General features: G+C 35.8%; 7 protein-coding genes, 1 long non-coding RNA gene, 1 other non-coding gene and 1 pseudogene across 10 annotated transcripts; 2 read left to right on the top strand and 8 right to left on the bottom strand.

The window, feature by feature from the left end:
- Nucleotides 1-14,220: 14,220 nt before the first annotated feature.
- Nucleotides 14,221-15,159, top strand: LOC122467875 (olfactory receptor 4F6-like). Its single transcript, XM_043554455.1, has one exon. The coding sequence runs from the start codon at nt 14,221-14,223 to the stop codon at nt 15,157-15,159; it is 939 nt and encodes a 312-aa protein (XP_043410390.1).
- Nucleotides 15,160-20,573: 5,414 nt separating this feature from the next.
- Nucleotides 20,574-22,901, bottom strand: LOC122468043 (annotated as a pseudogene).
- Nucleotides 22,902-29,359: 6,458 nt separating this feature from the next.
- Nucleotides 29,360-68,639, bottom strand: LOC122467878. 2 transcript variants are annotated; one of them, XR_006293099.1, is made up of 4 exons: nt 68,494-68,639; nt 61,570-61,618; nt 41,954-42,017; nt 29,360-29,490 (listed from the first exon to the last, which is right to left on the bottom strand). It is a non-coding gene; the product is annotated as an uncharacterized LOC122467878 (long non-coding RNA). The 2 variants fall into 2 exon arrangements; XR_006293098.1 differs by lacking the exons at nt 29,360-29,490; nt 41,954-42,017; nt 61,570-61,618 and adding exons at nt 61,313-61,541; nt 66,065-66,148.
- LOC122469883 lies at nt 29,918-30,052 on the bottom strand. The gene has a single exon (XR_006293762.1). It is a non-coding gene; the product is annotated as a small nucleolar RNA SNORA17 (small nucleolar RNA).
- On the top strand, nt 53,446-54,384 carry LOC122467877 (olfactory receptor 4F6-like). Its single transcript, XM_043554456.1, has one exon. It carries the CDS (start codon nt 53,446-53,448, stop codon nt 54,382-54,384), a length of 939 nt encoding a protein of 312 aa, XP_043410391.1.
- Nucleotides 68,640-77,971: 9,332 nt separating the features above from the next.
- Nucleotides 77,972-78,916, bottom strand: LOC122467879 (olfactory receptor 4L1-like). The gene has a single exon (XM_043554457.1). It carries the CDS (start codon nt 78,911-78,913, stop codon nt 77,972-77,974), a length of 942 nt encoding a protein of 313 aa, XP_043410392.1. The 5' UTR covers nt 78,914-78,916.
- An 8,457-nt stretch (nt 78,917-87,373) lies between these two features.
- On the bottom strand, nt 87,374-88,315 carry LOC122468044 (olfactory receptor 4K13-like). The gene has a single exon (XM_043554528.1). It carries the CDS (start codon nt 88,313-88,315, stop codon nt 87,374-87,376), a length of 942 nt encoding a protein of 313 aa, XP_043410463.1.
- Nucleotides 88,316-104,134: 15,819 nt separating this feature from the next.
- LOC122467880 (olfactory receptor 4N5) lies at nt 104,135-105,061 on the bottom strand. The gene has a single exon (XM_043554458.1). It carries the CDS (start codon nt 105,059-105,061, stop codon nt 104,135-104,137), a length of 927 nt encoding a protein of 308 aa, XP_043410393.1.
- Nucleotides 105,062-124,776: 19,715 nt separating this feature from the next.
- LOC122467881 (olfactory receptor 4L1-like) lies at nt 124,777-125,708 on the bottom strand. The gene is given in 2 exon segments (XM_043554459.1): nt 124,777-125,507; nt 125,510-125,708. Coding segments are annotated over 2 exon segments (927 nt in total). The 5' UTR covers nt 125,706-125,708.
- A 14,359-nt stretch (nt 125,709-140,067) lies between these two features.
- Nucleotides 140,068-141,025, bottom strand: LOC122467882 (olfactory receptor 4K13-like). The gene has a single exon (XM_043554460.1). The coding sequence runs from the start codon at nt 141,022-141,024 to the stop codon at nt 140,068-140,070; it is 957 nt and encodes a 318-aa protein (XP_043410395.1). The 5' UTR covers nt 141,025.
- Nucleotides 141,026-144,179: the final 3,154 nt, after the last annotated feature.

Below are 144,179 nucleotides of genomic sequence, written 5' to 3' on the forward strand. Positions count from 1 at the left end.
AAGGCGGCTCGAACTCATGAACCACGAGATCATGACCTGAGATGAAATCAGATGCTTAACTTACTGAGCCACCCATCTGCCCCTGAAAGTTTATTTTTATTAAATCTCTGTTTTCTTTCTTTCAACTTATCCCTTATGGGCCCTGCCCCTTTCCTTCCTCTTTACTATTTCATTTTCCCTTTCTTGGAGTTTCCTTTATTCCTTTCATTTCTAGATCTCAGAACATTTATTTGCTCCATGAACCATTTTGTGCCCTGAGGTCTAGAATCCATACATAGAGATTCAATGCTTATTTACTTGCTTGAATGCTGTAACACACTTCCCAGGCACTATCTTGTATAATCATGATAACATATAGATCCTTTTATAGAGAGGAAAATAGGCAAAAAAGAGGCTAAGTGACTTTTCTAAGCCTTACAGCTGTTAAATGAAAGACCAATGAGAGGTATCCTCTGGGGAAGGATGCTGGTTTAGAGAAGAGTTTGAGGAACTATATGCTTACCATGAAACTTGAAAAAATAAAAGCCTTTGTAATACAATAAAGTACTCCTGGAGAGCTCTTGTTGTTCTATATCTTTTCCTGGCTGTTTGCTTGACTGTTTTCATTTTTGGAAACTCATATATAGCTGTGTACTTATGATTTCCTTAGCTTCCTGCTTTTCCAACTCTGCCCTGTCCATTATTTCTAATACTCTTTGGCTTACATATGATGGGCACATTCAAGGATGAATAGCAATCAGAAGTGAGCCAATTTGAGACTTATTAAGAACTACAAGCTCAGAAAGCAAAAGGAAGTAGTTATCTTGTAATCAGTCATCAGACATGTTTTAAAAGTACAACAGAAACAAAGCATAGAAGACTTCTGGTTTCTCTCTGACAGGTAAAGAGCTTGCAAGTTGCCACTTGAATTTTTACAACAAGGGAAAGCTGGATGATGAAAATCATTAACTTTTTTTGTACCCATAAGATAACTGAGGTCATAAGGCAAACTGCCACTTTGGAATCTGGAAAGAGAAGCATATTCAGAAAGACTCAAATGAATTCTACCTAACTGGAGAAGAATTCGCTGGAACTATGAAGTTGTAGGGACACTTGATTGATAAATTTGGTGATTTGTTGTAGGCTTGAGTGTGGACTAGTGTGAGAACTTTTTGGGTGGCACATTTTTGGGGCCTTTACATCCAAGAACCCTTCCAGGTTATCACTGTAAACATTTGAGAAGGATCTTTTCCTCATGGTTATGGCTGGGGAAGAGCAAAGTAAACATTGTGAACTAAGAGCCTTTCCTACAACAAGGGACAGGTGAAACGACCTTGTCAGAATACAATTTTAAAATCCTTCCCAGCTGGGTAAGGAAATTTTTCCCAGGCTGACTTTGTTTTTTTTCTTTTAAGTCTTCCTGGATCCACCAACATAGTCAAAGGGGTAAGGGCTTCAAGAAAATACATTAAAAATGCTGCATTGAGGAAAGGAAGTAAGAGGCAGAAGAATTAAACAAGCTACATCACTGGAGATACAACCCTAAAACACAGACCCACTAAAGAATGGAAATCTAATCTCAGAAGATTATAGAAGTTCTCCTTCCTCCACAGTGTACCACAATATGATCAGGGCTGCAGTATGATAACAAGAGATTACAAGAGACAGAATTGCATGTCACAGACTCTTTTCAATGAGGAATACTTAGGGAAGCCCAAAGTCAAGAGATGAGGATAAAACAAATGCACTAGAGAGTTTTGGCCTCCATAGAGCCAAGGAAGGATATGATAAGGTTGATGATGCCCAAATTAAAATGCAAAAAGAAAGAGAAAGAGAAAGAAAGGAGAAGAGAATAGCCAAAAATTGTGAGACAATAAAAAGAGGCTTATTGTATGTTTTGGTGGGTTACCAGGGAGAGAAGGAGAAAAAGAAAAAAAACAGAGCAGAAAAAATATTTGAAGTAACAATGAGTGAGAATAGTCAAAAAATGAGAGAACTGTAGATCGAGGGAGCCAAGAGAAGATAAAAAATGATAAATACAAAGCAAAACAAAATCCTCACATGTAAGCATATCCAATACAAACAGCAGAAATGAAGAGACAAACAGAAAAATCTAGAAGAAACCAAAGGTGGAAAGGACATCTTACCTGTAGAGGAACAGGGTAAGACGTTACAGTGAGCTCCTTATTAGAGCCATGCCTGCAAAAACAGTGGAGTGAAATATGTAATGAATTAAGAGAAAAAAACCAAACAAACATCAACATAGGCTTCTATGTCTAGTGAAATTTTCCTTCAAAAGTGAAGGAGAAATAACAAGTTTCGCTGACAAAAATTGGAGGATTCCATTATCAGAAAACCTATCGTGCAATAAATGTTTAAAAAAATTCTTCAGGCAGCAAGAAAATGACATAGGCCAGAAACTTGGATTTACATAAAGAAATGAAGGGCACTGGAGAAGGAATAAATGTTAGAATAAATGTTTTTCCTTAACACAAAGGAACAAAGGAAGGTATTGTGTTATAAGGTAACTGCAAGTACATGTGAAGCAGTATAGTGTTATTTGAAAGTGCATTTAGGTTAGGCAAAAATGTACTTTAAGTCTAGGGCAACTACTAAAGATTTTTTAGAGTATAATTTATATGGTAAGAGGAGATGAAATTCAATCAATAACAAAACCAATATATATTTTTACAACTTTTAATCAAGTAAAATGCAACTAAAATGTTTAAGTAATCTGTAGAGTAATAATAATAATAATGATAACAGTAGTCATTATAACCTTTAGATTGTGGGTAAAATCATGCTCAGAGAAAATTTTATAGCTCTTCAACTTTTAACACAATCAAATAAGAATGAATAAAATATTGTAATTGTTTTTCAACTTTTGAATGTAAGTGATGGCTAATATAGTAAACCCAACTAACATGGCAGGGAATAATATATTGAAAAGTAAATTTTAATGGATGTTCACAATAGGATCAATGAACAAAGCCAAAATAATTTATTTGAAGAAAATATTGTAATTGAAATATTAGATAATGGTTTTAAATAATGAAAATAATTTCATAGTATTTTAATTGAGGATAAAAAAATCACAGGCACAGAAAAAATATAAAAAGAATTTTATATTTATTTTTATTTTAAAAAAAAATTTTTTTTCAACGTTTATTTATTTTTGGGACAGAGAGAGACAGAGCATGAACGGGGGATGGGCAGAGAGAGAGGGAGACACAGAATCGGAAAGAGGCTCCAGGCTCCGAGCCATCAGCCCAGAGCCCGACGCGGGGCTCGAACTCACGGAGCGCGAGATCGTGACCTGGCTGAAGTCCGATGCTTAACCGACTGCGCCACCCAGGCGCCCCAATATTTATTTTTAAAAAATGAACTTGAAATACAAAAATTAAATCAATCAATTTCAAGGTAATGTTTATTCTCAAAATGAACTCTAGAAATTGTTTACAAAGAAGATTAAGCAGATCAGTTATACTAGGAAAAAACATAAGCAAACCAATTCTAAAATAAGCACAACTTCTCTCCAAAGTCAAGACATTTCTATAGTATATTTTTATTTTATTTAATTAATTCATTTATTATTATTTTTAAAAGTTTATTTATTTATTTTGAAAGAGAAAGAGATTGAGCAGGTGAGGAGAAGATAGAATCCCAAGCATGCTCCACACTGTTAGCACAGAGCCTGATGTTGGGCTTGAACTCACAGACTGTGACATCATGACCTGAGCCGAAATCAAGAGTCAGATGCTTAACCTACTGAACTACCCAGGTGCCCCCAAAGTCAAGACATTTCTATTTTTTATTTTTTAAATATGTATGTATGTATGTATGTACGTATGTATGTATTTATTGTCAAGTTAGCTAACATACAGTGTAGTCTTGAAGTCTTGGAAGACTACTAATCCAAGGAAAACAGTGTGCTTCTTTGATACCGGGGACTAGAGTGAAAGTCTTATGAAAAGATAGATACAGTATAGCTGTATTTCTGTCTTTGATAATTCATACTGCTGCCTTTCCAAGTTTATAGCTGGATTATTAGCAATATTTTTCTCATGCCTTCTACCTCTATTACTACATGGCTACTTAGAATGCTGTTTACTTGGGTTTTAATCTTTCCTCTGCAGCCTTTACATGAAAAATTATTTATGTCCATACCACAGTTCCCACTTGATTTGGAGGTCCAACAAACATGCAGTATTTCATGTCATGTTTTGTAGGAATTTTAGAGATTAATGTATTACTTCCCTGGTTTTCCAATATAAAAGGCTTAGCTCTTAGAAAAATTCTTAAAATAATGCCACAAAATATATAGTGTGATTCCTCTTGTATGTAAAAATGGGATATAATGTATATGAATAGAAAACTTTTCAACAGATGCATAAGAACATATTTAACAGTGATTACTTCTGGGAACTGGGGAAGGTGAGGGGAATTTAACACTCTCATACTTTTTGAAAAAAATTTTTTACCATATTTGCATTAATATTGAATAAACTGGACATATATATATAAAATATTTTAAAGTAACATATTTGCCTTTTAATATGGATTCTGGACATAATGTAAGGAAGCCATTTTTACAATAGACATTTCAGGCATCTTTTCAGTTCAATAGGCAATAGAATTTTGAGTAAGCACAATTGTGAAGACCTTGAATCATGAAAGCACAGGTTTGGCCTCCATGGAGAGTATTCTACACTCAGTATGAGATGTACACATGCAAAAACATTTTGTTCTTATGAACAAGCAGAAGATAGTCAATAAACATCAGTGACTAAAAGGCTGCACCCATGTTGCCCCACTCCCACATTGGTCATGTTTAGTTGTAATCATTCCTTTGATATTTCTCACTCTAAAAAGCATAGGCGAGCATGGAGCATGGTGTAGGGCTGTTTTCACAATCCAACACCAACTACTTCATTTAGTCAAAACATCTGTTTAATATCATGGACATCAAATAATTGGTTTATTGACTAGGTTTTCTACTTTTCCTTTGTTGTCGTATCGAATGAATGGATTATGACTGCCATTTAGTTAATCTGATAAAGTAATATTTAAATCAGTGATTATTGAAATGTATTTTCCCAGCTCAGCAATAATGAATAATGAGTAAACTATTTTACCTTCCAACCACTGTTTTACTATCAAATGTATATTCCTAATTAGACTTTAAAAGGAGAAGTTATATTAAGGACTCATAAATCCTTCTGTATGAGAAGGCTTTAGAAATTATCTGGTATAATTTTACCCTATGGCAATTCTGTCAGATGATTATTCATTGATGCTGGAATTCTTCCGGTGGCAGAAATCTCACTTCCTAACCATAATAATAATAATCTCATGGAAGCGGATATATGTACACTCAGTTCTTTCATTCATCACAAAGTAATTAATTAATTATTTAATTAAAAATTGTAAATGGATTTCAGTAATTCTTCAGGGACTAGCTTCTATTAATTACTCATCTAGTCATTTACTTTGGATAAGTGTGATTGCAAAAATCATATTCGACTTTATGTCCTGTCTGTGCCTGTGAGATGTTTAAACAATTAATGCACAAAATTTTTCATCTATTTTTAAGCTCCCCCAGGTTAGGCTTTATGAAGAACTTGGTGTAATATTTAATAAACAGAAAAGGATTAATAGCAATTTCATTGACAACAATTAAATTTACGTATGTATTTTAGCTGAAATCGTGTGTTTAAAATTAATTCTTCTACTAACTTTAAATTCCCATGATTAAGATGTGTGAGACTGAATTTTATATTTGTTTAGATTTCTTTTCTGAACAACATTCCAGGCATTTAGTGTGGCTGATGTTAGGGCAGAATCCCAGAGTTATGTGAGTTCTCTGCTACCAGCCTTAAGTGAATGATGTGCTCTAAATTCTTATTTTTAATTTATTAAGTCAAAAGAATATGTGATGAGATATTTGTCATATTGATTACAAAATTCAAAAGCTACCTAAACCTATGAACCCCTGTTGATATGCTATAACAATGACATAAAAGGAAAACGGTACAGTGTAGTGGTTAATTCCTCGATCTCTGATTTGAGTATCAGTTACACAAAATCAGCAGGGTAACCTTGGTCAACTTACTTTGCCTGAAACTTAACTTCATTAAAATGGGAATGCATGTGCAGACTTTATCACTTAAACCTTTTTGTTATGAATATGCTTCACAATAAATTTTGAAGTGTGCTTATTGAATGTGTTAATAGCTATTTCCTGTTCACTGAGATAAGTTTCACAGGTGTCTTGTAACATTCTACTGCCTGGAAATGTTGATTCTCCTTTAAAGGGTTCCCCAGGTGTGTTTGGTTGCACAAATGTTTGTTTTCCTTTAACTTAATTTTACTCTGTACCAAACTTCTATATTCCACCTTTCTTCAGACCATGGGGATTCTAAGGCAGAATTCCCGAGATGAATGGACTGAGGACTATTAGGTCACCAAAGTATAGTTTTGTCATTGAGAGCTCATGTTCCTGCTAGAGCAGCTCTAACTTAGTCTAGTGACATCGCAATAATAACCACAGGACATCACAGTGGAAAGATTTTTAAAATGACACAGGCGTATCTGAAGATATTGCTTTCTACTATCCTTTTCTTATCTTCATTTTTTTTGGGGGGGGTCAGGTAAGTGAGTAAAATAAAATTAAAGTTGGTAGTCTGCTGAAATTCCTGAATCATAAGGATTTTCTCTCTCTTTTTCAATTCAACAAACATTTATTGAATACATCCTGGGTGCTAACTTTTAGCAGGGGGAAATGAAAACTTTTGTTTCAGGCTGCATACGTTGTTCTATATGTCTGGATTATACCCTGATTTATAGGAAGATATTTTTGTGCCTCGATCATAGCCTATTCCAGGGGGGCCTAGAATGACTTGGACAGTGATTATTAGGTACAGTGCTTTGGACTGTGCCTTGAAGGTTTTTGAAAACTCACTAAGAATAGACCATACTTTTGGGACAGGTAAATTCTGCTGATTGTTTCTATTTATTCAAACTTACTTTACACAGAACTGAATTTTCTACTTCAGGCTTGATGTTATCCTTGAAGCTATAGGGAAATCTAAGTGTCACCAGAGAGGTATTCCAGGTTTCATGCTTGTGATGAGCATGCGTCAGTAGGAGTGGGGAAAGAATGAAGATGGGTAATGTTTTATTGGCCATGTCATGTTTAGCAAACATACCTCTGGAAATGAAAATGTGTTATGTGTGTGAGTCTCACTTGAGAAGACTATACTTTTTAGATGAATTAGTTATAATTCAGTACCTTAGAAAATTCAAGTGTAGAGAAAGCCATTTGAAGTTTACAAATCATTGGATTCAAAATAATTAGGAGCATATCTACACTTGCACAGAAGGATTGGTTTGTAGAAGGCATCATAACTTGTCTGGTAGGTCACAGAATCTTAGAAGACACAAGTCCGGGCCAGTGAGAAGAGTCAGTTATGAGGATGCAGAGAAAACAGAAATGAGAGAGGCTTTCGGTGATTCTGCCTTCCCACGGCCAGAATCACACTGAGTTCCTTTGTAATATTATACTTTATTCCTTCCCACAAAATTAATGGGGGAATTCACAGAAGCTTTGTTTCCTCCTGTCAAAAATATAAATGCAATATACAAATTTACTATGTGATTTTCAAGGTTTGATATGTTTTGCACTGGACAGACATTACAAAAATATTTATCTCATACTTGTAACTTCTTCAAGGGCATGAATGAGATATTTGGAGATTATTGCATAGCTCATAGACTTCTCAGTGATAGGGAATATATTCAAAGGAAATCTCTTTACAAAGACTTCTATAAACATACAAATACTGTCACCAGATAAAATTCCCTAAGAATATATTCTATAATGACTTCAAAGTTTCCAGAAGTGAGGGGGGGATATAGAATAATATAGTAAACCAACATTGAAAAAATAATTTTCCAAGAGACAATTTCTTTTTTTTAAGTTTTTATTTATATTCCAGTTAGTTAACATACAGTATGATATTAGTTTCAGGTGTACAATATAGTGATTCAACACTTTATACAACACCCAGTGCTCATCATAAGTGCACTGCTCAATCCCCATCACCTATTTCACCCATCCTCCCACACTCCTTCCCATTTGGTCAGATTTCATGAGTATCAATTAGTATAAGCAAGTCAAAGTTAGTTTTAGAAATTTGGAATTCCTTAGGAATCTAAAGAAATTAGGGTGAAGAATTGAAAAATGTCATAAGTGTTTAATTTATTTCTAACCTGTATTAAAAAGATGGAGACGTAACAAAGGGAAGACTCACTTGAGGAATTAGAAGACAAAAGTTTGCATATACTCTCATAAACATTTGGTCATTGAACTAATCAAGATGAGTAGTAAAAAAAAGGGAGGAATAGTATAACAGCTAGATAGTGGTAATTTTCTATTTACTTTTTGACTATTTTTTTTATTGGGGAGAGGAAATTTTCACATGGCGAAATAGCCAGTGATCTAAAGAATTGACAGAAGTGTGCACTGAGATAACTGTAGATGTCAATAGAAGGACATGCAAGATAAATCCACATTTCAGGCTAGAGATACTTTAAAAAAGGAAGGAAAGTATTTATGTTGATGATGACTGAGGAACATCACCAGGTCATTGCTTGTACATTGCCAACAACACTCATAGCTTCATCTGCCACTGCCGTTTCTAGCTCTTGCTTCATTTAATAGCAATCAAAAGATTCATTAGAAGCAAGAAACTAGCTCTGAGCTACAGTGAGGCGTGCTTTAAGATGTCAGGTTGGGGAATGCCCTGAACTGACAGGATTCAGAGATGAATGGAAAGACAGGAATTAAAGCTGTTAATGGAGAAATCTGAAACTTAATGTTTCATGGAAGGAATGTCAATCAACAACAGTGTTCAGGACCCAGTCTTGCTGCCTGTGCATCCTAAACTCTCAAAGACATGGAGTTAGACAGTGGACCCTGAGGGCAGCCTCTGTAGGATGGCAGGTTTCAACAGGATGGCACCCTTGTTAGGTCTCTTTAGCTTTTCTAAATTATGACTCATGTTATTCTGTGGGAAATGGTGTTAGCTGGACTCTCTCCTGTCAATTCTTTTTGTTAAAATTAAAATAAGATATACATGTGTGCTTCAAAAGTCAATTCTGGATTCACATTAGCCTTTGAATGACCCTCCCCTAACTTGTTGGATTCATTTTCTTGGCTTGTGATACAGTGGCAGGCAGGTTATGGGGTTTGTCGATGTGATTAGCCATATTATGGACAGGATCAAAATATAGAAGTAATATATAATAAGAAACTATTATCAGGTCATCCATCCATTCATCTATGCACACAAATATTTACTGAACACTTGTTAATGGACCAGAATTTGTTACTAACATACTGTGTCTCTTTAGGGAACTCATAGATGTGGTAGGAGTGACATACAGTATAGCCAAAGTAGTATCATAAACATTATGCTTGCACAGCATGGCCTGAGAACATAAAGGAATAAGGTCAGTTGCAGCTGGAAGAGGAAACTGTCCTCTGGAGGCGTTGTATGAATTGTACTCACGTATGAGAAGCAGTCAGCAGAAGTACAGGGTGCACATAGCAGTTCAGCCATAACAGGCAAGCAAGCAAGCAAGCAAACATTAACAAAAACAGGATTATTCAAGTAGCTCAAGAAAATTGGAGAGTATTTTGTGGGAATAGGGGAGAATCAAGATGTGAGTCTGGGAATAGACAAAGGATACATGGCCTCATATGAAGGAGTCCAAGTGAAGTAATAGGAGTCACTAAAGGAGTTTAAGCAGGACTATAACCAGAGGACTCTCCCAGAAGCCATCTTCTTTCTTTTCTCTTACTCTCTCAATTGCTTGCTTCTATTTCTCTTTTCTCCTCTTCTTCTATCTTTGTAAGTTCGCTCCCTTTTCCTCTCTTTTTAAAATCATCTCCGTACTTAATCAAGAAATGTATCCATTCTCTCTCTCTCTTTCTCATATACATATCTCCAGCAAAAGATAGTATTAAAAATATAAGTATATAAAGGTTGCACCTCAAGATGGACCCCTTGCTGAGAATTTTTGCTATATTGATAGTTTTGATTGTTGATGAGAAAAGAGTTGATCACTTACTAGTCAAGTTTCATGCCATTTTTTTCACGGTTTGTGTTCTATGTTTCCTTTTAACATGCTGTGCATCTTGAATTTTCAGCTTTGTACTTTTTTATTCTAAAATTTTAAAATTTTAACCTACTGTTATACTAGTTTCAGGTGTACAATATAGTGACTCCACAATTCTGTGTATTGCTCACTGCTCATCAAGTTAAGTGTCTCCTGAATCCCCATCGCCTCTTTTACCTTCCCCCCACCCCACCCCACCCCACTTTCCTCTGGCAACCAGTCTATTCTCTGTATTTGAGTCTATTTTTCCATTTCTTTCTCTGTTGTTTGTTTTGTGTCTTAAATTCCACATAGGAGTGAAATCATATGGTATTTATTTTTCTCTGACTGACTTGTTTCACATAGCACAATACCCTCTAGGTCCATCCATGTTGTTGCAAATGGCAAGGCCTCATTCTTTTTTTATGATTAATATCCCATTGTAAATATATATACACCACATCTTTATTATCTACCTATGATGGACACTTGGGTTGCTTTCCACATCTTGGCTATTATAAATAATGCTGCAATAAATATAGGGGTGCATGCATGTTTACAAATTAATGTTTTCATTTTCTTTGGGTAAATACCCGGAAATGGAATTATTTCTATGTATTAAAAAAGTCAGCTACATCACCTCGTCTCGAAAGTAGTTGCTTTATGAAGAAGAGATATTGGGGTGCCTTATAAAATAATGCCCCCTATTCACCAGACTCACCAGACCCTGTGCTTCATGGGTGTCTCCTATGTGTGTTATGTGTGCCCTAGTGTTTTGAGATGAGTAGATAAATCTCCTTCAGTATATTCCAGGGGCACTTTTCAAACTGCTGCTTCTCTGCAGATTTTTGTTATATGCTGGCTCTTTCAGGGCAGGCACTCAGTTTCCTACAGCCCTCATGCTCTCCCAGAGGTAAACCATCTGATTTTTAATATACCTGGAGTTAAGCCCCATTGATTGTAAAAACTGGAGAAGGTGAGCTCCACTGGTTTTCACAGCCAACTGTTATGGGGAGTCATCATCTCAGGGCAGGTCCCGCATGCCTAGTGTCTCTGGCAAGGAGTCTGATCCTTCTACATCTCTCTGTGTGTGGTGTCTTCTGTTTGTGGTGAGTCTCCCAGGAGTTTGATTCCAGACCATGTTTCTGCCCCTCATACCATTTTCCATATGACCTCCTTTCTATGATTAACTGTGGTAAGTCCGTTCTGCCAATCTTTGGATTATTTTCCGTTAGTTGTATTAATGTGGCTGTTATCTTGGTGTGTACATGGGACAAGGAGAGCTCAGGATCTACTCCATCTTCCCAGAACTCCCCTGATCTAACCTTCACTTTTGTATTTTCAAAAATCAATGTTTTTTATTAACAAATACCAATTCTTTGTAAAAGGCATCTAAATGGCAGAAATAAGGATTTTAGAAAGTTAAAGTCATGTCTAGTCAATCACATTTTACTATATTAATAATTCTAAAAAGTTAGGCATTTGTTTATGTGCATATACACACAAAGATACTATTGATTCTATTATGCAAAATTTTTCACCTCTGGTAGATCTATACCAGAGTTTTTTTTTTAAGTTTATTTTATTTATTTTAAGAGAGAGAGAAAGCACATGTGGGGAAGGGCAGAGAGAGGGAGAGAGAGAATCCCAAGCAGGCTCCATGCTGCCTCTGCACAGAGCCTGACACAGGACTTGATCCCATGAACCATGAGATTTTGACCTGAGCCAAAATCAAGAGTTGGATGCTTAACTGAGTGAGCCACCTAGGTGCCCCTACATGGTCAAAATATAAAAATGCCTGGCAGTCCTTGTATTTCACATCCATTGCCATTTACTTCTGTGATTGTTCCACATCTCTGTTTATTTCTGCTCTGTTTTTCTTAGTTATTGGCCATGTTCTCCATTAAGGGCCCTTGTGGGAGGGCCCTAGCATCACCTCAATAGTATTTCCTCTTGGCTAAAATACCCATCCCATGCCATGACCCTCAGGATGCCCATTTCTGCCTGACCTGGCAGCCCTCAAGACTATTCTTAGCTCTATAGTGTCCATGGTGATCCCATCTGCATACACAGTGCAGGGCTGTGCCCAGGCTATACCCTGAGCATAATGTGAAGTGGCATAGGAAGAAGTCATGACAAGAGAAAGAATGGTTGTCAGTGATGTGGGGCCTGGAAGAAAGCTTGGTGGTAGCAGTGCAGGTGGGTGGGGAACCTGTGGAAATCAATTCACATGTGGAATAAGCATCAATATGTTTGGTTGTGAAAAGGGAAAGTAGTTTAGAAAATCTTATAAGGGAAAAAAATTTAATATATTAGTTGGACTCCTGTGAAAGTGATATTTCAGTATTTTTTGATCTATCAAAATACCAATTTTATATGGTTCAAACATATATATATATATATATATATATACACACACAGATACACACACACACATGGAGCTCAACAATCTGTTGTTTTTTTATTCCTATTTTTCTAGGCTTAATTAAAAATGTTTTCTATACATTTCCTTTTGTAAACTATTCTTTTAAAATAAAGGTTTATTATTAAAATTTTCATATTTTTGTACATTTAAGGTTGAATGCCTTTCCCATTTGGGTATACTATTCATAATTTAAATTGTATGACATTTGCCCAATAGGTAAATTTTTTGGCTCATCTGTTCTTATTACCTTAAACAAAATTTCCTGTATAGGGAATCTTAGTCATTAGGCAATTCAAAGATATTTGATTGATACGTAGTTTGAAATTGTATTCTGGAGATGTTATATGAATTTGTACTGGGAATAATATAGATTGTTTCATCATAGCTTCACTGATGATATATTATTCAGTTATTCATACATAATAGCAACTCCATATTGTTTTATTTACATTTCTTTGATTGCTAGTATGACTATTCTTCATGTGATGACTATTTATATTTATTATTCTGTCCAAGTTTTTATGTGTTTGTTCACTTAAAATTTGGTTTATCATTATATTTAACAAGTATTTCCCACATTTGTTTTTTTTTCCTAAAACGTTTATAAAGAAGATTAAAATTTTTGAAACTGTAGGTGTCCTTTTTTTTCTGCATGAGTTGCACATGAGGGGATATGTTTAGAAAGACTTTTCTCACACAAAGGATTGCCTAAAAGTAAGCCTATATTTCTTCTATTTCCTGTTTCTTTTGTCATTTAAATATCCATTAAAATGCATTTTATTTACTGTTGTAAGGTAAGGAATTTAATTTTCTTTTGCCAAGTTTGGTAAGTTGTGTCAACACCATTTATTGATAAATTTACCCTTTCTATACCGATTTGAAATGGTCCTTTGATAGACTCTTAATAGATCTCTCTCTTGCTTTGGGATTACTGTGTTACATTCTTTACTTTGCAGCTACTGTAAACTCTTCAAAGTACTAATATTATTATTTCACTGCTCTACCTAGTGGCTTTCTGTCACTTTTAAGATACTGACCAAATTCTTTACACAGAGTAGAGGACTCTACCTTGATCAGACTCTTATTTATTTATTTGTTTGTTTATTCCAAATTGTTCTGTTTCTTCATCCTAAATGAGTATTTCCCATATCTTTCCTCTGGGTAGATCACTCTTCCTATCTTCCTCACTTATTTAACTCCTATTCATCATTTCGATTTTAGCACAAATGCCTTCTTCCAGGTCATAGCAGATGGCACTGCTATGAGCTCTTATAATTCTCATAGCCCTTTGTTCTTTTCTTCAAATAACTTATCACCATTATAATCATCAATTTATATGATTAGTTATTTAATGCCTAGCTTCACAACTAGACTACAAACTACATTAAGACAGGGTATATATTATATCCCAGAATGTGGCACAGTGCCAGGTACATAGGTCTTCATGGTACCTATGTGGTACCATGGCTCAATGAACATTTGTTAAATCAATAAATTATTGTATGACTTTTTTTTCAAAGGACTTTTGTGACCAAGAGTGAAATTTTTTCTGTAATGTCAGAATTTGAAACCCAATGACATCTGTTTCTTTCAATAGCTTTGGTGCATCCTTTTGTAATTATTTTTATTTGTTCCTTTCAGGTAACACAAGGTCAATGAATAAGTCAAATTACTCTCCAGTGTCTGAATTTGTGTTGCTGGGACTTTCTACCTATAGACCAGTGCAGCATCTTCTCCTTGCTTTCTCTGCAGTGTTTTATGTAACAATTGTTCTGGGAAATGTTTTGGTTGTGTTTGCAGTGACCTTTGACCCATTCTTACATTCCCCCATGTACTTCCTTTTAGCCAATCTCTCATTTATTGATTTGTGCCTTTCTACCATAACAGTTCCTAAGATGATTCATAACCTATGTTCTGGGCACAAAACCATATCCTTTCAGGGCTGTGTCATCCAAATATTTGCCCTTCATGTCCTGGGTGGATCTGAGATGGTCCTGCTCATCGCCATGGCCTTGGACAGATATGTGGCCATATGCAAGCCCCTCCACTACCTGACTATTATGAGCCCACAGATGTGCATTTTGCTTCTGTCCGGTGCTTGGGTTATTGGCCTCATTCATGCAGTGGTCCAGGTAGCTTTTGTTGTCCATTTGCCTTTTTGTGGTCCTAATGAGATAGATAGCTTTTACTGTGACCTTCCTTGGTTTATCAAACTTGCCTGCACAGACACCTACAGAATGGAATTCATGGTTACTGCCAACAGTGGGTTCATTTCCATGGGCACCTTCTTCTTATTGCTCATCTCCTATATCTTCATCCTGGTCACTGTATGGAAACGTTCCTCAGGTGGTTTGTCTAAAGCCTTTTCTACTCTGTCAGCTCACATCACTGTGGTGGTTTTGTTCTTTGGACCGTGCATCTTTGTTTATGTGTGGCCATTTCCCACAGTGCCAGTGGATAAGTTTCTTGCCATTTTGGACTTTATGATCACACCCATTCTGAATCCCATTATCTACACATTGAGGAACAAGGACATGAAGATGGCAATGAAAAGACTGAATAGTCAATTCCTGAGTTTGAGAATGATCTCCTAAATAATTCACAAGAGGACAAGTTACTCTATGCATTTCCAGACAACTTCAAGTAATACAAATGCTTAAATAATAATACAAAATTTACAGGGTGCCTGGTGGCTCAGTTGGTTAGGTATCCGACTTTGGCTCAGGTTGTCGTGATCTTGCGGTTTGTGAGTTCGAGCCCTGTGTGAGGCTCTGTGCTGACAGCTTGGAGCCTGGAGCCTGCTTCAGATTCTGTATCTCCCTGTCTCTCTGCCTCTCCCCTGCTCACACTCTGTCTCTCTCTGTATCTCAATAATAAATGTTAAAAAATACAAAATTTGGGGTTTTTTTTTCTAAAGTTACCATTTTATAATATTCAGAATAGATCACTGATTGTGAGGGTACATTGAACTATCAGAGTAACTCTCTAGTTAACAAGTTGTTTGAAAACTGAATTAAAGCCCTAGGAAAAGTATGGGAAGTTGATGAAAAGCTTAGATTATAGATTTAGAATCTGCTGAAAGCATGGCCTCAGACATTAGACTGTCTGGATTCAAATTAATCTACTTGGAGCTAACATACTCAAACTTTTGAGGGAATTATGAATTATATAACTTTCCTTAATTTAAACCTGGGATATGAATGATTCAATTTTATTGTTTTCTGAAAAACAAAAAATATATGAGAGAGTATTTAAATAGATACCCATGTGTTCCTGGAGGAAAAAGGAACAGAAAGGGAGTGTGAGGTTAATAGAATATGGATAAGGTAGTGTAATAAGGAAAGACTGAAATATGTGGGTGGGAAAACAAGAGGGAGAGCCTCAGAAACTGCGTGTTTCATATATTTGGCCTGTAGCTGCTACTCTTACCCTTGCTTGCCCAATTCCAATGGACTCATGCCATCTCCAGTTGGCTTAGGGCAGGGAAAATTGTATCTTTATTCTTTATAAATATAGAATATATATTATATTTATATATCTTATTTCAAAATTTTTGAAATTCTGACTTAATGTCTGTGACCAGCCAATATTCTTTAAATGTCAAATAGATATTAATGTGATCATTTAATGGCTGATATTATTATTACCCAATAATTATTCTGTCCAAACCGTTTGTTGACAATTTTTCTCTAGTAACTTGTCTTGGGTAACTCTTCTTATTCAAGATATTGGTTTCAAGTATACATGTGCTTGTGCATCTGTGTGTATAATCTGTAGAAATTGCAAAACTAATTTAATTTATATTTTGCTTTGATAACAAGAAGAGCAAGACAAATTCACTGCTAGAGTATAAATGGACTCTGTGTCCTGAGTGTTTGTGATTCTTTCTGGTTATACAATCAGTAATATTTTATATTTTTTCCTGTTCTTTATTACTTTGTTGTTTAATATTTATATTTGTAATGGATTCTTATTGGGTACAATACATTGAAAAGGACAAACATAAAGTCAGATTTCTGAGTGAAGAATTTGCCATACTTTTAAGGCGAGCAGAGAAGAGAGAAGACTAAGTTTCTAAGCTCAAAAATTCTGAAGGACGGGGCACCTGGCTAGCTCAGTCATAGAGCCAGAATGTGCTGATTCTTGATTTTGGGGTTGTGAGTTTGAGCCCCACATTGGGTATAGAGATTATGTACAAATTAAAAATCTTAAAAAAAATTCTGAAGGGCAAAACTGAATCACCTAAAATCTTTAAGACTGAAGAACAAGAGAACCATTAAAATCATAATTAAAACTTAGAAGGGAGGGGCACCTGGGTGGCTTCCTAGGTTAAGTGTATCACTTAGGCTCAGGTCATGATCTCAGGGTTCAGATCCTCATTGGGCTCTGTGCTGTCAGTTAGGAGCCTGGATCCTGCTTCAGAGTCTGTGTCTCTCCCTCTCTCTGCTCCTCCCCCACTTGTGTGCGTGAGCTCTCAAAAAACAAAACAGAGCAACAACAACAAAAAAACCCATTAAAAAAAATAAGACTTGGAAGGGATATATCCAAGGAGCAGGCACAAATCAGAAGTATACTGAGACTTGTAAAAATTACAATCCGATTCAAATAAGCTCAGTACTTGATTGGATTGAAGTGATTATAACTTAACATTTTATGCCTCATGGAAGAAACAGTAAATAGTTTCTGGAGGAATATTTTGTCAGATCTATATGATTGTTTTTATAAAAATGTGCCTAAAGTACATAAAATAGGAATATGCAAAGAAGCAGAGATGTATGCCTCATAATTAAGAGGAAAATAGTTAAGAACAAGGGTGGCTCAACTGTTGAAATTAGTAAAGAGGAAAAAAAATCATATATTTCAAGAGAGAGATTACAAAGCCAAAAAAATGGAGAAAACAATAAAAATTTTAAGAGAAATGGAATATTGAAGAAAGAACCAAATATTTTAGAACTATAAAAGCAACATGAAATTATGAATTTAAGTGGACTTAAAAACAGAGTGAACACAGCAGAAAGAATCAGTGGATTCAAAGACAAGTCAATAGATACCCATATTGATGTGCAGAGATGTAAAAGACAAAAAAAATCAGAAGGTATATAGGTATATGTGTACACATACACAGAAATAAAAATTATTTTATATAAGGGTTTGTGCCTGAGACCCTATCTTTTGGAATATTACAAAAATACACAGGATCATGTTACCTTTACAAAACAATTTGAAATTTGGAGCCTGGTCCCCTCCCTGGGAGCCCAGTGGCACAGCCATCTTCCTGGGCCAGCATGAATGCCCCTCAGAGCAGAGGGGGTGGGGGGCGGAGCAGCTCTGGCAGGAGGTGGACATGGGAAGGATCAAGGTCTCAGCAGGTGGCCGCAGAGTTCAATAGTACTGCATGTAGAATGCCTGTAAAGATGCCCTGCTGGTAGGTGTTCCAACTGGAAGCAACCCCTAGAGCCCAGATTCTAGGCTTTCTTCTAAAGACTGTAGGGAAGAAGTTTGCTGAGGAAGGCTCTTAAGCACAAAGTGATGAATGACTGCCTCCCTGTCTCAAGAAAACACTTTTCTCCAGCCAAATGACTTTTAGATATTTCAGATCTTTCCTGTGGCCTGGACCTAGAGCCTAAATTCTATAGAAATTGATGAGTGTCTACTCAGATAAAGGAAACTGGGTGAAGGAGTAGACTTTAAATAATAATGGCCTGATTTGTTTTGTAAAGTGCTTTTATACTTAAAAATGTTACCACCAAATACACGTCTTTCATAAGTGAATTACTAGTGTTTCTATACCTGGAATATTATGTTTGTTTTATGGATGTTTACATTTTGGGAAGGAAAACATTTTTGTTAAAAATTTGAATATTTGTAATTTGTTTTTCCCAAGATTTTTCTTTAATGATTATTTATTTTTGAGAGAGAGAGAGACAGAGTGTGAGCGGGGGAGGTGCAGAGAAAGAGGGAGACACAGATTCAGAAGCAGGCTCTAGGCTCTGAGCTGTCAGCACAGAACCCAAAGTGGGGCTCCAACTCATGAAGTGTGAGATCATGACTTGAGCTGAAGACAGACACTTAACTGACTGAGCCACCCAGGTGCCCCCCAAGATTTTTATACCATAACAAAACTTGTTCTTTTCTCATGAATTTACAGTTTGTAAATGAATACAAGCAAGTAGAAAATTGGGGGAAGAATAGGCTTTATTAATCAAATGATGTCTTGATTTTTCTAAATCTCTCTCTCTCTAATCATGAAAGCTGTGTTTTAGCAAACTTGTTTGGAAAGATTCATGTATATTAGATTACTCCATCCTGTGTATGCAGCAGATTTGGTCATTGTCTTCTTAATTTCCTCTATTTTGTAGTTTTGGTTGTACCTTAAAAAAACACTACATTATTTCTTGTCTTCAAAATGTTTAAATGTGATCTTCAGAACATTGCAAATGATTAAAAACAAAATAATGTGAAAGTACTACAGCCTAAATGAATTCTTAATGTCACAAGTGTTTTACTTTGATGATGTACCTTTGATTTAATTGGGAACATTTTTAAAAGGATATTTGATTTGTGTTTGTAATCATCTTTGATGAGCTTGGAAATAAAATTTCTGCTCAATTCATCATTAAAAAAACAATATGAAATTTGAAGTATATCTGGATCCATGGGTTTCAGATAAGGAGATGAAAATTTGCATACCTTTTTGAAACACAGAGTAGGAAGAATTCTTAAGAAAGTTATTGATGTGGAGCTAGGAGCCAATGGCCAAGAAAGAATTCTTGCGATGTTTTCAGTGCAAAAAGTGCTTTTATTATAGGCCTGGGACAGGACCCGAGGACAGAAAGGGCTGCACTTTTGCTGTATGAAGCTGGTGGTTGTATGCTTAGTGTGTAAGGGGGAGGGGCCTTGCAAGGACTATTAGATCATAAATGTATTCTTCAAATTTCTACCCGTAAAATTACTTTTGCAAGATTTCTCTGGTGCTTATTATTCAGCTTGATATTAATTATTGGCAAGATGTACAGGCAGTCACGAGACCCTTTAAGAATGTAGGAACTAGCAGGTATTTGATCCGTATTGGAACTATGCAGGCTACAGATCAGTCTTCTGGGCTAAAGGTGAACATTTCCCTGCTTCTGTCCCTCATCAGTTATATTATATGTAGTAATGAACAATTCACAAACTTTGTGTATAATCCAGTTGCTTGCAGGCCATCTGAACCCTGAATAATTGAATGGATACTTTGTTCTAAAATCAGACTTTTTGACCTCACTCTCATAACACTTTTCCCTGCTTTAATCTGATATAGATAATGAACTTTCTAACCCATTTACAAATAAAAAGAGGTGAAGCAAAATCCCCAAAGGTTGTTAGTATATCCATCTTTGTATTTAAATTAGCTCATCTTCTGAAGAGAATCATATTGTTTCACAGATGGCTAAAATATGAGGTTGCGGGGACAACACTCTCTTCAGATTATGATTATGATTCTTTTTTTTCTGAGGATGATGAATAATAGTTACTACCTTTCCAACGATCTCTTCAGATAAGGTAGCTAGAGCTTTAACTAATTGAGAGACTAATTTACCCATTATAAAAATAAAGAGCAGTATTCCATACACTGACCTGTTGATCAAAATTTAGAGATCTATGTCAAGTGCTTTGCTCAAAGAAATGCTTAGCTTAACAGGAGATTTTAAGATAAGGTGCTGAAGTAGCAACACGACTAGTAGTAAATAACATTAACATTGTTATTAATTTTAACTTATTCTGGAGCACAACCAACATCATAGTCATAGACACTGGCCAAATTTTCCAGACAGGAAATCATTTTGTATTCAGTGATTAGCAAGTGATTATGGAATAAATTAAAATTGACATAAAACTGTTATCTGTTTCCATATGTGACTTGGGGAATGCTTCCCAGTACCAAATAATAAGACAGGTATGGCTAATTTAGAGATCTTATAGTACATATTCTGTTAACATGAGGCCCTGAAATACAGAAATCCATATGCTAACATAATCTCTTAATGGCATTTTTGATTTCTTTGTTCCTTAGAGCATAAATGGCCGGATTTAGGAGAGGTGTGATGACTGCATAAAACACAGCCAGAAATTTGTCCACCCAGGTGATGCTGAGTGGCCACAGGTAGTAAAAATGCAAGGCCCAAAGAAGAGCACTACCACTGTGATATGGGCAGTGCAGGTGGAGAGAGCCTTGAATGTCCCATCCTTAGAGCAAAGACAGATGGTAAACAGAATATGAGTAAGAGATTAGCAATAGAATGAAGCAAATGGTTGCCAGTACCCCACTGTCAGCATTTATCCACATTTCTAGGATATAGGTGTCTATGCAGGCTAGCTTGGTCACCAATGGAATATCACAGAAAAAGCTAGCCAGTTCCCTGGGCCCACAGAAGGGCAGCTTTATAGTCATAGTGAGTTGGCTTATTGAAGGCACAAAGCCAATGATCCATGATGTCACCACGAACCCAGTGTACATTTGTCTGTTCATGATGCTGGAATAATGGAGTGGCTTGCAGATGGCCACATAACGGTCATAGGCCATTGACACAACCAGAAATATCTCACCCTCTCCAAAGAATGTCCAAAGAAAATCTGACACATGCAGCCTTCAAAGGAGACAGTCTTGTTTTCCTTGAGAAAGTCTGTGGTCATTTTAGGGGTAGTAACTGAGGATAGGCAGAAGTCAATGAATGAAAGACTGGCTAACAGAAAGTACATGGGAGAGTGGAGATGAGGTCAGCAATAATTAGGAACACGATGAAGATGTTGCCCAAAATGGTGATAAGATAAAGTGAAGAAAATATCACCAGGAGAAAGGCCTGGAGCTCCCATGAATTACAAAGCCCCAAAATAATAAATTCAGGCACCACAGACTGGTTTACTTCTTCAATTTTGTCTAGTTTGTTCTAAATTCACCTGAAGGAAAGACAGGAAATTCATTTTTCTGAATAACAGTATGTGAATCAAGAAGATTTCTTCTACATTGCTGATGAAAGTCTATACTAATATAATCTGTGGAAAAAAGTTTATCTTGTAAAGCTCAATATTGATGAATTCTGTGGTTCAGCAATTTCACTCCCATTTCTATACCCAAGATAAACTCTTGTATGTGTATGTAGAGAAATTTATAATAATCCCCATAAGCAAGACAATGGAATATTATTCAGAACTATAACAAATTACAACTATAAAATGATATATATGTATCTTAGACATAATACTGAAAGAAAAAAAAGTCCAAAATGGATCCACTCAGTACTATTTATATAAAGTAAAGAGCAATGGAAAAATAATGTATATTTTGCAGAAAAAATGTAAATGATAAAACTATGTACAGAAAGAGAAGATGTAAGACCTAAGTAACCTTAAGTGAAGGGAGGTGAAAGGTAGGCATAAGGATGAGCATATAACCAGTTGTATGTTATCAATTATCTAGATCTTGTATTAGGTCATGTTTCCATCAGTGTAATTTTATCATTAAATAAACAAGCAAACACAAAATGGGCATGGAAAAATAGTGAGAGTATGTTATGAATCAAGAATTATGATCAATTTGGGATTCCTGGCCGGCTCAGTTGATAGAGCAGGTGACTCTTGATCTCGGGGTTGTAAGTTCAAGCCCCATGTTGGGTGTAGAGATTACTTAACAATAAAAAATCTTTAGCAAAAAAAGAATTATGATCATTCAATAAATACTGTAGACCTGAGGTAAAGTGACATTTTTTAAAATGACATTGTTTAGAGGGTGTATGTTAGAAAAATAGTTTCTATTTATTAATTTGAAAAACTGACACAATATTTAATATATTATTGAAGGTTAATTTTTTAAAGTTATTTATTTTTGAGAGAGAGAGAGCGGAGGAGGAACAGAGGGAGGAGACAGAATCTCAAGCAGACCCTGCATTATCAGCGTGGAGCTGGACATGGGCCTCAAACTCACAAGCCATGAGATCATGACCTGAGCTGAAATCAAGAGTCATACCCTTAACTGACTGAGCCACCCAGACACCCCTGACTTAATTTTTTTAATGAATAAATAGATGAATCAATCATTTTTTGAATCAATCATTTTTAAAAAGAGATCATACTATTTTGACAAAATGACAAAACTTTTTAACTAATGAACATAGTTAAGTACAAGAGCAGATAAACTAATCAAATACAAGGTAGTTAAAAATCAGTTAAAGAATAAATGTTCTAGGCATAAAGAAAGGATAAATCATGAGCACCAGGAAGAAATATTCTCTGTTCATGAAATTCAAAGCTTATATAACCTGTAAGAAATTATTTATAGCCTGAAGTGTACCTCGGCCATCGTGAAAGGTTTAGTTTTGAATATCACACTTTAAAATGTGTATTAAAGCCATTTTGCCAGACGTGGTATGGGACCATTGAATATAAAATCTGGTGTTAGGTTTCTGATTCAAAACAAGATGGCTTCTGAGAAACTAAAATCTGGAAATCTCTGGGTGGACTAAAATAATCCAAAGTTTATAATTAACTCTGGGAGAGAGATATGCATCAAGTTACTTGAGGAAAAGAGTTTTTTTTGTGCGTGTGTTACAAATGGGAGTTTCAGAGTTTGGTAAATTATTTCATTTCCAACATATCCACAGGAAGCTATTTTCATTCAGTCTCTTTTGCTTTAGCCTGAGAAACCATGATTTTTGAAATCTGTTCTTTCTAACAATCTTTGGCAGATAGTTCTTTCCAAGCTATCTCTTGTAATACCAGAGTAAATGGAAAATAAAAATTAATTATATTTCTTATCAACAAGTTAGAGAAACTTTAAGTTTTCCTTTAAACTAGTCATTTTGCTGCGTAAATTATTTTAAAGATCTAATAAACCTATAAAACTGGACAAGAGATTCATATTCTTTCTCTCTCTTTCCCTTTTTCCTTTTCTCTCTTTCCAGTTTCCTATCTCCTTATTTTTTTCCCATATCCTTCTGATTGTTCCCTGACCTTCTCTCTTTCAAAAATTTCTTGATCTGAAGGGCTTTGCTACATTGGATCAATTATCTCCAGCAGCCACTACTAGTTTTTGATGACTGGTGTTCACAGTCCTCTATCAAAGCTGGAAACCAGCTATACAGTATTTTTTTTCATTTTTTCTTTTTCTATATAATTCAGAGCTGTAATAAACACTTTTAACCATTGTTTCATAATCATGATAATAATCATACTTATTTTACTGCTGAAAAGATGAGTTAAAAGGTAAATGCCCAAAAGGAACACAGTTAATAGTCTATTTGGAGTTAGCTTCTGGAAAGAATGTTGGTTTGGAGAAAAGCTCAGTTTGGCTGAGAACTATGATTTCTATGAATCAAAAATAATAAAACTCTTCATAAGATTGCATGTCCAATGAAGAGGTAATTGACATAAGAAGAAATATAAATGGTCAGTAGATCTATGAAAAGTATTCTCTGTATCTATAATAATTCTATTATTTTTCTTGGCACTAACTGCTTCTGGTTTCCTCTAATTTAGTCTGTTATCCTCACTGTTGTCTATTATAAAATTGTTGATGTTGTTTAAATCCACAAGAGTTACCAGATACCAGCAATAAAAATAAGGACAGAGTTATAAAGTACTAGATATAGGAGGGCCTTTTAATTTTCTAGTGTGGTCAACAAGAATTTATTGAATTTATTTTTACTATGTACTCTGATCACTTTTGGACACTGTAGATGAAATAAAAATAGGTTCTCTAGGTTATACTAAAGAAGCAAAAACCTATGCCTGCTTGCTCACCTGATACTTGTTTTAAAAGTTGTTAACATTATTTTAGTTGAATTACAAAAGACAAAATATTACTCCTAAATTAACTATATTAATAGTCACATTAATAACACTGTTATAATTTATTTTCAATCATGTCCTAGGTGGGAGAATTAAATCTTGATTCCAAGGGTATAATAGTAAAATCAAATGACTTAAAGCAGAACTCCCCAAAGAGAATCAAAACTTAGGATGGGGGTGCGGGGGGAAGGAAAAAGGAAGAAAGTAAGGAAGGAAAGAAAGAAAAGGAAGAAGAAAGAAAGAAAGAAAAGAAAGGAAGGAAAGAGGGAAGGAAGGAAGGAAATTAGACAATACCTATTTTTTTTTGTTTTGAACTATGAATTTTAGGGCCATGTAAAAACTAAGTCTCCCTGTTTCTTTCTGTGTCTGCCTGCTCTCTCTCTCTCTCTCTCTCTCTCTGAATACCCACTGTATTTTCACCTACATTGTCTAACTTAATCTCTACAATAACCCCATGAAATAGGTCCTGAGGTTGGTCCCCATTTGTAACCTGTTAGAAGTCTCAGAACAGAGAAATAGTGTGGCTGGGGTGGGGAGTGGGATGCACACCCCATGTTTGTGACTCTAGTCCTTTCTCCTTCTTTGGTATCATTCTGCATTTCCTACTCTTCATTTCCAAAAGCATAATTCCATTCTCATGGTAACTATTGACTGTTACAACTTTTGAGAGATTTCATTCCATATTTTCTATCAGGATTTTTCCTGAGCTAAATTATTAACAGTCCATTTTTCCATGTTTGGAAATTTCTGTTATTTATGCCTACATACCTGTGCCTGGAACATAATCCAGAAAAACTGTAGCCCCTGATGACTGTGGTGCTGTGAGAACCCAAATACTTCCTCAACCAGGGCATTTAGGGAGCTGTCAGACTGAATAGCAGGTGTTTTTTATGATGCTGTATGGAGAACAGAAGTCTCAAATGTAGCTAGGAGAAGAAACCCTTGATATTTCTGGAAACTGCAAAAATTCCAACCCATCCCAATTAGTATTAATGGAAATATAGTGTTAAAACATTGTAAAATTGTCTTAAATGTGATAGAGGAAGGGAATTAAGGGAGTAGTTAAGAAATTTAGAGAGTATAGACTGTACCTTCGTATCAGAGAGACCCCATATTTGACCATATTTTTTCCTATGGATAAAGTATTGTCTATATTCTAACTAGAATCTGAAATAAACTCATATTGCCGCAAAACAAATAATCCATTTTCTGTTGTGACCAGTATCCATGTGAGAGTGTGAGGTATATATTCATTGTAGAGACTAACTTCTGGGGTAGGAAAATTTCACTTACCCAAGCTCTCTATGCTCCTTTGGGACCTCTTAATTTCTGAGTTCCTCTGAATTGAGAAAATCACTTGAAAGTGTACCTTTTGCTAAAATCAAAGATAGACCTGGTCAGTGCAATTAATTATAAAAGTTCCACTGATAGAAGTTAAGCACAGTTTTAAAACATTTCTTTGACTAACTTTTTAATTTAATACTTATATTATTTATTTTATTTTTTTTTTCAACGTTTATTTATTTATTTTTGGGACAGAGAGAGACAGAGCATGAACGGGGGAGGGGCAGAGAGAGAGGGAGACACAGAATCAGAAACAGGCTCCAGGCTCTGAGCCATCAGCCCAGAGCCTGACGGGGGGCTCGAACTCCCGAACCGCGAGATCGTGACCTGGCTGAAGTCGGACACTTAACCGACAGCGCCACCCAGGCGCCCCAATAATTATATTATTTTAAAACAAAATTGCTATTTCTAGTCCCTTCAGGAGCCAGATGACTTAGGTGAGTGGTCAGAGAAGACCAGTCAAGACAAATGAGCTGGTTGCCGATATACTCCACCTGTGTACACGACAGAACAGCCAGCCTTGAATTGCTGGTTTTGTGGGGTTTCAATGGAGGGTAGAAAAACATTTTGAAGTCTCGAGAATTTCTGTGGTTACATGAGCAAAGTTCTGGGTTTATATTGGGTGAAAGTCAGCATTATTAATATTCTTTTAGGTAACAAAACAATAATGGAAGCCTACCTTTTTATTTTCACTTACAAAGTATTACGTAAATCAAGTATTCTTGATCAGAATGCAACGCTTTAGAGGTCTGAGAAGGAAATATGATGATATGTCTCTATCTACCTTTTCTTGTTACTTTTGTTTAACCACACACACACAAGTCTGTTCACATTTTTGGTGGTTGTTTCAGTTTCCTTTTAATTCAATTACACAATTATGTGTACACATATCCACATATTTTTGGGAGGAGTCTTGTTTGTTTTTGAATAGATGAGATATAGAAATGTACTTTAATTTATTTAAAATTTATTTAAAATTAATTTATCCTTAAGTATCTTTCTTTCAATGGTGATTACTACTCTTAGAAAAACAAAGAGAAAACTTATTTAAAACATATTTCATTTTTTGTTCAAAAGTAAAGATATACTTATATTTTTTAATTTTTAAAAAATGTTTATTTATTTAGAGAGAGAGAGATAGAGAGTAAGCAGGGGAGGGGCAGAGACAGAGGGAGACAGAGAATCCCAAGCAGAATCTGCACTGTCAGCATGGAGGCTGATGCAAGTCTCGAACTCATGAACTGAACTGTGAGATCATGATCTGAGCTGCAGTCAAGAGTCTAACACTTAACTGAATGATCCACCCACATGCTCAGGTAAAGGTATATTTTTAAAATGTTCTTTTCACAGTTTAAGGATGGATGCTTGGGGTTTGGAAAGCTAATGTAGAAAAACAATGAGGTATAAGGATGGGATTGCTGGACTTGACATTAACTATGTGGATAGTGTCAGTGATGTGAATCCACTAATCAGCTTGGCTAAAGATCAGGCAAAGGAAGGTGGTATCTCAAGACATAGCCTAGAAACATCACTACGTTAAAGTATAGATGGTTATGTTTAAGGAATGGAAACCACACGTAAACTAGTAAATAAACCAGTTATTGCGTTGTGTGAACATTCTAGACAGTCTGGAGAATACAAACATTTTAAATTATGGCAACTACACTAAAATAACATTGAATATGTAGTGAAGCAGAGTTACATACCTTCACCTCAACCCCACATTAGCTCATCAGGAAGAAGTGGCTGTGATGCAGTGTATTGCAAACATTCTGTTGTTTATTTCCTTCTCTTCTCATGGTTAGAGAACATTTGCTAAATAGGCATTTCACTAGTCCTGACTGGTGGGGGACTCTACACAAGTTCCAAGCATTTACCAAGTATAGACCTCATAGTCACTATCCCTGTATCTGGTACATTCTATGTAGGTATTCTAGGGAGTAAATGAGTCCTAAATTTCAGCTCCACCAAGGAAGAAGAAACCATGGTAGAGAAGTGGGTCAATGTGTTCAACTGAGAGAGGTTTTAAGATTGTTATTCTTTGAGGGAGAATGGAGTAGTTACCTAATTAGATCTTGCTCACTTATCCCTAGGTAAAACTAAAAGAGTGAAAAGTCTCAGAGATTTCACCTAAGATGGGCATTTATGTAGCAAAGGGCACTTAGATATATCATCTTCCTAAAGTGGGTCCAATCAGGCAGAGGGAAGTAATTTTAAAGGACTGGGAAAAATGTAATTGTGATAGAGGATGAGAACAATACCTCTTGCTTATATTAATATATTCACTTACCAAGGATTTTTATTTTATTTTATTATTATATTATATTTTATTTTATATTATATTTTATTTTATTTTGAGAGAGAGAGAGTGAGAATATGAGTGGGAGAGAGAGAGAGAGAGAGAGAGAGAGAGAGAGAGAGAGAGAGAGAGAGAGAATCTTAATCTCCAAGCTCAGTGTGGAGCTCGACAAGGGGCTTGATGTGGGGCTTGACATAGGGCTCAATCCCATGACCCAGGGATAATGACCTGAGCCAAAATTAAGAGTTGGATGCTCAACTGACTGAGCCACACAGGTGCCCTGATTTACCAGGGATTTTAATCACTTATCAATCAATCATCCTGGACATTAGCAAGTCACTTTGGGGACCATATTATATTATACATCATAATCCTAAAGCACGTGTCAACATCCACAGCTGACTAAGGTTTTTACTAGAATGTTTGCTGGCCAGTAGATCAGCCACGCTCTATGAGAGTGATTATGAAACCTTGAATAAGTGCCTGGTAGAAGTAAGCAGAGAACCCACAACAGCATAAGCTCAGGTATGAGAGTTAAAACACATGCACACAACTCAAAAAGACTCAAAACTTGGAGGCATCTGGGTAGCTCAGTCGGTTAAGCATTTGACTTTGGCTTGGGTAATGATCTCATGGTTTGTGGGTTTGAGCCCCATGTAGGGTTCTGTGCTGACAGCTCAGAGCCTGAAGTCTACTTCAGACTCTGTCTCCCCCTCGCTCTCTGCCCCTCCCCCACTGTTTCTCTCCCTCCCTCTCTCTCTCTCTCAAAAAAAAAAAAAAAAAGAAAAGAAAAGAAAAGAAAAGAAAAGAAAAGAAAAGAAAAGAAAAGAAAAGAAAAGAAAAAAGACTGAGGGCACCTGGGTGCTCAGTCAAGCCTTTCACTTCGGCTCAGGTCATGATCTCATGGTCCATGGATTTAAGCCCCACATTGGGCTCTGTGCCGGTAATGTGGAGCCTGCATGGGATTCTCCCTCTTTTTCCTTCTCTCTCTGCCCCTCCCCTGCTCATGCTGTCTCTCTGAAAATAAATAAACTTAAAAAAAAGACTCAGAACAATTCCTATTGGATTTACACTATTCACTAATGTTTAAGGTGGAGGAAGGAGGTAAAGTTTAAATAACGATGTCTGCAAATGAGTTGTTGCCAACTTAAAAAGGGATACATGTGTATATATCACAGGGGATTATAGGAAAAAGACATAGACATTCATTTCTTAAATTAGAATTCTGGATTATGTTAGGAAGGGCCATTCTAAGACCACTGACTCAAAAATAATTGTAATTTGGAGTTAAGTAATTATTACACAAAAAGGAATTTACTTACTTAGTAGTAGGTAGACTTGTTGAATGTTGGCCTGGATCTTCTCCCAGACTGAGCAATAGATTAGTGTCACTGAGGTCTCTGATCAGCAGACTGCTCATAATTTTGTTTGTGTTGACCACCTGAATTCAAATGGGCTTCTATGAAATAATAGGGGGGCAATTAAATTCTGTTCTTTTATTTGACTTTATTATTTTTTACATCAACTGCTTGTTTGAAGAAAAAGTAGTAAATATTAAGGCAACTTAAACTGAGTTGTTTTTCTAAGTTGTTTTCTCACCAATATTTGAAAAATACCTTTTTTTTTTGTCTTGAGTAGTTTGGATAGACAACTAGATTAAAAATTTCAATGGCTTTTAACTTGTACTTCTGTATTTCTCCAGCTGCTAGGCAATGGGGCTCCTAATCCATTACAATGAAAAAAATACTGAAAGACCCAGCCTAATTAATATAATTATAAATAAGACCAAGACATCTATGAGCTAAGAATTGTGCGCAGGTAATGAGGAGGGAAGAATTAAGCGGTGTAATTATGGATGTGTTCCACTTCCTACATTTTTTTTTTCAAGTGTCAACCTATTAATCATTCAGATGTTCACCAGCCAGAACACTGGGCCTGGATAAGCCACTTTTCCTTTCTGTCACCTAATGACACAAATGTGACACAAAAGCAGCCACACCTGCAATGCCTCTTGATGCAAAGTATTTGGAAGATTGAACAATTCAAGTTTTATTTCCCTGTGGATGAAGGATCAACAGGCTATTAGGATATTGCACAGAAAGGCCTGAATCTGCAAAACATTTATACTTCAGGGTGAACTTATTCTAACACCAATGTGTCAACTTATCTGAGACCCCAGGATGCTCATCCAGGCACTGAGTTTCCAGCAGGCAAACTCTCAGCAGGAAGGCCACCTTATTCCTCCTCCCTCTGCCTTTCTAGCATAGGAGGTGCACCTGCAGCATCTTGAGTCAGGCCGGGTCGTGTCCAGCGTGGGGCCAAAAGTGGGGCTTGAAATCACAACCCGAGGTCAAGACCTGAACTGAGATCTTGGATCTCGGATCTCGGAGATCTTGGATGCTCAGCCAACTGAGCCACCCAGGCGCCCCCACTTCCTACATTTTTAACAGTACCATTTTGATGATATCCTCATAAACCCCTAAGAGATAACATTTTTTGTGTTGTTAAGGATTATTTTACTTCTATCTTCAACTTCTTTCCATCCAGATATAGAAGCCTGGGACATATAAGGTTATGATTTCTCTAACCTACTGTTTTCAAAACAAAGTTTTGTTTGGTGGAATCCCACCTGCTTGGTGCCTATTAGTTTCTAGCCCATCATTTTCTAGCAGTCTACTCAAGGAAGAGACTGAGTTAAGACTGTATCTTATAAGAAGTACTAGATGTAAATATATGTAGTGTAGATCCCTTACCTTAAAGAAGGTGCTATTAGATTGGTAAGTCAACAGTGGTAAGACACTGAACAGCAGACACTGAACAGTAGAATCATTCTACTTTGATTGAATGATAGACTCTCCAAAGATACCGAGAGTAAGGAATGTGATTTCAAATAGTGGAGATCCCTATTAGCATAATACGTGAAAGAGGACAGCATTCGGTATAAACCGGGGAGCCCAGGCTTTAAAGACAGGCAAAAGTAGCCTGAAACTTGGCACTGTCACTTGTGAACTATCCGAACTTAGTCAAGTTACAAACTCTGAGCCTCATATTCTTTTATCTAAAATGGGATTCTTGTATTACCTTAAATTTTTTTTTGTATATTTCTGGACAGTATCCAACCATTCTAGCTCAGGTAAACAAATAAATGCGTAATATGTAAAATGGTGATAGTAGTGGACCCAATTTAGTTTATACAACACACCAGTATTCACTCTTGCCTTCCTTGCTTTATTTCTAGCCCCAGTATCCATAAGAATGATTGTCTTTGCCTCTGCTAACAACCAGGGGCCCAATATGGTTGCTTCTATAGATCCCTGATACCTCTCAGGCATGATAAGACATTGTTCTGTCTCCTTCTCAGACAAGAACTTAGAGTTTTGAGGGAAAATCAGATAGCAAACAAATACTTATGTAAATAAATAATAAATAAATAAATAAATAAATAACTGAAAGCTGTACATAACTTCTGTGGAAGAAAAGGTATATAGTGCTGTGAGAGAGTGAAAGAGGAAATAATTTTTTATTAGTTAATTTTTTTATTTGACTATAGTTGACACATAATATTACATTAGTTTCATATGTATAACATAGTGATTCACTTTCTCTTTATATCATGCTATGATATAAAGCACACAAGTGTAGTTACCATCTGTCACCATACAACATTGTAGTTTATACCACTGACTATATTCCCTAAGCTGTGCCTTTATTCCCATTACATTCTTTCAATAAGTGGAAGCCTATATCTCCTATTCCCCTTCCCCCATTTTGCCTGCCTTCTCCCAGCAACTATCAGTTTGTTCTCTGTATTTATAGGTTTGTTCTGCTTTCTGTTTATTTACTTGTTTTGTTTTTTTGATTTCATGTTATAAGTGAAGTCATATGGTGTTTATCTTTCTCAGACTTATTTCACTTAGCAAAATACCTTCTAGGTCAAACAAAATCAAAGTCATCACAAATGGCAAGATCTCATTCTTTCTTTGGCTGAGTAATATTCCATTATTAGATAGATAGATAGATAGATAGATAGATACAGATATATAGATATATACCACATCATCTTTATCCATTTGTCTATTGATGGACATTTAGGTTGCTCCATATCTGGGCTATTGTAAATAATGCTGTGATAAACATGGGAGTGCAGGGGCGCCTGGGTGGCTCAGTTGGTTAAGCGTCTGACTTCAGCTCAGGTCACGATCTCGCCGTCTGTGAGTTCAAGCCCTGCGTCGAGCTCTGGGCTGATGGCTCAGAGCCTGGAGCCTGCTTCTGATTCTGTGTCTCCCTCTCTCTCTGCCCCTCCCTGCTCATGCTCTGTCTCTCAAGTAAATAAACATAAAAAACAAACAAACAAACAAACATGGGAGTGCATATATCTTTTTGAAAAGGTGTTTTCATTTCTTTGGGTAAATACCCAGTAGTGGAAAAATGGAATCATATGGTGTTTCTATTTTTAATTTTTTGAGGAACCTCCTTAGTGGTTGTACCAATTTACAGTCCTACCAATAGTGTTTGGGGGTTCCTTTTTCTCTTCATCATTGCCAACACGTGTTATTTCTTGTCTTTTTATTGTAGCTATTCTGACAGCTATGAGGTAATATCTCATTGAGGTTTTGATTTGCATTTCCCTGATGATTAATGATGTTGAGTATCTTTTCATGTGTCTGTTGTCCATATTATGTCTCCTGTGGAGTAATGTCTATTCAGGTCCTCTGACCATATTTTAAATGGGGTATTTGTTTGTTTGTTTGTTTGTTTGTTTTTTGGTGTTAAGTTGTATGAGTTCTTTATATATTTTTATATTAATCCTTTACTGGATATATTATTTGCAAATATATTCTCCTATTCAGTAAGTTGTCTTTTGTTTTGTTGATGGTTTCCTACACTGTGCAAAAGCTTTATATTTTGGTATAGTCCCAATAGTGTATTTTTGCTTTTGTTTCTTTGCCTGTGGAGACATATCTAGAAAAACGTGGGCTATGGCTAGTGTCAGGAATTATTGTCTGTGTTCCCTTCCAGGATTTTTATGGCTTCAGATCTCACATTTAGGTCTTTAATCCGTGCTGAATTTATTTTTGTGCAGGGTATAAGAAAGTGATCCCCAGTTTTATTTTTTGTATGTAGGTGTCTAGTTTTCCCAGCACCATTTGTTGAAGAAACTCTCCATTTTTCTTTAATCCATATTAAAAGTAGCTCTTGTGATTGGTGTATTGCAGGAGGTGAGGCTTAACGCATAATTTGTGTTGCTCCAGAGATACCACACGTTTGGTTCTTCCTCCCCCCACAGAAGCCCCTAGGTATCTCCTCCCTTCAGGGCATCCTGATACATAGCCCCATTTCATATGCTATCAATCCCTTTTTCTTCCCCTGGGTGCCACTCCCGAGCACACATGACCCACAGTGTATAAGTGCACATGGTTTGGAACATAAGCATCTTCAAAATTCATTTTTTGAGAGGGAATGTTAGGGTCACGAGCCAGCTGGGTCCCCTGCAGTGCGCATCCTTATCCACATGTGAACCTCTGTCGGGACTGTGACCTGGGAGGAGTCTGCTCCTCTGTGTCACCAAGCACTTGGAGCATGTACGTGCCAGTGTAGATGAGCAACTGTCCGGTCACCTGGGTGGTGTGGCACAGGACCTGCAGCTGGCTCCTCAGCAGGGCCTTGACTCCTATACACCAGATGTTGTAGGACACCAAATATATCTCATACATGGTGGTCTTGATGTTTCATATTTTTGCCTCCTTTGTCATAGACTGATTGGCCATAAAAGTGTGGGTTTGTTCTAGGCTTTCTGTTCGGTTCCAGTGATCTATGTATCTGTTTTTGTATTGTGGCTTTTTAAGGTTTATTTATTTATTTTTAGAGAGAGAGACAGACAGAGAGAAAGAGAGAGAGAGAGTGTGTGCACAAGTTGGGGAGGGGCAGAGAGAGAGGAAGAGAAAGAATCCTAAGCAGGCTCCACACTGTCAGCACAGAGCCCAACACAGGGCTCGATCCCACCAACAGATCCCTCAGATCATGACCTGAGACCTTGGTGATTAAATCAAGAGTTGGCCTCTTAACTGAACCACCCAGGTGCTCCAGTACCATACTGTTTTGATTATTACAGCTTTGCAATGTATCTTGAAATCTGGGATTATGATACCTCCAGGTATCTTGTCTTCTTCAGGATTGCTTTGGCTATTATTTATTTGTTTATTGTATTACTTATTCTAGTTTTGTGAATAATGCTGCTGATATTTTGATAGAGATTGCCTTGAATCTGTAGATTGCTTTGGGTGATATGAACATTTTAACAATATTAATTTTTCCAATACCTGAGCATGGAATAACTTTCCATTTTTCCATTTGTTTGTGTCATCTTCAGTGTCTTTCATCAATGTTTTATGGTTTTGGGGATAAAGGTCTTTCACCTCACTTAAGTTTATTCCTAGGTATTTTATTTTTCTGGTGCAACTGTAAATGGTGTTATTTAAAAAATTTCTGTTTTTCTCTTTCTGCTACATCATTATTAGTATACAGAAACACTACCATATTTTGGCTGTTAATTTTGTACCCTGCCACTTTAGTGAATTCATTTATTACTTCTTGTAGTTTTTTTTTTTTTTTTTGGTGGAGTCCTTAGGATTTTCTATGTATAGTGTGATTTCTTCTGCATATAGTGACAGTTTAACTTCTTCTTTACCCATATGGATGCTTCTGATTTCTTTTTCTTGTTTGATTATTGTGGCATAGCCTATTCAGTGCTATGTCAGATGAAAGTGGTGAGAGTGGACATCCTTGTCTTGTTCCTGATCTTAGAGGAAAAGCTCTCTGTTTTTCACCATTGAGTATGATGTTAGCTATGGTTTTTCATATATAGCCTTTATTATGTGGAAGTATGTTTTCCCTAACCCCATCTGGTTGAGAGTTTTTATCATGAATGGACATTGAATTTTATCAAATGCTCCCCCCCCCCAATCTAATGATAAGGCAATTTGATTTTTATCTTTTTTGTTTGTTGATGTCATTTATGACATTGATTGATGTGTGAATATTGAACCACCCTTGCAGCCCAGAATAAATCCCACTGGATCATGGTGAATTATCTTTTTAATACATTGCTATGTACCATTTGCATTTTGTTGGGGATTTTTGCATCTGTGTTTATCAGGGCTATTGGCCTATAGTTTTCTTTTTTGTGTGGTATCTTTTTCTGGTTTTGGTCTCAGGGTAATTCTGGCCTCAATTGTGTCATAGACTCTGGGTCTAGAGTTCTTTCTTGTCCAGCAAGAAAGTGAGATGCAGGATTAAAATGCGAGAGATGTCCAGGAAAAGACAAGAGTCCTGAATAAGGGTCCTTGCTCCGTACTTATTAGGATCAGAAGGCTTACAAGCGTGATGGATGTGCACAAAGAGACAGTGAATCTTTGAACATTAACTCATGGGTGTGAGGGAAAGGGGGTTTTGAAGATATACAGTGTTAGGGGTTTAGGTCAATATAAAAATCCTGGCTCAGGGCAGATGGATGTTAACTGCAGACAAGAGGCTCTGTGTCTGTTTATCTTAGCCAGCCTAGGGGATAAGACAAATAAACCATGCTGCCTCAGGGTTAACAAGGCACCTTTCTTTTGCTAATTAGCTCCTCTCTGGGCAGCTTCACCCCCCACCATGGTCTATACCCCTATTTACCTGTTTACCTAATTTGGTCCTTCCTTCCTGTGAAAGCAACTTTCTGCTGTTGTACTAAATTGGGAGGTGTTTTCACCCTGAATACCTAACCTTGTATACTTCATATACATTTGTTTTGGGGCTTTTGCCCCTTGTCTCTATCTTGGGGGCCTTTGCCCCGCCCTCTCTATCCTTATTTGACTAATTTTGTTTACCAAAATTTGGGTGTGAGCATCCTATGGCTTTGTAATTCTTCATGCCTTGTTAACCCATTGGTGCAAGCCCATGGAATTCCTAAACTTATTCCCAACTTCTCATTTTATGTATGTGTGTGTGTGTGTGTGTGCATATGCACACACATGTATGTATGTATATATATGCCACAAGAAATAAAAGTGTTTTAAAATCAGGTTTATTTCAAAGCACAATAAAAAGCAAGAGAAACTACAATCTTGGGAGAAAGCAATTATCAGAAGCTGAGTCAGATATGACATATTTTGGAATTATTGTATAAGGAATTTAAAATAACTATAATTAATACATAAAGCGTTCTAATTGGAAAAGTAGACTATATGCAAAAACAGATTGGTGAGGTAAACAGAGAGATAGAAACAATATGAATCAAAAGGAAATGCTGGAAATCAAAAACATGGTAAGACACATGAAGGATGCCTTTCATAGGCTCATCACTAGATTGGACATAACAAGGATGGAATCTTTGAGCTTGAAGATACATCAGTAGAAACTTCCCAAATTCAAATACTTGGAAGGAAAAAAATGACAAAAATAATCATATATATTATTCAAGAATGGGGTACAATAATAAAAGGATATATGTATAATTGGAATAACAGAGGAAAAGAAAGAGGAAAGGGAGAAGAAATATTTTCAATAATAATGGCTTGAGAATTTTCCAAAAATAATGACAAACATGAAAAAAAAAGAAACAAGAAAAAAGTCTATACATAGGCATATTATATTCAAACTGTAGAAAACAAAAGAGAAAATCTTGAAGGAATCCAAGGAGGGTAAACATTATTTATAGAGGAACAAGGATAAGAATTCCATCAGACTTCTTGTCATAACCATGTTATGGTTGAAAGAGTGAAGTGAAATATTTACCATGTTAAAAAAATTAATCTAGATTTCTATGTTCAGCAAAATTATCCTCCAAAAGTGTAGGAGAAAAAAAAGTTCTCAGAGAGAAATCACTCATTCTTCAAGAAGACATAACATTCCTTAGTATGTATGCACCTAAAAACAGACCATGAAAATACATGAGGCAAAACTTGATATAAGTCCAATGAGAAATAGACAAATCCACTATTATAGTTGGAAACTTCAAGTCTCTGTTTTCAGTAATTGATACATCCAGAAGGCAGAACTTCAGTAAGCTCATAGTTGCTCTCAAAGGAACCATCAATCAGCTTGATCTAATTATACTTATAGATCACTTCATCCAACAATAACAGAATATATGTTCTTTTCCAGTTCACATGGAATGTTCAGCAAGATAGATCACTTTCTGGGTCATAAAACACTACCTCAAAAAGAGTAGAAATCAGACAAAGTATGTTGTTCTCAAACCACATTGGAATGAAACTAAAAATCAATAACAAAGATAGCTGGAACATTCTAATACATTTCGAGATTAAGCCATACAATTCTAAATAGCACATGGATCAAAGAAGAAGTCTTAAAAGATATTAAAAAAAATTTTTTTTAATTTTTAAAAATCTATCTTTATTTTTGAGAGAGAGACAACAGAATGTAAGCAGGGAAGGAACAGAGAGAGAGGGAGACACAGAATCCAAAGCAGGCTCCAGGCTCTGAGCTGTCAGCACAGAGCCCGAGGCAGGGCTCAAACTCACGAACAGTGAGATCATGACCTGAGCCGAAGTTGGATACTTAACTGAGTGAGCCACCCAGGAGCCCCTAAAAATGTTTTTAACCACATGGAAATTAAACTACAATTTATCGGGGCGCCTGGGTGTCTCAGTTGGTTAAGCGCCCAACTTCGACTCAGGTCATGATCTCGTGGTCTGTGAGTTCGAGCCCCATGTTAGGCTCTGTGCTGACAGCTCAGAGCCTGGAGCGTGCTTCAGATTCTGTGTCTCCCTCTCTCTCTGACCCTCCCCCGTTCATGCTGTGTTGCTCTGTGTCTCAAAAATAAATAAATGTTAAAAAAAAATTTTTTTAACTACAATTTATCAAAATGTGTGGAACACAATGAAAAAAGTACTTAGAGGGAAATTTATACCATTGAATTCATATATTAGAAAAGATAAAAGATCTAAACTCAGTACTTTAAGCTTACATGTTAGGAAACTGAAAAAAAAGAGAAAGAACAAGTTAAGCCTAAAGCGAGTGAAAAAAAGACATAAATATTTGAGCAGAAATCAATAAAATTTAAAACAAAATAGAAAAAACCAACAACATTAAAAAGGTAGTTTTTTGAGCAAATCAATGAAAGTAATAAACTTCCAGCCTGGCAAACAAAAGAAAGAGAGAGAAGACACAAATACCAATATTAGAAATAAAAGAAGGGTCATTACTAATGATTCCATGAATACTAAAAGAATAATAAGGAGATATTTTTTAACAACCTTAAGCCCACAAATTTGATACCTTAGATGAAATGCATCAATTAATTCCTTGAAAGACACAAACTACCAAAACTTACCTAATAGAGAAATAGATAATATGATAGGCTTATCTGTAATAAAAAAATGAATCAATAATTAATAACCTTCAAAAAATGCAACTTGCCCAATTCATTTCACTGGTGAATTTGCCAAACATTTATGGAATAAATGATACTAATTCTCTACAATTTCTTCCAAAAATAAAAAGCAAAGGGAATGCTTTCTAGCATTATTCTTTGTTTTAAGAAAAAAGTTTATTTATTTATTTTGAGAGAGTGAGAGAGAGAGGATGAGTGGGAGAGGGACAGAGAGAGAGGGAGAGAGAATTCGAAGCAGGCTTGGCACTGACAGTGCATAGCCCAATGCGGGGCTCGAACTCACGAACGGTGAGATCATGACCTGAGATGAGATGAAGAGTCTGAAACTTAACTGACTGAGCCATCCAAGTGCCCCTTCTAGTATTATTCTTATACCCAAATCAGATGTTGACATTATGAGAAAGAAAAACTGGAGACCAATATCTTTCATGAACATACATGCAAAATCCCTAACAAAATATTAGCAAATCTAAATCAACAATATTTAAAAAGATTATACCCAAGACCGATGGGGAGTTATTCTAGTTACACAAGTCTTGAACATTTGAAAAGCAATTAAATTATAACAGGCTAAAGAACAAAAATCGCATGATCATATGAGGTGATACATTAAAATATTTGGTGCATTTTGTGTTTGATAAAATCCAACACCCATTCATGGTGAAAACTTTCAGCAAACTAACAATAGAGGAGAATTTTCTCAATTTGGTGAAAAAACAATTATGAAAACCAACAACTAAAACAGCTAACATCTCACTTGAGAGGGAGAATCTGGTTGTTTATCCCCTAATACTGCAACAATATTTCATTTCTCCTATTCAACATTATACTGGAAGCCCTCACTAGTGCAATAAGACTAGAAAAATATTGGGTATGTAGACTCAGAACAAAGAAATAAAACTGCGTTTGTTCACAGATAACATAATTTTCTACGTAGAAAATACCAAACAAATGAGAAGAAATCCTCCTGGAAGTAATAAGCAATTATAGCAAGGTCATAAAAACAAAATTCATATTCCAAAGTAAATTGTTTTCCTATATACGGCCCTACACAATTGGAATCTAAAATTAAACAATACCATTTATATTACCATGAAAAATGAAACATTTAGGTAAAATCCTATGAAATATATATGTGATATATATGCAGAAAGTTATAAAACTCTGCTAAGATACCAAAAACCCAGGGTGTCTGGGTGGCTCAGTCAGTTAAGCGTCCAACTTCATCTCAGGTCATGATCTCATGGTCTGTGAGTTCAAGTCCCATGTGGGGCTCTATGCTGGCAGCTCGGAGCCTGGAGCCTGCATTGGATTCTATGTCTCAAGCTCTCTCTGCCCCTCCCCAACTCATGCTCTGTCTCTGTCTCTCAAAAATGAATAAATGTTAAAAAAAAAAAGTAAAAAAAAAGATATCAAAGAATATCTGAATAGTGGAGAATATTGTTAAGATGTGGATTATTCCTAACTTGATCTAGAGAGTTAATGCGATCCCAACCCAAACCTCAGCAAGCTGTTTTGTGAACTTTGACAAATTGATTCTAAACTTTATATGGAAAGAAAAAAATCTGGATACCCAACACAATACGGAAAAAGAGCAAAGTAGGAGATAGCTACTACTTGAATTCAAGGACTGCTATAAAGTTACAGTAACCAAGATAATGTGGCATTAGTGTAAAAATTGACATGTATGGCAATGGAGGAGAGGAGACAGTCTATAAATAGACCCATGAAAATGGTCAACTGGTCTTGACAAAGGAGCAAAGGCAATTCAGTGGAGAGATGATAGTCTTTTCAATGGTTTTGGGATAATATGACATTCATATGCAGAAAAGGAATGAAAACATAGGCCTTTTGTCTTTCACTAAAATAACTAAAAATGGATCATACAATTAAATATAAATTGCAAAACTCCAAAACATCCAGAAGTTAAAGAGGACAAAATCTAAGTGATCTTGGATTTGGAGAGGAGTTTTTTGACACAATTCCAAAAAAACATGATACATGGAAGAAAAAATTGGTAAGTGGAACTTTCTAATATTTAAAAACTTCTGTTCTGTGAAAGACCATGGTAAGAGAATTGAAAGACAAACCAAGGATTGGGAGAAAATAGTTGGAAAACACATATTTGATAAAGAAATATATCCAAAATATACAAGGAATTCTTAAAGCTCAACCCTCAGAAAATAAACAGGTCGATTCCAAAATGGGCAAAAATTCTAAACAGACCAAACCCCACCATAAAAGATGTACAGATGGCAAAACAAACCGAGAAACAAACACACCCACATACACACATACACATGAAAAGACACAACATCATTTGTCATTGAGGAATTTCAACTTTTGACAACAAATGAGATACAACTGTACACCTATTAAATTGGCTTAAAAAACTGACAACATTAAATGGTAGCAAGGATGCAGAGCAAGACGTTAAATAACACATCCATCACTTTACATATTTATTTAATTTTTTTGTGAGAACACTTAAGTTCTACTCCTTGAGCAACTTTCAATTATACAATACACTGTTATCAACTATAGTAACCTTGCTTTACATTAGATCTTCATACCTTATTCATCTTATAGCTGAAAGTTTGTACTTTTACCAACATCTCCCTATTTCCTCCTCCCCTCCCCTACCCAGCCCCTTGCAACCACTTTGTACTCTCTGTTTCTATGCTTTTTTCTTTTATTTCACATATTGGTGATACCATGTAGTATTTGTCTTTCTTTTATACCTCAATAAAACTGAAAAATTTTTTTTAAACCCCCATTCACTGCTGGTGGAAATAGGAAATGGGACATACATTTTGGTAGTTTCTTACAAAGCTGATGATAATATTACCATAAGATAAAGCGATAGTATTCCTAGGTATTTACCAGATTGGTTAAAAACTTATGTTCCCATAAAAACTGCATGTATATAGGAACTTTATTCATAATTACCAAAAACTATAGAAAACCAAGATGTCCTTCAATAGGTGAATGGATTAAAAAAACTGTGGTATATCATACAATGGATTATTTAGCAATAAATAAAATAAGGTATCATGTCATGAATGTATATTCAGGAAACTGAAGTGTATATTGCTAAGTGAAAGCAGCAAATCTGAGAAGGCTGCATACTTATTCCATTTATATGACATTATGGAAAATGCAAAATTATGGAGACAGTGAAAAGATGTGTGGTTATCAAGGGTTCAGGGGTTCAGTGGGGTGGATGAATAGGTGAGGTACAGGAGATTTCAGTGCAGTGATACTATTCTATATGATAGTATAATTTTCGATATGTGGTTTTATGCATACTGTGTCATCAATGAGAACCTAAAAGGAATGATGCCCTGGCAACAACGAGCATGCGTAGTGCCCAGATGTTTGTTTCTAATATCATCTCCAGTAAAAGGAACCAGACATCCTTGGAGAAGTGGCTGATTATAGAAATAGGGCAGAAATACACAAGATAAGCCTGGAACATTCTGTAATGCCAGAAAATAAGGAAATGTTCAAATATATACATACTCACCCATTTTGATGGTGGATATCAGGGTATATCAGGAACCAAATGAAAGAGCTCCCACTGGGCTAAACTGAAAAAATTTGTACAACAAAATAAAATAATATTTAATCCAAATAAGTATCTTAATCCAAATTATAAAATAAATATCCATGAACCCATATTGATATAAATGATTGAATAAATTAATAAGTAGGGTAGAAATTTTCCATACAGAAGAATTACAAGTAAATTATGTAGACACTCTAACTTAAACCTAAACCTGGAGGAACATAACCCCTCATTTCTTAAATACGGGTTCAGCAAGATGACTTCTTTCCAAAGTGTACAGTATGGAAAGCAGGGAAAAGTAACTTTGCAATGAAGAAAACTGACAAACACTATTTCAGCCTGATAATCAAGGCCACGAGAAATGAATATAACCTTGATAGGAGGTGATTAAAATGGCACTTTATTTGTTGTGTTCCTCCCCCAAACCCATGACTCTGGTCTAATCATGAAAAAAAAATCAAATACATTCCAATAGAAGGGTATCCTACAACATTTATGGCCAGTGCTCCTTAAAACTGTCAAGGTCATTAAATACATAGAAAGTCTAGGTAAGTATTACAGCCAAGAACAGCCTAAGGAGGTATGACATCAAGAAAAAATAAATAAATAATTGTGTATCAAAGTACAATATCAAGAAAGTGAAAAGATAGTATGTTAGAATTGGAGAAAATTTTTGCAAGTCATATATCTGATAAGGGTCTTCTATTCACAATATTTAAGGAACTCTTATAACCCAACAGTACAAATAAAAACCAACTCAATAAAAATGGGCAAAAGACCCGAATAATTTCTCCAATGAAGATATACAAATGGCCAACAAACACATGAAAAGATACTCCACATTGTTAGTCATTAGGGAATTATAAGTCAAAACCACAATGAAATACCGCCTTTGACCATTAAGTTGTCTATTAGCAAGAAAAAAAAACAAAAAAACAAAATGAGTGTTGGCTAGGATGTGGAGAAATTAGAACTTTTGTGCATCATTAGTATGAATATAAAAAGGGACACCCACTGTGGAAAACAGTATTGCATTTCCTTAAAAAGTTAAACAGGGAATTACCATATAATCCATTAATTCTACACCATATAACCCATTAATTCTACTCCTAGGTATTTATACAAAATATTTGAAAACAGGTAAAAAAAAATCTTGTGCATGTATATTTTTAGTAGAACTTTTCACAATAGCCAAAGGTGGAAACAATGCAAATGTTTATCATCTGATGAATGGAGAAACAAATGTGGTTTATCCACACAAAGGGATATTACTCAATCATAAAAAGAAATGTACTGATATACACTTCAATATATGTAAACTTGAAAATTCTAAATGAAAGAAGCCAGACATTAAAGGTCACATATTGTTTTGATTTTATTTATATGAAATATTCAGAATAGGTAAGTGCATGGAGACAGAAAGCAGATTAGTGTTTGTCAGGAGCTGGAAGAGAGGAATGGCCAGTGACTGCTCGATGGATATGGAGTTTTCCTTGGGGTGATGGAAATATTTTGGAACTAGATAGAAGTTGTGGTTGCACAGAATTGTGCCATTGGATTCTACCCTTCAAATGATCTTGTGTTGTGTGAATTTTCCCTCAATAAAATTAAATACCTGAGAAAGATAAATGAGGACATATTATTTTCTATTATGAATTAAGATTTTAGTTGTCTACTTTGTTTTGGCATATTGTTTTTCAGTCATAGTTGGCTTAGGTTTACCTTTCCCTCTGCTAGATATTTAGGTGAAAATTCAGTTTTGATCTTAAAAAGTATGTTAAAATTCACACACTAAGTTTTTGCTCATTTTAAACTCTCCAGGTCAGATATTATGTAGAATTTAGTTAAAAAATTTTTATATAATGAGAATAATTATTAACAATTTAATAACAATATAGTTTATTAGAACAATATGTTGAAATGGAGCTCCTATAATAGTGTTACAAGATATGAGAATGTGTGATATTTTTTCTTCTTTGTGTCTTAAAAACAGACATTGCTTTTCTAAGCAGTTAGAGACATTCAGTATGTCTGCATTCAGTTAATGAATAAAAAGATCACTGCACTGAATCCCAAGGAACATGAATTCTAACTATTTTCTGCTATTAACTGGATATAACTGACAACCTGTTTCTTCATTTGATAGGGAAGAATATTGCATTTCCATCTCACCATTTTGTTTGAAAAAATAAGTGAGATAATATGTGTAAAAACACTCAGAAAATTTAAAAGACATATCTGTAAGTTCTTATTTTTATATTATAGCAATCATATAAAAGGATGCAGTAGAGTGTAGGATTAAGTCCATGTACTTTGAAATAAAAAAATAACAGTTTTTGAATATAGATCTGACTCTAGCATAGTGACCTTTGCCAACATGTTCAGTCTTTTTCTGGTATATAATATTAGTATCTCTAAAATGGGGATGTTAATAGTATAAATGAGGTAAAAAGCAAGTACAGTGTTTCCAAGGATAGTCCATGGATATGCTTTCAAAAATATCCTAAATAATTCTTAATGAATTTGTTAATAACTATTCCTTTTTCACTGGTATTTGATCTAAATGATAATTAGTTTATAAATAGACATTAAAATTTTAGAAGATGCTAACTTTCCTTAAAGATATTTTGCTGTCATAGTTTATTATACGTAGTTTCCTTTGCTTTCCATTTACTTATTTAACCAAACTTCTAATACTCTTTCCTTCTCTTAATGCCATGCCATGAGAATTAAGTAAAACTCCCATGATGAATGGCTTGGGGACTCAGGTCATGGAACCATTAAGTGGTCCCCAAAAGGTGTTGTTAGATTATTGTTAGAGAAGGAGCAGCTGTGAGAAGCACTACCCATATAGCATCAAAGAGGGAAACATTTTTTTAAAAGATCCAGTAACAGTGAAAATATTACTTTCTGGGTTAAAAAAAAATTTTTTTGGCCAGGTAAGTGGAGATATTATGTCAATAGCCTGCTAAAATTATTGGCTATTCTTTTTATCCTAACAGTGTATACATTTATGGCACAACATTAGACAATCTCTCCCTCTTTCCTTTTTTTTCAAATCTCCATTTCTGGGGCCACCTGGGTGGCTCAGTCGGTTAAGCGACCAACTTCGGCTCAGGTCATGATCTCATGGTTTGTAGATTCGAGCCCCGCGTTGGGTTCTGTGCTGACAGCTCAGAGCCTGGAGCCTGCTTCAGATTCTGTGTCTCCCTCTCTGCCCCTCCCTTGCTTGTGCTCTCTCTCTCTCAGAAATAAATAAATAAAATTTAAAAAAATAATAAAAATAATAAATCTCCATTTCTGTTTTCCAATTTGACAAGCACTTTTTGGACACCCAGTGGTGCTGGTCTCTCCAAGGGAAGTGAGAATTTTCATTTCAGGCTGTATGTATTGCTCCATATGCCTAGATTATGTCTTGATTTACAGGGAAATTTCTGAGTCTTGATTGTATTACATTTGGATAGAGACTAGAAAAGATCTTAGCAACTGGTTTTAATGTGAGTAACCTTATACCTGCCATATATTTGTGGCAATTTCTAGAGTGGAAATTGTTTTCTATTCTACTGGAATCAGTTTTCAATAGGAATAAAGTATAAAATCAAAGTCTTTATCACAAAACCATTACCATCAACTATCCATGCATTTATATACATATGCATGCCCACATCCATCCAACCACTCATCTTTTTCCCCAAACTCACAACACTTACATGGGCCAGCATTTATGACTAAGCACAGTCCCTTCTCTCAAGAAGCTCATGGACCTAGCAGGGGAGATGGAGAGACTATTTAAGTGTAAATTATATTATCATGAAAAATTATGAAAGGTTTGCAAGTATGATGTGAAAGCATAGAAGGGGAATATCTAATCCAGACTGGAGGAGAGTGAGACATCATTGACTAGTTGTGGAATAGATGGAATGAATTTTTATAATAAGAAATAATCAGCTAAATGAAAAAAGTCAGGGTGCCTTAAGTGCAGAACAAAAGTATGGGTAAAGCTGAGCATTCATGAAGGAGCAAGGTAGTTCATGACATTTGTGAGGTGCAAGAAAGATGGGTTATAGACAGCTCCCAAGAGTTTTATATGCCAAAATGCTGTGATGTTGAGAGAGCAGGAAAAATTACTGTGTAATTTTAAGCAGTAAGTAGGCGACAGAAGAAACAGGAAATATTCTTCTGGTATGTATGTTAACTGCCTCTCTTAAAACCTTTATGGTAATCCTTGCTTCTATTCCTCTTTCTTTTCTTTCATTGCTCCTGTCCTTTCTTGCTCCTCCCTTCTCCTGCCTTTTCCTACCCTCTCCTTTCTTACTAGTATCCATCAACTAAACAATAGCAATAGACTGCTCACAAGTCACTTTATCATGGCAATGAATCTCTGAGAACATTTTAAAAGTGACGGTTGTGATACTTTTATGATTATACAGTTGTTCACACATTTGTAAAATTTTATTTCAATTTTTAAATGCTTATTTGAATATTGATATCACTATAATCTGAATTCGAAAGGTGTACATCTTGAATCCCTTATTTTGTATTTAAAAATCATACTTTTTAAGTCAAAAACAATATAAGTTGTTTCAGATCATTTAAACAGAACAGAAATACAGACTTGAGGAAGTGAAAGCCACATGTAATCTTACTTTTCAGGACTTACTATTTATATTATTTTGTATTCATTCTTGGAGAATTTTTTTATTCAAACACAAAGTTTCATATTAATTTTATGCACTTTCTTTTCACGTAAAATTTAAATCTTTCCAGATCTGTATGTGTAGAATTATTTAGTTGATTTTAAGAACTTCAGGGTATTCCATTATATAAATATACTAAAATGTGATTAATACCTTTTCTATTGATTGACATGGGGCAACAACATTCTATTATTTGTATACATGTGTGTATGTGTTTGTAAATACATATATATTATATGAACATATGTGCTGCATGTACATAATATTTGCTCTTATGCTAGTACTTCTAGGAATAGATTTGTACATTTTAAATTCTAACAAATATCAATTCATAATCCCTTCATCAATGTGTAAGAGAAACTTTTTTTTGAAACCTTGATAATACTGAGAATTCTCTTTCTCTGTTGATCAGTAAAACACAAAACAATGAAGATTGATGATGATCACTGATGATGATGAGACTAAATATCAATAAATATGTTTATTGGCCAGTTGTATGTGTTGTTGCTGTTCCTGGTGTTAGTTACCTGTGCATGCCTTCCCACTTTTTAAAGTTAGACCTTCTCCTTGTAGAGTTAATATATTGATTTTTCTATCAAATATACCACTCTGATTGACGAGAATATTTTTCCTATCTATTGAAATGTGTCAAATTAAGACCACTTGTTCAATAAAGGATTTTTTAACATTTGGAAAATAAAGAAAATAGAAAAACAGGGAAAAACACCTAATTTTCCTGTGACTAAGAAAAAAAATAATCTTTTATTTTTCCTGACTTTTCTGCCGGTCGTTAAAGTATTTTTATTTATTTTATACAGTTGGCAACATACTAAATGTGTCTTTTTGTATTCCAGAATATCCATATTTTAAAATATCCACACATTGTGTGTTCAAAATCTTTAGATAGAGTTGATTATAGGTCCTTTGAGATGTCATATCCACTGCTGTTCAGTTCTGTAATTACCCCATTATTCTTTGCTTAATCTTTATGTATTTTATCTCAGTTATTGGCTATAAAATTCTACATCCATTGCCCTTGTGGTGGGTCCTCTTAGTAGGACCTTTGTAGTGTTTCCTTTTGGCTACAGTAACCCTCAGGATTCCTATTACTGCCTGGCCTGACTCCTCTCAAGTCTATTCTTGGCTATAGTGGGAGCATGGTGCTCCCACTTTCTTATGCTGCTTTCCTGCTGAGGAAGCACAGACTTGTGACATGCAGGAGCCTGGGTGATGTGGGGTAGTAAAAGGGAAGAATGATGACATAAGAAAGAATGGTTGTTAGTAGTGTGGGGCTGGGGGGAAAATTGGTGGTGGCATTGCATTGGGGGAACCACGTTATTTAATTCAGACATGAAATAAGCATCCATAATTTAGTTTGGTTGCTTAATGGTAGTTTAGAAAATTATGTAAGAAACAAATTAGTTAATATATTAGATTGAAATTTATAAGATTAAAATTTAATCATCTTTGGACCTACAGAAAGAACAATTCCATATGCTTCAAACTAATAAATACACAGAAGTCCAGAGAGTAACAATTTATTGATAAGCATAGAAGATAAGAATTTCTATTTTTTTTCCTGGACATATAAGTTTAAAAAATCGATTTCCTATTCATTTGTTTCTCTCAGATCTAGGGTTAGGGTTAGGGTATGTGCCTAATATCCTGCTGTTCAGAGACCTCTCCCAAGGTTATGGATTAGGGGTTAGGATTTCCTATTCATCTTATTTGATAACCATTTCTTTTTATTCGATGAAAATTATTCATATATTTTCATGTTACTGACTTTTATTTAATTATACATGTTCGAATGGCTCCTCAGGTGAAATTATCATTAATAATTTAATTTTCTATTGTAGACATTTAGGTTATTTCTAATATTTTTTATTAAGTATGGTTCTAATATATATGTAGCCCTATAGCTTATTTTTTAACTAATCTATTGTAGCATTAAGCAAATTTTCTTCAAGTGAGATTCTTGGTCATAAATGAAGGATAATTGAAACTTTTTGGTGTGTATTATTATTGTCATGTCAAAGAATTCTGGTTTATTTTTTATTCAAGTATAGTTCACATATAATGTTATACTTGCTTCAGGTGTAGAGTATAGTAATTCACCAATTCTATACATTTCACAGCACTCACCATGATAAGTGTAGTTACTGTTTGTCACCGAACAATATTATTACAGTATTATTGCCTATATTCTCTAGTGACCTACTTATTTTATAATAGGAAGAGTACCTCTTTGTTTTAAAATTTGTAAATGTTTATTTAGTTTTGAGAGGGAGAGACAGAGCATGAGCAGGGCAGGGCCAGAGAGAGAGGGAGACACAGAATGTGAAGCAGGTTCCAGGCTCCAAGCTGTCAGCACAGAGCCCAACATAGGGCTTGAACCCATGAGCTGTGAGATCATGACCTAAGCTGAAGTTGGACACTTAACTGACTGAGCCACCCAGGTACCCCAGGAAGAGTATCTCTTAATACCCTTCACCTACTTTGCCCATTCTGACACCCCCATCAGTTTCTTCTCTATATTTATGAGTGTGTTCCTGTATTTTTTATTATTGTTTGCCTTGCTTTTTGGATTTCATATATAAGCGAAATAATCTGGTATTCACTTAACATTCTCTAGGTCTACCAAAGTTATCACAAAAGGAAAGATCTCATTCCCTATTTTGTCTGGGTAATATTCCATTGTGTGTGTGTGTGTGTGTGTGTGTGTGTGTGTGTGTGTGTGTATAATATATATTAACATATATATATATTTATTAGTATTAGGTTGCTTCCATATCTTGTAAATAATACTGCAATAAACTTAGGAATGCAGATATCTTTTTGAATAGATGGTTTTGTTTTCTTTGGGTAAATTGCAGTACTGGAATTGTTGGATTATCTAGTATTTCTGTTTTTAATCTTTTGAGGAAACCCCATACTGTTTTCCACAGTGGGTATGCCAATTTACACTCTCACCAATAATACATAGGGAGGGTTCTTTTTTCTCCACATCCTTGCCCAAACTTGTTATTTCTTGTTGTTTTGATTCTAGCTATTCCAACAGGTGTGAGTTGATATCTCTAATTTTGATTTGCACTTCCCTGACGATTAGTGAGTGAGCATCTTTTTACTTGTCTTTTGGTCATTTGTAGGTCTTTTTATGAAAAATGTCTATTTGGGTACTTTAGTGATTTTTTAAAATTATTTGTTTTTTTGGTATGAGTTTTATAAGTTCTTTGATATTTTTTTATATTAACCGCTTGTCAGATATATTATTTACAGATATCTTCTCCCATTCATAGGTTGCCTTTTTTGTTTTGTTGATGGTTTCCTTCATTGTGCCAAAGCTTTTTAGATTGATATAGTCCCAATAGTTCATTTTTGCTCTTATTTCCCTTGCCTGAGGAGACATATCCATATGCATGTTGCTAAGGCCAATGTCCAAGAGATTACTGCCTATCTTTTATTTTAGGAATTTTATAGTTTCAGGTCTCACATTTAGGTCTTTAATGCATTTTGGGTTTATTTTTATGTATAGTGTAAGAAAATGGTCCAGTTTCATTCTTTTGTATGTAGATGTCCAGTTTTCCCAACACCACTTATCGAAAAGATTGCCTTTTCCTTATTACCTCCTTTGTCAGAGATAAATTGATCATATAATTATGGGGTTATTTCTGGGCTCTTTATTATGTTCCATTGACCTAACATGTCTATTTTTGTTCCAGTTCCATAATATTTGATTATAAATGATAGCTTTGTAGGATATCTTGAAATCAAGGCTTGTGATAATTCCAACTTTGTCCTTTTCTCTAGATTGTTTTGGCTATTTGGAGTCTTTTGTGTTCCATACAAAGATTAGGTTTATTGGTTTTAGATCTGTGAAAAATGCTATTTGTATTTTGATAGCCATTGCCTGAAATCTGTAGGTTCCTTTGGGTAGTATGGACATTTTAGTGATATTAATTCTTCCAGTGCATGAGCATGGTATATCTTTCCATTTCTGCATGTTGTTTTCAATATCTTTCTTCAATGTCTTATAGTTTTCAGAGCACACCTCTTTTATCTTCTTTGTTAAATTTATTCTTAGATATTTTTTTCTTTTGGGTGCAATTGTAACTGGTGTTTGTGTGTTAATTTCCCTTTGTTACTTCATTATTAGTGTATACAAATGCAACAGATTTCTGTATATTAATTTTGTTTCCTGTTACCTTACTGAATTGATTTACCAGTTCTAGTAGGTTTTTTTTTTTTTTTGAGTCTTGAGGATTGCCAATGTAAAGTATTATGTTATCTGCAAATAGTGACAGTTTTACTTCCTTCTTATCAATTTGGATGTCTTTAATTTTGTTGTTATTGTTATTGTTGTCTGATTGCTGTGGCCATGACTTCCAGTGCTGTGTTGAATAAAGGTAGCACTAAGGGACATCCTTGTCTTGGTCCTGTTGCTAGAGGAAAAGCTCTCAGTTTTGTTTTGTTTTTTTTTTTTATCATGGAATATGATGTTAGCTGTGTGTTTGTCATATGTGGCTTCTATTATGTTGAGGTATATTCTATCTAAACCCACATTGTTGAGAGTTTTTATCAGGAACAGTTGTTTAATTTTGTCAAATGCTTTTTCTGTATGTTTTTATATGATTATATAGTTTTAATTCATTTTCTTAGTATGATGTTGATTTACTTGTGAATAGGGAACCATCCTTGCTTCTGTGGCATAAATCCCACTTGATTGTGGTGAATGATCCCTTAAATATATTGTTGAACTCAGTTTGCTAATATTTTATTGAGTATTTTTGCATGTCTATTCATAAGGAATATTGGCCTATAGTTTTTCTTTTTAGTAGTGTCTTTGGTTTTGATATTGGGGTAATGCTGGCCTAATAGAATGAATTTGGAAACTTTCCTTCCTCTTGTATTTTTTGAAATAGTTTGAAAGAAATTGGGAATAAATCTTTAATTGTTTGATAGAATTCACCTGTAAATCCTGGTCCTGGACGTTTGTTTGTTGAGAGTCCCCCCCGCCGCCCCAACTCAGTTTCATTACTAGTAATTTGTCTATTCAGATTTTCTATTTCTTCCTGATTCCATTTTGAAAGGTTGTATGTTTCTAGGAATTTATCCATTTCTTCTAGCTTGTCTAATTTGTTGGCCTTTTTGTATCTATTTTGAACGTATCTTCTGGAGAATTGTATTAGTTTGTACTACCATTATCAGTGTATGAGTGTGTCTGATTCCTCACAGCCTCATCCATGACAATCATCATTTTTTTTAAACTTAGACAATTTGTTAGAACTAAATAGCACTCTAGTGTAATCTTAGTTACATTTATCTGATTAAAGAGTGTTTTATTTTTCATGATTATGATTAATAGGCATTTTGCTTTTGTCAATAGTCTTCATATGTTCTACTCATTTTAAAATTGATATATTACATTTTTGAAATGTATTAGGAAGAGGTAATTTCATATTATAAATATTAATCATCTGGGAGTGCCTGGGTAGCTCAGTCAGTTGAGTGTCTGAGTTTTGATTTCAGCTCAGGTCATGATCCCAGGCTAGCGGGACTGGGTCCTGTGTTGGGCTCTGTACTGAGTGTGGAGCCTCCTTAAGATTCTCTGTGTCTCCCTCTACCCCTTACCCTGCTCGCATGCACATACTCTCTCTCTAAACAAACAAACAAACAAATCTATTTTCCACAGTGTTTTTACTTTTATTTTTATAGCACTTTTATCTTCATGTAAAAATACCTATGTGTATATCTATATATACTGTCCTTCTATATCTGTGTATATCGACATATAATGTGATTTTGATTTCAATGTCTTGGTTACTGTCAACTATTTCCTCCTTGTTTTGTTAATGAAGGGTGTTAAGAATGAATTTTCCATCTTAATGTTTTTTTTAGTATTTATATATTTCTTGTGTTTTTTTCTTAACATTTAAGTATTCATTAAAAATTTCCTTATGTTTATGTTAAAAGGCAAAGATCTCCATTTATCCAAGTTCCATCTGCTGTTCCAATCTTGTTAGTTGAATACTTCACCCTGTCCACACTGATATGATTCTTCAGTAGTCTCACTAAGTTTACTTTAGGCCTTTCATTCGATTCCTTACATTGAAGCCTTGTGACTGTTTGACAGCAGAAATATATCAAGCTACTCCTTAAAATCCCTAGTAATTCTCTATTGCTCATAGGATATAAAGCAAAGTTCAATTTATGAATACAAACTTTCATCCTATCTGGCCTGTTACTCCAGCCTGATCTCAATTGTTTATCCCTTTGCCCTGCTAACCTTCCTGTTTCATGATCTTTGCACTTGGCATTTCCATAATGTGGGCTCTACTTTTCAGTAGTAACTCCCTGTTAAGCAGAATCTGATCAATCACCACTGGGATGAGCCACATTGTTCTTATGGTACTCTGTTCTTTAAAGGAAAAGAGGGTTCTATCTGTCTCTAAAGCTATTTAATGTCTAGATCCACCATTAGCCTGTAAGCCTCCTAAAGTCAGGGTCAGTGTTTTACCTCGAAACTGGACATATGGTAGCCTTCAATAGGAATATTAGTTATACTATGTGTGTATATTAGCTGAACAGATAAATTAACATGATATTTTAAAAACACCTGTTGGCTGTTACTAAAGATTTCTTCTTAAAACCAGATTTAATGAAAGCTTAAATCTGTTTTAAAATAATAATTTTTGGTAAATTCCTTTTTTATTGTTTTGTTTTTGCTCTTTTAGGTATCACCAGGTAAAGCCAATGTTTGAAACAAATTATTCTGAAGTGTCTCAATTTGTGTTGCTGGGACTTTCTACCTATAGACCAGTGCAGCATTTCCTCCTTGCTTTCTCTACCGTGTTTTATGTAACAATTGTTTTGGGAAACCTTTTTGTTGTATTTACAGTGACTTTTGACCCATATTTACATTCCCCCATGTACTTCCTTTTAGCCAATCTCTCATTTATTGATTTGTGCCTTTCTACCATAACAGTTCCTAAGATGATTCATAACCTATGCTCTGGGCACAAAACCATATCCTTTCAGGGCTGTGTCATCCAAATATTTGCCCTTCATGTCCTGGGTGGATCTGAGATGGTCCTGCTCATCGCCATGGCCTTGGACAGATATGTGGCCATATGCAAGCCCCTCCACTACCTGACTATCATGAGCCCACAGATGTGCATTTTGCTTCTGTCCGGTGCTTGGGTCATTGGCCTCATTCATGCAGTGGTCCAGGTAGCTTTTGTTGTCCATTTGCCTTTTTGTGGTCCTAATGAGATAGATAGCTTTTACTGTGACCTTCCTTGGTTTATCAAACTTGCCTGCACAGACACCTACAGAATGGAATTCATGGTTACTGCCAACAGTGGGTTCATTTCCATGGGCACCTTCTTCTTATTGCTCATCTCCTATATCTTCATCCTGGTCACTGTATGGAAACGTTCCTCAGGTGGTTTGTCTAAAGCCTTTTCTACTCTGTCAGCTCACATCACTGTGGTGGTTTTGTTCTTTGGACCGTGCATCTTTATTTATGTGTGGCCATTTCCCACAGTGCCAGTGGATAAGTTTCTTGCCATTTTGGACTTTATGATCACACCCATTCTGAATCCCATTATCTACACATTGAGGAACAAGGACATGAAGATGGCAATGAAAAGACTGAGTAGTCAATTCCTGAGTGTGAGAATGATCTCCTAAATAACTCATGGGAAAACAAGTGGTGCCTTCTGCAAGCAATACTGTATGTATAAGTGTTGAAGGGTTATATACTATCTTAAGACAATTTATTTTTCAGTAGAACAAAAATCTCAGATAGTTTATTCCATGTTAATGGTCAGTGGTGTGATTATATGCATATTTATTTATCTAAGACCATTTTGCCTATTTTAAAATTTTAAAATACTGAAAACCTGCATTTTATGTGGCTCATGAATTTGAAGTCACTGTGCTGTATTTGCAGAGCAATGGTGTAAACAAAGTTTTCTGTGTTACTGGATTGGAATATATTCTCATGTAGACAGAATGATTGATTCTTACAACTTTTTTTGGGGGGGGGTGAACAAAGCATTTAAGTTGGTTCAGGTGTGCTGCTACTTTTTCCTTTTCTTTGTTACTTATGTTAACAGATATACTCCATTACATGAATATAATTTTTGTCATAGATTATATATTGTCTGATATTCACATAAGCAGAAAACAACAAAGTGGGCAAACAACAACAACAACAACAACAACAAAAAACAGTCAAACAGTTCTTAGTATTTGCGATCATATTAAGATCTAGTTTCCAAGTGGGCAAAGTTATAACTTCTTCCTCTCAACTCTGCTTTTAACTATTCCCTTTAAATGTGTACTGGTGTTAGAAAGATGTGAATTAAGAAATAACATACATTAAAGAGAATAGAACTAGGATGGGGTTTAGAAAATGTTAAAGACAAGGAACTCCTATGTAGTATTGCCACGTATCTTTATGTAGCATGGATACAATGCAATACTGAATACCACTCCATGCTCAAGCATTAAGCCTGTGCTGTTTAGACTTATAGGCCTGACAGTTCACCACCCCACGAAGCAAAACGATGCCTTTTGAAAATGCTTACGTGTTGAAATTTTATTGTTTCATTTCGTTTTTAAAGTTTATTTATTTTGAAAGAGAGAGAAGGAGGAGCAGAGAGGGAGGGAGAGACAGAATCCCAAGCAGGCTCTGCATTGTTAGCACAGAGCCTGATCCTGCAGATAATGAGATCCTGACCTTAGTGGAAATCAAGAGTGGGATGCTTAATTGACTGAGCCACCCAGGCACCCCTGACATTTTATACTGATATTGAGATGGAATTTGCTTCCTTATGTATTTCATATTGTATTTCTTATTTGTAACCTAGAATTGTGCCTAATGAAATATCTTCCATAATGTCTCCTCCTTTTATGTCTGAAAATAAAAATGGCAATATAATATCTTCTACTGTTAAGATAAACATTCCTTCTGAGGCTACACATCTTAAGTCTTTTTAAGCAAAATTCCTCATTTAGAAATTTTCACGAGGGGTATGTATGTATGTATGTATGTATTTATGAGGCAGCCTGAAATGTCAACTTAATTTTCTGTTAAAATTTATTTCTTTTGGAATCTGGGCATAAGCTGATACTGATTCTAGCCACAAAACAGAGAAAAATTTTATGATAATATTCTATCATAAATGAAATGTCATTAAACCTGTAACACAAGATATATAAGAACATTTGGATCAGAAATTCAAAATCTCTAACTGAAAATGAATAATTTGGAAATAAAAAGTAAGAGCCAACTTATACTCAGAACAAAATTTGAACAAGACAAAATCATTTCAGAAATGAGAAATAAACTACTAGGTACTCAAAAGAGACCAGAATGGCCAAAATTACAATGAAGGATACAGGAAACAAAGATGAAAAGAACCAAGAAAATAAAACCCAGTTAAAGACAAAAGTAAAAAATTTTCAGAGAGAAAGTTGTATAGAAGTAGGCAAATGATATTCAATATTTGTATAATTTGAAAATGAGACAATATAATAGAATTAACATTTCATAACTGTTATTAATGTGTCAGAAATAAAAGACCGGAATCTGTATAATGAAATACCTTATAGTCATGTTGGGAAATCTGATCCAAGATGGTCAATTTCAAGCTGTATACTAATAAAATTATTGCTATTTAAAGTATTGTATCTTCTGAGCCTCCTTTCAAAGTAACTGAAGTAACCTAAATAGGGCAGAAAATCAGGTTGGCGGCAATGTATAGTTGCCCTTAAGGTATAGTTAGTCCATCCTTCAAATCTATCAGTAGTAAAGAAAAATGATGTTAAGAAAGTAACATTTTGTACAATGTTGGATGTAGCAAAACAACAAAATAGGACAGATTTATTGACAGTCGTTGATAAACAGTGTTCAATCTAAGACAGGTCAAGTGGGAAATACAATAATTGAAAATTAGAATTATCAGAAATATGATCACACTAAGCTAGATGTTTTGGGTCTGTGGATATATATCAGATTTTTTAACCTAATTATAATGAATACACTTTTCAGGTGTACATGTAACATGTAACTGGATACACCAGTGAATGGTTATTTAATGTCTAGTTCCTTCACTAAGGAGTATACTTCCTGAAGGCAGGTGAAAGTTTTATGCCAGAACTTGACACAGTATCTGGTGTTTATTGGGTATTTTCAGTAGGTGGTCAGGGATGGAATGAATGAATTCTTAAAAGCAGCTTGTTCCTGGTAATGAAGATTGTTTCCAATTGCCCACATTTGGAAACCAATTGAGATTTTCTTTCAACATTTCTAACATACTATATTTCAGGTTTTTTTCTTTCATGTGAACATCCATGAATAGAAGAAATTAATTTGTGGTGAGTGAATTTACATTCCTGACCTTTTATAACTTTTGGCCAATGCAACACTTCCTATTTTTCATTTCCTAAAACATGTTCATCATCCAAAATAAACCCCATACCAGTTAGTAGTCAGTCCCAATTCCCTTCTCATCACATTTCCGGCAACCATGAAACCACTTTTTGTCTCTATCGATATGACTATTTTGGACATTTCATATAAATGGAATTTTACGTGTTTGTGTGTGTGTCTGGCTTCTTTCACTGGGCATAATGTTCTGAAGGTTCATCTATATTGTAGCATGTATCAATTTCATTCATTTCAATGGCTGAATAATATTCCATTGTATGACCATACCACACTTTGCTTTTCCACTCATATGTTGACAAATATTTGGATTGTCTCTACCTTTGGCTATTGTGAGTACTGTTCTACAAACATTTGTGCTATTTTTTTGTTTGCTTGTTTGAACACCTGTTTTCAATTATTTTGAGTGGAATTGCTGTCATATAGGAACTTTATGTTTAGCATTTTGAAGAACTGTTAAGCTTTTCCACAGTGGCTGCACCATTTCACAATCACATCAGCAGTGTATGAACATCCTAATTTCCCCATATCCTCAGCAACATTTGTTATTTTATTTTATTATTTTTTATTATGGCCGATCTAATGCATATGAAGTAGGATCACGTTGTGGTTTTGATTTGCATTCCTCTAGGTGTTGAGCACCTTTTCATGTGGTTCCTGGTTAGCCACTTGTTCATCTTCTTGAGAGAAATGTCATCTCATATTTTTTGTCGTTTGTGTTTTTTTTTCCCTTGTGATACATTTATTTCCCAAGATTCTTTTTTTTTTTTAAATTTACGTCCAAATTAGTTTTGTCGTTTGTGTTTTTATTATTGAGTTTTAAGAGTTCTTTATATTTAGACCTGTATTAGCTTTCTAGGGCTGTCATAACAAATTAACAGCCTTGGTGGTTTAAAACAGAAATTTGGTCTCTGCAATTTTGGAGGCTAGAAATCTGAAATTAATCTGTTGGCAGGGATATGTTTCCTCCAAGGCTCCAGGGAAGAATCCTTCCTTGCCGCTTCCAGCTCTGGTTGCTCCAGATGTTCCTTGGCTTGTGACTATAAGAGTTCATCCTCTACCTCCGTCTTCACATGTTCTTATCCTCTGTATTCTTGTCTTTTCCGCTTTGTCTTTTATTAGGACAGTTGTTAATTAGATTTAGAGCCAGCCCAGGTTCTCCAAATTAATGTCATCTTGGCACCCTTATTACATTTGCAAAGACCTTTTTTTTTTCCCATGGAAGGTCACATCAACAGTTTCAGGAGTTGTGATATAGCATATAGACCTATCTCTTTGAGGACCACCACTCCACTGGCTACAAGACCCTCATCAGAGGGTCTTACAACTACGTTCTCTCATCTGCAGGTTTTATTTTCACTTTCTTGAGTGGAGTCTTTGACATAAATATTTTTAGCTTGGATGAAGTCCAGTGTACCTATTTTTTCTTTTGTTGATTGTGCTTTGGGTGTCCTTCTAAAGAAACCATCGCCTACAATAAACAAACAGCAAATAATAAATATACTATAAATTTCTAGGATTGTATCATCTGTGGTTTTTGTTTTGTTTTCCATTCATGGCCTGGAGAAGCTGAGATGATAATGAGGAGCGTGGTTTTGAGGTATGTCTGCAGACAGAAACCACATTAAGCAGGGCCTTTAGGTGTTGAAAAACATCACAGTTTGAACTTTATCCTAACAATAAATGGATGGCCCTTGGGAGCTTTCATAGTATGTATGTTTGCTTTGTGAAAGACACTGTTAAGTGTTTTATGTAAGTTATGCATTTTATCCTTAACATGCTATGAGAATGTAGTGCTATTGTACAGAAACTGGTTTAGAGAAATTATGCTTCTTCTCAAAACTCCTACACTGACCCCCTTTCATAGGTGTGAGTTTCCAGTGTGTGGGGTCCTCTAAGCTTCTGAGTTTTAATAATGCCAAACTCTCCCCTTTATTCCTCCAGCTCTGAAGCTGGTATTTTTTTTTTCCTTCAGATGCTTTTAAAATGATCCTTTAGTGCTTTAAAAAGTCTATTTTTAGTTCTTCAATACCTAGGTAACCATCTTTAAATGATTTTTTTTTATTAAAAGAACAAGTATGTCTTTTTTTGGTGTGTTCTAATTTTAAATTTGTAACAGAATTCATCCCAGGAAGCAGCTCCTTAAATATGGGGATTGGGAATTGGCTTGGTCTTGTCCTTGGGAATGAGCACAGCCTGAGATCCTTGCCCGTGGGAAATGGCATGCTAGTGACCCATTACCAGCAGGCAGTGGCATTGCAGATAATTGTGTTGATTGTATTGAAGGCTAACTGAAGCAAGTGGCTATTGTACTTGACCATTTTGCTACTAATGATGATTATAAGGAGTGTGGTGAGTGATGGATTCTTCTGAATACTTATAGAAAGAAATGACAAACTCAGATTTTTGAAAGTTGATTTCAGGTTGTAGTCTGAGAACCAGAAAAACATTATGGCAGCTCTTAAATATCTTACTTCTGTACATATAGATATGATCCTGTTGAAGTTGGCCACAAAATTTATTTTTGTAGTTTGCAGAATAACAATATAGTTTGTGAAATTTAGGGCATTACTTAGGAAGAAGTGGAAACATTTAGAATTAAACATGTAGGGGCACCTGGGTGGCTCAGTTGGTTAAGTGTCCAACTACGACTCGGGTCATGATCTCCTGGTTGGTTCATGAGTTTGAGCCTCCCTTTGGGCTGTCAGCATGGAGCCCTTTTCAGATCCTCTGATCCCCTCTCTCTTTGACCTTCTCCCACTCATGCTCTCTCTCAAAAATAAATAAACATTAAAAAAACATGTAGGGGCACCTGGATGGTTCAGTTGGTTAAGCTTCTGGCTTCAGCTCGGGTCATGATCTCATGGTTTGTGGGTTCAAGCCCTGCATCAGGCTCAGTGCTACAGTTTGGAGCCTGGAGCCTGCTTGGAAGTCTGTGTCTCCCTCTCTCTCTGCCCCTCCCCCCCCGCCCACACTCTGTCTCTCTCTCTCAAAATAAATAAACATTAAAAAAATTTAAAAAAAAGTGTAAACATTCTTACAAACTTCCAATTATTTCCCTCTTTTGTTCATTAAAATATGCAACATAAAGCGGTAAAGTGTCCAAAGCTTATTGCAGGCAGTCTTAGTGACCAGCCAACTATGTTATTTAAGTAAAATCCATGGTACTATCTTTAAAAAAAAAAAAAAACCAAAAAACTACCTCTTACATTTTCTCCTAGTTAACAAGCGTATTTTTAGCAACGCTATAGGATATACAGATGCAAAAGAAGTTTCAGACATGCTGCTTGCTTTACAGTAGCTTAGCAACTTTTTCACCTTTTACTTCTGGCTTTATCCAAGAGGGGTTATTCAATTTTAAGAATCTCTACCAGAGGCATTAGCACATTCTATTAAGCATGTTTGAAATTCTTCGCTGTAATTCAGAGAATTTTCACAAGAAGTGTAATAATAACTTTGGGAATAGTAAACATGAAAAAACAGGGAAAGGAGACAAATTGAGTTACTCTTTTAGGAGTATTAAAATATAGCAACACATTTTCCATGCTCTTCTGGATTCAATGTTCATCCACTAAGATTTTTTTAAGTAATATTTTTTCTAAAACTGTGAGAATCTGACCATTTATGTTTTTTCAAGGAGAGACTTGGACTCAGCGAATTTAATCATTGCCTAAGATACTCACTTGGTGAGGTGTTCAGGAAGTAAGTCCAAGTTCCTTCTGCTAGCTTAAGGTGCTTTCGTTTTCTCTCAGGTTCTGAGTTTTATCTTATTTCTGTAGTAATTCAGTTTTATATCACTTCTCACCGGATATATATCCGTTTTTACTTCTATCTCTATGTTAAAAGTTGTTTTAAGATAAAATACTCTATCTGATGTGAAAAACTTTATCTTCTTAAATGGAAAAAGCCACTTGAGTCAAGATAGCTGGAATTTGCTAATATCCAGTAGCCATCAAAGAATGGAGATCTTCCAAAAGCTGACCTGAGAACATCTCTGTGGTTCTGCATGATGATGATATGTACACCTTTGTCAAAGAGACCATAGAAGCTCCCATAGGAATAGGATGGGAGGAGAAAAACTATATTACCTTCTTTAAAGGTCAGAAGTTAAACAAGCCACACTCAACTCGAAGCAAGTGGGCATGGGTAATGCAGATACATACAGATATTCTAAAAATTACTTTAAGAAGAGAGTTACAGAGAACATGAGATAACTTACTAAACACAAATTTTCTCTAAGACCAGATTGCTACTTCCTCTTCTCTTCTGATTTATGCTTGAGACGACATTCGCAGTTGGGTGGAGACAGTATCTGTAGAAGTACTTTCCCTCAGGCTGACACATACTCACCACTAGAAGGAATCCTTTGGGTGAAATTCTCCTATTCTGTATTCTGGGAAGAACAAGAATCATGAAAATACATTGGACATCTCTTGGGGACTTCTTTGTCAAGAAAAACTTTTTCATATTCTGGAAATCAGAACAAGGAGACAAGACAAATTACACTTGAAGCAGCTATGCGTTAAACATTAGTGAAGTTTTAAAGTATTTTTCATTTAACATATAAGTACTCAGGACATGTCTTTTGCAATATTAATCTCTAAGTAGATTTATATCATCAAATTCAATTAAGGTTTTACTTCCAGTTGCCAGAGGAGTCATATCCTGACTGGTATGATACATAACCAACATCATAGGTGACCTCATGATGAGAAGCTCTCTGTACCCACCTGCCCAATCTTAAAGTTAATATAGCAGCTGTAAGTGGATTCAGCCATGTACAGTGTCCAGACAGTCTCAACACCACATCACTCTCTCAAGGCTGTATCCTTGGGGCAGCTTCTGGGAGGGAGGAAGGTACGTGGAATGCACATTCCAAGTACAGGGGAGGTGGGGGGAGCCTCCCATTGCCCAGTTCTAACTCATGGGTCAACTGGTGGTCATGTCCTCTCAATGACCTCCCCTTCCAATTCTGATTATATTTTTAAAAATTATTTCCCCTTGCAGCTCTATCAGTTTTTGTTGCATATATTTTAAAACTCTGTTATTTGGGACATAAATAATTAAAATAGTTACTACCTCCTGATTAATTGATTTCTTTCTTAGTATGAAATAACTTTCTTTATCCCTGGTAATATTCTTTGCCTGAAATATACTTTGATACTAAAATAGCCACTGATGATTTCTTTTGATTTGTGTTCATATGGTAAATATATATCTCATCCTTTTATTTAAATTTTTAAATGGACTTTTTCTTTAGAGTAGTTTAAGATTTACAGCAAGATTGAGTGGGATGTACAGAATTCCCATATACCTCCTGTACTCCCACATACACAACCACCTCCACAGTCAACATTTGATATTACAGTAGAACATTCCTTACAATTAGTAAATCAACACTGACATATCACTATCGCTCAAAGTCCATAGTTTACACTAGGGTTCACTTTTGGTGTTGTACATTCTGTAGGTTTTGGAAAATGTATAATGACATGTATTGACCATTGTAGTATCATACAGAATAGTTTTACCTCCCTGAAATCATCTGTGCTCTTCTTACTTACTTTTCCCTCTTGCCTAACCCCCGGAAACTACAAATTTTACTGATTCCATAGTTTTGCATCTTCCAGAATGGCATATACTTGGAATCATACAAAATATACCCTTTTCACATTGGCTTTTTTCATTTAGTAATATGCATGTAAGTTCTTCTTTGTCTTTTTGTGGCTGGATAGTTTATTTACTTTTAGCACTGAGTAATATATAATTGTCTGGATATAATACAGTTTATATATCCATTCACTGTATGAGGCAGATCTTGGTTGATTCCAAGTTTGGGAAATTTTGAAAAAAACCTCCGTGAACTTCAGTATGCAGGGTTTTGTTCCAATGCATTTGGGTAAATAGCAACCAGCACAGCTGGATTGAATTTGGTAAGAGTTTGTTTAGTTTTGTAAGAAGTTGCCAAATTGTCTTCCAAAGTGTCTGTACTGCTTTCCATTCCCAATCAGGATTGGAGTTCCTGTTGCTCCATATGCTTGCCAGTGCTTGATGTTGTCAGTGTAGGTAGTAAGTAAGCCTAATAAGTTTATTGTGGATCTTGTTTTCATTTTTAGTTCTCTAATGATACATGATGCTGAACATCATTCACATGCTTATTCGTCATCTGTATATTTCTTTTTTTTTAAATTTTTTTTTCAACGTTTATTTATTTTTGGGACAGAGAGAGACAGAGCATGAACGGGGGAGGGGCAGAGAGAGAGGGAGACACAGAATCGGAAGCAGGCTCCAGGCTCTGAGCCGTCAGCCCAGAGCCTGATGCGGGGCTCGAACTCCCGGACCGCGAGATCGTGACCTGGCTGAAGTCGGACGCTTAACCGACTGCGCCACCCAGGCGCCCCGATCATCTGTATATTTCTTTAGTGAGATGTTTGGTCAGGTCTTTTGCTTATTTTTTAATCAAATTGTTTTCTTATTGTTGTGTTTAAAGAAATCTTTGAGTATACTGGATAATAGTCCTCTCTCAGATATATCTTTTGCAAATATTTTCTCCAAGTCTGGCTTGTTTTCTCATTCCCTTGACATTGTCTTTGGCAGAGAAATGGTCTAAATTTCCATGCAATCCAGACTGTCAGTTATGTCTTTCATGGACTGTGCCCTTGGTGTTGTATCTAAAAGATAATTGCCACATAAAAGGTCATCTAGATTTTGTCCTATGTTATCCTCTAGGAGATTTGTTTTTTTGCAATTCACAGATCTGTGATCTATTTTGAGTCAAATTCTGTGAAATGTGTAAGGTCTGTATAGATTCTTTTTTTTTTTTTTTTTTTTGCATGTTGATGTCCAGTTACTCAAGTGTTATTTGTTGAAAAAACTATCTTTGCTCCATTGCATTACCTCTGCTACTTTCAAAGATCTGTTGCCTAAATGTATGTGGGTCTATTTCTGGATTGTATATTTCATTCCACTGATATTTGTCAACACCATATTGTCTTGGTTACTGTAGCTGTATAGTAAGTCCTGAAATTGAGTAGTGTCAGTCCTCTGACTTTGTCCTTCTCCTTTTCTTTACATGTTTAACCTATCTGTCTTTATATTTAAAGTAGGTTTCTATGCTGTAGTATATCATTGAGTCTATATTGATGAAAGATTGGTTTATTGTTTTTTTGTTTGTTTGTTTTTATTTTGTGCTGTTTTTGTCTGGCTTTGGTATCTGGGTAAAACTGCCCACATAGAGTGAGTGGGCATTCCTCCATTTTCTGGAAGAATTTTTGGAGAATTGGTCTTATTTCTTCTTTAAAAATTTGGAGAATTTATCAGTAAAGCCATCAGGGCCTGGAGTTTTCCTTTGAAAAGTTTTAAAATTATGAACAAAATGTCTTTATTTCTTATATGTCTCTTTAGATTTTCTATTTCTTATTGTGTCTTTTAGGCATTTGTTCATTTCATATAAGTTATGTAATTTGTTGGCATATAGTTTTCCATAATATTCCTTTAAAATAGTTTTTATTTTTTTCAGGGTCCCTAGTGGTGTTTCTTCTGTGACCTTGCTTGTTTCAAACAATAGGCCTTGGACATAGATTTTCTGCATTTGTCTCCAAATGAAGTCCCCTCCCTCAGGCGGGCCTTCCAGACCCCTCTTGTTTACAATGTTCACCCTGGGCATCTCTCCATATCATGAGGCCAGAGCCAAGAGAGGAAATGGGAGCCACTAGATATTAAGGCCACAGCATTTGCTTACTTTGTGTCTCTATGTTATATTTTGGTAATTCTTACAACATTTAAACTTTTATATATTTGTTAGGGTTATCTGAGATCATTGATCTTTGTTGCTTTCATTGTAATTTTTTGGGGTATATGAACCATACCCATATAAGATGGCAAATTTAATTGGTAAATGTTTGTGTTGACTGCTCCAACAACTGTTCCCCCATCTCTCTCCATCTCCACAGGGCTACCTATTCCCAGAGGCAAACAACATTGATATTAGGCCAGTTAACAATCCTACAGTGGCCTTTAGGTGTCCAAATATAAAGAAGAGTCACACATCTCACCTCAAATTAAAAGCTAGAAATGATTAAGCTTAATGAGGAAGGTATGTTGAAAACTGAGACAGGCCAAAAACTAGGCCTCTTGTGCCAAACAGCCAAGTTGTGAATGCAAATAAAAAGTTTTTGAAGGAAATTAGAGGTGCTATTCCCAAGAACACATGAAATAGTAAGAAGGCAAAACAGCATTTTTGGTGGTAGGCAGAAAGTTTTCGTAGTTTTGGATAGAAGATCCAACCAGTCTCAGCATTCCCTTAAGCCAAAGCCTAAGCTAGCACAAGGCCCTAACGCTCTTCAATTCTAGAAAGGCTGAGAGAGGTGAGGAAGCTGCAGGAGAAAAGTTTGAAGTTAGCAGAAGTTGGTTCATGAAGTTTAAAGCAAGAAACTGTCTCTAAAACATAAAAGTGCAAGGTGAAGCTGCGAGTACTGATGTAGAAAGTGCAGAAAGTTATCCAGAAGGTCTAGCTAAGACAGCTGATGAAGGTGGCTACACTAAACAACAGAATTTCAATGTAAATGAAACAATCTTATATCTAAAGAAGGTGTCATCTAGGACTTTGACAGCTATAAAGGGAGAGTCAGTGCCTGGCTTCAAAGCTTCACAGACAGGCAGACTTTCTTGTCAGGGGCTAATGCAGTTGGTGACTTTACGTAGAAGCCAGTGCTCAGTTACCATTCTGAAAATCCTAGGGCCCTTAAGAATTATGCCAAATCTTCTCTGCTTTGCTCTATAATTTCAACAACAAATCCCGGTAACAGCAAATCTGTTTACAACATTATTTACTGAATACTTTAAGCTCACTTTGAGACAACTCCTTAGGAAAAAAAAAGATTCCTTTCAAAATAATACTATTCATTGACAATGTACCTGGTCACACAAGAGCTCTGGTGGAGATGTACAATGAGAATAATGTTGTTTTCCTGCCTGGCAATGCAACATCCATTCTGTAGCCTGGGGATCAAGGAGTAATTTCAATTTTCAAGTCTTATTATTTAAGAAATACATTTTATAAGGCTGTAACTGCCACAGATAGTGTTTCCTCTGATGGACTTAGGAGAAGTCGATTGAAAACCTTCTGTAAAGGATTCACCTTTCTAAATGCCATTAAGAACATTTTTGATTCATGAAAAGGTCAATATAGCAACATGAACAAGAGTTTGAGAGAAGTGTCAACGCTCATGGATAAATCTGAGGAGTCCAAGACTTCAGTGGGGGAAGTAACTATAGATAAAGAGCAAAAGAACTAGAATTGTAAGTGGAGCCTGACAGTGTTACTGAATTGCAACAATCTCACAATAAAACTTTAACATGAAGCTTTGCTTCTTATAGATTACCAAAGAGGATCTATTCTTGGTAAAGATACTGTGAAGATTGTGGAAATGACAACAAAGGATTTAGAATGTTACATAAACTTAATTGATAAAGCAGCAGAGCTGGGGAGGATTGACTTCAATTTCAAAAGTAGTTTTACTCTTGGTAATATGCTATCGAAACGCATTGCATGCTTCAGAGAAATCATTTGTGAAAGGAAAAATCAACCAATGTGGAAAACTTCAGTGTTGCATTTTTTTTTTTTAAGAAATAAAATTGCCTCACCCATCCCAACCATCAGCAACCACCACCCTGGTCAGTCAGCAGCCATCCACATGGAGGCAAGACCCTCCATCAGCACAAAGATTACAACTTGCTGAAAGCTCAGATGCTGGTTAGCAATTTTTAGCAAAAGGTTTTTTTCTCCTAAGGTATATACATTATTTCCTTTACATATAATGGATGTTATTACACACTGAAAAGACTACAGTATATTGTAAACATAACTTTTATAGGCATTGGGAAGCCAAAATATTCATGTGACTCACTTTATTGCAATGTTTGTTTTATTGTGATGGTCTGCAACCATCTCTCAATGTCTCCAACGTGTGCTTTTATGTGTTCTGTAGTGTATTATTTTTAAATGCAGGAGCTTAAACTTTATTTCTGAATTCATAGTTTTAGATGGAACTAACACCTGTCAGCTTTCAAGATTCCTCAGTGCTCGAAGACTTCTCCAGTCCCAGTAATTGTTCCCTCCCTGCCTCCCCCAAGCACTCCCAACTATAAACATTATGTTGCTCTTTTATTGACTCCCATTCTTTTCCTCATTCCTCAAATGCTAAGGTCCAGTTTGTTGTTTTCTTTACTTTGACCTAGTCAGTCTTTCCAGAGCCCCCTTTCCTTTCTTTGTTTTCTAGCTCAATGTACAACGAAAAGAAAGTGGGTGATGAATTTTTGCTCTTCCCACTGAGGGTAGGAATTGGACAGGGCTGCTGAGCACATCATACAGAAAAGGGAGCCCAGGCTCAGAGAAGTAGAGGTAATTATGGGTGAGGTCACTGGAATTAAGCTGATCCCAGGTGATCTCATTTTGGTTGTTTATGCAGGTTCTAAGAGTAGTTCAGGGCAGGTCTGTATTGTATAGCATAGTGTTATACTTTCTAAACTCTTTGTTCTTTCTAGCTGCACAGGAACATTTCCAAGATCAGCAATACATCTCCTATAATTTCTTTATTGGAGCTGGTGTAGTCTAAACAACCACATCAAAAGAAAACCCTAAATAAAGCTATCTGTTTAGGTACAATAATGCTTAAATTTTCTTAAATTAGCATGGGTTATTGATAGCTGGCTATAAGTTTTAATAGCTTAATTTAGAAGCAGCCTCACTCTCTTTGAAAAAGCTTATAAAAAAGATAGATTCAGGAAATTTAACTCCATATCAAGAAGAGATGCATGGACCTACATAAATGAATCCTCTTGACTTTATCACTCTTTTGCTTTGTCCTTAATGCCTACATAAAATTCTCAGTGGATCTTTTCCTAACAAGTCGAGTCATAATTAATGCTTCTCATCTCTGCGCCCTCATGGTACCTAGTGATATAATTATTTGCATATATATAGAAATATATATCTTTCTTCAAAGACTATAAATTTTTAAAATTTATTTATTGTCATGTTAGCTCCTAGCATGCTGCCTGGCAAAAAAATCTTTCCTCAATGACAAATGCAGTCATTTATTGAGATTCTGCTATTTGCCATATTATGTTTTTAGGAAATTCATGTAAATAATCTCTCTTAATTCTCATAGCTCTGAGTTAAATTTTCTTTCTAGCTCATCCAGAATCTCCGACACATCGTTCCAAACCTGAGTGTGCTTTTCACTACTGATTATAACAAACTCAGCTAACATTTGCTATTTTGTGTGAGCTTTAACAGGCAAATGGTTTGACTTTATTATCTTTGCAACATCTCTTTTGCTTACCAGTTCAGAGACAGTTACAGGCAATGTGTTGAGATGGGAAAATTTCTAGATGGCTGCAAATCTCTGAATTCATAGTTCTTTTAGAAGGAACAGGTTGATAAGATGTATAAACTCCAACCTAGATTTCTGAATATAGTTTCTATTGGTATCAGGTAGTGTGTACTAGGAAATTCTCAGAATCTTCAGTAGGTGATTCTATTTGGAATTCTGTCTGTTGAGAAAATAATGCTTCACAAAAATGTGTTTTGTGATGGTTTCATCTTTTAGAGCAGTAACAGTTTGAAAGGACAGATGAGGTGAGACCACTTGGGAGATTAGGGATATTTTTAGAGCTGGTGGCTTACTTTCTTCTCTTGTCTTCAGGTGGCTATGCAACCATTAAGTTTTAAAAATTTTTTTGGTTGTAAAATAATCAGATTAAGCAAATGTTGTTGCTTCTGGTGCCAGCAAAATGAATGACTATTACTAGCCTTAGTATCTACATGATTCATTTTCATGTAAAACTCTCCCATGGATAGAGATATGACATGGATGGAATATAAGTCATGTACTTGCATCTTGGCTGTGAATCTGGTTGAGAAATATAGTTTGTTTTTATTTTATTTTATTTTATTTATTTTATTTTTTAAATGACTTTTTAATGTTTATTTGTTTTTGAGAGAGAGAGAAAGAGAGAAAAAGGCAGAGGATTCAAAGAAGGCTCCACTCTGACAGCAGACAGCCCAATGTGGGGCTCAAACTCACAAACCGTAAGATCATGACCTGAACTAACTGAGCCACCCAGGTGCCCCAGGAAATATATCCTTAAAAAATCCCTTGTTGGCAAGGCAGTTACACTAATGGGATTACCAAAATGTGAAGGTGTTCAAAGCTTTTAATAGAAGACACAAAACATGGAATTCTCTACATATAAATCATTTGCAATGAACTCGGATATTAATGCAAAAACATGTCACCTCCTTACCCCAGGGAAGATGTGATCGGATTACTTCCCTAGAATTTAAATGTGGTTCAATCCCTCTCTGTCTAAGTGTCCTATAGTGGGATAGGAGAGATGGGGAGCAAGTTTTCAGTGTTTGTACTTTGAATCAAACCTCACCAGCAGAGAATATGGAATTCATACAGGATGCTGTTATAATGTAACTATGAAAACAAAATAATGACATCCCTGATATATTGGCATCCAGATATTAGTGAATATAGACTCTTTAATTGAGGTCAAACTCTGGTGACACCGATATGAGAAGAAAGTGAATGATCTGAGAAACTAGCGTAAAATTTATGAGAATATCTTGAAGCATATGGTAGCCCTGATCTGACATAAATGCTTTAGTCCCAGGCAGATGAGGGCTTGTGAGGGTTGTGTGACAAGCTGCCACAGAACATTTGATTTGTGCTGCTTTTCTTTTCTTTTTTCATTATATTTAGTAGAATATTTGATACACACAGCTGTGATGAAGAATGGGGAAGATCTTTATGACCTGATATGGAGGTCATGTGACTTGACATTTCTAGGATACAGTGTCAAATGAAATGACCAAAATAATGTCTATGGTACGCAAGCAAAGAGGAAAATAAGGGGGGAAGGAACCATATATCTTCACATTTGTGCAAAATTAAACATAGGAAACAAACCACTAAACAATGAGATTAGTTACTTACAGGCAGTGAGTGCATGAAAATTAAAGAAAGATTGAGGAATTGTTGAAGATTACTTTAAAAAAAGAGACATGGCATTGGAATACAACTTGTGATCCTGGATTGGTCCTGGACCACATACTTTCTTTTCTAAAAGGACATTATTGCCATAATTTGCAAAAAAAGGAATAAGTTTGATAGATTAGACATCCATATCATATTAATATTCATTTCCAAATTTGAAAATTACATTGTTTTAGAAAATACATACTGAAGTAGCTAGAGGTAAAAGAGCATTATGTCTAGAACTGACTCTCAAAATTCAGAAATAAAAATATATGTGTATACATATAATATACATATATCACATATGTATTATATACATATGAATATATACACATATAATTGTATCTATATACACATATAATTTAATATATGTAAATATCTATCTTATATTTACATAGATTTATATATGCAAATATATTTTTTGTATACCTATACTATATATCTTTATATGTACCTATAAAAGCACTGTTAAATATTATTAATATTACAGCAGAAATGAACTTTACCTATTACCTATAATAGGCAAGCTTAAAATTATGTTTGCAAGTTGAAAATATGGATGATACTATGGAAAAAATTAAAACCTCTGTTAGGAGATAAGGATTACAATTTGATTAAATGGAAGGACATATCATGCTCATAAATTGAATGACATAATATAGCAAAGACATTAGTATTGTCCTAAATATATGTATTCTACTGCTAAATACTGTCCTAAATATATGTATTCTTACCTGCTTTTTTTAATTAAATTTTTTAATTTAAGTTTATTTATGTTGAGAGAGAGAGAGAGAGAGAGAGAGAGAGAGAGAGAGAGAGAAAGTATGAGTGGGGGAGAGGCAGAGAGAGGGAGAGGGAGAGAATTCCAAGCAGGCAAAGTCAAGAGTTGGATGCTAAACCTACTGAGCCGCTCATGCCCCAAAATTTAGCTGCACTTTAAATGAGCTTACTGTGAAACCTACATAAAGGTGCATGATTTTCTAAGTGAACTGTGAACAGAATAACAAAACGGGTGAACATATCAACTAGATATTAAACCATATGCCAAGTGAGAGCACCAAAAATAATAAGGTAATGATAAAATAAAAGACGAATAGATGGAACTGAGTAGAAAACTCAAGTCATGTATCTATATGCATACAAATGTCTTCTGAGATACATATGTGTAAGAGTGTACATATGAGATATACATATACAATGTACATATAAACATATATACACACATATATACATATTTATACACACACACACACACACACACACACACACACGTACTTATGTGATGACCAAGCAGAACAGTAAAGAAAGGACAGATTGATTTGTAGTTGCTTCTGAGACTAGTGGTTAACTAAGAGGAGAAGAATAAATTTGGGTCCCTACCTTTCAAATATACAAAGGTGGTCTGCCGAAATATTTAACCACAAAAATGTGAAAAATATGATCATAATAGAAGAAAATGTTGAGGAATATCTGTGTGGTTTATGGTTGAGGAAGAATTTCTTATAATCATATCTTTTTTAAATGAATAAAAAGACAAACGTTTAATAAGTTCCTGAACACAAATTTTTATCCAGTCAAGGAAACTAGAGACAAGAGTAATGCATGAGAAATTCAAAAGAAATATTTGTAATCTATTAATTAAATTAAAGTGATATTAATATCTAATCACTTTTGCCAAATAGAACTTTCTATGATAATGAAAATGGTTTATACCTACCTGTCTTGTCCCATTTGGTAGCCACTATTTACATATATCTATTAAACACCTGAAGGAGACTAATATGAGTTAGTCTCCAATTTTATTTTAATTTATTTATTTTAATTCATTCAACTTAGAATTTAAACAGACATATAAGGGGTGCCTGGGTGGCTCAGTTGGTTACGTGTCTGATTCTTGATTTTAGCTCAGGTCATGATCTCGTGGTCTGTGAGATCAGCCCCTAGTTGGGCTCTACACTGTGCTGACAGTGGAGCCTGCTTGGAAGGAACTCGCTCCCTCTGTCACTCCCCCACTCGCACTTTCTCTCTGTCTCAAAATGAATACAAAAACTTAAAAATAAACAGATATATATGTTACCAGCTACTGTATTGAACAGTGCAGAAGTACAGCATGCAAATCAACAAGAAAAGCTCAAAAACTTAAGTCGGCCAGAATCTTAAAAGAATAGCCATAGGAAAACTTGAATAGCTAATAGGTATGAGAGGGGTACCAAATTCACTGATAACCAAAAAAAAAAAAAAAAAGCAAAAAGAAGGCAAATTAGAGCAACAAGATATTATTTTACATTTAAACAAAAATTTAGAAAGGCTAATTACAGTAAATTTTTTAGTGGGGACATGAGCAATGGGAATTCTTGCTGTGTAGCTGGAATTAGAGTCACCCTGGAAAGCAGTTTGTAATATTTAGTGAAATTACGTGGGTAAATGCTTTATTATCCAGTTTTGCCCTTTTGGGTGTTTATCTTAGAAAAATGCTTACACCTACATAGGGCTGTTGGACAAATATTAATCATGAAATCATTTATGGTAATAGGAAATCATAAGCAGTTTAGCTGTCCATCATTTGATGAGTAGGTAGTAACGAGAGTTTACTAGTGAATAATAACAATGCTTTGAAGTGATGAACTCTCTTTGTATTAAAACAATATGAATTGTATTCAGAGGAAAAGAAAATAGAATGGTATTTTTGTAAATTAATGCACATAGATTTATAAAATAAGGAAATTGTCATATTTAAAGGGAAATAAATATATTTAGAATGAGATAATTTCAGTGAAGAATTAATTTAGGAAGAAAAGATAAAAATAAATAGACTCTTATGTACAATAAACTGCGGCATTGTTTTTATCTTGATGCTACATAAAGGATACTATAGAAAAGGGAAAAACGACTGATAAATGACATCTGGTGTTCTTTTTTTTTTTAATTTTTTTCAACGTTTTTTATTTATTTTTGGGACAGAGAGAGACAGCATGAACGGGGGAGGGGCAGAGAGAGAGGGAGACACAGAATCGGAAACAGGCTCCAGGCTCCGAGCCATCAGCCCAGAGCCCGACGTGGGGCTCGAACTCACGGACCGCGAGATGGTGACCTGGCTGAAGTCGGACGCTTAACCGACTGCGCCACCCAGGCGCCCCGACATCTGGTGTTCTAACTCTTTTCCTCTCTGCATGATATAAAGAAGCAATTAATTAATTAAGTCCTGTTATGAAGAAGAGTGTCTCTCAAATTTTGGCTACAATTTCCCTTAAAAATTACAAGGAAGAATGAGCTTATGTATTTGACAAGGTAAGTCAGTGACACCTGCAATCTAATCAGTCACTCAGTCAAGCAGTGTTTATTAAGTAACTACCGTATGGCAGACATGCGCTAGGGATGTTCCAGTGAGTACGGTAGACATGGTCCTTGACTTCATGATTCCTTTATGTTCTATTGGGAAATATAGATAGATGTAAGCATTTGATTAAATAATTTACAGTATGACAGACACTAAAAAACAGCAATCTAGGCTGCTTTGGAGTCCTGCAACAGAGTTCTGCTCACGTTTGCAGGATTAGGGAAGGCTTCTCTCAGATGAAGTCGGAGCTCTCCCTGAAAATGAGTAGGTGTGAGTTTAGAGAAGATGGTGGTAGGTGAAAGAGCTTATAGTCCTTTTAAAACTGAGCTATCGTTAATGTATTTTAAACCTTTTCAGAAAATAGAAAGAGAAAGTTACACAATGAACAATTCTAAAACAAACCAAAACAGAAACAACTGGTAAAATAATTCTGATAAGATGAAAAGCAAAATAAAATCCATATTATTACAAACTGGAGCTTCAAGTACAAATTCAAGGACATGTTGACAATATTAAGTCAATCCACTAGTGTAACAGATTAAATGAAGAAAGATACAATTATCTCAAAATGTGCATAAATTTTTCATAAATTCAACAATCATTTATGATTTTAAAAGATTGGAAATTAATAAAAGAGACATATCTTAATTTTAAAAAATATAGTCCATGATATTTTGTGAACGAACGCTGTAAATTCAGGGTTAAAAAAATGCCTTCCCTTCAGCATTGTACTGATTGTTTTAGCCAAATTAAATCCAACCTACTAAAATATCACTAAATATATTATAAAATAAAATATAACAAAATGAAAAGATATGCTACACTGATGAACTAGAATAATAAAAATTACAAAGTTGTTAATTTTTTCTAAGTCTATAAATTCTTATTTCAATTGCTATTCTAAATTGTTTCTCTAGAATTTGGTAAGTTATCCTAAAATCATGTGAATGAGTTGATTGACAAGAACAGGGATATATTTAAAGTAGAGCATTTTGAGGGTGCAGATTCCCTATGACAAATAGCAACTATGTTTAGGATTGTGTAGTGTTTTTCTTGAGAAACAAAATGTCCAATGGAAGGGGTGACAGAGGCCAGGAATGGATGCCTGGATACTCGGCATATGGCAAGGGTAACAATCAGTAGGGAGAAACTATTTAGTAGCTGGTATTTGGGTGATAATTTATATTCATATAAAAATAAAGTAGATTCCTATCAGATACCAATATAAAATTTAACTTCCAGTTGGATTAAATAATTAAATGTGATGAGAAAAGTTTAAAACTAAAAAAAAGAAAAGAATATTTTGGGCTATCAAATGTAAAGATGTATTACATAAAAGACAAAATCATAAACCTAAAGGAAAAGATAATTAAATGTAACAATTTTAAATTTTATAAATTTATAAACATCACAAAGTGTTAATATAATCTGTAGGAGTGAAGATGCTTTCATTTCATGTAATTTGTGTGTGTGTGTGTGTGTATGTATATATATATATACATACACACACACAGTATATACATATATATTCACTATATATATATGTAGTGAAAAGGCAACCCATAGAATGGAAGAAAATATTTATAAATCATATACAATGTAACATTGTGTATCAACTATATTCAAATAAAAAATTAAAATAAAAAAGTTAATATCCACAATATATAAAGAACTTCTATAATTTAACAACAACAACAACAAACAAACAGTTTAATGGGCAAAGGATTTGAATACATATTTATCCAAGGAAAATACACAAATAGCCAACAAGTATATGAAAAAATGCTCAACATCACTAATTATTAGAAGTACAAATCAAAACCACGCTGAGGTATTACTTCACACCTCTTAGGGTGGTCACTATTAAAATAAAAACAAGAAGACACCAGAAAATAACAAGTGCTGGCAAGGATGTGGAGATGTGGAAAAATTGGAACCTTCTGCACTGTTAGTAAGAAGGTAAATGGTGCAGCCACTCTAGAAAACTATGGGAAGTTTCTCAAAAAATTAAAAGTAGAAATACCATATTATACAACAATCTGGCTTCTGGGTATATATCTAAAAGAATTGAAAACAGGATCTTGAAGACATATTTGCACACCTGTGTTCATTGCAGCATTATTCCCAATAGCTTAGAGGAGGAAACAACTTAAATATCCATCAGTGGAGGAATGGATAGAGAAAATGTGGCATATATACATAATGGCCTAGAATTCAGCTTTACAAAAGAAAAAAAAAAATCCTTACATGCTACAATATGGTTAACATTTGAAGATGTTATGGTAAGTGAAATAAGCCAAGCACAAAATGACAAATACTGCATGATCCACTTACATAAATCTCTAGTAGTCAAACTCTTGGACACAGACGGTTGGAATGGTGTTTGCCAAGAGCTAGCAAGATGTGGAAAGGGGAGTTTTTGGTAAATGGGGATAGAGTTTTACTTTTGCAAGATGAAAAAGTTCTAGAAATCTGTTGCACAAAAAGGTACACATAGTAACAATACTTTACACTTAAAAATATATAAAATGTAAAAAAAAAATTTAAATGTTGTATGATTTTTGTCACAATAAAAAAGAACCAGAGAAGCACATATTTAAACAGATAAATCATCAAAACATTAAACTGAGTAAAAAAATACATTTTAGAATAATAACATTTATATAAATTCCATTTATATCAAGTTAAAAACACACAAAATGTTTTTATGCACAATGCATGAAATATGAGGGAAATGATTTTAAGAACATACAAAGGAATGATACTTGTGGAGTTGATGATAATGATGACCTTTGCTACAATAAAAGAACTGGGTGTAGATGGTTGCTTGGGGTCTTGAGTATCTCTAATAAAATATTTTGGTAGTCAAAGAGAATCTAAAATGTGGCAAAATGTTAGAAATTTGATAAAATTACATGCTATATCAATGTCTACCCTTAATTCTATGATTGAAATAATTCATAAGAAATAAATACAAATATACCCAAAGAACCCAATGAACTTTAGGGACCTTGTTCCCTTAGGTTTTGAAAATAAAATTTTAGTCTAAAATATGGCATGCACACATGGCTCAAAATACTATCTTTAAAACACTCTTTAATCTATAATTAGTATATTGCACATATTGCTTAAGAGGCAATGAAGAAAGAATTGGGTAAAAGCCTCTAAAAATGTTCCTGGGTGTTCAGAAGAGAGCAGAGCATTTGGATTTGATATCAAAGAGGCTATACAATATCATTTTATTCTAATATCCATGAACCATAGATGAAACATTATAATTTAGTACACTTTATACAACTTGGAGAGCTTGCATACTTCCTGTTTTGTTGTAGTGTTATTTCCTGGAACATAAGGGGGCTTCTTCATTTTCCCTTGTCCATGGGGATTAACCCAATATTAATGCTCTTACTGGATTCTTGAGAGATACATGAGAACAAATATGTGTATAAACATAAATGAAAGAATAAGGTAAAATGAGCTGTGTGTAACATATATATCAGGTGGAATTTCTATTTTTTAAGAAAGAAATATGTGTTTCTTGTAAGTAGATGACAGATCTGTCTTCATAGAAACTAGCCTGTTTGCCTTGTTAAAAAAAGTAATAATTCTTACGCATATTAGGATCCACAAAAATCTGAGCTTATGTGTTTGTGCATGTGTGTGTGTGTGTGTGTGTGTGTGTGTGTGTGTTTAAGAGTTTAGAAGAGTTGGGGGGGTGCCTGGGTGGCTCAGTCGGTTGAGCCTCTGACTTTGGCTCAGGTCATGATCTCGCAGTTAGTGAGTTTGAGCCCCATGTCGGGCTCTGTGCTGACAGCTCAGAGCCTGGAGCCTGCTTAGGATTCTGTGTCTCACTCTTCTCTACTCCTTCCCCGCTCATGCTCTGTCTCTCTCTGTATCTCAAAGATGAATAAATGTTAAAGAGTTTAGAAGAGTTAGGATGAGCATGAGGTGTTGTATGGAAACCAATTTGACAATAAATTTCATGTTTAAAAAAAAACAGGGTTAAAAAAAAAGACTTTAGAAGAGTTCATACAATCTTATGCACATTTAGTCAACTAGAGAATTTAGCTGAAAGAGCCCTAATTCTGAATTAAAAATAGATAAATAAATTCCTATTTAATTCCTCTTTATTTAATGAAATTTAGTTTTTGACATTTCTAGGTTTCCGACTACACTTGGTGAGCCAGTTTTTTTCTTTTTAATTCTTTATTACATTGAAAAATGATTAACCTTACCTGGATTGAATTTTAATTAAAACAATTATTCTTCCAAAAAATAAAACATGTTATAGAAATGTTATAATGGAACATTTGATATTTTTAATATACATTATGAATATTTTTTAAATTTACAAACAAAATGAATTAATATCAACTTATTCTGAGATGTACTGTACATGAGTTTTGCATTGAAAAGCTTTATCATCATGATTGTTGCCTAGAAGATCTGTCTGGATCTGACATGTTGGGTCCTCAGCCTATTCATGGCTGCTTTCATCTCCTTATTTCTCAGAGTGTAAATAATGGGGTTCAGTAAAGGTGTAATAATTGAATAAAACACAGAAAGAAATTTATCCACTGAAAAGCTACTGACAGGCCAAGCATAAATGAAGATACATGGCCCAAAGAACAGAGTGACCACAGTAATGTGAGCGGACAGTGTGGACAGAGCCTTGGAGAGTCCACCAGAAGATCGACGTCGGACAGTTACCAGAATGACAGTGTAGGAAATGAGCAAGAGTATGAAGCAGATGAAAGACAACAGTCCACTGTCAGCAGTTACCAGCAACTCCAGAACATAGGTCTCAGTGCAGGCAAGTTTTAGAACTAGGGGAAGGTCACAAAAAATATCGTCCAATATATTGGGACCACAGAAGGGCAAGTTGATAGTAAAAACCATCTGGCTCATTGTATGCACAAAACCGACAACCCAGGACAGCAGCACAGAGCCGGTGAGGACTCGGCGGTTCATGATGGATGTGTAGTGAAGAGGTTTGCATATTGCAATGTACCGATCAACAGCCATGACTATGAGAAGAGTCATCTCACTGCCCCCTAAAAAGTGGAGGAAGAACATCTGAGCCATACAGCCCCACAAGGAAATAGTTTTGTTCTCCTTGAGAAAATCTGTGACCATCTTAGGGGTTGTGATTGTAGAAATACACATATCCAGAAAGGAGAGATTTCCAAGGAGGAAGTACATTGGTGTGGAGTACAGATGTGAGTCAAAGGTTACGGTGACCACGATGAGAAAGTTTCCTGCCACGATAGCTGCATAGGCCAACAAAAATATGAAAAAAAAGAAAATTTCAAGTTCCCAAATGTTGGTGAGTCCTAACAAAACAAACTCTGATATCATTGAGCTATTCATTGTATCCATCTAGTCTATATAGGGGTTTTCAGAAAGTCATTAAAATGTAGAAAATCTGAAAAAAAGTGATGATTTAAACTTTGATAGTTTTGAAGATATGAACATATAGAAAGTAGCATTTGATTCCTATAGAAAGAGAAAAGATGAACATTTCTGAAAAAATACAATTTATTGATTCAAGCAACATTCACATTACCAAATCTATTTTCAGCCAGAAAAGCACCAAAGATAAGAAATTTATTGTAAAATTTTGTAAAAGTGTTTGCAGATATAGAATGCATCTCCACGTTGATTTGTTGTTTCTATCATGAGTTTATGAGTTTATGAACCATGAGTTCAATGTGTCAATGAGTAAAAGAGTCAAATGACCATTAGTCAAATGATTTAATTCAAGTGGGTAGTAATACAGTCGTGTAACTTTGTGGTGATGGTGCTTAGTATTTGATCTTTTGCTTCTTTCCCCTCCCCTAATATAAAATATTCAGATATGTGCATGTGAGTTGATACATTTTTTTCAGCAACTTGCTTTAGGGTAATTTATTATATCAGTTATACTATATCATCACCCCTCCCTTTTATCTTAAAGAGGTATAGCAATGATTTCACTTATTCCTGAAGCTATAATCTGGTTATGGATTATCATATGTTCTTATTGGCCCCCCTAAATTATAATAAAACAAGCTTCCTAGGAAGTTTCCAGGCAAGGCCATAAATGTTTCTCAGTTTCCATGTTTCTCACTTTCTCCCTTCCTCCTTCCCTCCCTCCCTCCATTCTTTCCTTCCTTACTCCCTCCCTTCCTTTTTCTTCCTTCCTTCCTTCCTTCATTCCTTCCTTCCTTCCTTCCTTCCTTCCTTCCTTCCTTCCTTCCTTCCTTCCTTCCTTCCGTCTTCATTTCATCCTTCCCCTCCTCCTCCTCCCATCAATGTTGTCCTCCTCTTCCTCCTTCTTCTGAATAGTGTTGTGCATTCAGAACAAAACTTGTGTCCTCCACTGCTGAGCTTTTTCGCCTATTTCCTGAATGTATTATTGCTGGGTTCTTGGCTGGAGTTTTTTTTTTTTTTCCTTGTCCCTTTATATTGTGTATATAGATGGTCTGTGAACAACCAACAAACCCTTTACAAGTAGTGTTTATGTTTCCTTGGCTCCTAAATGCTTATCATTATTGTACCCAGTGCTTTCCTCTGACACTGTTTTGCACTTGTGTGCAGACTGACTCAACTCTTATCTTGGCTCCTACATCCTTGACACTTGTACCCTGTATATGTATCCAGATTGGGCTGACACTGTTGGCTTACTTTTATCTACTTTTAATTTTGATTTAGATCTTTTGGTCCTAGCATTTTCTTTCTTCTTAAAAAAAACTATTAGTGATATACACCAAACACATAGGTGGAGGCTCATACATATACAAACAAAAAGCACGATACTTACAGCACATTCTAGTCCTGGAGCACCAAAACAGAGCATGCAAAACCTACTCTGAATTTCTTTTTTTTCTTTTTTCTTTTGCTTAGTAGTTCAGGAAATATTCAGAAGTTTTTGTTTAGCCTAACCATCAGAATTAAAAAAAGAAACTGAATCAAGAATAAAGATTTAAATTCTGCCCCTGGCCTCAACATTTACTAGAGATGTATACTCTTAACTTTTGAACATTGATTTATTTTTCCATAAAATGAAATAATACCTACTCTACTACCTCATAGATTGTTATGAGACCCCAGGGTAACATATTTGGAATATATTTGTATATTTTATTAAACAACCATAGATCCTACATAGGTACAATCACATAATTCTATCTGTAGCATTATCTCATTTTCTGATGATTTTAAGGATGCTCAAACCAGTAGGAACCACAGAAGAATCTTACCATGTAAGACTTGGTAAAGAAGACAGTGTCAAAGTATTTTTCTCTATAAATATAAATGATGTAATTACCTTAGTTGTCTTCATTATAAAGATTTAACACCATCATTGTTATTCCATTTCATGCAGTACTTGAGTCTGCGTACTAGTTATGTATAGCTTCAAATTATGCATTTCTCAGTCTTATGGTACTAACAGGAGAAAATATTGAGAATTATAAAAGCAATTTTGTAATATTTAATATGTAAAATTGGAAAATTAAAAGAAAAAATTGATATTTATTAATTTCGTTTTTTTAACAATTTGCAAGCCTCTTCATTAAATATATCCATCATATAGATGGATTCCATTCTGTTATGATAGATGAAATCATTCATTATGACAATTTATACACATGATCAAAGATAAAATATCTTTAAAATCTATATTTTTCTGCTCAGACACAGACAAAAATAAGATAGAGTATGAAAAAGAAAATAATTCTTCCTAACATAAGTCACAGTTAAACCTTAAGTGGAAAGTTTAAACTTTTGCATGGTCTGTATTATACAGACATGATGAGCTGAACAGGAATGAAAAATAATTGGATAAAAGTGGATAGGGCCTGGTTTGGTTTCTCTGTAGCAGGAATTTGTCTGAGAATGGGATGCTTGACCTGTGACTGGAGAGCCTGGCTCTTTCTGTGCCTTTTTTCTGACTAAAGTATGGAAACGTACTGCACTCTTTTCCACTGAGGGCACTTGTCTGGGGAAGAAAAGCTGTGGGATGCCCAATACTGAGTCTCTGTATTCAGTAACAAAGTCTTTTCCGTACATTTCCACAAATGCACTTAAACAATATATGTGGAAATGTGTAACTGGCAGTTCTTTTAATAAGAATAAAGGCTGTGCACTTTTTAGTGATCTTGAGGGTTTTTTTTAAATGAATCATCTTATGAGAGAATTAAGCCATGCATAGATTATGTAACCCAAGGGGAATATTCACTTTTATAGGCAAAATTCAAATTCTGCCAAAATAGCCATTATAAATATTTTCCTGATTAAAAAATAAACTTTTACAATTAATAGAAAAAGACTTAACATTATAAATACACAAAGGACTTTATTCTCATATATTGGTCAAGTTTGAAATATTAAAGTAACTTTTAAATGTAGTTAGGGGGCATTGGGTGGCTCAGTTAGGTTAAGTGAGAGACTCTTAATTTGAGCTCAGGTCATGATCTCATGGTTCTTGAGTTCGAGCCCTGGTGTTGGGGGACTGTGCTGACAGCACAGATTCTGCTTTGGATTCTCTCTCTCTCTCTGTCCTTCTCTCTGCCCTTCCCCTGCTTGTACACACACTCATTCTCTCTCTCTCTCTCAATACACACACACACACACGCACACACACACACACACACACACGTTGGAAGAACACCAGTGGATTTAGAAAACTAGAAGATAGTCCTTGGCCTGCACAATTACCAAAAACAAATATATTACCAGTACAATTAGATAATTATATTGAATAGAAAGTTATATAACTTCAGTGAAGAAAATACTTGTAGACTTGAGGGAGAAGATTTTTTTAAAAAATACTGATTGAAATTAATCATTGCTCTCACCTAATGTTCCCTAAGTGTTTTCTGTGTTGAAATACATACTGAATGTATGAAGGTAAAAACATATGTGAGTAAATTAATATGAAAAAAATAAGTCAATGTTTCCCATTTTATTATTTGAAGTGTTGATAGATTACATTTTAGACTTATCACAAATGCTAAACTTAGCCAAGTAAGAATCCGATTTTTCCATCATTTTACAACATTCTAAATTCTTTTAGTTTTTTTTAATCCCAAACGTATTAAACTAACCCAAGTTTGTATTGCAAAAAATAAACTCGCACTGTAAAACTGACCCCTAAAATCAGGAATGTGAGTGCTATTTATCAGTCAGACTAGCTGTTCCTCTTACTGAAATTAGATACATTTGTGCAGTTGCTAGTTGACCCAAATTATCTTTTACTGTTGCCCTCATTATCAGATAATATGGTTATCATTCAGTTCTAAGTTTCTGTAAAATTCAGTTCTGAGTTTTTCTTTTATTAAAGTGTGCAACTGCAGTTTGGTGTTAGCACTGCTATCTAAACCTACCAGTTCTAGCTGAGGAGTGGTCTCTTTAAAGACGTGCAGACACAGTGAGATCCTGAATATATATCTTTTTTACACCATGAATATATATGACCATCATTTGCAGTTTTTTTAAAAAAAGGACAAGAATCATATACATAAGGTATAGGCTTGTGATCAACTCCCAAAGGGAATTATTAAAATAAATATGCTAGGGTTCCCTAGAGTTCAGAGCAAGGACCTCTTCTCTCATTATTTAAGTGGATTGTGTATTCATGAAGTGTATCAGCCATGTGAACTTTCTCTAGTAAGTGCTTCGTACTAACTCAGGTGTTTTGGTTGGGGCAGGATGAGCACATTGATAGAAAATTGATCTATTATAGATTATAGTCTTGAGGAAATAATAATTCTATTAATTTGATTTCCTCAATCTGAATATCTGTGATTAATTTGGTAATTGAATGTATTTATTCAAGTAAAGTTAAAATATTACCCACACTGAACAAAGCATATAAGGAAATTCACAAGTATAGGCCAATTCTTAGTAGAGAAAAATATCCTTTTAACATGTAAAGGGAGAGAGAGAAAAAGAGAGCAGAAAGAGCTTGAATGAGCAAGCTGGGGAGGCTTTCACCATGGTAATTGATAAAGGAATAATGGTAATCAATAAATGATTGGTTAGTGGAGTTTTGCAATCAACCATTCTAAAGATAGAGAATTTTGCTAGCTCTTTATAATTATGTAGAACTTCATGGTAACTCAAAAGTATTAAAAAAGATCTGTAGCAACACCTTTACAAAACAATGTAATTAAGCAAATAAAATTCTTAAAGCTATCAGTGTAACAATATGATTGCAGATGAGTTCATATGGTACAGAAATTTTTCTGAATACTCTTAAATATAACTCTTCCATGCTTGTCCAATTAAAAGCCTCTTGAAAAGATTACAAGAAAGCGAGGGTAACAAATATATGATATGTGTGGTGCCACATTAATTTCCAAAGGCCACAACAGACATTGTTAATAAATTTTTCACACTTTTTGATTGAAACCAAGAATTTGTTTTTTAATTTAGTTCCTTATACAGACACAGTGATTAGAATTGCCATGAAAAAATAAACCTTTTAAGAATATTTATGGTGAGTAAGTGTGTGTCACAGTTCAGTGTGGCATTTGAGATGCTTCAAGAAGAAGACTCTTAAATATAGAAATCAAAAGATAATATTAGAACAGTATTATGTGCTCTGACCTAATTGTCCAAACCAGTTGGTAAGGATGGCATGCATAGAATTTTTCAGAATAAATCTGAACTGTTAGAAGCACACAATCTGGAGCCAAACTAAAGTAGGACAAATATATTTTAAAAGGATGAAGAAGGAGATAAACAGGAAAAATATCTAAGTTTGATATTCAGAGTACATTGTAAAACTTTTGCACTGCAAAGAAAACCATCAACAATACAGAAAGTTATCGTACTGGCTGGGGGAAGGTTTTTCAAGTAATATATCCAATAAGGGGTTAATACCCAAAATATGTAAAAAATTCATACAACTGAACACACAAAAAGGAAAAAATCTGACAAAAATGGGCAGAGGACCTGAACAGACATTTTCCAAAGAAGCCATATAGATGGTCAACAGGCTCATGCAAAAGTGCCCAACATGACTAATCATCAGGGAAATGCAAATCAAAACCACAATGACATAATACCTTAAACTTGTCAGAATGGCTAGAATCAAAAAGACAAGACATAACGATTGTTGGTGAGGATGTGGAGAAAAAGGAACCTTGTGCACCTACCTCTGTTGGTGGGATATAATGTACAGGCACTGTGGAAAACATGGAGATTTCTCTAAAAATTAAAAATGGAATTACCATGTTATCTAGTAATTCCACTGTTGGATATTTAACCAAAGAAAATGAAAACGCTAATTTGAAACGATTTATGCACCACCTACATTTATTGTAGCATTATTTATAATATCCAAGATATGGAAGCAACCAAAGTGTCCGTTGCTAGATGAATGGATAAGGAAGATATTATACGTGTGCATGCACACACACACACACACACACACACAGAGAGAGAGAGAGAGAGAGAGAGAGAGGAATATTACTCAGCCATAAAAGAGGATGGAGTCTTGCCATTTGCAACAACATAATGATCTACAGGATGTTAAGTGAAATAAGTCAGAGAAAGACAAATGCCATATGATTTCACTCATATGTGGAATCTAAAAATAAATGAATTTAAAAAAACAACAAAAACCAGAATTCGACATATAAATACAGTGAACAAACTAATGCTTGCCAGAGGTGAGGCAGGTAGGGGGATAGTGATGGTAAGTGGGAGATACAGGTTGCCTGTTATGGAAAGAACAAGTCACAGGAATAAAAGGCACAGTATAAGAAATACAGTCAATGAAATTACAATACTGTTTTATGGTGACAGATGGAGCTACACTTGTGTTGAGCATAGCATAATGTAAAAGTTTGTCAAAACCCAATGTTGTACACCTTAAAGTAATGTAATATGTGTGTCAACTATACTCAAAGAAAAATTTTCAAACAAAAATATTTTTATTTTATTTTATCAAAAACTCAAATAAAAATATTATTTTTCTAAACTGAGACATTTAGGGGCACCTGGGTGGCTCAATCTGTTAAACATCTGACTTTGGCTCGGGTCATGATCTCATGGTTTGTGGGTTCGAGCCCCATGTCGGGCTCTGTGCTGACAGCTCTGAGCCTGGAGCCTGCTTCAGATTCTGTCTCCCCCTCTCTCTGCCCCTCCCCCCATTGTGCTCTGTCTCTCTCTCTCAAAAATAAATAAATATTTAAAACAATTTTTAAACTGAGACATTTAAAAATGTTTAAAAAGACTTCAAAAAAGATGTCCCCAAGATGTTCAAATACTTTTAGGTTTTCTATTTGCCTTTGGAAGTCTTTACAGTTTCCACATACTCATTGTTTGTGTTTATTTAAGAAATTCAGGTTTACTATCTGAAACAGCCCCAAAACTATTCCCTCTGCTTTCACTTTTGATGCATTATATTCTCTACTTATGAGGACTGAGGTATATACCAAACTGTAATAAATATGGCATCCCCTCCTTCCCTTTCTCAAAACACTTCGATGGCTTTACATTGGCAATAAAAAGGAATCCATTAGGTCTGAAAACTCTGGTCTCTTCCCTTCTATAATATCTCAGCACAGGGGTGCCTGGGTGGCTCCATGGCTTAAGCATCCAACTTCAACTTATGATCTCATAGCTCGTGAGTTCGAGGCCTCTGTCAGGCTCTTTGCTAACAGCTCAGAGCCTGGAGCCTGCTTCAGATTTTGTGTCTCCATCTCTCTCTGTTCCTTCCCCCCTCACACACACTCTCTCTTTCTCTCTCAAAAATAAATAAACATTAAAAAATTTTTTAAAAAAAATCTCGGCATAGATCTTTTCCCTTTCATTCATCCGTCTCCTTCACAAGGTTTACTTTTAATACTTACAAACTCTTTCTCACTTCACAATGTCTATGTACACTGGCCTTTTCCTGGAATATTCTTTTCCTTGCACAAATGTCTAATTCTAGGGCTTTCTTAATGTGTTGGTATAAACATCTCTCCTTAAAGCGATCTTCTGAGACAACCACTCCTAACATAGATCTCTTGCTTTGGTATTCTCTCCAGAGCAGGGACCAGGTCTGTGTCTATAACCACAACCATATATCTGTATTGCTTTGGACAGTGCTTGGTACCTAGTGAATATTTTTTTTATTGTTTCATAAATGACTGAATTCAGTTGAAAAATCATTGTGTACATGTTTTCTGGTACAGCAAGCTGCACTAAGCAGTTCATGGTTTTCATCTGTAATATTTGTGTTGATATTGATTCTTAGAAAACTATTTGAGTACACAAAGGTATGTTGGAAACATTTATTTTTAGGCATATTTTTTTACATTCTACTAAAGATGATTAGCATATTGAGGCTATATAGTGAGAAAGTACTCTTATCCCCATTCAAATCACAATGCCTCTGTGAAGACTCCATATGGTTAACAAATATTGATGGATGTTTTCACACCTATGAAATTACTTAATATAACTTTAGAAATAAAAATTGATAATAAGCACCATGTAGTGTGCTCTCTTACTAAATTTACCCATTTTTACATCCTGGGCCATTAAAACTATAAAATTTTTGTAAGAAGACATATGATTGGATATTTTAAACAGTCATCAAGGTCGTTTCCCTGACTTCTAAGGTAAGAAAGTACAAGGAAGTAATGAATGCACACTAATTTATGTATTAAATTACTGCTATGAACATTTCCCATTAGATTTTTAATAAAACTGACCTTAATATTCCACGAATTTTGAGGGAGGAAATTGAAAGTCTTTAAATTTTTAATTTTGATTGTTCTGATAAATATTAAATTTGATATTTAATATCAAAACCCCAATAGCAGAGAACACAAAACAGTCAGCTGTTATAAACGTTCTTTAGGAAGTGAGCCAAGAGCCAATATGCTGGCTGCTGAGTCTCTTAATGGCTGCTTTCATTTCTTGATTCCTCAGAGTATAAATAATTGGATTAAGGAGAGGGGTGATTATAGAGTAAAACACAGAAAGAAACTTATCTACAGAGTAACTCTTGAACGGGAAAACATAGATAAAGATAGCAGGACCAAAGAAGAGAGTGACCACAGTGATGTGAGCAGACAGTGTGGACACTGCCTTAGAGGATGCACTGGAGGAATGCTGCCAGATGGTGACCAGCATGACAATGTAGGATATGAGCAGGAGAATGAAGCAGATCAGGGACAGTAGTCCACTGTTTACAGTAACCAAGAGTTCTAGGATATAGGTCTCAGTGCAGGCAAGCTTGATGACCAGGGGAAGGTCACAGAAAATGCTGTCCACAACATTGGGACCACAGAAGGGTAAACCTACCGTGAAAACCATCTGGCTTGTGGTATGTATGGACCCAATTGCCCATGAGAGCAGCAGAAACCCGATGAGCACCCTGTGATTCATGATGGTCTGATACTGCAAGGGCTTGCATATGGCAACATACCTGTCTATGGCCATAGCTATCAGAAGAGACATCTCTCCACCCCCAAAGAAGTGCATAAAAAACATCTGAGCCATGCAGCCCCACAAGGAGATGGTCTTGCGCTTTCTAAGGAGGTCTGCAATCATTTTGGGAGTTGCAGCAGAAGAAAGACATAAATCAAAAAATGACAAATTTGCCAGAAAGAAATACATGGGGGAGTGAAGATGCGTATCAACTATCACGGAGATCACAATGAGGAGGTTTCCTACTATGACGGCTACATAGACAAGGAAGAAGACTGCAAAAAAGAATATTTGAATTTCTCGAGAAGTGGAAAGTCCCAGCAAGATGAACTCAGACACACTTGATCTGTTGTTGGGGACATCCATTCATCCTTTCGTATGAGTTTATCAGAGGTTTCCTAGAAGAGGGAAAAACACACAGAATGTCATAGGGACTGACAAGTCCATAAACTTGATCTTTACTCACATACTGTCTCTTATCCAGGCAAACAACCCTGTTGCTACTATGACTACTTCTTTCGTATTTTACAGGAGATATTTCACTGGACCACATAGTATAGAAACTGGAGGGAATGGAGACAACTAAATAAAATGGGTGTATTGGTTGGTAGGGGCAAGGTCAGTTGGACATTAGAGAAAACCTCTCCCTTCTTGTTCAGCTGCAGATCAGACTGTGTGTGAGCATTTAATTTATTAGAATGATATAAAGGAATTTTGGAAGGCAAAAGCAAGATAAATTTTATCTCTTGCAGGAAGTGCATTTACTGACATTTTTTGTGACATTCCAGTATGCAGTAAAAAGTTTGCCATATTAAATATTGCTGAAATCACATAAAGTGCATTATGCTTCTTGAAAAGAACTAATTATAGATCATAAACATATATATTGTTGTTAGAAGATTGAATGTGGAGACAGTTATATCATTAACTGAGATCAAACCCAATTACTGAGGAAAGATTAAGGTTTTTAGACTTGAATGACCCAGATTGACTCTCAAAACTACAGATGCTCACCTAAATATTGCCTAATTCTTCATTTCATATGATCAGACATAAAGTGTCCCATCTGTGCATTCTTATCCAGTTGTTGGAAAATTGGATCAAATAACCATTTTTATGTAATATTTTTTTTAATCTTTGTTTATTTTTGAGAGAGAGTGTGTGACCAGGGGAGGGGACACAGAATCCAAAGCTAGCTCTAGGCTCTGAGCTGTCAGAACAGAGCCCGATGCAGAGCTCGAACTCACAAGCCGTGAGATCATGACCTGAACCAAAGTCAGATGCTTAACCGACTGAGCCACCCAGGCAACCCTCTGATATTTGTTAAGTCATATGTTATAACATATCTGAGTGTATAGAAATACCTAAATCACTACTAGTAGGACTAGTGAAGTTTTCCTTTGTAGTCTTGTTCCTCTTTCCTCCATTAGTGAGGGATAAAGAATACGGTGAATCATTTATCTTTGTAAACATGACCTAACAAAACTTAAAATGTGATATATTCTTTGAAGAGAGTACTGTCTTGGATTACTTAGCCTACTTGAACTTGTACTTCCTAACAATTATTTTCTTTAAAGTTCCTTTAACTTTTACCTTTGTCAAAGATGGAAAAAAGTCATAGATATTATGTTGCTTGCTGACTGAAGTGGATTCAGCCAAGCTAAATGAACTTTTAAAAAATACACACAAGTAAAAAGAATAGGTCAGTGCTCAATCAATTTAAATTCACCTACTTAAGACCTTCCTTGTTTGGCTGATTTTAGCTCTATTTTTCAAGTCTTATTCCAGGCATGTTGTTGATCTTGAGTCTTTCCCTTGCTTTTATGAGAGCCTAGACCCAGGGCTAATGCAGATTGTCAGAAAAGAAAATAGAATATATGTGATTTGGGGAGTATATTTAACCTTTAATTACACAGTTCAAATTTTTAAAAATATAGTATATCTAGATAACCATAATAAACATTTAATCATATTCTCTAGTCTATGCATGGTTACTATCACTAACACACACAGTTATTGTAAATGGCCCATAATCTTCCATTTTTGACACTATCATTCAGAATAGCATAAAAATTTCTTCTTTCACAAGGTAGTAAAACAAAAATGGACATCTTAGTTCTCATTCGCAGATGTGAATCTATATTTCTTATTTGTGCTTTGCACTCATCTGTAAGACAATGATCTTATCTAAACTATAGTCCTTGGACCTTCCGTATTTCTCTGAAGTATGAAATAAGTGAAGCTTTAGGTACACAAGGGTCTGGCAAAGACAGAGTTCTAGACAAGATGCTATTTCTAATTTTTTCTGGCTTATTAAGTGTTTAACTACTTGGTCATTTCCAGACTGTTACCATAAGAAAGTTGCATTTTCTCATATGCTTTTCTAGCAATTTCTAACAAGTATAATGATACCATCAATATTTTATGAGTGGTGACATTCTATTATTTTCAAAGTCATGAATCGAGCGTTTTATCCTTGCATTTTTAAAAACAACAAAGGAACTTTCTCTATATTTCTGCTATAACTGAAAGAATAAATTAATTCAACCTGATATGTGTAGCCAAAAAATTTGAACATACCTAGATTTCTCTTCTCTAAGAATAATTTATTTGGCCTGGATTGCTGGATCATAATCTTACTTTCCAGTAATTATTGGTATAGTATTTTCTGATTTTTGTATTTTTTTTTCAATTGTAACAAGATCAGGTTGGTTCCAGTTTAATTTTCCCCTTTCAGTCCTCCCCTCATTATCATTTTTGGCATATGTATGTATCATTTATGGACACATTTAATGTTACTAATGAAAATAATGCGATCAGTGTGGCATATTGGTAGAGTAGCATGTCAGGATTATGTAACCTACCAGTATGCACTTGGACCTCAGAAGTAACATCAGTATGAAATGGATGCTTAATCTTCATCATTCAGTGACTTTATTTTCTTCTCTGGACTTCAAAAGACAGCAGTATATAAGTGTATCCCTTGGTAGGAGGCACAAAAGAGAGAACTCATCTGATTGTTTTAGATTCCTCAGAGACTGGCAGTAAAATAGTAATTGGGATTATTAAAAAAGACTTTTGACATTACAGAAATGAGATGCATTTTTCATCTATAAAATTGAAAATATTTTAAAGGCAACAATCCATGACTCAGGTGGTAGTGGAGAGATAGGAATAGAGTTGAATTATGAGAATTTTGCATAATGTTCATTCTTTTGCTGTAGTTTGTTTTCCCCAAAAAGCATTGATAAATGTGATATTTAGGAAAAATATAAATATTCTAGATTATTTAAATTCTACATTTTATTAAGGCTGAGATTTTCACATTTAAACTTGAATCTCTCTGGACTTTTGAGAAATAATGTGAAATGATTTTTCATCATTGCAATTAAATAATACTTCATTCCACTAAGAATTTGTTATGCTTTCTTTATAACCTTTTTAAATTTCCTGATAGATCAGACTCTTCTTCAGGTGTACCCATTTGCTGTTTTGTTTCCCTGATAATTTTTGAGGAGGTACTATATATTTTATTACTCATTAGTTTATAGTATATTTAATGTATGGAAAGGCAAGTCTGATCTCATTGGTTTTTTTATTTTTTTATTTTTTTATTTTTGGGACAGAGAGAGACAGAGCATGAACGGGGGAAGGGCAGAGAGAGAGGGAGACACAGAATCGGAAATAGGCTCCAGGCTCCGAGCCATCAGCCCAGAGCCTGACGCGGGGCTTGAACTCACGGCCGCGAGATCGTGACCTGGCTGAAGTCGGACGCTTAACCGACTGCGCCACCCAGGCGCCCCATCATTGGTTTTTTAATTCAGAGTGATCTTGACTATTTTCATAACTTTTTATTCTAAATTAAATTGGTTTATTTTCTAAGTTGAAATAAGTTCCACTGATATTTTGATTTCACAGTATTAAACAATATGAAAGGTAGAAAAAAGAAACAGAATTACAAAATTGAGTCTTTCTTCCAGAAGGATTCTATGTCACTGTAAATGTCTACCTACTTGTATGACACAACAAAAATTTCCCATGTTGATTATCAACACATTTTTTGGGGGGGGTAGTAACACGTGTTTTGTGAAATGTAAGTTTGCATATTTCCTACTTTGATGCCCTACTTAATATGATATTTTCCTTAAACATAATTGATTTTATTGCTATTGTTTCCATTTTTTACATATTTACATGGTACATGGTTTCTTTTTTTTTTAAATATGAAATTTATTGTCAAATTGGATTCCATACAACACCCAGTGCTCATCCCAACAGGTGCCCTCCTCAATGCCCATCACGCACCCTTCCCTCCCACTCCCCATCAACCCTCAGTTTATTCTCAGTTTTTAAGAATCTCTTATGGTTTGGCTCTCTCCCTCTCTAACTTTTTTTCCCCTTCCCCTTCCCCATGGTCTTCTGTTAAGTTTCTTAGGATCCACATAAGAGTGGTACATGGATTCTTGTGGAAAGTTCTTTTGTAATTTTTTTCCCCAGTTCATTGTCTTCTTTGTTTTAGGTTACTGGTAAAAGGATCAACAAACATTAATAACATTTTTTCTAATACATTTCTTGTGCCATATTCCATTAACTAGAATTTTAGAGTAACTTGTTAGTTTCTCAAACATGACACTTCCATCTTTCTTGAAAATTAAAGCTCATTTTCTTGGAATCAGGTGTCTGTGCACTTCCATGATGTTTCCAGCACTGGCCGCAAGGCTGCATCTCACTAACCTGCACACATTTAGCAATGTGTCCAGCCCATGTATGCAGTCTGGTGAGTAGATTTCTCCCATCCTTCATTAGTAACAGATGCCTGAATTCATTAAGCGACACTGTGCTACCTTCCTTACAAGTAGAAGTGGCAAAGATGTAAGTAAGTGGTAAGATGTAGGTAAACAGTATTATCACGCAGCTACTTGGTGAAAATTTATTGTAAGGGCTCACTCCTGAGAAAGTTATGCCCTTTGTCTCCCAACTTCACATTTTCTCAAGTCTAATTAGAAATGTGTTAGTTTTTATACTAACATTTAGTAATGTAAATATAGTTAAAACGCTGTCAGTTAGACAATATACACATATAAAACAGAAGGATGTTAAGTAATTACTCAAGTGACAAAATATCTGAGTTGTTAACAGTAAATGTTCAGGGAAACCAAAGATGATCATCAGCAGGAACCTACAACCAAAACTAAGCTGGAGGGGCAAGAGAAGACGCAGTCTTACCGCACGCAGCCCAAGAGTGTGATCATGTATTCATTTTCTTCTTCTTGCTTAACACATTTCCATAAATATAGGGACTTCTTCCAACACAAATTTATTATTTTACAGTCATGTAGGTCCAAAATCCAACATTGGTCTTACTAGGATACAATCAAGTTGTTGGTAGGACAATATTCCCTACTGGAGGCCTTGAGGGAGAAACCATTCCCAAACTCATACTGGCTATGGGCCAAATTTAGTTCCACATTGTTGTACAATAACATCTCCATTTTTTTGCTGATTTTTAGTCAGGGGTTATTCTCACCTTCTAGACTTTGCCTATATTCCTTGGTCATGTCTTCTTCCTCTTCAGAGCCAGAAACAGTGAACCAAAGCTTCCTCAAGTCTCATCCTTCCTGGCTTCTTTTTTCTTTGGATTCATGAAAAGTTCAATGATTTTAAATATTCATGCATTACATTGAGGCCATCCAGACTATCCAGGATAATCTCCCCATCTCAAGGTTTATAACCAATCATATCTTTAAAGTTCTATTTGCCATATTAGTTAACATATTCACACGTTTCCATGATTAGGGTGTGGACTTCTTTAGGAGACAGTTATTCTGTGTATAGCGTCTTGTATACAAAGGTGGGAAATGTAGTGGCCAATTTCACTAGGCGAACTAGAGTCACAGAAGTGTTGCTGAGTTCCAGAGTGAGCCATAGAATTACTGCAGACATTTGGGCTAAGGCAGTGTGTGTGTGTGTGTGTGTGTGTGTGTGTGTGTATTCTTTATTCTCCTTTCCTCCCACTCTTTATTAATCTAACATTGATACCCATTTGTAACCATCTGGAAGTCAATTGACTTAGTGTGCTGGAAAAGCCTTCTTCATGGATTAGGGCTTGCAGTAATACAGAGCAAATTTGTAGAAATGAAAAGAATGGATTGGAAGGAAAATGGGTCTGTAATGGCACACATCGTTTTCTTATTCATTCAGTAGGGAATATTAATATGGCGTGTGGAATTTTGACAAATATGTTGTGACAAACTTTTATTTTATTTTTTTTCAATATATGAAGTTTATTGTCAAATTGGTTTCCATACAACACCCAGTGCTCATCCCAAAAGGTGCCCTCCTCAATACTCATCACCCACCCTCCTCTCCCTCCCACCCCCCATCAACCCTCAGTTTGTTCTCAGTTTTTAATTGTCTCTTATGCTTCGGTTCTCTTCCACTCTAACCTCTTTGTTTTTCCTTCCCCTCCCCCATGGGTTTCTGTTAAGTTTCTCAGGATCCACATAAGAGTGAAACCATATGGTATCTGTCTTTCTCTGTATGGCTTATTTCACTTAGCATCACACTCTCCAGTTCATCCACGTTGCTACAAAGGACCAGAGCTCATTCTTTCTCATTGCCACGTAGTACTCCATTGTGTATATAACCACAATTTCTTTATCCATTCATCGGTTGACGGATATTTAGGCTCTTTCCATAATTTGGCTATTGTTGGGAGTGCTGCTATAAACATTGGGGTACAAGTGCCCCTATGCATCAGTACTCCTCTATCCCTTGGGTAAATTCCTAGCAGTGCTACTGCTGGGTCATAGGGTAGGTCTATTTTTAATTTTTTGAGGACTTCCACACTGTTTTCCAGAGTTGCTGCACCAATTTGCATTCCCACCAACAGTGCAAGAGAGTTCCTGTTTCTCCACATCCTCGCCAGCATCTATAGTCTCCTGATTTGTTCATTTTGGCCACTCTGACTGGCATGAGGTGATACCTGAGTGTGGTTTGGATTTGTATTTCCCTGATAAGGAGCGACGTTGAGCATCTTTTCATGTGCCTGTTGGCCATCTGGATGTCTTCTTTTTTTTTTTTTTTTTTTAATTTTTTTTTCAACGTTTATTTATTTTTGGGACAGAGAGAGACAGAGCATGAACAGGGCGGGGGCAGAGAGAGAGAGAGGGAGACACAGAATCGTAAACAGGCTCCAGGCTCCGAGCCATCAGCCCAGAGCCCGACGCGGGGCTCGAACACACGGACCGCGAGATCGTGACCTGGCTGAAGTCGGACGCTCAACCGACTGCGCCACCCAGGCGCCCCTGGATGTCTTCTTTAGAGAAGTGTCTATTCATGTTTTCTGCCCATTTCTTCACTGGGTTATTTGTTTTTCAGGTGTGGAGTTTGGTGAGGTTTTATAGATTTTGGATACTAGCCCTTTGTCCGATATGTCATTTGCAAATATCTTTTCCCATTCCGTTGGTTGCCTTTTAATTTTGTTGATTGTTTCCTTTGCTGTGCAGAAGACTTTTATCTTCATAAGGTCCCAGTAGTTCATTTTGCTTTTTTTTTTTTTAATTTTTTTTTTCAACGTTTATTTATTTTTGGGACAGAGAGAGACAGAGCATGAACGGGGGATGGGCAGAGAGAGAGGGAGACACAGAATCGGAAACAGGCTCCAGGCTCTGAGCCATCAGCCCAGAGCCTGACGCGGGGCTCGAACTCACGGACCGCGAGATCGTGACCTGGCTGAAGTCGGACGCTTAACCGACTGCGCCACCCAGGCGCCCCTCATTTTTGCTTTTAATTCCCTTGCCTTTGGGGATGTGTTGAGTAAGAGATTGCTACGGCTGAGGTCAGAGAGGTCTTTTCCTGCTTTCTCCTCTAGGGTTTTGATGGTTTCCTGTCTCACATTCAGGTCCTTTATCCATTTTGAGTTTATTTTTGTGAATGGTGTGAGAAAGTGGTCTAGTTTCAACCTTCTGCATGTTGCTGTCTAGTTCTCCCAGCACCATTTGTTAAAGAGACTGTCTTTTTTCCATTGGATATTCTTTCCTGCTTTGTCAAAGATGAGTTGGCCATACGTTTGTGGGTCTAGTTCTGGGGTTTCTATTCTATTCCATTGGTCTATGTGTCTGCTTTTGTGCCAATACCATGCTGTCTTGATGATGACAGCTTTGTAGTAGAGGCTAAAGTCTGGGATTGTGATGGCTCCCGCTTTGGTCTTCTTCAAAATCACTTTGGCTATTTGGGGCCTTTTGTGGTTCCATATGAATTTTAGGATTGCTTGTTCTAGTGTTGAGAAGAATGCTGGTGCAATTTTGATTGGGATTGCATTGAATGTGTAGATGGCTTTGGGTAGTATTGACATTTTGACAATATTAATTCTCCCAATCCATGAGCACGGAATGTTTTTCCATTTCTTTATGTCTTCTTTAATTTCCTTCATAAGCTTTCTATAGTTTTCAGCGTACAGATCCTTTACATCTTTGGTTAGATTTATTCCTAGGTATTTTATGCTTCTTGGTGCAATTGTGAATGGGATCAGTTTCTTTATTTGTCTTTCTGTTGCTTCATTTTTAGTGTATAAGAATGAAACTGATTTCTGTACATTGATTTTGTATCCTGCAACTTTGCTAAACTCATGTATCAATTCTAGCCAACTTTTGGTGGAGTCTATCGGATTTTCCATGTATAATATCATGTCATCTGCAAAAAGTGAAAGCTTAAGTTCATCTTTGCCATTTTGATGCCTTTGATTTCCTTTTGTTGTCTGATTGCTGGTGCTAGAGCTTCCAACACTATGTTAAACAACAGCAGTGAGAGTGGACATCCCTGTCGTGTTCCTGATCTCAGGGAAAAAGCTCTCAGTTTTTCCCCATTGAGGATGATGTTAGCTGTGGGCTTTTCATAAATGGTTTTTATGATCTTTAAGTATGTTCCTTCTATCCCGACTTTCTCAAGGGTTTTTATTAAGAAAGTTGCTAAATTTTGTCAAAGGCCTTTTCTGCATCGATTGACAGGATCATATGGTTCTTATCTTTTCTTTTATTAATGTGATGTATCACGTTGATTTGCAACTGTTGAACCAGCCCTGCATCCCAGGAATGAATCCCACTTGATCATGGTGAATAATTCTTTTTATATGCCGTTGAATTCGATTTGCTAGTACCTTATTGAGAATTTTTGCATCCAAATTTATCAAGGATATTGGCCTGTAGTTCTCTTTTTACTGGATCTCTGTCTGGTTTAGGAATCACAGTAATACTGGCTTCATAGAATGAGTCTGGAAGTTTTCCTTCCCTTTCTATTTCTTGGAATAGCTTGAGAAGGATAGGTATTATCTCTGCTTTAAAGGTCTGGTAGAACTTCCCTGGGAAGCCATCTGGTCCTGGACTCTTATTTGTTGGGAGATTTTTGATAACCGATTCAATTTCTTCGCTGGTTATGGGTCTGTTCAAGCTTTCTATTTCCTCCTGATTGAGTTTTGGAAGAGTGTGGGTGTTTAGGAATTTGTCCATTTCTTCCCGGTGTTCTAGTTTGTTGGCATATAATTTTTCATAGTATTCCCTGATAATTGTTTGTATCTCTGAGGGTTTGGTTGTAATAATTCCATTTTCATGATTTCATGATTTCATGATTTTATCTATTTGGGTCATCTCCCTTTTCTTTTGAGAAGCCTGGATAGAGGTTTATCCATTTTGTTTATTTTTTCAAAAAACCAACTCTTCGTTTCATTGATCTGCTCTATAGTTTTTTTAGATTCTATATTGTTTATTTCTGCTCTGATCTTTATTATTTCTCTTCTTCTGCTGAGTTTAGGCTGTCTTTGTTGTTCTGCTTCTATTTCCTTTAGGTGTGCTGTTAGATTTTGTATTTGGGATTTTTCTTGTTTCTTGAGATAGGCCTGGATTGCAATGTATTTTCCTCTCAGGACTGCCTTCGCTGCATCCCAAAGCTTTTGGATTGTTGTATTTTCATTTTCGTTTGTTTCCATATATTTTTTAATTTCTTCTCTAATTGCCTGGTTGCCCCATTCATTCTTTAGTAGGGTGTTCTTTAACCTCCATGCTTTTGGAGGTTTTCCAGACTTTTTCCTGTGGTTGATTTCAAGCTTCATAGCATTGTGGTCTGAAAGTATGCATGGTATGATTTCAATTCTTGTATACTTATTAAGGGCTGTTTTGTGACCCAGTATGTGATCTATCTTGGAGAATGTTCCATGTGCACTCGAGAAGAAAGTATATTCTGTTGCTTTGGGATGCAGAGTTCTAAATAGATCTGTCAAGTCCATCTGATCCAATGTCTCATTCAGGGCCCTTGTTTCTTTATTGACCATGTGTCTAGATGATCTATCCATTTCTGTACGTGGAGTGTTAAAGTCCCCTGAAATTACCACATTCTTATCAATAAGGTTGCTTATGTTTATGAGTAATTGTTTTATAAATTTGGGGGCTCCAGTATTCGGCGCATAGACATTTATAATTGTTAGCTCTTCCTGATGGATAGACCCTGTGATTATTATATAATGCCCTTCTTCATCTCCTGTTACAGCCTTTAATTTAAAGTCTAATTTGTCTCATATCAGTATGGCTACTCCAGCTCTCTTTTGACTTCCAGTGGCATGATAAATAGTTCTCCATCCCCTCACTCTCAATCTGAAGGTGTCCTCAGGTCTAAAATGAGTCTCTTGTAGACAGCAAATAAATGGGTCTTGTTTTTTTATCCATTTTGATACCCTATGTCTTTTGGTTGGTGCATTTAGTGCATTTACATTCAGTGTTATTATAGAAAGATATGGGTTTAGAGTCATTGTGATGTCCATAGGTTTCATGCTTGTAGCGATGACTCTGGTACTTTGTCTCACAGGATTCCCCTTAGGATCTCTTGTAGGGCTGGTTTATTGGTGATGAATTCCTTCAGTTTTTGTTTGTTTGGGAAGACCTTTATCTCTCCGTCTATCCTAAATGACAGACTTGCTGGATAAAGGATTCTCGGCTGCATATTTTTTCTGTTCATCACATTGATGATTTCCTGCCATTCCTTTTGGCCTGCTGTTTCAGTAGAGAGATCAGTCACGAGTCTGATAGGTCTCCCTTTATATGTTAGAGCACGTTTATCCCTAGCTGCTTTCAGAATTTTCTCTTTATCCTTGTATTTTGCCAGTTTCACTATGATATGTCGTGCAGAAGATTGATTCAAGTTACCTCTGAAGGGAGTTCTCTGTGCCTCTTGGATTTCGATGCCTTTTTCCTTCCACAGAACCGGGAAGTTCTCATCTATTATTTCCTCAAGTACACCTTTAGCACCTTTCCCTCTCTCTTCCTCCTCTGGAATACCAATTATGTGTAGATTATTTCTCTTTAGTTCATCACTTAGTTCTCTAATTTTCCCCTCATACTCCTGGATTTTTTTATCTCTCTTTTTCTCAGCTTCCTCTTTTTCCATAACTTTATCTTCTAGTTCACCTATTCTCTCCTCTGCCTCTTCAAGCCGAGCTGTGGTGGTTTCCATTTTGTTATGCATTTCGTTTAAAGCGTTTTTCAGCTCCTCGTGACTGTTCCTTAGTCCCTTGATCTCTGTAGCAATAGATTCTCTGCTGTCCTTTATACTGTTTTCAAGCCCAGTGATTAATTTTATGACTATTATTCTAAATTCACTTTCTCTTGTATTGTTGAAATCATTTTTGAGTAGTTTGTTAGCTGTTGTTATTTCCTGGACGTTTTTCTGAGGGGAATTCTTCCGTTTCATCATTTTGGATAGTCCCGGGAGTGGTGTGGGACTGAGGGGCACTTCCCCCATGCTGTCTTGAATAACTTGCGTTGGTGGGCGGGTGCAGTCAGACCTGATGTCTGCCCCCAGCCCACCGCTGGGGTCACAGTCAGACTGGTATGTGCCTTCTCTTCCCCTCTCCTAGGGGCGGGATTCACTGTGGGGTGGCGTGGCCCTTCTGGGCTACTTGCACACTGCCCAGCTTGTGGTGCTGGGGATCTGGCGTATTAGCAGGGGTGGGTCGGCAAGGTACACAGGGGCGGAAGGGGCAGGGTCAGCTAGCTTTTCCTTTGGAGATCGGCTTTGGGAGAGGCCCTGCAGCACTGGGAGGGAGTCTGACCTGCTGGAGGGATGGGTCCCCAGAAGCACAGCGTTGGGTGTTTGTGGGGTGCAAGCAAGTTCCCTGGCAGGAACTGGTTCCCTTTGGGATTTTGGCTGGGGGATGGGCGAGGGAGATGGCGCTGGCGAGCGCCTTTGTTCCCCAACCAGCTGCGCTCTGTAGTCGGGGCTCAACAACTCTCCCTCCTGTTGTCCTCCAGCCTTCCTGCTCTCTGAGAAGAGCTGTTAGCTTATAACCTTCCAGGTGTCAAGTCCCTCTTGCTGTCGGAACACACTCCGGCTGTCCCCTCCGCTTTTGCAAGCCAGACTGGGGGGCTCTGCTTGGCAAGCAGGCCGCCCCCCTGCCCTGGCTCCCTCCCACCAGTCGGTGGAATGCGCACCGCCTCGCCGCCCTTCCTACCCTCTTCCCTGGGCCTGTCGTCTGCACCTGGCTCCAGAGACTCCGTTCTGCTGGTCTTCTGGTGGTTTTCTGGGTTACTTAGGCAGGTGTAGGTGAAATCTAAGTGATAAACAGGATGCGCGGTGAGCCCAGCATCCTCCTACGTGCCATCTTCTCTCTCTCTTTTTATAAATAAATAAATAAATAAATAAATAAATAAATTAAATTAAATTAAAAAAAATGACAAACTATTTTAAAAAAGAGCATACATATAGGAAGTTTTGGAGTCTCTGGTGATATTGTGACCCTGCCATGCCAACGTTGGACTAAAATGCTATGATTTCTTTTACCTAGGGAAAAAAAAAACTTCTATTTAATTTAATTGAAACACTATAATCATGGTTGATTACTAGCAAGACCAACAGCTACAAATACAATTCTAGTCAAGGTCATGTGGTACACAGTTACCTAAAAGGAAGTTAAGTGAAATTTTCAATATTCCTATGATAGGACATAAGAAAAATAACATTTCCTCTCCCCAGATTAAGTGAATGTAAAGAACCAAGTGTGAGGATAAAAACCTCATTCATTTAAGATGGCAGGTAATGCCACATTTATGAAGTTTTGGAGAGTTTATACAGGGCAAGGATGCTGAGGCATCACTTTAAAAGTTAAAATATTGCATCTTGTACCATCACCATACACTAAGAAGAAAGCTTAATGTCTGGTAGTCCTCTCCAAGTTCGCAGTATATTCCAACTTGTATATATTACTTATTTATTGATTGACATGAGGCTTCCAATTTTGTGAACTTAGTTCAGGAAAGACATCTTTGCAGATCTAGTACAGAGTAAATGCAGTCTTACTACTAAGGCCATATATCCAGGAACATCCAACAGTATTAGAGTTACCTAGCTGGAAATAGACCTTTTATAAGTTATGCCATATCCTAACAGAATCACAATGTAGTTTCATAGGATTATGTAGCATGGCTCTGTCATGTGCAACAGAGAACTATACATGAGTTGGAAATCAGCTTGTGGCATTCTACTATGCCCCAGTAGATATGGACCACCTGATCATGGCACTTCAACTGACTATAGGGATGGAGCTGTCCATCATGCTCTTTGTCATTTTATATTAAGACTGATTAGAGAGCATCACAATTTTTAGATTGTATCCTGCTATCTTGATATGGCATCTTCTAGAACGTAGTGTATGCTCTTACTTAATGGCATTATATGTATTCTTTTTCCCAGTAATAAGATTCTGCAGGCTTGGGAGCAAGGATATTCCTCATATAGCTTCAATCCCTGTAAAACACTTGTACAATTTATGCTTTATTTTCCCACAACTTCATGCTCTCTAGTTCTAGAAGAACTCCTTTCACCAATGACACAGTAAGATTTCCATTAACTTTAGGCTATTGCTGCTACTCATTCACTTTGCATTTTTCTTTCTAAGAGACGTGAAGGCAAGGAAAGGTGTCACCATCTTGTAAAGGGTAATTTACTGTGATCATCAGAAGAGATAGTACTGCTACTATACAGTGATTAAGAATGGTCATGGAATATTTTTTTAAATCTGAATTGAAATATGGAATTGAACTGTTGTACTTCTCAAGTGAAAAAAATGCATTGGAAGGTATTACAGAGATGACAGTGAAGAGGAAAAAAATTCGTGAACATGAAGGCATAGCAATAACATTATACAAAATGAAACATGAAGAGGATAAAAATAATTTTTATTATACAACTCTCTTTAAAAGGTAAATGATAGTGCACAGTGAATGTAATAACAATATGTTGTTGAATGTATTATCTCAATAGGTAATAATACTCATTAATATAAAACAGCACAAACAGGCAAATGGAAGTACAATGTTATAACTTTCTTATATGATACCTGGAAATATGTAATATTGAATTTAGACTGTGATACATTAAAATGTACAGTATGTATTATCACCCTAAAATAAACACTAAAGTCTTCAAGAAAAGAGATAGCTAAGAGGTCAAGATTATTACTATGAATAAATTGAACTCAATAATAAATATAAACAAAGGAAATATAAATAACACTCAGTGTTCAAGAAAATACATAAATAAGACAAAAGTGAAAAAAACAGATGAAACAAATATAAAATAAAAAGATGGTCAATTTTAACTGAACTGTGTCTATCTATTATCATGATATCTGTAAATGACCTAATAACCTATTTAAAGGCAGAGATTATTGTATTGGTTAAGATATATGTTACATACAAGAAACTGTATTAAAAATAAAGAGCCATACAATGAGAAAGAATGAAATATGGCCCTTTGTAGCAACGTGGATGAACTGGAGAGTGTGATGCTAAGTGAAATAAGCCATACAGAGAAAGACAGATACCATATGTTTTCACTCTTAGGTGGATTCTGAGAAACTTAACAGAAACCCATGGGGGAGGGGAAGGAAAAAAAAAGAGGTTAGAGTGGGAGAGAGCCAAAGCATAAGAGACTCTTAAAAACTGAGAACAAACTGAGGGTTGATGGGGGGGTGGGAGGGAGGGGAGGGTGGGTGATGGGTATTGAGGAGGGCACCTTTTGGGATGAGCAGTGGGTGTTGTATGGAAACCAATTTGACACTAAATTTCATATATTGAAAAAAATAAAAATAAAAAAAATAAAGAGCCATATAGATGAAGAGTAAAAGGATAGTAAAAGAAATACTATGTTACTATATTACTATTTAACCAGACTGTGTTGTCTCTATTTACTATTATATCTTAACAAATTACCCCAAACTTAATGACTTAAAATAGCAAAACTTTATTCTCATACAATTCTTTAAGTCAAAAGTCTGATCCAGCTCTCATTGGGCTATACTCAGAGAGTTGGCAGAGTTCCATTCCTTTCCAGAGACTATAAGAGTATCTGTTTCCTTCCCTTTTTCAATTAAACCAAAATGAAGCAGAGAATGTGAAAAATATAAATAAACATAAAACATGTGACAAGAAAGAAAATTTTAATCCAGTCTATATCAATGATAATCCTATTATGTGTCTATCATTTTTTCATGACTATTGTCATGCATTTACACACACACACACACACACACACACACACATACACACATACACATACAAACCCTAAAAGACGTCATACCATTTTTTGTACAGTGTGCAGTACATATATATTTACATATATCAACATATTTGACAAGCTACCACATTTCTCTTTGTGATGTTCCAATGTACCAATTAATAAAATCTCTGTGCCTTTGTACTAGTCATCTTCTCTGTCTAGAATTTTCTGTCCCTGGGAAATTGCACAGGTATTTCTCTCAAGTCACCTGGATATCAACTAACTACCACCAACAAGACCTTGCTTAACAACCAAAAGCAAAGTAACTTCCATCTCCTGTCAAACTCTATCATGGCAGTATTTTTCACTTGCTTCAGAGCACTATCTCTCTTGGATATTATGGGGTTTTTTTTGGGTCAATTTAATACTTTAATCTGTTTTTATCTATTTCAATATAACCCCAAGAGACCTAGACTCTCAACTGCCTTATTCACATACCTAGAATAGTGCCTGAAAATTGGAATTGCTTAATAAATTCAGTATTTCCTAAAATGACTGACTCACATAGTACACTAATAAATAAATGATTTAATTAATTCCAACTGAACTTTCTCCTTTGTTGCATGTCTCACTCTTCTATTCCATTCAGCAAACCATGTGACGACTCAGTAACCTCCTCATGGAAGCTTTTACTTCCTGATTGCGAAGGGTATAAATCACAGGGTTCATCAAAGGAAAGATCACTGTGTGAAAGAGGGAAACCACTTTGTCGGCTGGGAAAGCTCTGAAGGGACGAGTGTAGATGAAGATGGCAGGTCCAAACATGAGAAACACAATGATAATGTGTGTGGTACATGTGGAAAGAGCCTTGTGTTTGCCTTCAGAGGTATGTCCCTTCACACGATAGAGGATGACAGCATAAGAGGCCAGAAGCCCCAGGAAGCACAGCAGGGTAAGCAGGCCACTGTTGGAGACCATCAGGAGCTCCACCACAAAGGTGTCTGTGCAGGCCAGCTTGATGACCTGTGGCACATCACAGAAGAAGTTATCCAGCTGGTTTGGGCCACAGAAGGGCAAGTGGAGAATAAGGGCTACTTGCACAATGGAATGAGTAAAGCCCCCAAGCCACAGAGCCAACAGCAAGGCATAGCAGATTCTAGGGTTCATAACAGTGGTATAGTGCAAAGGATGACAAATGGCCAGGTAGCGGTCAAAGGCCATCACAACAAGAAGGAACATCTCCCCTGCCCCAAGAAAGTGCAAGAAAAAAAGCTGAGTGATGCAGCCCCTGTAGGAGATTATTTTCTTCTCAGAGAGGAAGTCCACCAGCATCCTAGGGGCCACAATGAAGGAGTAGGATGCATCCAGGAAAGCCAAGTTGCCCAGAAAGAAGTAGAGGGGGGCTGTGAGGCCAGGGTCTGATCTGATGGTGAGGATGATGAGTAAATTTCCAGGGAGGATGATGAGGTAGAAAACTAAGACTAGCACAAAGACCAGGAGTTGAGCCTGTTGAGACTGGGTGAGACCAAGGAGGATAAATTCTGTCACCACTGTGCTGTTCTCCCTCTCCATCTCTTCTCTGTCTGCAACATAACAACAAAATATTATCTGTTATAACCACCTTTTCATCTACTCCATAGCTCTTTTCAGATAAAAGCATTTACCACTTCCAACACTTGCCTAGCAGAAAAACACACATGCCCGTAATTGTCTTATGTCTTGAGTTGACCTTTCTACCCTTCATTTCTTGATTCCCCCCTAAGCCATTGTTCTTATAACCACTCTCATTCCAATTTAACCATGAGCTTCTATGTAATGTTCTCCTCTAGGACTCTGGGCTAGTTTGCTTGAGGTATAGTTGAAATTTCCTCATTAAAAAACTTTAATCATTATGAAATTTGTCAGGCTTGTTGTTCTTTTGGTTAGTGGTGGTGCACTGTCTATAATGTTATAATAGTTGCTGGCTTTTGGTCACTTCTCATTCCCACAGACCAAAGTACTTTGGCAAATTCTTCTTACCTTTCTTTCCTGTAGACTCCCTAGTTCTATGCCTTCTTTTCTTTTTTTTTTTTTTTTTTTTTTTTAAGTTTATTAAGGTTTTTTTTTTTTTTCTGAAATTTATTGACAAATTGGTTTCCATACAACACCCAGTGCTCATCCCAAAAGGTGCCCTCTTTTCTAAATGTGTTTTTACTTGTTCTGCTTTGGTGTCCTTGTGCACCTTTATTCCAAAATGGTTTAGGGTCTCAAACAAGAATCCTACATTCTCCTAACTTAGAGGTTTTCCCCTAGTTACCCTCTTGGTTGGTCCCCATCCTGAATCTACTACATACCCTGTTCTTAAATCCTAATTAATACTAACCCAGTTTTATTTGCTCACCATGTATCCATAACCTCCTTTCCCCTCAGATTTCAGAATGGTAGGCAAATGACATCCTTCCCACAAATATTTTCATGTAAAACTTATCATAACGTATAAAATATTTTCAATATCTCAACTAATAAATCAAAGCATGATAGAGTTGGAATTGTCCATATAGAACATAAAGTATGATGTACTCATCAGACATATGAGAAAAATAAAGGAATTGTAGTTAAGATTTTAATTTTGCAGCAACTTCTTCATTCTCATTTACAAGTAGAGTAGAAAAAAATAAGAGGTATGTATTTCTTAGTTTAAACGGATTAGTACATTATTAATCAGAGTCTGTAAATTGCTATTACTTAATTGTAATATTGGTTGCATAAATATTTACCCTTTCAGGCTGTAATCTGTTCTAAATAAGAACTCTGCTTAGAATTATATTTGTGGTTGTCTTCTAATTTGTATGTTAGTATAATAGTAGAAACATACTTTATAAATAAATACTCATATATTTTGATATCTGTAGATGTTTGTTGGCACGAATGACTTAAAAACGAAAGATTGCTAATTGTAAGAAAATATTATAATGTGACATATAACAATATTTCCCTTGATTTTTAAATTTTTTTAATGTTTATTTATTTTTGAGACAGAGACAGAGCACGAGTGGTGGAGGGGCAGAGAGAGAGGGAGACACAGAATCTGAAACAGGCGCCAGGCTCTGAGCTGTCAGCACAGAGCCTGATGCAGGGCTCGAACACACGAACCGTGAGATCATGACCTGAGCTCAAGTCGGATGCTTAACTGACTGAGCCACCCAGGTGCCCCTCCCTTGTTTTTTAATTACATGCAATAGTTGTTTTTAAAAAATACTACGGATACAATGGAATATAGTTTGGCAATAAGAAGGAATGATGTATTGCGACGTGCAGAAACATGAATGAACTCAAAAACATTATGCTATGTGAAAGGAACCAGTCACAAAGGAGAGCATATGTACAACTCAATTTATGAAAATCTCCAGACAAGGCAAATCGATAGAGACAGGAAGTAGAAGAGTGGTTGCCTAGGACTACGATGCAATGGGGAGTAACTGCTAATATGAGTTTTCTTTTGGGGTGGGGAAAATGCGCTAAAATTTATCATGATGATGATGATACTTTCATAACTCTGTAAATACATTTAAAACCATTGAATTATGCTCTTTAAATTTTATGGTATGTTGATCATATTTCAATGAATCATTTTTTAAGTGCCATTAGATGTGGTGGGAAAAACTGGAGAGAGAAAAATTCCCAATTGAAATTTGTCACGAATTTTTGATAGCATCCCCAAAAGAGAAGGTAGGAAGAGAGGGGAGAAAAAGGAGAAAGACTAAAGAAAAATAAACCTTAAGAAGTCCATAAAGAAACTCATGGGACACTTAGGCAATATACTGGTATTTTAGGGCACAATTATTAGGAAACCTCAGAACCTGTGATGTTCTATGTGATCAGTAACATTTGTAACTAGCCGCCAAATATTATAGAAAAGGAATTTATAACATGTGTACACATATTTGTACATACAGATACATGTTCACATAGGTATCAACACACACATAGTGAATTTGAGAAAGCAAACAAATGAACAAAGGGGAAAAAAGAGGGAGAGAATGAGAGGCAGTCTGAGAAACAGACCCTTAACTATAGAGAAGAAACTGATGGCTACCAGAAGGGGATGGGGGTGGGTGGGTTAAGTAGGTGATGGGGATTAAGGAGTCCACTTAGTGTGATGAGCAGCTGGTAGTGTGTGTCAGTGTTGAATCACTATATTGTACACCTGAAACTAATATTACAGTGTATGTTAATTAACTGGTATTTAAATAAAAACTTTAAAAAAAAGAGGAAAAAAATATCTTTGGTGCCCTTGAAATTAACTTAGAAGTTTCCTTCTGTCTTTTACCCATGTGGACGCCTATTGGTCTCCACCTTTATTTATTACTCTGCCTATACAAACCTGCTCTTAGGAAAGTAAGTCCATAGCACCCTCTGTCTATTTAGATTTTGGGCATTCCAGGTAATCACTTACAGTAATTTCATGCTTTTGGGGAGTTGACATTTCAAGATACAGGGAACACTCTGAGAGTTACAGTCTCCCACTCTTTTTCTGCTTTTATTTTTCCAGTATCCATCTCTATTCCTGTTACTAATAGATGGACTTGCATATCACTTCATGTCTTTAATTCACTTTCTTCTCCCATTCCCATTTATATACCTTCTATTCCCGTGATTCTCAAATTGTGCTCATCATAGACACTGAGGACAGACATGCATCCAACGGACATTACTCTGCATAAAATGGATTCCTGAAAGAAAAAAAAAAGCCGCAGACAATGATTCTCACAGGTGCAAGCTTTTGTTGTAGTCAGATAAGGCAAAGACGTATTGTCAGTGTAGGCTAAGACACAGACCTGAATGTTTTCATCACCCCTATCCTTCCTTAATAAAAAAAAACACATCTGGCATTTTAGTGCATCTTTAGATGCACAGATAGAGAGGGTGCTGATACCTGGCCCTCTTCCTCAGAGTGCAGACACACTGCCTCCACAGGTCACACTGAGCATGCCTGGACTCCTTCTGGAGTCAGGTGTTTGGGGACCGGTCACCTTCCTAGCATCTCCTTCATCTCTCCCCATGCATTTTCTCTTGCTCCTTTCTAAACGTTTCATATTTATCCATTCTCTTCCTACTAATTCTCTTTTATAGACCCACTTTCTCGAATATTCTTTTTACATTTGCCTTATTTTATTTTTCCTGTGGTTTCTCTCCACAGAGCCCTTGCTTTTCCTTCTTCATTACTTTCTTGTCCTTCCCTTTCTCTCATTTACCCACATTCTTTTAGTCTTAATGTATTTTCACTTTGTTTCGTGCACACATTCTACATCATTACTTTCAATACCTGTCTTTCCATTAATTCTGAGACAGTAGATTGCTCCAAGGTAGAGGGAGTATGGTAAATGCTTCCTAAGTGTTCCATTCCAGTGAATTTTTCAACAGATTGAAAATACTTAACTTGCTCTTCACTGCTAAGACTTTCTTCCTGAACATTAAACTTGCTGAAATTTACTTCATCTCAAACATTCATTAGTTACTTCATGTTGTCTCAAATATTTTGTCTAACTCATTATGATAAAAATAAAGTGATTATCTTTGTGCTTTGAAGTAAATCCCCTTAAAACCACCCCTGCCAATATGAATCCATTTAATGAAAGTTTGAAAATGACATTGTGTTTTCTGATACTATATTCGTAACATTTTCAAATTATTAAAATACACTCTTATCCATTTCTATGAGTTTTAAAAACTGTGAATCGAACCGAAGAACATAAAATATATTTAATCAATACTAAAGTTGAGGATTATATAAAACTTTATTCAACTGTACAAGTCTTCACCCAGACAATTGCTTATCAAATCAATGAGATGGCTACATTGGATGATGGAAACCTCTATTGTCCTTCAATATTTTCATGTTTTAGATAGTGTCATGAATGTTACAGATAGAACCCTGCTTTGGGAATTATTCTATTTTATTTAAGTTACTATAACTACAATTTGGTAGCTGTAAACCTTATGCAAATCATTTAGTCTTTTAAAATCTGATTTTTTTTAATCTATAAAGGAGAAATAATATATCCACTCTTTCTACTGTGCAAGGTTGATATGAAGATCAAATGAGTTGATTAGTAGGCATATCACATCTACACAAACTGATCTGAGAAAGCACTCAGTGGGTAAACAAATTCTAGTAAAAAATGGTAAGTGGACCCTGTGTTAGTAGATTTTTGTGTCAGTGTGCTAGAGTTAATCCCAGAGAGGGTGACTCCTTAAATGAGTCATTTCAAGGTAAACACTTATGTTGTTTCAAGGAAGGGTGCAAAGTTTTCTTACCTAATTCAGCTAGGATTGTGAATCAAGTCTTTCTTGTTTTAAGATCCCTAACTCTGAGCCATATGTAGTGTATGCTGGGACCATATGCAGGGAAAGAAATGCATGCCAACTGAGTGTGGGAACCAAGAGGTTTGCAAACTTGTCAAGTCGTGATGTTTGTCTCTGGACTCAGCCTATACCTTCTGACTTTACAATTCCTGATTTTCATTCTCCCCGTATCTCTGATTTACCATGGGGAAAACATATTCATTTGTGTAATACTCAAATGGAAGCCCAGATGATTAATCTTCCTAAGATATTGGCATTTTCACTTCTTTATAATAATGTAATTAAAGATTTTAGCTCCCTTAATATAATACTATTCATGAGGAGGACAGACAGGAGGTATATTTGAGGGACAAGGTAGAAAATCCTGTATGTCTGAATTTAGATCTTACCCTTTTTCTGTTTCTGCAGGATTATTAAAGCTTTTCTTGTTCATTTTAAGGCAGGAGGTGATGACTTTCTTATTCTATTCTTCCTTTCTGTTTCCTTTAAATATGAAGAATGACCAAAAATTTCACCTCCCTAAGGCTCCAGTGCTACTCTTAGATAAGGGGCCATCCTCTTTCTTCTGATGAAAAGGAGATTACCTGATCACTTCTGAATTTTTCCTTTAATATATATGCTCACGGTGGGACATCATAAAGTCTGGAATCTGCTCTCTAATTTGTGATGCAATAGGGAATATGCTTTGGAGTTTTTCAGCTACCTTAAGCATGCAGAGTGATTGCAGTGGGAATTATTAGAATGTCAAGTAGAAATAGAGAACATTTTAAGGATTAAAAATATTCAACAAGTGTGGCAGCTAAGTAAGGCCCTACTGGATCATGTCATCATTTTAAATTGGATGTTTTAACAGTGACAGTGTTAATGGACTGCCACACATGTTTATTAAGCATAATGAAAGTAGTGAGCCTGGGAAGGTTATTCTAGATCCTTCTATTTATTTCAGTAAGTGATGAGAAGGCACTGGTGTTTAAAGAGGTTAGTAGTGAGACTAATGGTAAGTATGTTAGTATGTTCATATTTTGGGCACAAAACAGAGACAAAAGATTTTTCAGAAATAATTCTCCTTAAATAAGAGAACTCCCTGATGTCTTATACACTAGTTCTTTTGATCTTAATATTTATAGTTACTTTTTTGAATATGTAGTTCCTATGTTCTGCCACTGCAAAATGAAGGTCTTTCTGTTTTTCAATTAAAGAATATTACATGAAAGAAAAAGTATTTAATCATAAAAAATCCATTTAATATTGTTTCCTTGTTATACATTAAAAGGTAAGATAGGATAAATCTGAGTGATATTAATACTAAGGTAACAGGGGCACCTGGGTGTCTCAGTCAGTTGAGCATCTGCTTCAACTCAGGTCATGGTCTCACAGTTTGTGAGTTCAGGCCCTGCGTTGGGCTCTGTGCTGACAGCTCAGAGACTGGAGCCTGCTTCAGATTCTGTGTCTCCCTCTCTCTCTCTGCCCCCTTTTCTGCTTGCGCTCTGTCTCTCTCTGTCTCAAAAATAAATAAAAAAAATTAAAAATTAAATTAAGGTAACAAACTTAAGTTTTACAAAAGAAATAAAATATACAAATACACTTTCATTCAAATTTATGTCCGGTTCAGTCAGAGGTGGAGTGGGACATCATGAAAATGATGGGATGGAGATAATATTGTTGACCATTTTTTTTCTATTAAATTTGTGCTGCAAATAAATAACTTTGAATATATGTCATTTTGCTTCTTGAAAGGATAAATTTCCAGAAAGACAGATAGATAGAAATATAACATCAATGGAAGAGAGAGAACAGAAGGAAAAACATGACAGGACACAAATGGAAAAAATAGGAGAAAAGATAATGGGACAGAGAAACCATGATCACAGAGATAACTGTACCACAAAGCCACATGTACAAATACAGAAAAAGGTTGGGGGGAGAGGGAGGGAAGAAAGGGAGCAGAGGATCAGAGGAGAGAGGAGAGATCTTTGGAAATACAAAGTCTTTTTTGTTTGTTTTTTAATTACAAAACAGCAAGGATAATATAGAGAACTTAACTAGTCTACAGTGGGCCTCTCATCTCAGGTGAGAAAGTATTTTAATCTCAGACAATTTTATAATATTAAAAAGAAAGATGTAGGGGCGCCTGGGTGGCTCAGTCGGTTAGGCGTCCGACTTCAGCTCAGGTCATGATCTTGCGGTCCATGAGTTCGAGCCCCGCGTCGGGCACTGTGCTGACCGTTCAGATCCTGGAGCCTGTTTCGGATTCTGTGTCTCCCTCTCTCTCTGACCCTCCCCCATTCATGCTCTGTCTCAAAAATAAATAAACGTTAAAAAAAAAAAGAAAGGGGTGTGTGTGTGTGTGTGTGTGTGTGTGTGTTTGCCTGTGTCTGTGTGTGTTTTAAGAGGTGTATCTTAGGATGACCTGAACTAGTTTACTACACAAGGCATCCAGTAGTGATGAAAATATGAGACTGGAATTCAGAGGACAAGATTGTAGTCCTGGCTCCACCCACGATGGTTGTTTCTTTGGGAAACTGTTGCAGATTCCTCAGATATTTCCCAATCAGAAACCGTAGAAAGGAATTTCTTTCTTTTACGAAATGTTGTAAGTATCTATCATTTGGAAGGCTTAGTGTATGGATGGGTCAGCAATTCAGCACTAGTTATGGTACATGAAGTCCTTGATCTCAGGGAGTTTATATTCCAGTGGAGGGAGGCAGTCAAAGAGCAAAGAAGATAGGTTTAAAACTGTCAAAAATGAAGAATATAACAGAGTGATATGTTGGAAAACAAATGGGGACAAGTAGGGTGTTCTTTTAGGCTGGGTATTAGAAAAGCCCTTTTTGAGGGGGTGACATTTAAGCTGAATAACTAGGTAAATCTAGCTATGGGAGGTCTGAGAGAGGGCAGAACAGGCAATGGGAAGAGCAAGAACAAAGACCATGGAGGTGAAAGATTTGGTGCATGGAGCAACAGAAAAGAACCCACGTGGTGATTAAGTCATGGGCACATGGAGGAAAAGTATGAGGCCATGTCAGAGAGGTAGGCAGCAGTTGCACAGGATTCGGCATATAGTCATTCTTCTACCTGTGTACTCACAATTACAGTAGGGCTTTTGTAATCTGAAGGCCACTCTGGCCACTGTGGGGAGGAGGGATTTGAAGGAGGCAAGTGTAAAAGCAAGAACACTTTGAAGATTTTGCAATACTATGCACAGGAGAATTTGGGGACTTAGCCTGCTGGAGAATGGAGGAAGGAAGTGGGTAGCAGAAAGAATAAAGAGAACTCAACATGTATTTTTATGGTACAGTCATTTGGACTTGGTGATAGCCATGATGTCTGAAAAGAGGAATCAGGATAACTCAAGAATTTGGAGGGATTAACTATGAATAATGGCATTGCAATTTAAAAACTTGGAAATGATTCAGACAAGATGAGTTTGTAATAGGAAAAACAGGAAATATGTATGCATAGTTACACTTTCTAAGGTAAAAAAAGATAAGTTAAGTGAGAAATCTTCCCATTGCAGTCTGTCATCCATACTCATCCTACCAGAAAGGAAACAATTGATTTCTTGTGTAAATTTTCAAAATTGAGACTGTGTAAATAATATTTTATGTACATTTCCCCCTTTTTTAAACATATATTTGAAATATATCACACAATATCTTGTACTTTATTTTTCCCTTACAGGTTCTATTGGGAAAATTTTCATGTTAATGCTTAAAGTATTTCCTAACTCTTTATATGGCTGCTTATTATTCAGTTTGTTAATATAAAACTTTATCTTTTTTCTCCTAATGTGGAAAATATAAGCTATTTACAATTTTTTTTGGCTATCCCAATGTGTTCTGCAATAATTAAAGCTAAATGTGTCACTTTTTGAATGCATGAAAGACAAGTCCTCAGAAATATAAGTAGAGGGTCAATATTAGTGTGTGAATGCATGTACTTGGTATTGTTTTCTGAAGTTTACTGAGTAGTAGTTTATGTACAATAAAATGAGCAAATCTTCAGTATACAGCTAGGGGAATTTTTGAGCATGTATATACCTTCTGACCATGACAAAGAACAAAATATGGAGTATTTCCAACATATCAGAAAGTTCCCTTGAAATTCTTTCTGGCCAATTACATCCCTGGAAATAACCACTATTCTTAAATTTATCAACATGGGTTATTTTTGTATTTTTTTGAAAATAATGTAAATGGGACCACAGAATATGTATTGTTTTGTGTCTGGCATTTTAAATGTATATATTTTTTGAGATAGATCCATGTTTCTTACTGATAAATATTCCACTTTCTAAATATATAACAAGTGAAGAGGCTTTTTGCCTTGAATTTAGAGGGAAACATAAATAAAGGCAACCAGAGCATTCTTGTATTAAATCTTTCCATGGACATTTGCTTTCATTTCTCTTGTGCACACACTTACGAGTTGGGTTGCTGAAACATAGGGTCAGGATATTTTTCATGCTTGAGAAATGTCCCTGCTTTTCCATAGTGGCTATGACATTTTACATCCCTACTGTCAATATAGGAGAGAAACAATTGTTTTGTATCTTCACAACAATTTGTATTTTTAGTCTAAATTTAGCAGTTCATTCAAGTTAGTGTGTAGTGGCATCTCGTTGTAGTTTTGATTTACACATCCTGCTGAGGAATGGTAGTGAGCACCTTTTCAAATTTTTGCTATTTGGATATCATTTTCTGTGTAGTGTCCTTTCAAGCCTTTTGCCAACACTCTGTATTTTTCACTTTGTCCTTTTTAGTCCAATTTAGCTATTGTGTTGCCAGAATAATTCTCTAAAAATTTTGTACATATCTTAGGAAACTTTTTTTGTGTGTATACTTCATGCTTCAAAAGCCACATCCATAATTCTGTCTGAGACATATTTGTCTACTTTAAGTGTACTTGGCTAATGTGGACAAAACCTGTAGGATTCTTGATCTTATTTTCTAGCCATGATTCTACTAGGCACTGTGTCTAGTGTTTCTGAAGACTTAACAAAGGGGCTTGGAGCCTCATCATTGATTTATTCTTTATTCTGAAGCTTTTTCTTACATGAAGTTTTTATTTGTTTGTTTCTGCTATTTGGAGAGACTGTCATGGGTTGTCTACATTTCGTCTAAAATATTTTGAAAACTGATCCTAAGTATTTCTTCTTAGGGTCTCTCTGTATTCCTGTACTTTATCCCACACAGTTCAAAATAATCATCTGGTTCTGTTAATATTCTGCCTAGAATACTCTTGAGCTGTATCTTTAAAGAAATTTGTACATTTTCCATTTTTATTCTGAAGACAGTGCATCTTGATTTAGAAAAATAAACTTTCTATTTTTACAAGATATAATAGCAAACAGTCTATCTTTTATATTCAGGTTAGCAAAGAAGGAATGACTAGGTAACAATAAAATTTTTAATATTTTAGATAAATCATAGAGCTCTTTTGATTTCTTTTCCTCTTCTTTTTTTTTTCCATTGAGAGAGAGCATGAACAGTAAAGAGAGGCAGAGGGAGAAAGAGAGAATCTTAAGCTTGATCTTATGACCCTGGGATCATGATCTGAGCCAAAACTGAGTCAGACTCTGAACAGACTAAGCCACCCAAGCGCCCCATAGAGTTCTTGATAGTGTAACACAGTGTGGCTTAAACTTTTTAAAATTTAATTTTAAATTGCTGATATTGAAATGAGGAGACATCAGTATCTAGGAAAAAAAGAGAGATGGCTAGAGAAAGAGAGGAAATCAAAAAAGATTTAAAAAGGTGACAACAAAGGAGACAGGTGAGTTGGTTGGTAAGTTTGGTGTTTCACTGGCAGGTTTTGTGGCAGAGGTGGAGGCAACAGAGGAAATCCCAGGAATGGCTGTGAGGTTGTTCTCTGATACCTATTTCCCCTAGGCTACGCTGCCTTAACAGAGCTTCTACTAAACCCATGTCCTCCATGATTCAGGCTTGCTCACTGCTTTCTAGCATTCAAAAGTTTTCTTCTGTTTCATCTATTTTAGTTCCTGAATCCATATGTTATTTTGAATGTAGTGATACTTCATTATTCTACAGTTATGTTTGTTCTTGTTTAATCCAGTTGAAAAATTTTAAGAAAGTATCCCTCTGTAATAGCAGTGTACTGGTTTTGAAGATCATATCAGGCAGTCGTCTCTTTCTGGTAACTTTAACTCTCGTCATATGAAATATAGGGTGACAAAATAAGTTGAAGTTGAGCTTGCTTAGATCTGGAGATTTAATGTTAAGGTAACAGGACAAAAATAGACACCATCATTTTATTATTTATGTGTATATGTTTTTTTTCTTCTTTCTCTCTCTCTTTTCTTTTTCTTATTAGATGGATGCTTGATCTTATGAAGAAGTCAGTTGTTTTATCATTTCTAGGCAAAGAAGAGTCAATTTAAAATTCAGAAATTATAACTCAAAATCAGCCTTCCAAATTCTTAAAATAAAAACTGTATTACTATTGAGGAAAGAAATAGGTCATAATAGTAGATGATTCAGTATAAAGGAAAGAACCCTTTGCATTCCACATTGCACTTTGACGGGCTAAATTCTCAATTAAAAATTAGAATACTTTTAGATGAATAGAACCTCTAGAATTCTTCTTGTTAGTCACTCATTTTTATTTATAATGAAATGGTGACAGAAATTTATTTCCCTGAACGGCTTGACACATTACCTTATAAAATAAGAAGACTAAAGCTCGGTTGAGTTGTATGAAATGACCCATGACTTTGATGACTGTGTTCCTCTGTTTGAACTGAGAAGATGATGTGTATGCTTACAGAAACATGTAGACTAAATGTCAAATGTTCTAAACTATATTTTAATTTGTAAAACATGGTCATCCATTCAGGTGTTAGTGCCAGGGAAAAAGAGATTAGGTGTTAAATACTTCACTATAAATCAAATTATTTTGCTGAAAGGGACATATAAATTGGAAGACACTATTTATTATAGTGCACTGCTAGTTTACTTTTAACACATGAGGTAAAATTAGGAAAAAAGAAGTCCACAAAATTCAGAAGACAAACAAATTTAAAATTTAAAAACAATCAAATAGCAAGATATCTGTTAAGCCCAGCCAACCTAGAACTCCTTCCCCCAGGTGACCTTTTACCTTGGAGAATATAATTAGACATTGGTTGTAAGAACTTACAACTGGCTGCAGACTCCACAAGGGAGGAAAAAGAAAAGGTTTCTGGTAAGAAAAAAAGCAAGATACTGCTCTATGATAATTAATATTATTTCCACAATTTGCCAAAGCATTTTCTTTTATTACCAGTAATGGTGATAGTGATGAGGTTTTTTGGGGTTATGGTGGAGCTTACGGGGTCCAGAGCCAACGGCCAAGACAGAATTCTTGAAGACATTGTTGGTGCAAGAAGGTGATTTTATTAAAGCATGGGAACAGGACCCTTGGGCAGGAAGAGATGCCTTGGGGCCATGAGGAGAGACTGGTTATATACTATAGAGTTGGGGGAGGTAAAGTCCAGGGGAAGTTTCCAAAGGGATGTTCATATGCTAAAGAAGACTCACAGGATACTGGAGGCCTCGCTATTGTCACGTTAAAGTTGTTTTCCCTCTAGCAAAGCATTAGCATTGAGACTGGTGGAGCCTTGGGGCAGGTGCTCAGGTCATGATCTCCCGGTCTGTGAGTTCGGGCTCCACGTCCAGCTCTGTGCTGACAGCTCAGAACCTGGAGCCTGTTTCAGAATCTGTGTCTCCCTCCCTCTCTTTCTGACCCCCCACCCCTTCCCTGTTCATGCTCTGTCTTTCTCTGTCTCAAAAATAAATAAACGTTAAAAAAAAAAAGACTGGCTGGAGCCTCAAGTATTTGTCAATGGGCTGCAGGTTATAAGGAAATTTAGTTTTACCTGCCATTTCCTTCTGCCTTTGTTTCCCACATCAATAGGGCACCATCCGAAATCCTACTTTAAACCACTTTATTTGTTTTTGTTATTTATTTTTTTAGTAACCAGTTCCTGTTTTTAATTCCCTTTATGTATGAGAAATATCTTGCAGGTGTTAAGATGAAATGATCTTAAATTATAGATTGAATTTTTTTCTTGTGTGTGCATGTATGAAGCTATTTAACTTATCAAATTAGAAAACATTTATCACACAAAAATTTCCCTTGGGCCCCTTTGTAGTAAATATTCACTGTTAGAGCTAAGGACTTCTCATTTCAGACACTAAATATCATTTTTATCTATTTTTAAGTTTCACTTAAATAAAATCTTACAATATGTACTCTTTTGTTTTGAGTGTCTTCTGACTAACATAATGTTTTAGAGATGTATCTATGTTGTTGCATATAGTAGCTTAAAAAATGTTTTAAAATTTATTACTGAGTAGTATTCCACCATGAATGTACCTTAATCCCATCTGGTATCTACTTCTTAGATGACTTAAACTAACATAATTAGTATTGGGAGTGGTCTGAGAGCACAGGTGATAAATGGGTATTGTGGTTGGTTCACTCACTGCCTGGTGTGCAAATAGGACTCCATTACAATTGGTGTTTGGGACTAGACAAGTACTGGCATTATATAAATGTCTGATTGCTCAAGACTTCAGTGGTGGTGGGGTGTCTGGCTGGCTTGTCAATGGAGCAAATGACTCTTGATCTCAGGGTTATGAGTTCAAGCTCCACATTGAACTTGGAGCCTACTTAAAAAAACAACAACCACAACAAAACAAACAAACGAACACCTAAAGATTTCAGTGGTGGTGACCTGGGGAAACATCTTGTGGAAAAGGAATGCTATTATAAGTGAATGATTCAGGCATTTAGTCATTTGTAAAATAAGGGGAGAAAAATTCCTACAAATAGAGGAGTTGTTTGCTTATTTTAAGTTGTGTTGATGCCTTGGAATAATATACTGAAGACCAGAACAAGCAGTTATAGGTTAAGTGTAGGGATCTAAATAACTCTTTTGTAGCTCACAAAGAAGTCCTTATCTCCTGTAGTGGGTATATCTTAGACAAGGAGTAGTCTGAAGATCTAACAGACTTACACAGTTCCAACAAAATATAAACACTCAAGCAAGGCATGTGTGTTACGGTAAGGTCAAGGCACTAGAAGGGAAAATCTAGGACCCTGAAATCTGGCATGAGTACCTCTGGATAAATGCCCCTGAAGACTTTGGCTCTGCAGTCTCCTTCATTTTTGTAATAACAAGAACTTCCTCCTGCTCAAGGAAGTTCCAGAGCCTTTTCTTCTGTAAGGCAGCAGGTGACCCTGTAGGCCTGGCCTAAGTTCCTCTCCAGGGAGATAACTACAGTTCTAGGCTGACTCGGGATACATTGGGCCTGATAAGAGGGGAAAGAAACCTACACAAAAGCAAGTTCAAGAATGAGCTTTCAAGTATAAGCAAGAGCTATGTGACTTTTAAATGGGAATATTGAAGTTACACACTGTTCTCTTGACCTTGGTGAACATCATTATGGGAGTTGTTTTAATTCTCTGTCAGGTAACTCATATACCTCCATTTTATTAAGGTCAATTCCTGAGGATTTATCTTGTTCCTTTTTTTGGAACATTGTGTCTGGTTCTCCACTTTCCTCAATTCTCTGTGTTGGTGTCTGCACACTGGACAACGTAGGCACCTCTCTCAGTCTTCACAGATCGGTTTTATGCAGGAAGAGATCCCCACCAATAAGCCTGGCCAGAGATTCTGGGGGGCTCTCCAATGTTTTCTCTCCCCAGGAAGAAGCAGCCTGCTTCTTGTCAGTGATTTTTTTTTTCTCACTCTGTGCAGAGCTTAAGGGAGCATGTAGGGGAAGCTCTGGCATCTATCAGCCCAAGCTGCATCTCTATTCTCCCCCAGCTGGTTAGACTATGCTAGAACCATCAGAGCTTCGGGATTGGTGAGAGAGATGCTAGTTGTGAAGCCCCATAGAAGTTAGGGTGCTGGATGCATGGATCAACTCCTTTACTCTCCTGGGAGAAGCTGAGAGCTGGGATTTTTTAATGTACTCACTTTGTGCTGAATGGTAAGGAAAATTGATGGCATCTACTAGCCTGAGCTACTGCCTCTGTTCTCCCACAGGCAGCTAGACTCTGCCAGACCTGTCAGAGCTCCAAGACTGGCAAAACAGAATCTAGTCCTCAGGGAGACCTCTCTGGAAAGCTGGGGCACTGAATGTGTGAATCAACTCCTTCCCTCCCCTTGGTGAAGCTTGGAGCTAGTGTATCTTCTCTTGATCATATGATACGGTGACAGGGAGGGACTCTGGTGAGAGGGTGTCCTGAAACTCCTTAATTGCTTCAGTGAGCCAAGTTTTGCATTCTCCTGGGGGGTGCAGGAGACTTTCAATTAGTTTTAGGTTTTTCTCAAAAGGAATTTTTCCATAAATTGATGAACTGTTGTGTTTGTGGGTATATGGAGGCATTTGCTACTCTGCCATGTTGCTGATATGGCTCTTAGCATTCAAGTGTTAATTCATGCTGCCATCTGGTTTAATCTTAAAAACATTAGGCTAAAGGAGAGAAACTAGTTGCAAAAGACCACATCCTTGTTCCCCTCTCCCCACACCTAAGTAACCATCAATCTACTTTGTGCCTCTAAAGATTTGCTTGTTGTGGACACTTTATACAAATGGATTCATGCAATATGTGGTTTTCTGTGTCTCTTCTTTTGTATTGTCAAATTTTTCAAGATTCATGCATGTTATACCATGTATCAATACTTGATTCCTTTTTATTGTCAGATAATATTCCATTGTGTAGGTATACTGTTGGGAAAATAAGTAAAGTTCTGCACCATAAGATGGCCAACGGGACTAAAACAAGCTCTAGTTTCTAGTTTAGAGACCCCTCTTCTGGGTTCTTCTTCCTGCCCTGCTTGCCGTGTATGCTAAATTACTACTAATGTGGAATGCGGAAGTAACAGACTATAAATTGCCTCCCATGCTTGTGCTCACGGCTCAGATCTTTGGAGAAATGGTCTCCTCTGAGCCTGCCAGTGTTAAATAAATCTCCAATCCACCAAGATCTCTGAGTGCTGCTTGGTTTTTCCACCAGCGTTCCAGCCTGGTTCCATAACAATACCACCTTTGGTTTATCTATCAGTTAATGAACATTCAGGTTCTTAAAAATTTGTTACTATTATGAATAAAGCTTCTGTAACCATCCATGTTCAGTGTTTTGTTTTTTAAAGTTTATTTATTTTGAGAGAGAGAAAAACACAGCACTCAAGCCAGGGAGGATCAGAGAGAGGAGGAGAGAGAGATTCCCAAGCAGGCTCCTCACCAGCAGTGCAGAGCCCAACACAGAGCTTGAACTCACTAAGCATGACCTGAGCCAAAATGAAAAGTCAGGTGCTTAACTGACTGAGCTGCCCAGGCACCCCAATATTCAATCTTTTGTGTGGGCATGTGTTTTCATTTATTTTGCTTTTACATATTCAGAGTGAAATTGCTAGATCACATGGTAGCTCTATGTTAAACATTCTGAGGAATTGCTAAAATTCTTTCCAAAATGGTTGTACCATTTTACATTCCATCAGCAATGTATGAAGGTTCCAACTGCTCTATGTTCTCAACTGTCTTTTTGATTATAGCCATCTTGGTATGAAATGGTTTTCTTACTGCGATTTTCATTTGTATAGCTCTAATGACTAATGATGTTGAGCATCTTTTCATGTGCTTATTGCCCATTCATATATCTTCTTTGGGGACCTTTTTCCTTAGATCTTTTGCCCATTTCTAACTGAGTTATTTGTCTTTCAATTCAAGAATTGTAAGAGTTCTTTATGTATTCTGGACCCATGTTCTTTATCAGATCCATGATTTCTAAATATTTTTTTCTCCCATTTCATGATTGTTTTTCACTTTCTCCTGACTGTCATGTTTGCTGGGATGTTTTTTTTTTCTTTGTTTTGTGATTTTTGATTGTGAATTTTTATTTGTAAAACCTTTCTTTGGTAGTTTATTGTAGACTATTTTCAAGGAGCATTTTGCTTTTCAGTGAATATTTGTGTTTACCTTTGCAAATGCCTGAGCCTACATTCTTAAGTAGTGAGTTAAAATAAAACTGTCACTTTGATGTATGGGAACATACAAAGACTATGATAGCAAACCCAGCTTTTGTGAACGGCACATTATTGTCACTACATCCAGATTCAAGTTTGGGTAACATTTTTTTATTGCTGTCGGCTTCCAGTAGGCAGGTTTTCTTCTAATAATCTCTTTTATTTTATTTTATTTTTTCAGAATCTGAGCACTCAGCACTACCTCCAGTCAGTTTCCATCCCTGTTCAGGACCAAAGCCCAATCTACAGTACTCTCTCAAATTTGTAGCTTCTCTAGGTAACAGTATTCAGTAGATGTTCTCAGTAGATGAGCAATGTTTCAGTGCTGGTTTACCCTCCTGGAATGGACCTCAGTTTCATATTGGGACTCAGATGTGATTTGTTTACTTTCTTTTAAAACCTTTTAAAATTGATTTTAATGGTTATTTTAGATGATTCTAGCAATCTTAGATATTTTTTAACCAGAGGGTTTTTGGATTTTGAGTGTGCTTTACTACAGTCACAAAAATCTCATGTAATGTTTAATCAGTTGGAGTATACTCCCATCCACCAGTGGATGTATGTTTTACTTTATAAATGGCTATGATTTGTCTAATATAGGGTGTGCTATAATGTAAGACTGAGATTTTAGGTTTACTGTGTAGAAATAGAATTGAATGTAATTTTTATAGCAAATATTCTAAACTTGCTTTATTTATTCTCTTCCATTTGCCTGAAATTCTTCATGTATTCCATGTTCCTTTTCTTTAATTACAAGGCTCTCACCTGTAATTCAATTACTAAAATATAGGAGCAATATATGCCCTTATATACTCTAAGTTTTTAACAGATAATATCTCACAGAAGTGCATGTATTCCTTAAAAAAAATTTTTTTTAATCCTTATTTATTTTCGAGAGAGGCACGTGTGAGCAGGGGAGGAGTAGACAGAGAGGGAGACACAGAATCGGAAGCAGGCTCCAGGCCCCGAGCTGTCAGCACAGAGCCCAATACAGGGCTTGAACTCACGAACTGTGAGATCATGACCTGAGCCGAAGTTGGATGCTCAACCGACCTCGCCACCCAGGTGCCCTGAAGTGCATTTATTCCTTAAGTGTAAGTCAAATAACTACTAGAATACAGTTATTTCATCATTTCTTTATTCATTCAGTAGGTACATATGAACTTCCATGAGCCAATATACATACTAGATACTGGAGATATGTAGAGTCTAGTGCCTTAAGATAGAACTAACATTAACCTATAAGTATACAATTCATTATTGCTATAACTTGTGCAAAGGATGGAAATCGCAGCATGCTATAAATGAGTGAAATAAAGAAATATAAACTGGCCAAGGACATATAGGAGAAGTATTCTAAAATGTAATATTGTGTCCTGGTTCTGTACTCTAGGAAGAAGTTAGCTGGGTATAGAAGTGATGGAAGGTCATTGTAGATGAAGGAAACAGCCTGGACATAGTCCTAAATTAAGATGCCTGATAACTTGGAAAGTTTGAAAGAAAGTCAGTGTTAATATAACATTATGAAAAGAGGTAGATTAGAGCAAATTTCCAGAGACAGGCTGGGTTTTAAAGGTCAGTTAAGGATGTGAACCTATGTCTTAATGCCACAAAATAATTTTAGCCAGGGAGGGAACATTGGGACCTGCATTTTAATCACATCACTCTGGATAGTTGTAGAGAGTACATTCAATAGAGGAAAGAACTTATGCAGTAGTTTAGGATCAATAGAAAGCTGTTGCCTAGAGGAAGCAAGAAATGTTGGTGTCTTGAATTGGGAGAGAATACTTAAGATTACTATCAATGAATATGATATTTTCAATTTAGCATGCACTGCCCCCTCCTCAACACTCACAACCAAATCAGATTTAGCTGATAATTGCAACAAGGATTATAAGCTTATCAGAGGAAAATTTAACTGAAGTTTTATGTAAAGCACTGGGAAAGAAAAAGTTACATTGATATATTGCATAAAATCAAGAAATATGCTCCTATTTTTATTTATTGAGGTTTGAAAGTCAACTATGCATACATATTTACGATATTTCTTGGAGCATTTGGTTTCAAGGATGCTTTATGTAGTTCTACTGAAATTGTCCTTACATTGGTTTCTTCCCTCTGGTATCTCACATTCTCTCTTGCATTTTATATTCATTATGCTGTCAGATTTAATTACTTATTCTTTTTTTTGTCTCATTGCATCAAGAGATTAGATTCATATTTTTTCTCATTGTTGTTCACATTATCTCAATCACGATTTGTACTGCTCCATAATTTAAAGGTAGTATAACTTTATGAATGTCATTAACAATCCATATCTATTAAAATCATCTCTATTAGTATTCACCATATATATATTTTCATATTTATATCTTCACTAATAAATAGATACTGAATATCTATGGAAAAGTGCTTGATGATTTCAAATGTTTATTTTGCTGTAGGACATTCATTATCATTATGTATTTTAACAGCAGTAAATGTGAATTAAGATATTTTATTATTTTCTGCACTGATTATGGTTCTGCACCGGTCTAACATAAGAGTGAACTTCATGTATTATACATAATCTATGAAAATTATGTTAGCATAATATTTGGAAGTTGTGTTAATTATATAGTGTTCAACTGGGGTGCCTGGGTGGCTCAGTTGGTTGAGTGTCTGACTTCAGCCCAAGTCATGATTTCACAGTTTGTGGTTTTGAGCCCCATATCAGGCTCTGTCCTGACAAGCTCAGAGCTTAGAGCCTGCTTCAGATTTTATGTATCCCTCTCTCTCTGCCCTTCTCCCACTCATGCTCTGTCTCTCTCTCTCTGTCAATAATACACATTAAAATATATATATATATATATATATATATATATATATATATATAGTGTTCAAGTCTAAGAGTTCTATAAGAGTTCTATGTGGAGATAACATTTTGGAACTGTAATTTTCTCATGGCCTCTTTCATTTTCTGATTTCTCAGGGTATAAATAATAGGATTTAGTAAGGGTGTGAAAACAGTGTAAAATACAGCAAGGACTTTATTTCCTGAGAAGCTATTGAATGGCCAGGCATAGATAAAAATACAAGGTCCGAAGAACAGAGTGACCACAATCATGTGTGCAGACAGTGTGGACAGTGCCTTGGAGAGACCTCCTGATGATTTTTGTTGTACGGTGATCAGGATGACAATGTAGGAGACAAGAAGGAGGATGAAACAGATGAATGAGAGCAGCCCACTATCAGCAATGACAAATAATTCCAGGGTATATGTTTCCATACAAGCAAGCTTAATCACAAGGGGAAGGTCACAAAATATATTGTCTATGACATTGGGGCCACAGAAAGGCAAGTTTACTGTTAATACCATCTGGCTCATGGTGTGTATAAAACCAATTATCCATGAAAGTATCATAAACCCACTCAACAGCCTGTGGCTCATGATTGTCCTGTAGTGCAGGGGTTTACATATGGCTACATATCTGTCAAAGGCCATAGCTATCAAAAGAGTCATCTCAGCACCCCCAAAGAAGTGCATAAAGAACATCTGAGTCATGCAGCCCCATATGGAGATGATCTTGTGTTCACTGAGTAAGTCTGTGATCATCTTGGGTGTGGTGACTGTGGAGAGACACATGTCCAAAAAGAGAGGTTTCCAAGGAGGAAGTACATGGGAGAATGAAGGGTGGAACTAAATGTCACTGTGACCATAATGAGAACATTCCCCAACACAGTAGCACTGTAGATTAAGGAGAATGTTACAAAGAAGAAAATCCGAAGTTCCCATTGTCCAGAAAATCCTAGTAAAATAAACTCAGTCACTACAGATCCATTTTTAAGATCCATTTACTTGATTCAGAAAGACTCCAGAAGTTCTTTTATACAAAGAGAATAAAAAAAAATAAAGCCACATTAGCACTGATGTTTTCCTATTTCTAATTGATGATAATAATTGATATTATGAGAACACATAATCTTAAATATATCGGCATCACTATCTATAATTTGAAATTATTTTATGGGTTATATCATTCTGAAATAATATTCTCATAGTTATGCAGCAATTAAAAAGAATTTGTAAGAATGGAAGTTTTATTTTCTATTGTTTTATTTGATCACATGATACTCTTATCAGTTGATCTTGACTCACTAATTTGCTCACTTGCTAAAATTGGATAAGTAGTTACATTAGTATTTATTTTTCCTTTTATTATCACAATTTTCTGTCACCTCTTGAGATTATGTTAAAACAATATATAAGGGATATAGAATTCAGAAGATGAGGAAATTGTGTTGTCCTGTATCACTGAAGTCATTTTTTAAGGTTATTCTTTATTTCTGAAATAAGTGAAGAAAGTGTACACACACACACACACACACACACACACACACACTCTTAGAGGCTAATTTATACATGAAAGAAAATCTTTATGAACTTCTTTTCCTAATTCCTCATATTACTGTTGTTCATAGTGAGAAGTGTACATGTTCTCTGTAAATGTATGTAACTGGTAGTTAAGAGGTAATTAGTCAAATGATTCAACTCTAATATACAGATTTGTTTTTGGTTGTGCCATGTCATACTAAATTGTCTTTACTTAGCTTTTAGACATTGTTCATAGGATCTAGAGTGATCAAAAATAATAACTATTAAGCTATTAGTATGTGCTAAATATTACTGTGTTCTAAGTGTTTCACATACATTAATACATTTAATGCTCAAAGAATCTCATGGGGTGAATATTATGATTATTCTTATTTTGCATATAAGAAAACTATGGCATAGAAATATTTAACGACTTACAGGTACTCAGCTAACAAAGTCAAAGCTGATATTCAAGCCCAGTCATTCTGATGCCTGAATTTGACCTCATACCAATATACATATTGCCTACAAAGTTAAAGGAATGTATTTTTTATGGTCTAGTCAAGTATTGATTGAATTCATATGTTCCATGTGGTTTCCGTAGGAGGTATGATTCGGCAGGTAGGTTGGAATCCTTCTGTGTTACAGCTAATTACACTGTGTTTTCTTATAGAATGAATGAATGCCCTATGTCTAGAGACAATCTAAAGATACATAATAATGAAGCTAAAAATAGCAGTAAACCAAATAAAAAAACACTTAATTTAGTACATGGTGATGTAACATATTGTAAGAATTTTAAAAGAATGGAGACCAGGGGCATCTGGGTGGCTCAGTCAATTAAGCATCCTACTCTTGATTTCGACTCAGTTCATGATCTCAGGGTTTCTGAGTTCGAGCCCCACATGGGGCTGCATGCTGACAGTGTGGAGCTTGCTTGGGATTCCCATTCTCTCTCTGCCCCTCCCCCACATGTTCTCTCTCCCTCTTTCTCTCAAAATAAATAAATAAACTTAAAAAAATGAATGGAGACCAATTCCCAAGGACACTTTTAGATACAGCTTTAAGTTTGGTTGCTGTTATCTTCAAAACATTTAAAAATTAAAAATAATCCCCATGGGAAGAACAAGGCTCAGAGAATATGTGAGGATTTATAGGAAGAAGAGAATAAAGAACAGTGAGTAGGAGGAGTGGTACATTTAGGAAAGGGACTGAATTCAGATATGAAGATGCTTAGGAAGTGTCTGTTCTCTTTTCTCCAATGACCTATAATGTCCTCCTTGTTTTCTTTTCTACTCAGACCCTTGTCAAAATATCCTATCACCATTATCCAAACTTAATTCCCTCAATTTATTTCCTACCTTATATATTTTTAAGAACTGGACAATGAATACAAATTAGGGAAAATAAAGATGAAAATGATGTTCTTGTTGGTCAACCTCCAGGACACAGAGTGGATGCTGAACGATGACGATGGGTCTGGACAAGCACCCAGAGGACAGCCTTGCACCATGCTCTCTTTGAAGGGCTGTGTGACATGATTATCAGGTGAGTGAGCAGGAATTTTACTTTGGAGACCTTTATGACAGTAATTTTAATAGTTATATGCACTTTGTAGAAATGACTGGTTTTGATGATTATCAGATGAAATGAATATGCCAGTTACAATTGGGGATGAATACCTTTGCTACATGGAATTTCATGCCCCATGGTACACTGACAACAGAAAAACTTGGATATGAAATTAATACTCTTAAGTGTAATGCAATTAATACAAATAAATCCTAAATTACAGCTTTATTTTGCCCTTTTATTTTATTTGAGAGGGAAAGCTGGCATTCATTTATGTTGTTAGCTTTCCCAGCATTTGTTTCTCTTATTCATCTTCTTCCTTTCCCAAGCAAGTTTTAAAAACTATTTCTTTAGTTCTGTACTTAATATAAATATACCTCTTCTTATGGAGCTAGAGTGTATTATGCTAAGCAAAGTAAGCCAGAGAATGACAAATACCATATGATTTCACTCCTATGTTGCATTTAAGACACAAAATAGATGAACATATGGAAAAGAGGAAAAAGGAGAAAGAGGAGGCAAACCATAAGAGACTCTTAACAATAGAGAAGAAACTGAAGGTTGATGGAGGGAGGTGGGTGGAGATGGTCTAAATGGGTGATGAGCATTAAAGAGGGTACTTGTGATGAGCACTGGGTGTTATATGTAAGTGATCACTAAATACTACTACTGAAACCAATATTACACTAACTGTTAACTAATTAGAATTTAAATAAAAACTTGAAAGAACAACAACAAGAAACCCACAAAAAACGAAAAGCCGGAAAGAAGTGCCATTAAGGTTGTGAAACTATAAGGCCTTTTCTTCCTTCCACAACTTCTCTCTTGACTTGTTATGGTGTTTATTGGCTATTTAATCTCATTCTCAGTAATAATAATAATAATAATAAAAATATGAATTATTAACATAAAGAAGTATGTAAGTTCTAAGACAAGAAAAGTAATTGCAGCCTCAAAATGTGGGTTTGCTCTATAACTGAAAAGCTGAATGTTGCCTAAGGATCATTTAAAAATGTTTTTCATGAGTTTACTCCCCTTTTGTCCATTGATTCTTATTCTCTATGTTCTGCAGGAGACTGTCTTTCTCATCCTAGCCTCACCACTCTGGGGAGCCCCCCCTACCCCTCATACCTTAACACGTAATATCTTTCAGTTCTTCAGATAGCTTGTCCATTCAGCACTCTTACTGTGCAGATGATCTTACTGTTAGACTCAGTGTGACTGTCTGTCTTCAAGAGAGAACAAGAGTTCTTTCTTAAATCATATATTGAGATTACTACTCTTCCCTATATTTTGTAGTTTTTCTTCTCTTTCTTTTTCATCATACACTAAACCTTAGTAAATACTGTCTCACTGAAGTTTGATATTCTATATCTCAAAGAAAGCCTATCTGGAGAGAATCTGAGCCCAATGCAAGATTCCATAACCTATGCCTTTAGATCTGACATAGTCCGCTTCCCCTGATTCCATTCAGCCAGTTCCTGAACTTGACTTGGAATTCCTTTTCTTGACCATTCTTCAGTTATCACCCCAGACTGCTGCTAGGAGGCCATTATATTCTGTCATCTATCTCTCTTCAATTTATAGTATAATCTTCCTGTGTATCCCTGTATTATTTGCCTAGTTACCTTTTAAGTCAAATAAAGAGCCAAGTCCCATTTCACTTATGTTCAGAACTTTGCATTTTGTTGCAGATACTTGTATAGACTTCTAGCCAATGAGACTCTCCAGGGGAAATTACAATCTTCCAACAGAAATTCTTCTTCTTAATTATGGCATCAGTTTCATAGGTTTGTGTAGGTTTAACCACTGAAGGGAAAAGGATAGAGGTATTTTGAACCAGTGATCCCATTTTTACAAGAGAATTTATTTTAGAATTTCCTGAAAAGCAAAGTTACTTAAATAAAGTTAAGAATTGAAGACTAGAAAAAGAAAAAAAAAGTGTATAAAGGCAACATAAATGAAAAGAAATAAATTATGTAGTTTAGACAGAGATTCTATTAGTGAAGAAAATTTTCTTCCTCTTCAATAAGCAATTGTACATTTTATTATAGTTAACTTTTCCTCAATTTATGAGGTGCTTTTGAGGAAATTGATGGTAGAATAATTATATATCAGAGCTGGGAGGGAACTTTGTAATCACTTATTCCCTACACCTTATTTAGTAAATAAAAATCTAGATCCACATAATTAAGTAAATTTCTCAAGTGTTTGATTCAGGACCACCCTAAAGCGATGTGGAATGGGTGACATGGTGTATGTGTAAGCTCCTGGCCAGGTACAGCATGAGCACAGAGATGGCGTGTGCTAAATCTGAATCAGTCATGTAAATCCAAGATTGCAATCCTGAGAATTTTCCATATAAAAACCCATTAAGAAAGGAACAAGTCAAGAGGCCCCTGGGTGGCTCAGTTGGTTAAGCATCCAACTCTTAGTTTAGGCTCAGGTCATGATCTCAGGGTTTGTGGGTTTGAGCCCCATGTTTGGGCTCTGTGCTGACAGTGCAGGGTCTGCTTGGGATTCTCTCTCTCTCTGTCCCTCCCCCACTCACTCTCTCTCAAAATAAATAAACAAATTTAAACAAAAGGAAAGAAGCACCCCAAGACTTGTTTTATTAGGTATTTGGATATGAGCATTTCTGCTCTTGCTCATGTGTATACAATACATATTACTTAATATAAAAATAATTGATTTATGTAAATATTTCCTTCTCCTTTCGTTATGGGCACTTTAAGAAAAAATAAAATTTTCAATCTTGACTAATTGTATGTTTTCAAAAATTATGTATACTTATGCTACAGTACTGAAGGACCTCAAAAACATGCTAAGTAAAAGAAGCAAGACACAAAAGGCCACACGTATGATTTTATTATATGAAATGTTTGGTAAACATAAATCTATAGAGACAGAAAGTACATTACTACAAAGTGGTCACCTTGAGCTGAGAGTGCATGTAAGCAGGTATGAATTTTCTTTCTGTGGTGATGAAATGATCTAAAATAAGATTGTGGTGATGGTTGCATAGCTATGTGAAAACAACAATAATTGTTGAAATGTGTATTTAAAACAAGTAAATATATTATATGAGTTGTGGTCAATAAAACTCAAACTATTATACATTTTTTGCTTTTATTCTTAAGTAAAAGTATCTTTATTAGATTAGTAATTCTCAATAGTTTTCTGGTTTTATCCAGCTGCTTGTATTCAAATATAGTTCACTATGGAGCAGTCAATGACATAATTGCAGATCTGATATGCCTTAATTTTGAAATTTCTTAATGTCCCCTATTTGAATTTATATTTTTGACTGCCTTATATATTTGGAAAGTCACTATTCTCTTTTTGTTAAGTGGTTTTCTTGGTATTTTCCTACTATTTAGAATACTCTTATGAGTTTCCTAAATTATTCACATTTTCCTTCATTTGCTTGCGTATGAACATCTTAGAAGGACTTCTTTTTCCTAAGATCTCATTTGTATGAGATAAAGCTGATGGTCAGTTTTATTCAGAAATTTTCTACCTATTAGTTCTGGTCATTAATTCTCCTTTGGCAGCTCCTTCTCCAGCTCTCAGTAGAATGTGCTTATTACATGTCTGTCAGTACCTAAAATGATGAAAATAAAAATATCCCCTTTTCTATGAAAAAATTGAGTTTCCAGCAATTGCCTTGTTTTCAAAGATAGTATGAGTTATCTGGGTGCTCACAATTTACTTTTCTTAATTTCACTCAAAATTGGTAATCACTGAACACCTACTGCCAGGTTTTACTCTTTAGTATCATTTTGAGAGCATATATTTTATACATTTGTATGGAAACTCTTGGTCATAGGTTGTTGTGAAGTAGTAATACAATCTCTCAGTGAGAGAGCATTTGATGTCTCAAAAGCCACAGCCTTTTCCTTCCAGCCAACACAAAATTAAAATACCATATTCAGTATATTAACCCTCTATTGAATTAGCTCTCTATGACATTTCCACTTACCCGCTCTAAAGGCACAATATGAAGAAAAATGTGTTCGAGGGGTTATTCAAAATTAAAAATCTGCTTTTCACGCTCTGTGATGCTCCATATTATGAATGTATATACTATCTTCTAGTTCTTTTATAAAAATGTGAATCACCTTGGGGGCAGATTTGTTGGAGCTCTGGGAATCCAAATTTCAAGTGGGAATTGTTAGGACACTGAGGCTGCTGCCCTAGCATGACCAGGAGAGATGTTTACACTTAATTTCCAGCCCTGCCACATGCTGTCATTCTCTCTGAGCTTTGGCCTGATTACAATTGACATGAGAGTATTGGTTGATTAGCTGTGCTATAGGAATTGTAGACATCTTTGAATTAGTGGACACTTGCTTTCCCTCATACTACTCCAGTCTATCCTCCTACCCTCCTAACATCTTGGCTTGATTACAATTGACATGAGAGTATTGGTTGATTAGCTGTGCTATAGGAATTGTAGACATCTTTGAATTAGTGGACACTTGCTTTCCCTCATACTACTCCAGTCTATCCTCCTACCCTCCTAACATCTTTGGGTAATTTTTTTTTTTTCACTCGTATGTGGCATTTATTTTATTTTATTTTTTTTATATATGAAATTTATTGACACTTTGGGTAAATTTTCAGATGAATAATCTCTAGACTTTTCTGAGCATAACATCCCCAACATGAAAATAGATTTCTGTATGTTATAATTTACTATTGACAGCATATAATATGTACAATATTAATATATTCAGAAAGTAGAAATTTTAAAATAGTTATGCTAAAGTGGTGATGGGCATTAAGGAGGGTGGTTTATATGTGAGAGATGAATCACTGGGTTCTATTCCTGAAGCCAAGACTACACTGTATGTTAACTAACATGAATTTAAATTAAAAAATGATTGGCATTATACATTGATAGTATAACTTTTTTTATGCTCACTAAAATTTCAATTACTTTTTATATTTAGGTAATTTGCTATGAGATTTTCAAAAACTATACGGCACAAAATAGTTTCATAACATTGTCCCTTTACTATAAAATATTGTAGTAAATTCTTGTTATACAAGGTGTTTCTTTTACAAAATTAATAATAATAGATGATCTTGGTGTACTTTGCACCGCAGTCTTCAAAGATTGTTTCAATTACTTGCCGAAAAAGATGTCATTAATAACTTTCAAACTGACTGATATCCGTGTCACTTATGTCATAGTCCATTTAATTACAGTCAAATTCACCACTTAACCCATGGCTTAATGTAGATTTCTGTCATAGACATTGCTTTTAGTATGGGATTCATACTAAAAGTCATGAGAGTTTTTTATACACAATTTTTAAAATCACTGATACTTTTGTGTAAAGCAAAACTCCTTTCTGTAGGACATAACTGATTCTATTACAGATCATTAGATTTCCAAATCATTAAAAGTAGTTTCTATGCACTTTTTGATACTGTTTACTGATAAAGAATGCATTTTATTTATTGCCATACTGCTCATACTGGCAGAAATGAGTTTTTGGTTCTTTTGCTATTAGTAAGACACATCCACAACACTTTTTATTGCCTTTAATGAGAAATTTAAAATAATTATTTATTATCCTGCAAGTAATAATACTGCAAAAATTATAGAGTTTTATTTTGTTTTATGTATTGATTTCTATATCTATATATGTCTTTTGCTAATTGTGATCACTAGCTAATGTATCAAGGTACAGTATACATTGTCAAGTTCATTGTTTATTATAATGGAAGTAAATCTGTATTATAAAATAATGTTTCTTAATAATTTAATATGTTTCTATCCAGTTTATTATCAGTTCTGATAGCTTGTTCTCTTACTTTGTGATTTAGTTGGCAAAAGTTTATATTATGGGTAAAATTGTCAATTCTATTATTGTATCACCATTTATGTGAATTTTAAAATTAGAATTATCTTCAATGCAAGGCTAATTAGCATAAATCCATTTAAGCTCCTTATAAAGTTTTGGAGAACAAATTAAGTTAATATAAAATAACATAAACTTTAAGTGTCCCCTTCTTCTATTTTGGCACACCTAAGCTATAATACATAGCAAAGTGTTCAAAGAAATAACTGCTCTAAATCTCTGTCTTTTGGTTAACTCACATGTTTTCAGATAACTTTAAATATTATATGTAATGTAACCAGGTATTATACAGATTAACTTAGATTACCAAAAAAAATCTTAATATTAAATACTGGTAAAGCTTAGTTATCTTTTCCAATTAAAAGAAACAGAAGTAGATGTTCACATTTTTTGCCCTATACTTGATCAATTGGTTACAGCCAGCTTAAAATATATTCACTCTCCTTTGGGACAATGGGTTTAAACAACTTTTAGTGACTGCTTAATTAACTCTTCTCTTTTGGTTCAACAATGTATTCTGACCCAATTAATACTTCTCTAGGTTCTGTATTTTCTACACTAATAATTCTTTACTCCTTGATTAAATACTCACCCAACGTTATTGGCCAGGGTAAAATTCTATGATTTTTGACATATTCTTTCCCTGTCCTCAAATGTTTAATATTCTCATTTCTATTACTTTACTGTATATTCCTTGTTGGCAGAGTTTGTATTTAGCATTCACTTCTACCCTTAATTTAATTTCTTACTTTTGGTTGATTTATTGAGTGAATTTGCTTTTTGTTCTCTTATATCCTTCAACTCTCTAGTGTTGAATATAGTGTCATTTGATTCCTTCTAAAGAAAATTCTGAGGACAAAATATAGGTATTCTAACTTCAAATTTGTTATTTAGAAGCATAAATATTTATAGTATAGATTATTGCTCTAAGAAAAAAGGAAACTCTGTATATGCAACTAGTTCTCAAGTGACTAAAATGAGGCCTTGAAATAGATATTGAATTCAGCAAGTCTCCAACTTTCCTGGGTCCATACTGTATGTCAGAAACCTGTCTGTCCTCAAGGATCGCAGAATCTTATTATTCAATTCTGATCCCAAATAATCCATTTCTAAGTGTGATGATATGCATGCAATAAATCACACGTTGTTTTATGGAATTTGCAAATTTCTCCTAAAAGAGGTACCTATCCTCAAAGAGGCAACTATGCCTTTAATGATAGGTATTGACTGGCTGCACAAAGAAGCAAGAAGAACAGTCTAACAGAGATAATCATATGTAGGGAGATATGGAAGCATAGACTTCTGACATATTACGTGAACAGAAAATAGCAAGTATGTTTGAAGTATATGATAGGTTGGGTCATGAAGAGGGGGGAATTTTTGATGAGGACAGAAAGTTGGGTTAGCATAAGAACTTTTAAGGGCCTTAAAATCAATCAAAGTAGTTTTGAATATATTCTGTAGTTCATGAGGATCTACTGAAATGGTAAAATAGAGACTGAAGAGAAGTGAGTTTTCACAGAGTGATGATAGTAGCACTGTGAGGCCATTAATGTGTTATTTTAATACTATAGGTATAAAATGATGAAAGTTTGACCTAAGGCCTTGGAGGGTGATGGAGAAGTATTGATTAAGTTGTCAGGTAGAATTGTGAAACTTTGGTAACAGAGTGTACATGATTGATGACAGATTGAACAGGGTAAGTAGTGTGTTCCACAACATTGTCTGTAGATTTTCTACATAAGAATCAAATGAGGTAGGGACATTTGGACTGGCAAAATGTTGGACTCTCTCTCTAACAAAAGGAGAGAAGCTGGTAGACTCTCTCTGCAAGAAAACAAACACTTTGCTAGTGAAACTTACAGAGAACAATAAATAATGTGGAGTCTCCAGAAATTGTCCTAGGGCATAGAGAAAATAGAGAAATGATCATTTAAGAAAATCTACTAAATTTTAAGAACAGTGAGTCTAGCATTTAAGCCACACCATATCCCATGTCTCCTTTCCCTGCCCCCCCCCCCCCGCTCCATATTCTAGAAACCCTTTTCTACTCTACTGTGGATACTCTGCTCTAGGAACGTATGGTCAGGAAGATAGGAATTCTTCCTTTTTGCACAGCTTCCAGTCTAGGGTTGTGGTCTCAGGTTTTACCTTGGAAGGGTATGGACTTAAGTGTTGAAGAAATTCTATTCTAGATGAGCACCAAGGAAATGAAAAGGCTATCTTTCCCCATTCCACACCTACTTACAGGGCAGAGGTTCCACTTACATAAGGTATTCAAAGCAGTCAAACTCAATGAAACAGAGAATGGTGGTTGCTAGAGTTTGGACAGGAAGTAAATGGGGAGTTGCTGTTCAATGGGTATTTCGTTTCAGTTGTGTAAGATTAATTATTTCAGGAGATCTTCTGTGTAACAGTATACCTCTGGGTAACAATACTATATCATTCACTTAAAAATGTGTCACGAGGGTGCTTCTCATGTCAAGTGTTCTTATCATAGTAATTACTACTACTACTACTACTAACCAACAACAACAACAACTCTACTCCAGACAGGGCAGGCTAAGAACACTAGGGATCCCCCTCAGCATCCCTATCCTCTAACTTAGTTAGAGTGGAAGTTCATGGCAGAAGGGGCAAGTTGAGATGAACAGGACCTTTGCTCCCCTAGTGCCCACTCATACAGCAGGGTTGTCACTGGGAGAAATAGGCTGCCGCCTCTGACCTCAACTCCTATGCAGTGGTACTCAGGTTCTGCACAGAAGGACAGGCATACTATAAATATGAAGAGCTCCATAACTCTACCTGAGGAGGCATGGCTTTATGTGGAATGGAACTTGGAGAGTTCCATTTAAAATTCAATGTCAGAAACAATGGAGCTCTTGGTGAAGAGCAATTAAGAAGGCCCTCATAGCATCACTATACAGATATCAACAAATCACATTGTATGGCACACAGAAGTTTAAAGGATAGAAGCAAAGTGAGAGACACAAGAGAAAGTCTACTGGGATCACAATCAACCCGTGGGGATAAAGGAGGCTGTGTACATGCAATGGCTGCATCCACTTAGGAGAACTCAGACAAAGGTATGGAGCAGAAATGAAAACATTCTGTAAGCCACACACAGATCTATTAACAAAGGATGGAAGCTTCAGTGAAACAAGAAGGTTGAGCACAACCTCTAACCCAATATTGTCTGAAAAATAAGCAACACCATACCAAGGACAACTCCTAGGAAGCCAAGCTTTTTAAAAAGTCACACAAATTCTTGTTAATCTGGAAGACGGTGTGAGTGCCCAAGTCTGTGCACCTCTCAGGAAACACTGGAGAGGGAGCATTCAGCTATTAGTCCCTGACTAAATGTGGGGCAAAATATAATCTCTTTGAACTGTGAGAGCAGCCTCTAAGCCACACTCATGACTACTAGCAAAGGATAACATTCTACCTGGCCTAGGAGACTTAAGCAAAACCAGACCAATAAGTAGCTTATGATGTCCCAAAGGTAACCAAGCTGCAAGGTTAAAAACAAGGACAAAACCTGAGCAGGATCATCAGAGGCAACACACTGCAGGGGCAATAAACTTCAGGGTTCCTTCAGCCAAGGAACTAGACACCCAACCAATCAGACAATTTCAAGAACATCAACATTGGAGACGAGAGGGATCAGCAACCAGAGTTGCTAAGATACATTATAAAAAAATGTCCAATTTTAAGCAAAACTGATGAAACATGTGAAGAAAAACACAATTATGCCCCATATATGAAATAAAAGATCAATAGAAAAATGCTTTTGCAGGGACCCAGATGTTGCACCTCTCAGAAAAACAACCTTTAAATTAGCTATTATAAATACATTCTGAGAACTAAAGGAAAGCATGTCTAAAGAAGTAGTGGAAGGTATGACAATATCTCATCAAGTAGAGGGTATCAAAAAGATATAGAAATTTTTTTTTAATGGAGATTCTGGAGTTGCAGAGTACAATAACTCAAATGCAGAAATCCCTAGAGAGATGACCCATAGATAGGAGCAGTCAAAGAAAGAAGCAGTGAAGTTGAAGATATATCTATAGCAATTATGCAATCTCAAGAACAGATAGTAAAAAAGAAAATGTGGAAAAGTCAACAGAACCTCAGAAGAATGTGTGACACCATTAAGTGCACCAAATTATATGTAATAGGATGTAAATATTTGCTTCTAGATTGAATCATTAAGCTGAATGTGATCTTATTACTTCACATGGGGAGTGCAGGAAAAATAGCAGCTTTGGGAAGGTAGGTAATTAATTTGGTGTTTACATTTTAGGCTTGAGATGTCTTTGAGATACCCAGGGAACAGCTCAGTAGAAAGTTGAAAATGAAAATTTCACAGCTCAGAAATGAGGAGCAGAAAGGAGAAAATGATATTACTGTGGGTAAGTGTAAACAACAACTACCACCTTGAAAGCTGGATGAGCAAAAGAGGAAGAGACATTACCCAGAATCCCTAAACGCTGCTGGGAGGGTGCTGCCATTACTGATGTTGGAACCTCTATCCCATTACTGAGTAAGAATATGCACTTGCACTTGGTGAAGCTTTAGGGGTCTTGGACCCTTCAACCTTACTGATGCTGCTGAGCCCCACAAAGTATTCCTGGAGTCCATGGTTGCCTGATATTGCTGCTGCCAGAGCCCAAAGCAGAAGAATGTGAAGCTTCTGCCTTTTTCTTGCCTTCCAACATCATGTTAATGTCTTCCACTGATAGAACCTGATAGAAATAAGTTTGCAAGGGAGTTCAGGAAAAGTAATTTTCAGGCTTGTGGCTATGTACTAAAGAGAGAGGACTATAGAAAAGCTAATATGGGGCAGAGAGTCACCAGAGAAATATTCTGAATCATCTTCCCATTTTGTTGCTTAGACTCCATGCACACCACTCCACCTGTATTTAAATTTCCAATAGAAAATAATTGCTTCAGCTGAAAGATTCATTTGTCCTGCATACAAATTAAGACATTCTCCCCTTTTACTCCAAATGGCAAGCTAGAAGTTCTCATAGCTTCCTATATCCATCTCAGTGTTGTTTGGGATTTCCCCTAGTTTAGTCATAATCCCATAGGAATATTCCATAGCCTAGAGACTAAATGATAAAGTTAATCACCAGCATCTTCTTGGTGAGGAAAAATAAAGGAAAAAAAGGAATTTGAAATTTCTTTATAAACACACAGTTACCCTAATACATAATTCAGGAGGAAAATATTCTTAATTTCTACAATCATCATTTTATTACTAATGGGTTATGAGACTCAGTCATCCACGGCTGTCTTCTTTTACTGCCAATTGCTTTCTTCTTTTCTCTTCATCTAATAAGTCTGATGATGATGATACTTAACTTGGTGGAGTGTATCAAATGTAAAATTTTATTGGGTTATGTCATTCTCATTTATTTTACTTAAAATATACTCATTTACTTTAAATATAATAAATGTACAATATTATATTAGTTTCATGTGTACAATAAATTGATTCACCAGTTTTATGCAGTACTCAATGTTCATCAGGATAAGTATAGTCACTGTCACCATAGAATGTTATCTTTGTGCACTGTTGATGGGAATGTAAATTGATGCAGTCAATGTGGAAAACATTTTCATTTACTTTTATTACTTGAAATGAAAATATTATGAGACACCACAGAGAATAACTTGAGTCTCATACGTTATCTTCCCTACCCTTTTGAGGAATATTAATCTTAGTGTTGATTAACACCTTGATTATTGGGATCACTGTTTTCAGATAACTTAATATGCTTTTCTATTAAATCAGAGGTATGAGGCACTGAAATGGCTGGTGACTTTTTATTTTCAGATCAATGGGAATTTTTTTTTTGCCCTTGTTGGAGTTATTTATTGAGAACATGTGAAGGAGGAGACAAGAAATACATTTATGAAAGTTATTAAAATTTAGATAAAAATCTATTATAAAAGCATGGATTTTGAAGTTAGAGTTTGGATCTGATTTTTGGTCTAGTACTTGGAATTTCTGTGGCAATCATTAAATTTTATAATGCTGAGTTTTCCACTGAGAATAATAATATGCCCTATTTTCATCATTGTGAAGTGAAGAGAAAATACATACTAAGTGCCTCATCTGTGGTTAAAACTCAATAAATAGTTATTTCGAATCTCATTTAGTTTTCAAAAACCTGAAAATTACAACATACATGAATGGGATTATAGTGGAAAGGTTTGTGTTTGGATACATAATTCAGGATGTTTTATTGCATATATATGTTGTGTAGGGAAGGATTGCCAGTTCTCAAGATGTGGCTTATATTTCATACAAAATCGCATACCTCAGTGTCTTTGGATGATGGTGGTGGCAACAATGACCATGATGTCTTTCATGATTGTAATGTTTCAGTTAAAAGGTCGATCTGGGACTCACATGCTTCTTCTTTATTTTTCTTATTGCTTTTCTCATGTCTTTATTCCTGAATGTGTAGATGATTGGATTTAAAAGGGGAGTAAAAATGGTGTAAAACACAGAAAGGATCTTATCTATGGAGATCTTGCTGAACGGCCATATGTAGATAAAGATGCAAGGTCCAAAGAACAGCACCACCACTGTAATGTGGGTTGAGAGAGTGGACAAAGCCTTGGAAGACCTGGTGGAGGAGTGACGCCGGACAGTAATTAGAATGATGCTATAGGAGATGAACAGAAAGGTGAAACAGAACAAAGCGAGTAGTCCACTGAATGCAATGACCAATAGCTCCAGGATGTAAGTGTCAGTGCAGGCAAGTCTGATGACCCGAGGCAGATCACAAAAAAAACTATCCACAACATTGGGACCACAGAATGGTAAAGTCACTGTGAACACCATTTGGCTCATAGTGTGTACAAAACCAGTGGTCCAGGAAAAAAGTGCAAGTCCAATGCAAACATGATGGTTCATGATATTTTTGTAATGGAGAGGTTTGCAAATAGCAATGAATCTATCAATTGCCATGGCTACAAGCAACATCATCTCACTTCCACCTAAAAGGTGAAGGAAGAACATCTGGGCCATGCAGCCTTTATAGGAGATAGCCTTATATTCACTAATTAGGTTACAGATCATTTTAGGAGTAGCAAAGGAGGCCAGGGACATATCAATAAAGGAGAGGTTGGCCAGCAGGAAGTACATGGGAGAGTGTAATTGAGGGTCTCGTTTTACTACGAAGATAATCATGAGGTTACCTAACACAGTGACTACATAGATAATGGAAAAAAACAAAAACAAGCAAAGCTGTAACTCACGAAACTCTGTGAGGCCCAGCAAAATAAACTCAGACACCATGGAATGATTTTGTTTCTCCATTTGTTTGGTTGTTGGCATATGGTACCTAAAAGCAAAAACAAAGTGAATTAGGGGCGCCTGGGTGGCGCAGTCGGTTAAGCGTCCGACTTCAGCCAGGTCACGATCTCGCGGTCCGGGAGTTCGAGCCCCGCGTCAGGCTCTGGGCTGATGGCTCAGAGCCTGGAGCCTGTTTCCGATTCTGTGTCTCCCTCTCTCTCTGCCCCTCCCCCGTTCATGCTCTGTCTCTCTCTGTCCCAAAAATAAATAAACGTTGAAAAAAAAAAATTTTTTTTAAAAAAAAACAAAGTGAATTAAAGTCTGTGAGTTAAAATTGAGAGATGTAATACATATTCACTTAACTTTGCTTCCCATCATCTACCGAAATGTGCAAAAAAAATCAAGTGTTGAACAACACTGAATCCAAATTTTTAAAAAAGAATAAATATAATTTCTTAGCAATGGTTATGAGGAGTTTCTGCCATAAACCAAGATGTTTGAAGAAAATTGAAGCCAGCAATACGTAACTCATATCTGCACTGATCTTAAGAAAAGTGAGTATCTGAGTTGGTGAGAGAATTTAGAGATTCTTTGCCTCCTTTTTAGAATATTTGGTGTAGATTTGTTGGTCTCCATGGGAAAATAAGAGGACGCTTCCATCTCAAAATCTATTTCCACAATGCATAATAGTAAGGGGCATATCAGTGAAGGAGAGTCCAGCTGTTTTCTAACTGAGAGGCAGGACTAAAAACAATGAAATTAAGTAGATGGAATATAGAACATTGAGAATCTAAGAGTCAGTTCGCAAGCTGTTGCTGAAAGTCAGATGAGCAGCAACAGTATAAACCCTAGGAGTTTTAGACATTTGAGTCTATGGTTGGCCACATGGAGATGGCTTCTCACCTTCTATTTTCTGTAAGGTGGAAGAAAGGCTCAGATATGTGGGTCTTCTCCAAAGCACTCTGACTTTACCTCTGGGCCTATGAATTGAGTAGATTGGAAGGTACAGTGCTCAGATATGGCACAAATGGATGCTTGCTGCTGGCTTCGCACTGCCTCACATAATTTATTTTCTCTGTCAAGTGGCTAAATGTCCTAACAGATTTAGTATAACACCCATATCATTTATATATGGATGGTATAATTGTAGAGCTCTGATAAGCAAAAGGGGATCTGTAGGGAATACATCTATGTGGTTCTAGATGACATCCATGTAAACATGAATAATGCCAGCCATAATTTTTGAAGCAAGGTATCGAGGCAGATATATGATAGGTATCTACAAAAAGATAGTAGTAACAGAACAATTTTTTTTGAGGCTTGAGAAAAATGTGACATCTGAAAAAAATGAAAAAAAGTGGGGAAAAAAAACCCCACAAAAGAGTTTATATCTGACTGAGACCTCATTCATAGAAAAAGACACAATTAGTTTTAAATATTTTGATATTTTAAATATTTTGAAATTTTTAAGAATTTGGATAGTATAAGAAAAACATAATTAAGATATTCATACTATTATTCAGAATTAACAAATATTTGTATTTTATAATTTTGTGTGTGGCTTAAAAAATGAAAAAATGATATCCTATCATAACATTTTGTGAACAAAAATTTTATTTTTACTGAGGAATTACTATTATTAAATGGTACAACCATCAGTTTGTTCTCAGTTTGTATTTATAGGTCTGATTCTACTTTTTGTTTCTTCATTTGTTTTGTTTTTAGATTCCACATATAAAAGAACATGCTGATGGTTGCCAGAGGGAAGGGAGTGGGAGGATGAGCAAAATGGGTGAAAGGGAGTGGGAGGCACAGGATCCCAGTCATGTAGTGAATAATTCAAGGGTAATAAAAGGTCAGCACAGGGAATATAGTCAATGGGATTGTAATAAGGTTGCATGGTGACAGATGGTAGCTACACTTGAGGTGAGCTTAGCATAACATATAGATTTGTGGAATCACTATGTTGCACACCTGAAACTAATGTAATATTGTGTGTCAACTACACTTAAGTTTTTAAAAATGGTGCAATTAATGTATATCTATATGTTTATTTACATGTGAAAGACTTTTTCAAGATTAAATAACTAGAAGTAGAATTACTAGGTCATTTTCAACTAATCTAATAATGTCAAATTCTCAACAGAGGGTTGTACAAATTTACACAGACACTTCCCTACAAATCTTGGTATTTTGTTAGCTCTCATTCCAACTACTATTTTTTGTTGGAATTAAAAAATGGTTCAGTATTAGAAAACTCTAATTAACAATATTGAAGAGATAGGTAGACAACATAATTTTAGTTGACAACAAAATACCCATTAATAAAAAGATATATTAGGTTCATGAATTGTAAATTTGCCGATTCTTAATTAAAAAAAATTTAATATTTATTTATTTTGAGAGCGAGAGAGAGAGAGTGCAAGCAAGGGAGGGGCAGAGAGAGAGGCAGAAAGAATCCCAAGCAGGCTCCACACTGCCAGCACAGAGCAGATGTGGGGCTCGAATTCACAAACCATCAGATCATGACCTGAGCAGAAATCAGAGTCAGATACTTAACCAACTGAGCCACCCACGTGCCCCTGTGCCAATTATCTTTAAATTCATGTGTATATTCAACATAGTCCCTATGTCAATCCAAGGTGAGTTTTGGAAATCCACAAGTTTATTCTGAAATGTATATTGAAATGCAAAAGGCCAAGATGAGCCAAGGCAATTAAAAAAAATTTTTTTTAATGTTTATTTACTTTTGAGACAGAGAGAGACAGAGTATGAATGGGGGAGGGTAAGAGAGAGAGGGAGACACAGAATCCGAAGCAGGCTCCAGGCTCTGAGCTGTCAGCACAGAGCCCGATGCGGGGCTCGAACTCACAGACGGTGAGATCATGATCTGAGCTGAAGTCAGACACTTAACTGACGGAGCCACCCAGGTGCCCCAAGCCAAGGCAATTTTGAAGAACACAGCTAGAGGATTTATACTATCATATGTCAGGGACTACTTTGAGTTATATAATAGAGTTTGATGTTGGCTCAAAAACCTAAAATTAAGCCAATGAAACTGAAAATAGTAGAAAAGCTCTACTTGATGATGACAGCAACAAACAATATAGTAAAAGACATTTCTGGAGAGGCAAACAGAATTATTCAATAGTAAGCCAGGAGGATTGTACTGTAAGAAGTTAACTGGTGCTGATGGC

Source organism: Prionailurus bengalensis, chromosome B3, assembly GCF_016509475.1.
Source record: "Prionailurus bengalensis isolate Pbe53 chromosome B3, Fcat_Pben_1.1_paternal_pri, whole genome shotgun sequence".
In the NCBI taxonomy this organism is placed as follows: Eukaryota; Metazoa; Chordata; class Mammalia; order Carnivora; family Felidae; genus Prionailurus; species Prionailurus bengalensis.

Bases quoted from the DNA above. Each gene is read 5' to 3' on its own strand.
- LOC122467877 (XM_043554456.1), top strand. From the start codon at position 53,446: ATGTTTGAAACAAATTATTCTGAAGTGTCTCAATTTGTGTTGCTGGGA.
- LOC122467879 (XM_043554457.1), bottom strand. From the start codon at position 78,913: ATGGATACAATGAATAGCTCAATGATATCAGAGTTTGTTTTGTTAGGA.
- LOC122467880 (XM_043554458.1), bottom strand. From the start codon at position 105,061: ATGGAGAGGGAGAACAGCACAGTGGTGACAGAATTTATCCTCCTTGGT.
- LOC122468044 (XM_043554528.1), bottom strand. From the start codon at position 88,315: ATGGATGTCCCCAACAACAGATCAAGTGTGTCTGAGTTCATCTTGCTG.
- LOC122467875 (XM_043554455.1), top strand. From the start codon at position 14,221: ATGAATAAGTCAAATTACTCTCCAGTGTCTGAATTTGTGTTGCTGGGA.
- LOC122467882 (XM_043554460.1), bottom strand. From the start codon at position 141,024: ATGCCAACAACCAAACAAATGGAGAAACAAAATCATTCCATGGTGTCT.